At 39.2% G+C, this 144,179-nt stretch overlaps 1 protein-coding gene across 2 annotated transcripts; it reads right to left on the bottom strand.

Annotated features, from left to right (window-relative positions):
* Positions 1-1,885: 1,885 nt before the first annotated feature.
* GAP43 (growth associated protein 43) lies at positions 1,886-97,559 on the bottom strand. Of its 2 annotated transcripts, none has more exons than XM_019734880.3 (3): positions 97,129-97,559; positions 43,425-44,040; positions 1,886-2,523 (listed from the first exon to the last, which is right to left on the bottom strand). In XM_019734880.3, the coding sequence occupies exons 1-3, from the start codon at positions 97,156-97,158 to the stop codon at positions 2,435-2,437; spliced, it is 735 nt and encodes a 244-aa protein (XP_019590439.3). In that variant the 5' UTR covers positions 97,159-97,559; the 3' UTR covers positions 1,886-2,434. The 2 variants fall into 2 exon arrangements, with proteins under 2 accessions (XP_019590439.3, XP_074187680.2); XM_074331579.2 differs by lacking the exon at positions 97,129-97,559 and adding an exon at positions 45,055-45,073.
* Positions 97,560-144,179: the final 46,620 nt, after the last annotated feature.

The following is a 144,179-nucleotide window of genomic DNA, read 5'->3' on the forward strand; positions in this document are numbered from 1 at the left end:
AACTCTGACAGAACTGGTTAAGGTCACTAAACAATGTATATTAATATAGACTTAAAACATCATATGCTACTGTTTTCAGTATAACCATGGATTCAGTGGAAACTCAGAATTTTATCCTGAAGAAGTTGAACTATTCCAAGTCATAGAAATGTTGCTTTGAAGTGTAGATTTGAGAAAGAAATCACAGCATTTATCTTACCAAAAAAAGTTAAAGTTAAAGTAGAATTCTAAAGAAATATACTGCCAATATGGTTCCAACCATGGATGATCTTTTCCAAAACCTTATCTCACATCTGATGAGACCCGAATCAGATCCAGATTGAGCCCCAGATATTTGCGCCAAAGTCTCCTTTGGAAACCACACCAAGTCAGAATGAATTCCAAACTCTTATTTCAATGTTATTGATGCTTTCTGACCTTTTTTCTTTATGATTGCTTCTCCCAATGAAAATCCCACTTAAAGTGTCAGTGCCATGAAATTATGCTTTGATCTAGTGAGGGCTGATCCTTTGCTTGACATCTGCTCTCTTCAAAGCATTAATCAGGCATCACCTCCACAGAGCTGAGTAGAGTTACCAAGGTCTAGGTTGTACCTCCTAAGAGCACTTATTTTTATGATTTTCATTATTTTGAATGTTTAGAAACAATTTTCACTTCCTTGCTAAAAAATTCCATGTGCAGATGAGTGTAAAAAGCTGAAGGGTGTCCATTGCCCAAGCTGGTCTGTGGGAGGAGATTGAAAGTCAGGCAGTGTATGACTTGTTAGGAATTTATACCAGGCTTGATTTAGGAAAGTTAGAGGAAAAATAGAACAGCATCAGATACTTCAAGATTTAGGACATTGCTGTTTCTCATGGGAACTGTTTACCTTCTAATAGAGGGTACTTAGAAAACAGGAACTGGAAGGAAAATTGAAAAGGGCGGATATGCTAAATGAACACCATTTCTTTATATACTATTAGTATCAGAAGAATGATTATAACTAATCAAGAATCTGACAGCTGCCTTGTGTGGGAAGAAGTCCAAGAAAAGTAAATAAGCAGAAAAAGAATGGACTGTGTCAATACTTGGGTTAAAATAAATCATTTAAACAAAAGACGGGGGGTTTTCAAGCATGATGTATGCCTATAATATTTAACTTAGCAAAACCTAGAATAACCTGCCCCTGGATACTTCTCCTGAGAGATGAAAATACTCTGAGGTGACTCTAGTAAAAAGAAGTCTTAGTGCCTGTTATGGGTTGAATTGTGCCACTCTTCCCCAAATGTATAACCCCCAGTAACTCCAAGTATGACCTTATTTGGAACTAGGGTCTTGACAGAGGTAATAAAATTAAAGTGAGGTCATTAGGGTGGGCCCGAATCAAATATGACTGTAATTTCCCAATTTGTAATTTCCCAATTACAAAAAGGGGAAATTTAGACATAGAAACACCCATAGACAATGAGAGATATAGAGCAAAGATGGCCATTTATAGGCTGAAGAGAGAGGCCTGGAACAGATCCTACATTCACGGCCCTTAGAGAGAGCCAACACTGCCAACCCCTTGATTTCAGACTTTAAGCCTCCAGAACTGTGAAAAAAATAATTTTTTATTGTGTAAGCCATCGAGTCTGTGGTCCTAGCAAACTAATATACACAGCACCCAACAATCCCATCGAGGATTGAAGCCATTGGTCTGACCAGAGCTTTAGGCTTCATCCATCTTTTCCTTATCAGGGTTGTGGGTGTCAGACTGGGAGGCCAGAAAGAACATAAAATGTAAGACCCCAGTGTGTCAAACCAACTAATGAGAAGGTGGAACAGAAACACAGAGCCACTGGACTTTGATTACTCTCGTGATTTATTAATATTCAGATTGAAAAAGGAGCCTTAGAGCCGCAAGTTACGCTAATTGGCACATTTGCTTTATTTATTTGTTTTCAAAACAAACTGGGTTTTTGATTTTTTTCCTTTTTGTTCATTCCATCACATTGAAAAGGAGGAAAAGAAAAATGGTTTTGAATTCACTCAATATTTTGGACTCCTCAGATGAACGGAACATTGCACACACACTTGGAACAGAGAGAGAGAGAGAGAGGAAAGTGGACTCCCACAGGGCCACACGCACCAGATCAAAAAACTTGGATACAGTGCAAGAATTTCCCCAAATGATTGGATCATCATTACCAAAAACTCGCCATAACAACACCAAGAAACAAAAAATGTTTAAGCCACACTGTTTGACTTGGGATCTTTCCTGCTTTTTTTTTTTTTTTTTTTTTTAAACTGTTTGCCACACAGAGAGAAAGAGGGCTAGTGGGTGGGAGAGGACGGACTCACAGACGTGAGCAGGACAGGAAGGGAAACTTCAGAGTGGAGCTGAGAAGAGGGTGAGGAGAGACAGGGCCCAGGAGAGGGGAGGGTGGGGACATGGAAAGCCATTTCTTAGAGTTCAGGCATGTTCTTGGTCCGCCTCACGTTCTTCTCCTTTACCCTCATCCTGCCGGGCACTTTCCTTAGGTTTGGTTTCATCTACAGCTTCTGAGGAAGAAAACAAGATGGGGGTGAGGGGAGAGTTAGTATTTTTGTCTCATCTGTTCATATGAAAGCACAATGCATTTCTTCTTTTTATACCATTTCATAAGAGCTTTAAGATAAAAAGAGATTACTGCTATCTTAGTAATATCATTTTCAAGTTCAGAAGAGTTTACCTCCAGAAGGTTGTTCAATGACACATCTGGAGGAGAGCTCAGGAACAAAGCTATGATGCTGGGGGCAAGGAGTCCAAATAGAAATCACCATGGTCTTTAATCTCTCAGCCTCACAATCAATGTATCCACATATAGGCTTTTAACGTAGGGAATCAACAGTAATCTTGCATCACCTTTCCATCAGTGTCACACTAATTGTGATAGATACTACATGTGGATCATTGATTGAACAGCCATCCCAATGCCCTTGCCCCTTTTTTTCAAGCATCATAAAGGCTGGAAAGTGAAATACTTGAATTTCCAGCTCCCCTTAAAACTAAGGATGCCCACGGAACACAGTGGTGGCCAATTAGATAGAGACAGAATTCCCTGGGGAGGACTCCAGAGGAGGTGTTTGCCCTGTACTTTCTCCTATTGCTGGTGACTGAGGCATCAACAATACCTGTCAGTGTAGCAGCTGTCTTGTGATCATAAAGACAAAAACTACACTAAGGATGGTGGAATAGAAAGATAGGGGAAAAACGTATTACTGAGTAACCGTAGCATTTCCAAGGTGACCATTATTAGCTCTTAAAGAAGCAGCACACCAATCACATTTTCCAGCAAAACATTTTGGATGAAACTAACTCATTTCTGACCATTGCATTACTCCAGGTACCAGTAATGTTCCTCACGGATTACAGAATTTTGGTACACTAATGAATCATTTAATTTTCTGCCAAAAGAAAGACTCCAGATTTATTTTACTGAGGGCCTTCTATAGCGATTGGAAGTCCTTTCAGAGACTTTACTTAGTTCCACAGCCCTGCCCAAATTTTTGGATACTATAGGTATGTCCAGGGTGGTTTATTATCCTTATCAACTCCAAAAACAAAACAAAACAAAAAAAAAAACCCAACATATCTAGTGACCTCTTCAACTGCAAAAGAACAGAACATTGATTTAAATTGTTTGGAAACATAGAGAAGGATTAGCTATAGGGACAAGATAAGAATTTAAAATTCTCTTACAAAAATAAATAAAAATTTGGGAGCTATTATGTATGATTTGACAGAGATTAGGACACTCAACAGAAAAGATGGACAGAGGTGAAGGTAAGAAGAATTACATATTTATGGACTAATGGGAACAAAATTCAAAAGGTGAAAACCAAAGAACAAAGATTCAGGTAATTCTGAGAAGCAGCCATACTTTTTGTCCCCGATTAAAGCAGAATCAGGCTAAATCCTCCCAAAGTCCCCCACTTTTCCCTTGTCATCTTTTGCCTAGGCCTAGGAGAAAAAGTGAAACTTGGCACTCATCTCTTTACTGTGTCAGCAAGTCACTGCTGTCTATTTCCTATTAAAAGAGCTTCAACATCTACACATGGTCCCCTTTAAATGTTTCAAAGTATTTCAAATTTATTCATTTACTTATTCAATAAATTGTTATGAAGTGCCTGCAGTGTGCCAGACATTCTTTTAGGTATTGAGAAGAAGCAGTGAAAAAAAAAAAAAGAAACAGCAAATAATGTTCCCCTTATTTAAGATTTTTATAATATAATTTTAACAGACAATGAAATCTACAATCAGCAGTGAGAGGGAACTTTAAGAACATCTAGTCACTAAACCATAACTCTTCAAAACAATATCTATTTTTGCTCAACTTTGAACAACTAACCCCCCTCCCCTTCCCCTGACACGTCCAACCCGGAACCTAGTGCAGGGAACGCCTTCAATTAATATTTATTCAATGAAAGAATCCTCACATCCTCATATCACAGATGAGGAAACTGAAGTCCAGGGACATAAAGAGATTTTCCCTAAATAATAAAATTTGCTTATGACCAAGACAGGACTAAAACCGAGGTCTTCTACTTATCCAGGTTTTCCGATTTTATAAGTTGGCCAAACTCAACCAGAGGGGGTCCAGGTCCAATCTGTTTTAGCAATTCTCCACTGGGAACTAAGTAGCTAGAGTCCACAGGCTTTTAGTGACCTATACAACTTCTGTGATTAAAAATGAATTGTTGGCTTCAAAATGTAAAATAAAAACCGTAATATTGAAACTGATAAAGTTCAGGTAGGTGACCGCAAAAGAAAACATATCATTCAGTTAGCTGGGACTCAAGTCAGCTGAACACACACAATTTTACATATACATACATTATATTTGATATGAGATGAGAGTAATTTTATACTTGTTTGATATAACTGAACATTAAACAAAGGGGTCATCTTTATGTTACATGAAGGAATAACTAGTTAGTAAAAACAAAATGTGTCAACTCAGTGGATTCAGTAAAACTTTTATAGGCCACCAGGAAATTATGGGGGGGGAAAACATGCAGGAAACTATCTAAAGTAATAATCTTTTACAACCACAAAAATGAGGTAAACTGAGAACTCATAATAAAATATTTTTTAAATTAACCTTCATGCAAATGAAGGAAACAATAATCAGATGTGGATCACACATCTACTCTAGCTAGATTAACTTTGATGGGAGACTGCACATGTATTTGGAAAAGGTTTTAATCTCAAAGGGAAACTTATTGTGAAAAGAATCTGAGTTACATATAACTGGGTCCATTTGAGCGTGAATGTCAGCGAGAACTTCTGAATATTGCTAACTTGCTCCTTCTCCCACTAATGCCAACTCTGAACATGTCAGTCTAGTTAACTAATCATGTTGACCATATAGTGTATATCTATATTTTCTAACCTGTTCTATTCAGCAGCCTCACTGCCTGGAAAGAACCATGAATTATGACTTTCTTGGCCCCTTGTATAAAGCATTTAGCTATAGTTAACATATTTGACCTCTTACTATGTGCTCAGAACAGTTCTAAGCGTGCCTGTGTCATTCCATTTAATCCTCACAGGTACCTTAATCATCCATTTTATAGCTGGGAAGCTGAGGCACAGCAAGATAGCCTACCTAAGACCACACTGTTTGCGAAAGACAGCAGTGAACTCCAACCTAGGACATAGCCCTCTAATCTAATTTAGATTGCTCTTCCTACCCTGAACTTTGCCCAAGAAGGGTGGGTGGGTGTGTCCAGAGTGGGAGCTAGCACAGGGAGCCCACAGGTATATACATCTAGGGCCTACAATGTCTAAAAACTGGTCTTGGTAAAAACAGCTCAGAATGGAGGGAAGAATCCTGATCAGTCTTGAATACTATGACATTTTGCCTTGGTACTCTCTGGCACTAATCACATAATTCGTAAATGCTAGAGACAAGTTAATATGCAATTTTTTGTATTTTGTGCAAAAAAATTTGATCATCATGGTGAGTGTCAAAGATAGATGAATTGCTGAGGCCAGCTAGTCACTCCAATTATCATGATCTAATTAGGGTAAATAATCACCTTCCCCATCTAGAAGGATCAACCTCCCTCTGAGACAGTTATTGCTTAAGAGGCTGTAGAAGCTAAATACTGAATGAGATTTTCAGTACCAAGGGACATAGAACAAATGGGTAGAAGTAAATGGGTCTAGAGCTCACAAATGAGAAAAGCCTGAAGTTGCTGATATGACAGCTGAAAACCAGCAAGTTAAGGAGTAGGAATGCTTTCTCCTTTTCAGTTTAGTTCTGAACATACATTTGTTTATATTAAAACGTGAAAACCTAATGCTAATGAAGTTCAATTAGATGTTCATCTACTATTAATAATACTACAATTTTTGTTAAGACATTATTGGAAAAGAGCAAGATTAATCACATGATATCTATTTCTTTCTATCATCTATCTATCTATCTATCTATCTATCTATCTATCATCATTTATCTGTCTATCTCTATCACCTATCTATCATCTCAAGTGACCGGTGAACTTACCTCACTAAGAGTCATTAATGTTCTGTCTAGTGATGGCTTCTCCCTCAAATCAGTCCTCTTGAGGGGAAATCAACCCTCAAATCCAGTTTTACCATAAGATGGAATATGTTCAAGAAAAACAAACAAACAAACAAACAAACAAAAAAACTGATGATGCATTTTAGTGGTCTGGTCTAAAAGGGGGAAATAATGTTCTTTTTTTAAATGAAATTGGGTGATTTTTATGATCGTTATTTATACTTAATAATATTTAAATTCTCAAAAATTATATCTTGTCAATTTAAACGGATGATGATGTTAAAATCTGGTAAAGGGCTATAACCTTCTCCAACTTTGGCATTTTAGCTGTGACAAAAACATTACATTTTCTGGTCCAAAGACATCCTAGAAACCACCATGTTCTCTAGCAGTTTCCATGAATTTTATCATTTCTGTATTAAAAAGGGAAAGTGAACATCATAGACAGTAACACCAAGTATTTTTAATGTTTTAGACTTGAAGGATGCTTCAAAGGAGAAGAAAAAAATGTGTTAATTCATTTATTTATTCATTCAGTGAAAGATCCTGGGCCTTACTATGTGCCATGTATTGTTCTATGCATTGCAAATATAGCAGTGGTGATACAGCAATGAAAACAGCAAAACTCTCTACCTTCTTGGCATCTACCTACTAGTAATTACTGTCATGTGTACTGTTTGTTGGAGAAGGAGAGTAAAGGAAAACATAGTAACGAGACAACAACTCAGACCAAACGGACATAATTTCTCCTGGGCCACTGCTTCTGGATTTCCAAAGTTGAGCATCTTTAATGAATCTCTTAAGTTTTGAGATATGGAAAACCCTAGTAGTTTTCACATTCTGGATCCACAACCACCATTCCTAAAAAAAAGAGCAAGACCACATTAAGAAAGCAATAAACATGGAAGTCATTTCTGTACCCATTTAAAACACTGCGCTGATAGCTTTAAACGAGTAATGGTACCCACCGTGGTCCTTGAAAAACATATGCCAAACTGGCTCTCTGATTCTTGTTGAAATAAATTATGGAAGCAGTTCTTGCCCTTGTGCATTCCATTCATTTCCTCGAAAGGGTGAGAATACCACGTCTGCACATTGTGTTGGTGAGCAAATACCAGCAGCATATGCAGCAGCGGCTGCTCGTGTGCTCAGCCAGGCAGCCGGGCTGCAATGCTGCTGGAGGGATGGCGGCGTTCCCAGCTGCCATCGCCTACACTGAGCTCTAATGGCCCTGTTTGCTGGCTCTGGTCCAGGCCCCTCCACAGCCCTACATTACTGAAATTAGGTTGAGTGGATTTCCGAGTAAAACATTACCTCTTGGGACCTGCCCAGCAATCCCCAGCCTTGTCAACATTGATTAAATAGAAGCTGCTGTCATCCTGGGGCCATGCCCACAATTACTCTACCAGTCACCACTGGGCTGGGGTGTTTGCTCCCTTTACTTTTTTATTTTCATCTTTCTTGAATATTAAGCATCATCATCTCAAAGGCTCAAAGGAAAGTAATAAAAAAAAATTCCTTAGCTAACTCACATACGTCCCTCATTACTTTCAAGATCTTCTTCTTCTTGAGCTATGTACCAGATGTCAATCTGGAGCCTGATCGTGGCTTTTGTGGTCACTGGGGCCACATTTTACTCTTTTCGTTAACATATTCTATACTTTAAGTTCGTTTCAAAGCACTGAGCCAGTGTACACCATTTTGATGTCAACAGAATGGTGCAAATACCACCTATGTCCCCTCCTTGCTTTCTGAGCTTTTGAAAGAGGGAATAATCCTGTTACATATAACACTATTCACTTGAGGTCAAAGAGTAACAGGTAAGAATTTAACCAAGAAGAAAACTCAGAAGCAGAATGGCAGGGCGGCAGTGATATCTGAAACACACTACTTTTCCTCTTATAAATTTAGGTCTAGGACCAAGCTGATTTATATTCTAGCCTTGACCGTGCATTGCAGCCAATTAGTCATATTACTTCAGTGAAGTTACTTTTCCTTTATTTGTCTCAGTTTCCTAATCTTCAAAAAATAGTAAATAATGTCTGCCCCACCTTATTGGAGGTTGTTTGGAGGTTGAAGGAAGGTATTTGAAAGCACTTTCTAAAATTTAAATTGCAGAATGTAGTATGTCGAGATTTTAATCCAACCTGTTGGATTTAGATTTAAAAACAACAACAACAACAACAACACCCATTGAGTTTAACATTTTCATCCCAGGAAGAAAAAAGCAGTTTCCCAAAGAAAACAAATAAACAAACGAACAAAACCACTTCTTTGCCAGATAAAAGATTAAGAGAACCTCTTCCCCAGAATGTTCCTACAAAGTCTCTGACTCTGACCAGAATATAATACAATTGATTTATCAATTAAACAGTTACTCAGCTATAGAAGTTGGAAAAGAATCTAGGATTTCTAATCTATAGAACAAAAGTTAGTGTCTTTTTCTGAAATGAGAAAATACCTAGAGAGTAAAAAAAAAAACTACAACAAAAGTCAAGGTACAATTTGACTGGCATTGAAAACTTCTTACACATTTTCTGTTCAAAATGTCCAAACCATCAAAAATTATTGTTCTACCTTCTTCCCCCATTAGAAACATCCAGAAAGATAAAAATTATAATTTATGCAGCTTGCATAGTTGCCACAAATCATTTTTGGGACAAGATGAAATAAATATATAAAATTCAATGGTGTTAACAACATTTCTTACCATTATCACAATGAATAAGTCAACTTTTAAAAATTAAAAATTAAAAATTGGGGGATATTTTCATTTTAACATAATAGTCAAGTGGACTCATTTGTTTTTTCCTCCCCCTAGCTAAATTACTAAACGACGTGCTGAGCTGGCAGTTAAATGTGTAGATTTATTGAGGCATTGCTTAATGTCAGTATGTGGGAGGAATAGAAGATGGCGAGTTAGCATGGACAATGATTGATGGCTCCTCTGACACTGAGAATTTTTGAGAAGGGCTATGTCAGAGATAGAGAAATAATGTTGTGATATCGAATGTTGCTAATAGTGATGATTAGAAACAGTTCAACCTAGAAATTAAGTTTGTTTTGCTCTTTTCTATAGAATTATGTGCGTTTGTGTGTGTGTGTGTGTGTGTGTGTGTGTGTGTGTGTGTATATTTAAGTTCAAAATTGCATCTGACAAAAGTTCTACTGTGCATCTCTCCTTTTCACTTCATAGTATCCCAGGTGAGGAGAATCCTAGCCAAGAGAAAAATCTTAGTTGCATCTCTCTAGCTTTTATAAACTCAATTGTCTAAGGGGACAGGCAGATAATAACATTAATGTGAAAACCTAGCCATAAGTAAAACCAGTGGTGGAGTCTCTGGGGAACTGGAAAGTGCAGGCATTTCCTAAAGGCATTCAAAAATTTTGAATAAATAAAAGGGCGCAGGGTAATGGAATAAGACTCTTAAATTGTACCAGGAAGATACAATGTGGACCCCAATTTCAAAATGAAAGAGGTTCCCTTTAATCAGAATAAAATCTAGTCATATTTGTCTTCAAGAACGAACTTTAAATCAGAAGTCCTGAATAACAGTGCAGACTTTTCCATTTTGCAAATATAAATTTCTCACATTTAAAGAATTTTTTAGTGAATGAAATAAAAAATAAATCATGACTATTTCATATTTTAAAAATGACTTCCCAAAGCAAAAAGAGATAGCAAAAAATCAATTCTCAATATTCTCTCTCCCCTTCTTGCCATTCAAATATTCTCAACATCTCTACATCCCTGCCTATACCTTCCAGATGTCCTACATTCCTTGTCACAGATACTGTTGGTGACCCTCTCAGATTCTCTTGCCCAGGCTCAGGTACCCATCTCCCAGCTACTGGAGGTGTTGGCTGCCAATGCCCACACCTGCCCCTTGGACAGGGAATATAAGAACCACCTCAACCTGAAGTGCCTAAAAGGTCATGCCTCCTTCACAACCCATGACTCCAGAGCCCTTGCTTTCGGGCAAAACAATGTCTGTACTGAAATTTGTGCTTCAGAGCTCACTGTGGGATCAAACTGAGATTACGCATTCCTGAATGCACTTCTTCCCCTGGCTTCTCCTCTTTCTTCACTTCCTTACAGATTTCCATTAATAAGGTATTTGTATAAGATTCCCTTCTCAGGCTCTGATTCTAGAGAACAAAACCAAAGTTATTATTTTAACCAAAAATTAAGGACTAGGGTTGGGAGGCAGGCCAACAACCCCAGCCAATGTATCTAGCAAGTGCTGCTGAATGATGCCCCATGACCCAGCTCAAATGCCCTTTCCACACCTCCAAACCTATCTTAGGCAGAATCAATCACTTCCTTCTCTTTATTTATATGGAAAATATATCCTTGGCATTATATACTACTCTGTCGTATCCTTTCTAGTCTTCTTGACTAAGAACTAACTTCTCCAAGGAAAAGGATACATTCGTTAACATTTAAACTCTACAAAGGAAGAAATGTTTTATTTTGTTCACTGATGAATCCCAAATGCCTAGGAAATTGTATATATGTATGGCTGTATTAATAAATCAATGCATGTATATTACCCTCAACTGCTAGTATCATGTTTATAACACGACAAGCATTCCATGTTTATAGAAGGAAAGAAAGTAATGGAAAAGGGGAGAAATCCCAAGAAGATTTGTGACATTTAAATAAAACCTCAATTAACCTCAGGCAGAAGAAGTATAGACCTGTAATGTTACCATGACCGAATAGCAGAGATTTGTCTGAATTTCAAAATATTGGATTATAAAAAGGAGCCCTAATATTATCCTGATTTATAGCCATGGAAAACATTATTCCATCATCTTCCATGTTTTTCACTAATTTTAATTTTATGTCTTCCAATTTATAACAAATTATTCAAATAAAACAAGCCCAAATGTAAAAAATAGGTAGCTACTATAAAGAGTAGTGGTTAAGAGAGCTAGTTCTAGAACTGAACTATTAGCATTTAAATTCTGTCTCTGACACCATGATTTTGAGTAAGTTACTTAACCTCTTATTGCGTCATTTTCCTATCTGTAATTGATGATAATATTAGTCTCCATTTCATGGGGTTGTTATGAGATTTAAACATGTTAATTATTTCAAGTTCTTAATAACGAATGGTGTGTTTCAGTAAGTGCTCAATAAGTGTTGGCTATTATTATTAAGTGACTGAACAGGAACTGACATTGGTTTAGTGTTTGCTCTGTGCCAACCATTGCACTAAGGGGTTCCACATATAGTAGCCAATATATATTTCCTTGCTTTCCCATTTCTTCCTCAGTAAAGTGGGGATAATAATATCTACCTCATAGATTTGTGATGAGCATTAAATGAGAGAATAAAACCTCACACAGTGCCACTACCTTGCTCACACCCATGTGCTTTAATGAATGACAATTATCCTCTCCATCACCACTAATTCATGCTTATACGATCTTAGCCCACAGTCAAGGAGAAACTTTCTTCAAATATCCTGAGAAAGGGAGAGAAAAAGTCTGTGATTTAGGAACTTTTTTCTTGAAGAGTGAAGAAAAAAAAAATCATTCTTTTTAAAAAGGCTTTGACACCGAGGGCCGAGGGCCAGAAATTATCACAAGGGCAGAGATAACCATTGACCAAACTTGAGGAGCCTGATTCTATAATGAAAAGATCAAGGCTGCTAAACAGTAATGTCTCAAAAGGCAAGAACTTCTCTGTTATTGTCTCTACTTCAGAACAGAACAATCTTCTCTATTTTCGACCCAAAGAAGAGCAGCCAGTTGATTTCAAAAGGAAATAACCTTATCCTCGGCCTTAACTCCATTTGATTCCCTAAATTTTGTAGCAAGAATGTACCACACTAAATGAGCAAGAACCATCTCCCCCTGCTCCTGGATGTGGAGTAATTCTCGCATCTAGTAGGCAAGTTACAGAGGGGATGACAAATCTGCAGGCTTAAGACATCATAGCATACGTAATTTTAAGAGAAATTTCCTTATTCAATAATAATTATTGAATCCAAAACTTGAAAAAGACTTAAACTTCTTGTCTTTTACCTTTAGGGAAAATAACCAGATACAGTGACATTTTTCAACTTCATGATGAGAACGATCTTTTCATTTCCAAGAGGGCTTGCAGCCCTCTGGGGACAGGACATATGTTGGGGGAGAAATCATGAGACTGTGTAGAACTTATTCTTTCTACGGATGCACAACACTCATTTCTGGGTCTTCTGAAGAAGGAATTCCGGCAGACTTTGAAGAATAGAGTAAAGATGGAGTAGGAAGGGACCATTCTCTTAAAAGAATTCCAGGCACAGTAACACCATACTTCTCTTGGGTTAAAGGTAGCATTTTCCCCCCTCCCCTAAGAATTATCTCTAATTCCTCCTGCTGCATTTTGGAGGAAGATAATAATTTTCAAAAAATCTGACCTCAGGTATTTGATAGTAACTGTTTTGGTCCATATTTAGGAGATGAGGAAAAAAGAAACAGGCTAAACATGTTTGTTTGCCATTTTTCACTGAATGTATTTTCTTAGCTTTTCTTTCTTAGCAGTTTTTCACATTTATTGAAACAGGCTGCTAGACATTGTACTAGCCATTTCAAGTTTGTTTTTCCTTAGGTATTTCTATTATACTCATTATTTTCAACAATGAGTCACCCTAGATCTTATCTAGTGATCAGTTCCAAAAGTCTATTAATTTGTGTTTGTCACATCTTGAGTTAATGAACAATCCTCTAGGTTACACTGGTTTTCATTTAAAAAGTAAACTAATTGTCTATAATGTTTTAACATACATTGAGTTAATGTGCCTTATTACAAAGTTTGTATTTTCAACATTTGTCTTTAAAAACAAAAACAGATCTAGGTTTGTGGAATCCTACAATCTGAAATTTGATTACATGATTTGATTATCTGACTCCAGAGTTAAAATACAGAAATCAAAACTAGACATAATTCTACCTCTGTAAGAGTCACTCCAATAGCAATGCAGCCGCCTAAATTATTTTCCTATGTGTGAATATCTATCTATTGCTTGGGTAACATTTAAATTTTAATTTAAAAGCACTACATTTATGAGTCATATTCAGCACATGCCCTGCCATCATATATTGAGGTAGTATTTGCGATTCGCCAGACAATTATGTATCTTTGTTGTTTAATTTTCCCTTATGTTTGTATCTAACAGCCCTAAGAAAACTAAAGACTTGGCAGTTGTTTTGCTAATGTTAACAATGCAAATGGATAAACCACATAATTCAGGACAAAAGTACAAAATCTGTATACATTGTCATAGCGTTGGCTTGTAATTATTTGTAAAATTATGGACTAGGGGAAGCTGAAGGAGCTCTTAGAGATCATCTAATCTCAGCCCCTCATTCCCTCTGAGAAAAAACTGAAGATGGAGAGTGTCCGTGACCTGCCCAAAGTCACACAGCTAATTAGAATTCAGTGCATCCTCCCCTAATATCATAATACCTCTCTCAACCTTTGGGGATGAGTGAATTCTACTGCTTGATGTCAATTTGCCTTTCTTCCCAGTAGTCCTCAATGCACTATGTAAATCTATTCTTCCCTTCCTTGTCTCCCTCCTTTTCTTTCTTACTGTACTCCCTGCCCTTATCTGTCTCTTCCTCCCTCCCTCCATTTCTTTTCCCCTTTGTGAAATAAAAGGTAAGCTCAATATAATTTTGCTTGAACGGCTACCAGAAGTAATTTTAGATACTATGGAGGCTTGCAGAACCAGGGCTGAAAATTATAGTTGTATCAGACATCCACATATTATGTACAGATTGTGACAGGTGAAGTGGATATTCTATGCAGGGAGGAAAAGAAATGGGAACCTCTAAAATTGTAACTTAGGCTGAGTAGTTGTCACTGATTATGGTTAGGTTTCATAAACTAAGTAACCAAAGAATTACTAGATAATGGAAGCCCAGAAGTAGCTAAAATTACTACAAATACTGTCATATCTAAGAATCCATAAGAGATTATGACTACGTCCTGAAGAAGAGAAAATAAAAGTACATGCCATTCCCCCATCTACCACCACACTCACTTCCCAAGGAAAGCAGTGTTAAAAAACCCAACTGAGAAGGTTTAACTCAATGTTGAAATTAATGTAAAAACATTACTATGACAAGAAAGTACTGTAAAAGGTGTTTGTGTTACATGCTTGCATGTAGGTAAATAAACGCATTCCCCATCTCTTACTGTGACAATTCATTTTGTACTCATTGTGAGTTTCAGCTTCCTGGGGTTTGTCAAATTATGGCACTGCCTTCGAGTGAAAAATTCTTTAAGAATCAATAGCACGCACTGGAACACAACCAGAAATATCAAAAAATTAATATTTGTATTTGTACTGATTTTTCTCTTTTTAGTCAAAGATCCCAAAGCTTTTTACTCATTTTTACTTATATTTAGTGGTAAAAAATGTAATAGCTTTGGCTATTACATCATGGGGACATGATGGTACAATACCCAGTTAAAGAATAAAGACTCCTGGTGAGTCTGAAGCTTATCTAGGATAGAACTCTAAAATCAAATATGTCTGCCCATCATATAATACTGCCATTTGAAAAATCAGGGCTGGCCGGTTGGCTCAGTTGGTTAGAGCACAGCGCTCATAACACCCAGGTCGTAGGCTCAATTCCCACATAGGCCAGTGAGTTGTGCCCTCCTCAACTAGATTTAGCACAAACGATTTCACAACTAGATTGAAAGCAACGACTTGACTCAGAACTGATGGGTCCTGTAAAACACACACTGTTCCCCAATATTCCCCAATAAAAATTAAAGGAAAGAAAAAGAAAAATCATACCGCGGAAGGCATTCTCTCTTTTCTTGACCCAGTGTTGTTGTTTCTTCCCTCCTAACAAAGTCATTTTCCAAGACACACCTTATGTCTAGCATCTACCTCCTACTGTCTTCTGTCTTTCAGAACCTATTTATTTGAAAGTAATCAGACTATGTACCGAAACCTTAGATTAGAAAAGGCCTTAGGAGACGCTTCATTTACACCTCACCTAGCACAGGACTCCCCAAGAACACTTAAACTGGACAGCCTCTGCTTCAGCAGGTCATTTCGGCTCTAACTGTAAGTTATTCCTGATATTGAGCTATAATCTACCTCCCCTAAGCTTTTATGGAGTTCTTTCTTCTGGGATAACACAGAACAAAACAGATCCTCAATATATTTTCTTTTTGCTACAAGACTGTCCAAAAATGCAAAGATAACATCTTCTTTCTTCAAGTAGTTTACAAACCTGTTTTTTTCTCTTCAAGCTTCATGAAAGAACAAATTGTAATTATGCCATCTTTTCTTCATCTCACCTTCCTTATTTCTCTATGAGCTGACTTTAACGTTACCATTTTTCTAACAGTGCTTCCTCAAATTCACCAAAAAGCAAAAGCAAACAAACAAATACATACAGGTCGTAAGGCCTTTTCTCATTCTTGATTTTTTTCTGACTACACCTTATTTTGACACTGTTGACCTTTACTTGAGCTCTATGCTCCAGAAAACGGTGACAGTTAGGAGGTTCCCCCAACATTTTGTTTTCTGAAGTCTCCCCATTCTTTGGTGCTCCAGGAAATGGCTTCTGGCAAAACACTCTTTTCCATATGATTTACTGTCTACTCTTTCTCATGACTCCCAGAAGACTCATGGGTGACTCCCTTTTTTACCTGTAACAAGGCCAAACACAGATCTTTCCCCTGAACCTGCTGACAAAGCCAGACACAGACCCTCCAATTTCCTATTCTTTGCCTCATAAATGAGTAACTGAGATTAGAATTGTTTGTCCCTTTAAAACAAGTTAGAGGCAGAGATAAACAAATCCTGCTCAGTTAACTGACTACCCTTCTGATTGAAAAACAACCCCAGTTGTAAATCACCCTACCTGTAACTTATCTGCTCCTCCCTATAAAAGTGTAAGCAAAAACCACCCCACGGAGACACTATGACCTGGGGAGCTAGGGTCCATATTGCAATAGCCTGAACAAAATCATCTCCTCAATTGTTGGTGCATTTTTGTTTTTCTGACATCTTAAAACATTTCTTTTTTTTTTTTTTTTTTTTTTAAACTTCAGTGAAGACTATGATCTGGATTTATTTCCGCTGTTTTCCAGCATTTCTTTTGCTGTTCTAGGTCTAGTTTTTAGTCCCTGTACCCTACTTTCCAAGATTCAACTCTATGTTCTATTTGTAGACTGTATCAAAAAACCCATTCTCTCTACTGAGTTCAACCCATAACCATATAACCACCAAATATATATTATCAGTGTCATATTGTTAATCCCTATACATCACTGTTACCAGTTTTGTGTTCTTTATCACAAAACTTCAATGATTCCTGGTATCATATACATCAAATTCCAATTTCTACTGCCAAATATTTCTCCACAACTTTGACTCTACTTCTGGCTCTAGTCTTATATCTCAAGCCATACTGGACATCACACAATCACTATCACTACAAATATAACCAGATTGGCCTTATCATTCGCTCAGGCATCCAAGTTTAAATTCTTTCTCTCCACATGCACTTCTCTACATCTATTTAGTTTTCTTTCTCAACAACACATCTCTCCAATTGAGGACTTAAAAATAGAAAGAAAAAATAAAAATAAGAACTGTACTGCTACACTTGATGAAAAATATGCCAAACTCAGAGGAAATAGAGACTAACCATACCACTACTATTACCGTATTTCCCCCAAAATAAGACCTACCCCGAAAATGAGCCCCAGATAAGATCTCAGCCAGACGGACGCATTTAGTACGTTAGGATGATGTTCCAGAAGATGACATGACTGTATTTGAATAAACATAGATTTTTGTACATGAAAAAATAAGATATCCCCTGAAAATAAGCCCTCATGGAGCAAAAATTAATATAAGACACAGTCTTATTTTGGGGAAAACATGGTGCTACTACTACTGCTACTACTACTTGGGCATGGAACCAGTAGTAAGCAATGGAAGGAAGCACAAGTGGATAAGGATAACACAGTATCTAAAGTACCTGGTTAAGGAACATAGTCAAGTATGAGGTCAATAACAGGGGAAGTCAACAAGCATTGGAAGCAAGTAGAACATAGCAACTGGAAAGAGGCTAATATAGAGAGACCATGGACATGTGGGAAAGTCTGTCAGCCAGGAATAGGGCTCCCTAATCATGGGTCCAAGAACAATATTCTGATCTCTAAGAGGATGATGAAAATAAGGCAGGTTCTTAGTCTCAGAGAAACCAGAGTACAAATGAGATGAATGAGACAGGGACTTAGGTAAAGCCAAGCAAGCTGAAATCCAGTTAGTGGGACTGTTTCAAGTAAGAGATCAATTACTAGTGTTTAGGCACAGGTTGATTTGATGCCAAGCCAGTTGTGTGTAGGGCTGTTTACTTTTCCCAGCCCAGTAATGAGAATGACATCAATTCCAGAACCAGACATAGAACTCAACCTGAAAGAGAGATGGTGAGTGACCTCATCAGTGGGGCCTACAGGGACAGACAGCACTACAGCAGGCTGGCATTCCAGGGGGTGCTGGAGTCACCAATGTCTGAACCAATGCAATCATCTCTTAATACGTCTTTCTGCTTCCGAGGTGGCCCTCTTGAAAACGTCTCTGTCGTTGATAGTGGTAGATAAAATCGTTATTTAAAGCCAACAGATGATAATGTAAAAAGCGATAGGCTTTTTCGTATGGTTGCTGCCCCAACAAATTCTCTGATGTCACTGAGTTAAAAACAATGACTTTCCTTTTCATATAAATGAAAGTGTACTAAATACAGTTTTTTTTTGGTCATAATCTCACTATAATTTTGTGTAGACGTGTTTGATGTCAGCTGTCTGTTTAACCCACATGTCTTCGCCATCACTGCTGACTCAGGTCATGGAATTGCCAAAGAGTAAGTAGTACAGAGGCTTTTTAAACTCATCCAGGGGCCTAGGCTCTCTTGCCTAGTGGTTGAGACCAAAACCAAGAAAATACTACAGATAGGAAAAATAAACTAGGGGTTTTGGTTTTTGAAGTTAGATTTTTACGAGATCTTGAAAGGAGAATTGGTGAATTAAGGGACACATCAATTTGGGGATAAAGGCAGTATGGAAAATATTCAGAAGATGTGGGGGGGAAATAAGAAAAGTTTTACTGAGCCGGCCCAGTGGCTCAGGTGGTTGGAGCTCCATGCTCCTAACTCCGAAGGCTGCCAGTTCGATTCCCACATGGGACAGAGGGCTCTCAACCACAAGGTTGCTGGTTCAACTCCTCGAGTCCCACAAGGGACTGTGGGCTCCGACCCTTACAAATAAGATTGAACACAGTCCCTTGAGCTGAGCTGCCTCCCAGATGGCTCAGTTGGTTGGAGCACAGGCTCCCAACCACAAGGTTGCCAGTTCGATTCCTCGAGTCCCGCAAGGGATGGTGGGCAGCGCCCCCTGCAACTAAGATTGAACACGGCACCTTGAGCTGAGCTGCCGCTGAGCTCCCGGATGGCTCAGTAGTTTGGAGAGCATCCGCTCAACCACAAGGTTGCCGGTTCGACTCCCACAGGGGATCGTGGGCTGCACCCCCTGCAACTAGCAATGGCAACTGGACCTGGAGTTGAGCTGCGCCCTCCACAGCTAAGACTGAAAGGACGACAACTTGAAGCTGAACAGCACCCTCCACCACTAAGATTGAAAGGACAACAACTTGACTTGGAAAAAAGTCCTGAAAGTACACACGGTTCCCCAATAAAGTCCTATCCTCCTTCCCCAATAAAAAAGAAAAAAAGGAAAGTTTTACTGATGGAAACCGAGTATAAATTATAACACAAAAAGAAATTCTATGGAGTGTCAATACCTTCTAGCCAAAGACTACTGGGAACACATCTATAGTTGAACAAAGTGGCGTTTATTGACATGCTGCAGCTCTGGGGAACATCCACCCTGGGGAACCATGAGGCATTCCAATGAGAAGGGGGTTAGAAAGGACTTATTTGGGCTTATGCTAGGGGATTTGGATTCAAGGAGGCAGAGCTTTGCTCTGGATTGGATGCTGTCATGAAATGGAGATCGTTTTATGATTGGGCATCTCAATAAATATTATCTACAAGGAAAGAAGAATGAAGCAAGCATCATCATTCATATTAGCCAGGTTAGGGAAATACTTGGACATTTTATGCTTTAGACGAAGTCCATTCTTAGTTTGTGGTCAAACAGAATTATGGTGGTTTGTTTTGTCTTGAACAATCACAAAAGTCTGACATTGATATTCTATGAAATTGTTCTTACAACAGGAGCATTAAGGCCTATCTGTGAGCACCAGGCCAGATCCTGGCTGTCAGAGACTGCTTTTCTCTTTCTCAGGAGAAATAGGAGAGATGAAACTTGACTTTTCCATATCTGAGGCATCACTATTAAGGCCCGTCCTCATATTTGCCTGTGTCCCCCTCCAAAGTTTTCCATCTAGTAATATTACGGACGTGTGACTCCCTTGAGCATCATAAAAGAGAAATCATATTGATTGCACAGAGACAGTAAAAAGATTCTACCTCTACCCAGTGCCATCAGCTGAAGCTCTATCCTGAAATGCTTTTACTGGCTCTTAAAGATGCTTATGGATCCCAATGGACTAGTGGCACTGTTTTCTAATTTAAAATATTTTAATTAAATAAAATCCTTCGTGAGGAAGAAAGAGTGAGCCAGATTGGAGTCTGTCACCTCAGTTGTTTTCTCACTTCACTGATATGACAAGACAGCAAGTTTGGGGTTTTCCCCATCTCTCTCTTCCCCTCCTTCCTTTAATGGCCTGTCAAAAGGTAATTCCATCCTGTGTTGGCATTAATGCCTGCTGTAAATAAAGAGGAAATGGGAGGAAAAGGGAGGAGGGAAAAGAGGAGTATGTGTGATAAAAGCTAGATTTGCAGTTCAATTGCAAGGCATCTCTCAGTGTCTAGACACCAGCTGCCTGGTAACCATGGGAACCCAGTAACTTTGGCTGATGGGCTGAGGAGTAATGACTGTCAGGAGATCTGGGTGGGAACATGGTGGTGGGGGCAGAGGAAGGAAGGTTGGGAGAGATGGCACAGAGCGTATTAGAGTAATACGGGAGAGAACAAGAGAAAATAAAACTCTCTCTGTGAAAGGGTGGCATTAACCTTGTTACCATTTTTTCTCATGGCAGATTTGCACATGGTGACAAGGTACAAATCTGCCATACCGGGCAGGTGTCAGGACACAGGTTGTTAAAGATGAATAGCTGAGCTGGAATGATTATATTCCCATCAACCTCCTGCCAGTGCCAAAGTATTTCCTCAGTAAACCAAAGCTTTCCATGGTAAACAGACACGATCAACAATTGTCTGAAGTCTCAGGGGTAGGAAATTCCCATCCCCAAGAATGGCTGTCACTTTTACAAACACTCAGCAGTGAAGATTAATCACAGCTCTTTCCATCTACTGTGTCCTCCCTTCTTGCTGCTCCCATTTTCTCTAGTCATATGCAGGGGTTGTGTGCTGTTCAAATAAAGGCGGATGGTGGTAGGAAGGTTGAGGGAATGAGTCAGAAATGAAGAGTTACCAGTTTGGGGCCAAATCATCAATCATACAAACATATTTTGTTCTCTTATTCATGTTAGATTTCTATCATCAGAGGTTACCAGTCCCTAGATTTTGAAGCCTTGCAGTTGCTTGCTGTCACCCTTTTTCCTTCCTACTCTATCACACAATCCTTTTGATTGGGATTTTAGGTAGCACTGGCACCCCATCCCATCCTTCTCATCACCAAATGTTGTGCCCCTTCCCACCCCCTCCCCACATGTCCCCACCCCATTTCCTTGACTAAGTGCCACCACATACACACATACTCCCAAGAACCTCCAGCCTCTTTGATAATGCAGAGCAGCCCTTTCTCATCCAAGTTTGTCTGCAGCTATACAGACTAGATGTACTGTCTGTCTCATAGTGTTTCACTTTTAGTCATGTGACCTTACCCACCACAGTTAGAAGTCGATAGGAGACCTGCTGGTTTTATTGGAGTTATCTGGGTCACAAAACTGTTTCCAATTGTGCAAAGCTAACAGATGATGTAAGTGTTAATCCTTGGACTCTGATTGAGAAAAGCCAACAGGGATGTCTGACTATGTATATGTACATATATATAATATACATTATATGTATAATATATATTATATGTATATAATATATATACATATAGCTAAAAATGTATACACATTTTAAGAAAGGAAAACTGTATTAAAATTATAATAATACATACTGATAACAAAAGATGAATACAAGTCACGTTTGACTTCTGCAATTACAAGAGGTGCTCAAAGTGGTTACCATCAGCGCCCAGACACTTCTGATTATGGCGAACTACTGCTTGAGCAGCGTTGACCAAAGTGCCCACTTGTATACATTTTTTGGCACCCCTGGTATGTGTACATATATCACAACTGTGTATATGTATATATACTCACACAAACATAATACTGTCTGTAGATTTTTATGCAATGGTTCCTCTCAAGAAATGCTCCTGTGTGAAAAAAATGTCTCAATCATATTACTCTATAATCAACATGTAGAAATATTCAACATACTACAAAGGGGCTACTGATAGGTAAATGCACATCTAACTATAATTTATGATAAGTAGAACATTTTAATCCACCAAAGACTCTTTATTAGTAATTAAAACTTGCATGACGTTGATCTGATGATCTAACATGACAGAAAAACAGCTTGTCCCTAAGCAAAGGCTTCTTTTTGTCATCTATTCCCAGTCAGGGTAGAATTCCCAGTGGTTTTGAACTGCTAAAATGGCCCTCTGCTTTTGGAGACACATCTTTTGCACGGGCAGATGAAACCGATGTGTCCCTATAACTTGTGCTCCCTGAAGGGAGTGACTGTGAAGCAGTAGCACTAGGGCAAGGACCTGGTCCTCTGGTGCCACTGACACCGCCCACTTACAGACACTGTGAAGTTGCCTACATCTTCCGGTCATTAGGAGGGATAACATTGCATGTGAAAACTATATGAGTCACCAAAGAACTTGCAGGGGGAAAGGAAGATGGGAGAGCATCTTCCCAGGAGGTAGAGGGGAGGCAAAGCAAATGCATGTAAGAGTGATTGGGGGTCACCCTTGCCATATATGCACTTGACCATCAAGGTTGACTCAGCTACTGTAAGTAGCTATCTTCTTCCTCACTCATTGAATCAATCACATCTACTGGGCATTCACTATCTGTTCCAGTTGCTGGGGATATAGCTGTTTACAAAACAATAATAAAACAAAAAATATCCTGTCCTCATGGAACTTATACTATAAATAAAGAAGTGAAATATATAGCATGTTGGGTGATGGTAAGAGCTATGAAAAACATAAGGTTGGGAAGGGAAATAGAACGTTCTGGGATGAGGTGGAGTGAGTGACAATATCAAACAGTGAGAAAGTGTCTTTGAGAGGTGACATGTGAATAGAGAGCTGAAGGTTAGGGCGTGAACTCCAATGAGCATCTAAAGGAGGGAGCTTACTAGACAGAGGGAACAGTTACGGCAAATGCCCTAGATTTGAGCACACATGGTTGTTGGCGTTGTAGCAAGGAAATCAGTATTGCTAGAAAGGGACAGTAAAGGAAGATGATCTTCAAGTAGTAACCTAGAGAGGAGGGTGTTAATCACAGAGCAAACTGAGGTTATTTTAAGGAATTGGCTTTTATTGAAGTGAGGTGGGTGCTAGAAAAAGGGAGATGTGCTCAGAGTCTAGATATATTTTGATGGTGGAGCCAACAAGATTTGCTGACAGATCTCATGTTGTTAAAGAAAAACAAGTCAGGGATAATTCCAAGGTATATGGCCTGAGCCTCAGGAAAAGATAAACTTGCCATTTCCTGAAGTGGGGGAAGCCTTGAGGACTATGTTCAGGGAGAAAAGACAGACATTCGGTCTCCAAAATGTTCAATTTGAGGCGCGTATTAGATATATAAGTTGAGACGTAGAGTAAGCAGTTGCTTGGAGTGGGGAGAGAGGTCTGGGCTACAGATGGGGATTTATTAAGTTGTACACAATATTTCAAGCCATAGAGAAGAAGCGGTACAAGATGGAACCATGGGGATACTCCAACATTTAGAAACCAGGAGAAGAAGAAGGGCCAAGGAAACGGAAAGGGAACAGCCACTGTGGTTAGCAGAAAAATTAGGAATAGGTAATATGCTGCATGACCAGTAACAAAAATATTTCAAAGAGTAGAAAGTGGCCAACTATCAAATGCTGCTAGTGGGTCAAAGCAGATGAGGCCTTAAAACTGACCGTTACATTTTAGCCACGTGGAGGTCATTTGTGACTTTGGAAAAGTTATTTCAGTGGGGGCTGAGATGGAACGTATGATTGTTGTGGATTCAAGAGAGAACGGGAAGAAATAAGTTGGAGACAGTGAGTATAGAGTACTGTGGTTAAGAATACTGATTCTGGAGCTAGACTGTTTGAGTTTCAATCTGGAACCACTTCCCAAATGTGATACCTTGGACAAATTATGTAATCTCCCTGTACCTTGATTTCTCCACCTCTATATAAAATGGGAGCACAGTACCTACCTCGTAGGGTTGTTGTAAATGATGGTACGTATAAAATGCTTAAATGATGTGCTCAGTAAGTATTAACTAAAACAGTCCTTAAGAGAGTCACTTCTCTTAATCCTTAGAAAGATAGTCCTTGTGAACAAATTCTATTATCAGCTCTGGAGACTAACATAATAAAAATTGTTGTCTGAGCAACTATGATGAAAGCTGCCAGCCTTGATTTACCCTCATATTGCTTTGTTACAGATTTGGATTGAACCACCTCAAAGGAGTGTCATATTTCATTTTCCACATAGCATAAGGTTCTGGTTTAATAAAAACATAGTCTAGGGATCCAGAGTACTTAATGAATTTGAGGTTTTACAAACACTAATATTCTTTAACTCTGAAAGACCCCAAAAGATTTTTTTCTGAACACATTGAACTTCAGTGGTAGTTGACATGAAGTACTTTAAAATATACAAAAATCAAAGTGTTAAGGCATTGATATTTCTATGCTACAGAAAGTTCATCTGGCATTCTGTGAAACAGACACCTTTATCAACTCACGCTGCTGCATTACAATAAAAATTGGCATTTATGTAATGGTCTTGAAGTGTTTTATGACTGTGATTACTATACTTTTAATGCTGTGTATATTTTATTATATCTCAAATCTTTTCCAATTGTAAATTCAATAACAGTATAAATGGGAATTATTAATCAAAACACTTGATTAAAACATTAGCCAGAATGTTCCATTCCCCAGTCACATTGGAGAACACAGAATTTACTGTAAATGCGTTGTCTTTAATTTTGAGGACACCCAAGTTAAATAATAAGGACAATAAAAGTGACTATAAAGAGGGAGCAGAAATGAGACCCTAATGTAGTCACACTCACTAGTTGTGTGGCCTAAGATAAGTTCTCTTGTTCCCGTTTTCTCATCTGTAAAAGAGGGACAATGATAGCCCTCATCGTAGGTCATTGTGAGGTTTAAACAAGAAACTCCATGTGGAGAATTTAGCAGAAAAGCTGGCACAAGACAAGTAAATGTTATTCATATTGTTATCATCATCATTATTATTTTGACTATCGTTCTTATTCTATGTTGAGGATCTAATAAGAAAACACCAGACCAAAGACTGAGTAATTCAAAGCTATCAAATATGCATTAAGTTGGCTTCCAATGTTAATTAAGGCTTGAGTTAATATTAGAAATTTAGAGTCTTCATTGTCTTTGTGAGGAAGTCTCAATTAATTATAGGAGCTCAATAAACATACACGACATGTGATATATTCATATGGATTTATTCCAGATAGATGGCTTTTGGGGTGGGGCTGGAAAAAAACAATCTGGGCTGCCCGCAGCAGCAGCCATAGCCACTCAAGGCTTCAAGAGATGCTCACACAGGCTTCTGATTGACTGTACCCTCCCGAAGTGACAGGGGGACAAATGGCTGCTGTCTCATCACACATCCTCCCTTCCTATCTCCTCCACTCTCCTGCCAGCCCAGCAGGCACGTGCCAGCAATGAGCTGCCTGCCTCACTGGGGTCCTCAGCTCCATTAATAAGCCCTGCAAGGCTGATAATTGGGGATTTGTGGAGCCTGCAGGCTTTCAATAAGCCAGGTTGTTATGGAAACGAGAGGCAGACCTCCATGTCCACACTATTGATCCTGAAAAAAATAAAATGAAAGTGGGGTGTTGAAAAGGATCATTTCAATCCATCCTCTCTACCCCCCATCATTTTATTTAGAAGTTCACCTCCAATTTTCACACATGAGAATTCACAACTATTCTCTCTTTTGGTTTCCTTCTCAGCACTCCCCTACTCCTTTCTTAATTACAATTGCATCTTTTTCACCTCTAGAAAAAAAAAAAGAAAAAAAAAAAATCAGTTGAGCAGGGTACTATAGGAACACCAGAGCAGACACTCTAACTAATTTACCACCATGGCATCAATTCTGATTATCTGAGCCAAGAAATTAGCAATGAATGTCAATGTGCTTTCTCACCATTAAAAAAAAAAATAAAACAAAAAAACCCAATAACTGAACAGGATAAAAAAATGGCCTCAGAGTCTCTCACTGGCCTGTCAGGAGGTATTGTTCTATAGCAAGATGGCCACCACCCACCATGAGTCATGTTTTGTGTTCAATGAAAGGAGTGTCCAGCTCTCAAACTGTCAGAGTAAAAGGGAATAGTTTTCTTAGACTACTTTTAAAAATTAACTGACAACCTCCTTACAATGAAAATCCGATTACTCCATCTGGTTAATAAAGTCAGGCATGATGCTAGAGTATAACTGACTGGAAGACCTGTAAATAGCTCTAAATGGGTCCAGCCTGAAGGCTGCTGGGGGCCTAGTATCATGGACTCAGATCTCCTGCACTGCAAAGACCAGTGCACCATTGTTTCCTGCTGAACTTCCCATCTCCTCCCAGCAGAGGGCACCAGCGTAATTCTGTTCCCAGCTGTGGCGCCTCGGTGGAAGGCAAAATCAGGAAGTGACTCCAGGCAAGTGCTAGAGAGAGGCAATACGGTAAAAACAATCTATTGTGACTGGGTCTTACTTTGAAGCTGTCCTGAAATTAATTTTTATTTTTCAGATCTTCCAAAATGATTAAAACCTCAGCCTGAATACTGTTCATTAAAGCGGCTTTATCAAATAAACTAAAATTGTTATGTCTTTGAACTGAATTATTAAGTGTGGATTATACTTTGTGCAGACCTTGTAAAAACAAAAAAGTCATTCTTTGAGCAACAATAATATAATAAAGTAAGAACTTCAACCACCCTGTATTTCCTACTGCACGAAGAGTGAAGTTCTCTGACCATTTGAAGGCTTTCAATTAAGTGGACCCAGCATGTCCCACCTTCTCCACACTTACACAAGCTCCTGGGGCCAGTATCCTCACCAATACGCCAGCACTTCATGTCTTTCCTTTGGGCTCTACCCACCATCCTGACCTCTGAATTCCTTCTCTGCAATTGACTGCAGCTTGCAAGCAATGGCGCACTTACATTGTTCCTTACTGATCTTGGATTTTTTTTTTTTAAGACCATTACTTTTATCCTCAACCAGATTGTAACTTCTATGACACTAGATATTGACTTTTATACACCTATATCCTTCATAGTGTCTAGTGCAGCATGGAAATTATATATACTAATAAATAAAATTAATTGAATGGCCGGGAAGTACAGTTGTTGGGATATGTGGGTTTATCTTCTCTACTCTGATACTAACTCATTGTGTGACCATTTACAAACCACACAACCTGAATCCTTGAGTATGTTTCATCTTTCATTAAAACACACAGCTATACAACTTCTCCTAGAGACTGAGAACAGTGGAGCTTAATCTTTTTGTGTCATGGTCCCAGTGGAGTATCTGATGAAATATAAGGACACAAGACTATCACCCACACATACACACACACACACACACAGTATATCACGTTGCAAATAATTTCAGAGGATTAAAGGACCCTCCTGAAGCCTAACCAGTTCCCAGGTCTATGTGATTTTTAAGTTTTCTTTTGGGTTTAAGACTAAGATTGAACCAAGATATGACAGTTGATAGCTGGTATCTACCTAGAAAGAGTACATTAGCTATTTCCCCTTAGGGAACCCCAACCTTCTTTTATTGAATCCCTGAATTGCAGTTTCTGAGGGACCAATTACCTGGAGCCTAGATTAATCCTAACGTCACTACATGGTGGCCTTGGCTGACTTCCAGACTCAATCATTACTGATAAGGTAAGGACTTGGTTATCTAGCTGAGCTACAAGGTAGGCCAAATAGAATAGTCTCTGACTCCCAGCAGAGACTGCAAATCACTGTGTGTCTCTTTTGCTGGCCATAAAACACATCCTACTTGCACAGTAATTTCCTTTATAAAATGAGAAGTGTAGTGCCAAGATAAAAAAGTTTCCTAATGGCTTCAGTCAAAAGGATCCAGAATCAAGGGTGACTTTCTATTAGGCCCTTAGTATGTGTTCAGTAAAACACCACAGTAGGCACTTTACACGTGATCTATTTAATAATTCTAACAACCACTAAGTTCAGCAATGAGAATATTATATTATTACACAGGTGACAAACTGATGTCGAGCTAGCGGCACAGAGCTGGTTAGGGAGCAGGTCTCTGATGCAAACCAAGACAGGTTCACTTCCAACACCTGTGATCTCTCTCTTGCCCTGCAGGCCTCCAAGGAACAGAGTTGGCTAAATCCATGGCCTTTGGAATTCTCTGCCTACTGTTCCAGGATCCACTAAGTAATGCGCTTTTCTTTTGTAGTAGTTTATACTCATTGAAATTCTTTACTTTGGACCAACAAAAAATAAAAATAAAAAAAGGGTTCTCTTTATTTACTGGATGAAAGATTCTCTTCTACTAACTATTTTATCTACGGAAATATGACAGACCATCCTTGCTTTTACTATCTCCAATGTGAAGATCATCTCTGAGGATCTCTATATTGGAAGTGAACTATTTACTTCAGACTATCAGAAGAAAAGTAAAGCAAAGTGATGTTCATTGAGGACTTACTCTGTACCCGTTTCTTTAAATATGTACACATCATTAAATTCTCACAACTGTTTGAGGTAGCATTATTATCTCCAATGTATGAATGAAGAGGCTGGGTGTTAAACAAATCATAAAAGCCACACAGTGAGAAACCTGGAATTGAACTTAGGGCTGTCCAGTTTCGATACTGCTTCCCTAGGAGGCGTTCTAAGTGAAAACAGAAAGGAAGGAAGAAAAATTTCTGAAACATGCCTTGGAATTCATAATGTATTTGTATGAAAACAGACCTACATTTAAACTTGTAGGATAATGAAGCTCAATTTTTCTTTCCTTTTCCTGCCTGGAAGCAAGCAGAGGCAGTGTCTCATCTCTCGGTTTGTTGAGGCAGAGCTGATTGGGGACTGATGCAGCGAGGGCTCTAACAATAGTCAGCCTGGTGTGTGTTGGGAGGTGTCTGTCCTTGGGGAACCAGGCCCCATCTGCCATGTAGGTCTGCTCAGAGACAGAAAATCTATTTGCCAGGGAGCCCCTTCAGGGCCTGCTATTTGTGAAGTCAAGAACAGAGAATGCTAGAGATGGAAGACGCCTTAAAAACTCTATCCTTTCATAAGAGAGCAAAGTAAATTTGTCCTGCCCATGCCAGAGTGTGTTAGCAGCAGAGCTATAGGAACCCAGTCTCCTGATACCTAGCTCTGTGACTCTCCTCTTCTCTGGACTGTGTCTCCAGGCCTCTTATCCCATGCTTCATGCTTTCTCCTCTAACTCCCCTCTTTCGCTTCCCTACCTTCTCTTCTTTCTCTGCTTCCTTCCTTGTTCTTTCTGCTCCCCCTGATACTTACGTTTCTGATTCTCTTCTAATTTTCTTTGCCCTCTTTTTTTCCCCTCCTATTTTCTACCTCATACTTCCTTCCATCTACTTCCTTTTACCTCTTCCTTCAGTGAAGAGTCCACGGCCACACCCCCAGCTGGTTCTTTCTAGGGACCTGAACTTTTCACACTCCCACCAATTTTCCTTCTGAGCCAAACACCCTCATCCAGACTCAGAGTGTCTGGGTACCTAGGTGATTGATGTTCAGAAGTAGGTCATGGAAAAGAGGTTGCTAATTTATAAAGTCTAAAAGAGTTGGGCTGCAAGCAATAAAAATGGACTGTTGCCTGAAAAATTCTTAGCTCCTTTTGTGAGCTTTAAACTGGAAAAATGAAATGATTCTTTCCCTTTCTCAAACTGCTTATAAAGAGAAATCTCTCCCTCAGTGAAATTTGTATTGTTAGTCAATCAGTGGGCGTCCACTGAGGGCTATCTGTGTGACGGGCTCCATTCTGAGCATCGGGAATACTGTGCTTAAGGAGCCTAAGCCCCTGCCTTTAAGGAATGGAAAGTCTGGTGAGAGATAATATAAATAAGTCATTTTATATAGACATATACAGTTATTTTAGGCATTGAGAGTGATGTGGAAAAAAACATGTAGAATTGATAGGGCTAGCAGGCGTGGCACCATTCTGGTCAAGTGATCAAGAAAGTCTCTGAGCAAGTGACCTCCAAATAGAGACCTAAATGCTAAGGGGCGGCTGTGGAAGATCAAGGAAGAAAGCAAGTGCAACGGTCCTGAGGCAGGAACAAACTGAATGTGTTCAAAAGACATTAACAAAGATTGTACGGCTAGAGAAGAGCAAAGGTCAGAGCAGGACAATAAGATCACTGAGCTAAGCAGAAGTCAGATCATATCCAGCCTTTAGGCCATGGTAATACTTTAGATTTCATTCAGGTTGCACCGGAAGATTTTATGTAGGGTAATTACATGGATAGATATAAGTTTGTAGCTTTGTATGAGTGATCTTCAGAACAGTCTGTTAGAAATTAAAAGAATTAGCTGCAGCCTCTCAAACCCAAAGCCTGATTATCATGACATTATTGGATCTACTCCTTTTACCAGATGGGTTGTTTCACGTGATATTAATCATTCAAGTGACATTTAGGATATTAATACCTGGAGTTAAATAAGAACTAGCCCCATTACTCATGAGTGTTTTCCTTTCAGACACCCTTCTGACAGTATAAATAGCAATCATCCACTAGGTCTGAGGAGTGGGAGAAAGAAAGGTGACAGATTTTTTAAGAATTCTTGAGACAGATTTTGGCTTTAACTTTCTAGAAATCTTATTTTTGTGGATATTTCAAAATTACGTACATGGAATTCCTTAAGTGGTATCTCTTTAGAGAGAATGTTTTGTTTGTACAATTATGTTGCAAACTGAATACTATTATTGTGTTATTAGTGTTTCTTTTTCCTAAAGACCCAGAAGCCATGGATGTAGTAGTTTTACTTAGCTTTGATTAGTAGCACTGGCTGAGTCACTTACTTTCCATTTGTTTATAATTTGTATTATACGCAAACGCTTAGAATTTGAATAATTCCTATAATATATCTGGGAAAATCATCTGTTTGTAAAATAGATAATTCAAGCTAAGTATGGACTAGACTCCTGAATGAAAAGATGAGTTCTGAATTACCTTCAGTTAAGTTGTAATCATGCCAACATTCAAAGACTTTTGAAATTGGCTTTAGATTTAGAACAATAATTTTCAATAATTATTAGTTAAAATGTCAAAGTTTTACCAAGATTCAGAAATAGTCAGTGGGGAAATAGAGGATTGCGGGATTGTGGAAGACCCAGATCTCTGCCAGCCTGGCCTCTGCAAAATAACGCAATACCCATAAACTACTTCTGAGGTGCTTGGAATTCCTGGGCTCCAAGTGCAAGGAATTCCAGGGTTCCAAGGAGTATAATTCAAAATTCACTGATTCAAAGCTTTAAAGCAAGGCTTTAGAAAATAAAATGTTCTTGGGTTTATTATTTATAAAACATTATTATAAAATAAAATTTTCATGGCTTTATTACTATATGGTACCAAAATAAAATAGAACATTGTTTAATGTACTAACACCACAGTTAGAGGTTACTCAGACTAATCCTATCTGTAACTGAACACACGGATTATAATACAAGGGGATGGTTCTCGTTGACCTAAATAATACACATAATTTACTTTAATCAATATGATCACAGTTATCCAAACTTATTGTGAAGTCCAGCTGCAACAAGTGAGAGTGATAGATTTGGACTTGATGTTAACTATTTGCTGGTCATATACACAAAGTCATTAACAGGGAAAGTCCTTAAATTTATATTTTCAAGCTGCACTTAACATGCCAAACAAAATCCATGTGGAGAGGAGGGATAGAAACAAGAGTACCAGGAGCTCTGGACCTCTCCAGCCATCTCCACTTTCCCCTACCATTCTCAACCAGATCAGCTCTCTTTTGTGGGTTAGTATATATGTATTTGAAAGTCACTTGAACAAATGGTGCCCAGGCTAAGAATTACAAAAACTTGTTATACTACCCTCTATGAATTTATTGCTTCACAATGCTCCTCCTGGAATTAAAAACATCATTCACACTAAAATTTATTCGGAGGAAAGAAAGAGGCAACACTTCCTCTACATTAGAAGTTAGAAAAGTCAGCAGTGGTTGCAATTCAATCCCACCTTGAGTACATCTCTGAAAAGATAAAAAAGCCTTTTGATTCATTAAAAAGGTGCAGCTCAGATCACACTTTTGAATACAATACACTCATCCCTTCAGTACAATTGTTTTCTTAATTGAATAGCAGGTACAATTCCAAATTTTACCCTTTTCCTTAACCTAAATAAGTGCCCAACACATAACAGAAATCAATGCAAATGTTAGAATTAGTTCTCAGGGCATCACATACATATGTATATAAGTAGGTGAGTGCTACATACAAATAGATATTTATGTGCTTCTATATTGATACATTGTTTGGGAGCTGATGACTTCTGTTCCAATATTTTAAAGTTATCAAAAGTAAAATTCATTAAATTATTAAAATATGTTGATTTGGGGTATAATGGAGCTGGTTCACATTGGCTACTGAGAGCAAGTTTTTTGCATCACTTCCCAACTGTGTGTTCAGTGACAACTCATCAGTAGCTTGAAATCAGCCATGATGGGAGTATTCATACCATAGAGATTGGCAAACCCTATAAATCAGGGCCTTTTGAGTTTGGGGTGTTTTCTTTTTTCTTTTCTTTTTTCTTTTAAAGATCCAGTTTACCAGTACATCACTGCAGATATCTGATAAAACTATCAATCATGAATGACTTATGTCCTGTTTTTGTTTGTTTGTTCGCTTTACATTGTAACATACATCCATGTGCAATCATCATGTACCTCAGGGTAAATGGCCAATAACTAAAATGAATATAAGGAAAGACTGAGGAAGGGAAATATTATTTCACGATACCTGAAAATGTGAGAAATGCTCTTTCTAACTCATATTTCAAACTAACCGTATGATGCAGACTCCCGATGTGATAAACATGTAATCAGAGTCACAGCCTAATCTTGAACGTGAAAAACCATTTCTTCATTTGTTGATCGATAGATACTCTTACAAAACCCACTTTTTATCAGCATATTAGGAAAACAGAGAAGGATTTCTCCTCATAAAAGTTCAAAAGCAACATGTAATTTGACAACTGCACCAACTCTGTATCCAGACCACTATTAATGTCCTATAAATACAGTGGTTCATCTTAGATGTCTGCTTTTCTGCTGGGGTTAATCAGGAAGTGGCAGGGTTTTGCTTCATTTTTACCCTCTGTTTTTCCTCTTTTAAAAACTGGCAAGACACAGGGTACTGATTTGTATCTGCCAATAAAAGCCAGGTTCTCCTATCAATGTACTATAGTTAAGTCATCCATATTAAAGGAGAAGAAAGAAGGGAAAAAGAAATCTTCCGCCGCTGCTATTCTTTCTAGAAAGATCTGATTACACCAACGGAGAGAAGGCTGCAATGACATTGCTAAACTCTCGCTTTCTTAGCCCTTTAAATCGGACTAGAGACAGTTTCACAAAGTGGGGCCCTGTCTGCCTTTTTATCAAATATATAAGAGTTGCTTCAAGTTATATATATATGGGGGGGGGGGGGGAATTTTGTTCAACCTCCCACTCCAATGTCCCCTGTGGTCTGCAATATGAATGGCTCACAAGCTGTACACAAATTATGCTTATACTACTGTGCGAATGGAGAATAGGCAACAGAAATGGGAAAGCCTATTTTCTGGTCTCTGTCCCAAAACTGTTGGTTTGGAAACATATTAACAATTCATCCTATAGTGGGGCACAGCAGGTTCAGAAGATCTTAACACCTTGCAAAGATTACTTAAAACATGTCAGATGGGGAAAAGGAGCCAAGGAACCTGGCAGATCATTCCTTCCCTGGGTGTACCTGTCACACACTGGCAAGAGCCACACACACAGGTCATTCATGGGGCTGGAATGAAATTAATCACCTGCTTTGAGAAGGGAGCAGCCTTGGTTTCCTCTAGTTCTCAATATGTTTCTAAACATAATGCAAAATGCTCACATTGGTCTATGAAGCTCTAAGTGATTTGAAATCTGGCCGCCTCTAGCATGCCGAATACCCCTGAGTAACAACAAAATTTTCAGTGAGCTTCTACATTCAGCTTCCGAAATAGCAAAAAGGTTGACGGCAGCACAGCTTTCCGTTTGTGCAAGTGTCTGTCTCCCCTTGCCACTTAGACTCTACATCTAAGGTTAGAATGTGTCATAACATGGGTATTGCCGAAATGGTGGTGATTTTGAGATCCTCTGTCTAACATTTTTGTTTCATGAAAGAAAAAACTCATACCCAAAGAACTCAAGGAATTTGCCTGACCAAAGTTTTAATCTAGTTTCCTGGGTCAGTTTTGGACTTCCTCTACTGTAATAACATTAGTCATTCATTCTTAACTCATGTATCAAATACTTACCGTCTTCTATTTCCCAATCATTACTACAAGGGCAAAAGATTCAACAATAAACACAACGTAGCATGGAGCTAATTTTTTGACTGAGGGTTAATCTCTAACAGCTGCTGCTGAATTATGATGAATTAAATTATTTGTATTTTTATGTTAATTTGAATGAAAGGTAGTTTCTTGAGGTTTTTTATTTTGTTTTTTTGTTTGTTTGTTTTTTTGCTTTTTTGTTTGTTTTTTAAATAAAAAGTATCCCTTTTCATTTGATACATCTTATTGTTCAAGGCTCAGCTGAGGTAACCTCAACACCAAGAAGTCTTCCTGAATATTTTCCCCCTAATTAGCCTAAACAGATTTTAATTTACAGACATTATAAATTTCATCATAGATAGCCTAGTCCCAACTTCTAATTCTCCCCATCTCATTGTAGATTTACAAGCACATCCTGGTAATATACCCAGCAGAGAAAGGAGTATTACTCTCCACACATGCCAACAGAGAGACATTGTCTCGGAGCCATTCTCCACTTCTTGTTCTCCTGAAGAGTGAAGAAAATGTGCAGCTTGAAGTATATATTTCCAGGAAAGAACATTAAAATTGAGCATGATTTATAAGGAAAGGCAAAAGCCTTCCTGGGTACTTTTTTCCCTCTGAAGATACCTTAAGAATTGTAGTTTCCCTTATAAATAGAATGGTGTGAGATGATCAAACTGAAATATTTCACCGTCCACAATCCCATAATTTGTGATTTGAAGACTGAAAATATCTTCAAATATGAGAATTGTTGAGTAATCGTATCTAACTTGCTCATCATTTACACCCTCTTTTCTAAGGATGTTTATGGCCCAGTTCCAAACACTCAAGCCTGTTCGTCAATTTCACTAATGGTCAAAGATCAATTACTGTGACAATAGAGTGAATAAAAGAATTGGAGGAAAGTTGTTTTAGGCCTGTTTATATAATTCTTATGTTTTAATGACAGTCTACTGAAAATTCTTAAAACCTATCAATCACAGTTGTCTATTAGATGCTGCCTTTGTTCTGTACAGGAACCCAAGGCTTTCTGTACTCTCAAAGCTGTTTTAGTTACTCTAATGAAATAAGATGGGTATAAAAATAAATTAATAATGAATTAAGTCTAAAATTAAAGTGAAAGTATTGACAGCAAATTATGGCCACTATAGCTGCAGGGTCCTACCTAGGGTTAGGAGGCCTATAAGCAAGACTGCCATGGCATACTTGCGTTTTGCTGTGAGATCAAACCACATAAGAAAACATCACTGTCAGCTCTTTATTTTCAATCTCAAGCGTAAGGTAGGTTAGAAATTTTCATTGAGATTTCCTTGCAGCCTCGTGGGCCTCTTGTGTAACCATACACTTCCTTAGAGCTAATTTATTCCTGGATTCTTTGCCCCTCTATCCAGACTTACCTACTGTCAGCCTATCCCCTAAACCCATTATCTAATAATTTAGAAAACAAGGGAACACAGGAAAGTGAGGATGGGAGATTAAGAGGCTCTTTGCCCACACTTCAAAGATGCCTCTTCAACCTGCCATGGCATACTTGCGTTTGGTCTAGAAGGCAAAGAAGACCTAGTCGAACACACTTACTTTACAGATGTTGGAACTAAGCCCAGAGAGTAGAAAGGCTGGTCTGAAATCATCAGCAGAAGCTTAACAAGAGCACAGGTCTCTTGATTGTAGGTGGTGTTTAGTCTATTGTGCTGAAAATACAGAATGTTTTCACTATATACTTCCTATAAGATATTGGATCTATTAAAAACATGATACTATTCATTATCCTTATGAAAATAATTTATGAGCAGTACTTTTAAAGAAGTCCAGAAATAAATTATTTGCTTAGAGAGCCAAGCTTTATTGCTGTGAGATCAATAACTGGCTTTTCTGAAGAAGGAAGTAATTCAAATTTTCTTAATTATATAAATTGGCTTGAGGTTCAGCACCTTATTCAGCCACTTTTTTATGGCACAAAATTCAAACAAGACTAAGAGGGCTGGCAAAACTTACGTACACATCCCTTTCAAACCTTCCCCTCCTCTTATATGCATGCTATAAACCATATCATCTTGGGAGACCTTCACGGGCTCAGGTCTTATAGCTTTAAACAGCACCACTGGCTTCCTCCTTCCCTTGCTTTTATGTCTGGTTATACAAAGCTTTTCATTCTTTATTTAATGAAGCTGTGATTATGAGAACAAAATAAGAGTGGTGACCACTCAGTGCTTTTAGTCCATTAGATTGAGTGCTCTGCTCTCTCTCCATGCTTAGCCAAATGGACTGACTGTGTCATACTTGCTGCTCTTGGTGCTTTCGCCTCTTCCGTTCAATCCTTCTGGGATTGTGTGTGTGTGTGTGTGTGTGTGTGTGTGTGTGTGTGTGTAAAAAAATATCTGATGAATATGCATTAGTATCTGAACTATATTCTACATTTTAAGAAGTATTGTTTGATTTTCAGTTCCAAAAATAGTTTCACTGTTCTAAAATTGGGGGAGTTATTTACATGCCTTTCTGTTTACTCACTTCTTTATAAAGTGATAGTAGTTATTTAAGATGAGCTATGAAAGAAATGGATCAAAGGCCTCACAATATGAGTTTCTTGACTGACTCTAAAACACATTTCTTCTTATTTTTTGCCTGCTTACACTTTTTTAAACGAAGAGATAATGATTGCTCCTCAATCTTTCCAAAGTTCTTCATTTTAGTTATAAATATAAAGGTATTGGGGCCCTTTGGAAATACCCCTGCCAAAAGGGGTTGAAATATAAACAAGAATTTAAAAAGATACTAATTCTTGTAAGGCAAATTTAGAGGAGGAATCGCCTAGAATACATGAAATTACTTTCATCTGATTGAGATCTGAAAATTTCAATTTCTAATTTTCAGTTCTCTCAGAATATTTAATGGAGTCCTGGTAAGAACTATCAATTTCAACTGATCTTTACAGCTCTCTTAGGACTAATAAAACTTGAAGATCTTCAAATTAAGAACTACTCAGAACTACTTTAATATTCCCAATAATTTTGGGGTGATGAGCCTATGAGGGAATTTTGACCAAGGACTATGGTTAGTTACTGGATACCCATCTGTAAATGTACATCTGGAATATCCAATTATACAAATGAGGGGGATGTTCTGAGATTAGGACATGATGTTGGGATTCTTAGACATTTCTCTTGATTTTCGTTTCTTCCAGAATAGTCCTTGTGGGGGTGTTAGAGTTCAATATTCGGCCTCTGTAATCAGGCCATCTGGGTTAGGCTCCTGGTTCAGCTACTTGCTAGCTGTTGACAATGATTAGAGGCCACCATCTCTCTAAACCTTAGATTCCTCATTGGTAAAAGGGGAAGAGGAAATTATAGTACTTACACTACAGTGTGGTTATGATGATGAAATGTGATAATCCCCACAGAGCACTTAGCACAAGACCTGCCACTTAATAAATGCTCATTCAGTACAATTACAGAAACTTTGTATTTTAAGCCTTGAAAAAAAAAAATCTTAAAAACCAACTCCCTAGCTTCTCCTCTTGAAGATGAGACAACTGAGACCCAGAGAGATGTAGTGGCTGGCCTAAGATCCCACAGCTGGTTAGTGAAAATATTAAGACTAGAATCCTAGTCTCCTTATTCTAGTCCAGCACTATTATCCTAGGGAAACCCTGCATTACCTAACTGCGCATGCACTCCAGAAAATGCCCGAGGAACGTCGTGGGTGATATTTCCCAACAATAATAAAAAAGTGTCATAACTGCTAAGATTAAGAGGAAAATGCAGGAATTGCGATAAAACATAGCACCTTAAAAGAGAGGTAAAGAATTGCAGAGCTGAAGTTAAGGGGAGGATTTTAGAGGTCTATCAATTTGATCCATTTTGTCACTGACTATGCCTGTGGGCACAATACCTATTTACTTAGCCCCTATTCTCAGAATGCGAAGTAGAAATGAAAATATTATCAAATGCTACTGGATTGTTGTCAAGAAATGCCAATAAAAATGATTACTCTAGCAATATAAAAGAGCACCATAAAAGCTTAATAATCAACAGTATTTAAGCAGCATGCCGCTGAGTATCTGACAGGGTGCCCATGTTTTATAGACAGCATTTATGGACTTTCACAATCCAAATTTTCACTCTTTATGAGTGGTGTATAAATTTGGGAAGTGGTTGAAACCACATTTCAAATCAAAACCGCCTAAGAGGCACTCTGCCAAATAAGTGTAAATATCCTCGGGAAATTTCACATCTAACAGAGCTTGGTGGAAGTGGATCTGGCTTTTGGAGAGATAAAAATATTATGGATGGTTACCTTGGTCCTTAGGCAAACATTTTTCTGGGGAACATAAATAATTTTTCCAACTCCAGAAATAAGGGCAGAGTACTTCACTTTCTTACACATAATTATCATTTCAGAAACTATAAATTTTGCATCTATTCTTTTCGCTAGTAATTTAGCTGTAAAGACACACATTATATAAAAACTTATTTATGGCATGTATCAAACTGCAAGAAGCACCGTCTCATTCATATTGTGTCCCACAATGCCTTGGCACTCTATAACTATTTGCAGAATTTGAGTTGAAATTATTACTGTGATTGTTTTCAACACCTCTCCCTGAATTTCATCCCACTCTCACTACCAAATAAGAACCTTTTAAGATCAGCAACCATATCTCACTCAGCTTTGTGACCTCAATGCCTAGCACAGTAGAAAGTTAATATAAATAGAAGGAAAAATAAAAAAGAAAGGAAGAAAGGGAGAGAGGAAAAGAAGGAGGGAGGAAAGGATGAAGGAAGCACACAAGGGAGGAGAAAAAGAGGTAGGGAGACACTAAATTAATTTTCCTAGTTAGAGAATGGCAAATAAAACTCCTTTCTTTCCCAGATCATTATTAATGACCCCAATTCAAAGGAGGCAATGAGACCATGAAAAGAAAATACAGCCATGATTAACATACAGAAAAATCTAGGGGAACTCAAGAGTTACACTTCCTACTAGTTATTAGTCTAGGACCCTGTGGCAGCCACCCAGTCAACATGTCTGATTTCTAGTCACCTGAATGTGTTACCTTGGTAATGCTATGTCACAGAATATGGCCACAGCAGAAGTTCTGGAGTCCGCTACTGTTGCCTTACAGCTGCCAAACCCTTTGTTCTCCCGCGCTCTTCCCAGGATTTCACAAGGGAGTGCCTCAGCAAACTGAGGCCTGGTGGAGAGATATCGGAAAAGCTCCTTTGAGGGGAAGTCTCAGCAAACTGAGGCCCAATGGAATTATATCGGTCCCTCCCCTTCAATGGATTCCTTGGAGTTGTGTGTGTGTGTGTGAAGGCAAAGTACAAGCTGGAACACAATGGGAACTTTCGGAGAGACAGGCAGCAGACTACGTAACACACAGATCTTGAGATTAACAATCTTTTACCTCCTTAGAAGTTAACCAATAAAAGCTATGCGTTGGCCTGATTTGGGGCCAGTCCTTGAGGCTGCAGCCCCTTGGCCCCGCTTGCACCCTATTCTTGACTACTGTCTTTTCTTAGCCCTGCGCTGCCCTTCTCGCTTCCCACAGCTCTTGTCATGTTGGATGCGACACACTACAGGTGAAAGTCAATGGGATATCATGGAGAAGAAGAAACATAACAGAGAATTCCTTCGCTGAGAGCCCAATGGGCACAGGGACACACTGTCCTGGAGGAGACGCCAGTGACACAGTCATTAAAGGAGGCATTCTCTCCTCATGGCTGAAGAAGGGTAATGTCCTAGAGATGCTTTCAACACTCATCTTCCTATAAAGGAATCATCATCAGAAACACACTGAAATCTTTTGATCATAGGCATGTCAAGAGATGGGAAGGCAGAGTGGCAAAGCAATGAGAGGGAGACATAGTTGGAGTATTAAAAACAACAACTCCAAAGGTCTTACTGCAAATGGCATCCACCTATAACAAGCCCATAAATGGTAAACGAAGTAAAATAAACATGTTTATAATTTACAAAGCATTTCCATATGTTTCCATATTAAAGATTTGGTACAAAGTTTTTGACCCTCTTAACTGACAGAAACTGTCTTGAATATTTCTTGTGATATGTTCTGCCCTAACACCACTCCACCTTTTCAGATTATCCCTCCAGGCAGTTATAGAATCCTAAAGCAACCCAAGGTAACCGTACATTTCCACACAGTACAGTGTTTCCCCAAAAATAAGACCTAGCCAGACCATCAGCTCTAACGCCTCTTTTAAAACAAAAATTAATATAAGACCCAATATGATATGATATGATATAATATGATATGATATGATATGATATGATATGATATGATACCCAGTCTTATACTAAAATAAGACCGGTCTTATATTAATTTTTGCTCCAAAAGACACATTAGAGCTGATGGTCTGGCTAAGTCTTATTTTTGGGGAAACACGGTAGAGCCCAATTAGAAGTACTGTTATTTTAACCTGGGTTGTAAATCTGGGTTAAATATATCCAATGGGAGACAGAGGAAAATGTCATACAGGGCCCCCTGGGAATCTGGGCCAGAGATGCTATAATAGATCTTGTCACCTTTAGTTTCTGTGATTCTGTAAAATTCACCATATCTAGGTAATTTGTGCTTGTCACATACAGCAGGCAAGGCTAATAGATACATCAGCCAGAAAAAAACTACAGGCAGCATTTCAGGACCTAACTCAGAGGGCAATACTGAGCCAAAGCTCAGAAACAACGTAAAATAAATTGCCCATTCCGATTACCTTCAAGTTGAACTTTACCTATACCTTCAATTACCTTTCAATACACATAATAAAATCAGACTGAGGTGTTTTTCAGCCAGAATTTGTAAAATCTGGCACAGAGCACAATCTCTATTTGTTTTCATAGACCAGGCATATTTTCAATCAGATAAACAAGTGAGTAAGCAAAGTTGCAGGAGGATTATATGAATGAGTGAACAAATCGTCTATAAATTAAATCTAGTCAATTTTCATTCATTCAATATTTGACATTTATTGTGTACTACATAAAATATTGTATTCATTTGGGTTATCATAACTTGAAAAGTAATGAAACTAAATGTTCTTAAAAATATATTGTATTTTAAACTTTTCATTGATTCAAGCAGTCTGTTTTTCTATTAAACAAAAACTTGACTGTACACCTAAAATCACATTGTGTCTTTCTGTGTGCTGACAATTTTAGAAGCCCCAGTTAAAAAATATGGTCTAAGCAATGTCAAACATTTTCTATATTTTAAAAGCATGATTGATTTCTAAGATTTATGAAAATCACACAATAGGTAGTCTATCATATGCAAAGCGGTTTCCAGCTATCTTATCTGAGGCTAGAATCCTCAACCTACAGAAAAGTCATGAACAAGATTTGTTTTGCTGAGTAAATTAAAACCAATACCCCATTCTTTACAACATGCCTTACCTTTTCCAGGGAAAAAATTCTTATCTTCTTAACCCCAAGGTGTGGTATACAGTTAAGACTACTCTGGGGCAGGTATATAATTAGAATGAAGATTTAAAATGAGTCTCTGATAGAAAGGTGTGTGATATACCTGTAGCTAGAGAATGCTAATAATAATAATAGTAATACAATCTGGCTTTTTACTCAGAATTTGGGGGTAAGATGAAAGAGATAGACCTGAAAATATCTAGAATAATCATCTGCCATCCTCTAGTATATAATTTGGAGAAATAAAATGAGGGCTCATGTCCAATAATTACTTTCTCAATCTAATGATCGGATGTCAAAACATTTCTCAGAGCATTCTCATGCAGTAGGTCCTTTCCAAGGGCACAGCATGGTCCAGTCCAAATTTGGGTCCTTGGACACATCATGGGTTAAGTCCATGAAGTTCTAAAGGATTAAACTCAACCTTTTAAACTGGCACAGAAGCAACTCTATCTTAAGATCTTTGGGGCTGAAAGATATTCATGGCTCATATGAGGCTAGAGAAAGACTCTGGAAACTGCTTCCTTCAGAACTAGGAATGGGTGGGGTGAGGCACGGGTCTAGTCTCCAGAGGTAAAGGTCTGTTAAATGTATCTTGCTCTGGGATGCTCCATTTCAATGCTGCGCGGGCTCTTTGGTTAATAATAGTGAAAACACTCCAATTTTCAAGTAAGAGCTCCAAACGAAAGAGAATCCAGAACCTTTCTACAGTCATAGTCAGCTCTCAGTTATTTACGCATATGGTAAGAAGTAGCGTCTTCAATAATAAAATGATGATTTATGTTTGATTTCACAATGTGTTCTATATTTGGGGTTTTTCTTTTGTTTTTGGCAACTTCAACAGACTTATTTTCCTAATTAGTTTGACCCTGATTAATGTTACAATTAACATTCTCTGAGTATACACACACAACGCACAGCGCTCACCAATTTGATGGTGGGGAGAATGCGCAGTAACATATTGTGAGATAAGGGAAAGGTGGTCGGAGATTATGTTTTTGCTGCTGGCAATTCACAAACTAGATCATTTGAATCAATAAGGAGTTGGCTGTATTTATAACAGGCACTTCTTAGAGCCAAATCATCACATTAGCTAATTCCCATCCACAAAACATATGTGGCCTCAGAAATTGCTTATTAAACTAAGTCTAACCACCACATAGAATATATATATATATATATATATATTTATTTTTTTTAAATCAGGGTTACCTAGTTTTAGTGTTTATGCCAATCCAATTAACAAGATAATTGCTAGATCTTCTAGTACTGGCGGCTACACAGACCTGCCTGAGTTCTCTCTCAGGCTTGGAGATATTTGGGGATATAAGTGGCCAGAGTTGGTTCTTAGCCCTGCCATTTTGGGGAATTAAGCACAGCCTTCCTTGATTTCCTGAAAACACCTTCTAGCCTTTTCCCTTCTCCCTTGATGGCCCACGTGGCCTGGCCTTCCAAATAGGCTCCAATGAGCTCCCCACTCCTGGCCTCTGGCTGTCACGGTTGCTCACCTATCTTCTCCTCGGCTTGGCTGCTCTCTGAAGTCTCCGTTGGAGGCTGGGCTGTTGCCTTGGTGGCAGCATCCTCTGCAGCAGGGGTGGCGGCAGCAGCAGCAGCAGCAGCAGTGACAGCAGCAGGCACGTCGGCTTGTTTAGGCTCCTCCTTGGCTGGGGCGTCGTCCGCCTTAGAGGACAGCGAGTTGTCAGTGGAAGCTTTAGTGGCACTTTCTGTCTCAGCAGAGCCGGCCTTCTCCTCTGAGGGGGCAGGAGCCTGGGGGGCTGCCTGCTCTGCAGCAGCATCAGGGGTGCTCTCCCCTTTCTTCTCCTCTGAAGGAGTTTCTCCTGCTTTGCCGGTCTCCTCAGACTTAGGGCCAGTGGCTGGGACGGCTTCAGTGGTGGGACCTTCTCCCCCCTTCTTCTCCACACCATCAGCAACAGGGGCTTCATCCTTCTTCTCACTCACTTCAGCCTCAGCTGCGTGGGCATCACCCTTCTTCTCTCCTTTGAGCTTTTTCCTTGTTATGTGTCCACGGAAGCTAGCCTGAATTTTGGTCGCGGCCTTATGAGCTTTATCTTCTGGTTTGATGCCATCTTGTTCGATCTTTTGGTCCTCATCGTTTTTTTCAACCTTTGTGGACAAAGTGGGGGGAAAAGGAGAGATAGAGTGATGTTTTTTTTCCCTGCAAATCACAGCGTTCAACAAATATTTATCAAATGATTTATTCTGTGCCAGGTACAGAAATCTACAATACTGTAGAAATTCAAATCAAGCCTCCTCTCTCTGGTGGGGGTTTGAATAGAGAACACATTATTTTATGGCAAAACTCATGTCCTTTCAGGCTTCCAGAATCACCGGCATTATTTGATATGTATTTCTTTCCCCAGCTCAATGTCTCTCCATTGCCAAACTTAAACCAGCTTTCCTATAGATGTACTTTGATAATTCAAATAACATTCACCCTAGGTTTTACATAAACAGTTCTGAAAGGTAATGCTTTCTCAGGGTTTCTGAGTGGGACTCTGCTTAAACTTCACAATTTAAAAAAATATTATGGGAAAGTCTGATTATTTTATCCAAGATTTCAGGTCTGGTTGTGAAATCAACAGATCTGGGACAAAGAGTACGGTAGAGGTTTAGACAACAAATTCTATCAGGGTTTTATGCAACATGCAAATGAATTTGAGGGCTTTGAGGGTTTTGTTCAGAATGCGACAACTCAGAATGCTGGTCACAAAATGATGTCTAATTCCCCCGTGTGTGGTCCAACACCAGTAATCAACATACCAGACCTTCAAAATCTGAAGACAGAAAATGGCCATTATTCTTGAGTTTAAAAAAAGAGTGGAAAACACCATTTCCACCTTTGAAAGAGCAGCATATATTTACCAAACCTCAATTTCTTATTCCCAAAGCAATTTAAGCCTAAAATTAGTTCTATATTATTGTCGATAGAGCCATCCTAGTACTGAAAGCAAGAGATTAGAATACAAAATTTTTACCATTTGGTTGCAATATTTAAAATATTTACAACATGCCATAAATAATATTTTTCCACAGGGAAATTAAATCAGAAGATAGGTATCGTTATGGAAAGAAACATATAGGCAAGTACATAAAATTCCGTATCACTCCATTGCTCACCATGGTTCCCCAATGTGGTTACTGATAGTCTCCATTCATTCCTTCCTTCAACTTTGGAGCACATAACTTTTCTTCACTTTTGTGAACAATGTTCTAAATAATGGGGAAATACAACAGTGAACAATGCAGCAACTTTCCTTCAAAAGACCAATAATAAAAGAGTGCTTATCAGGTAACAGGTCCTGTGCTTGGCCCCAATCTTAACCTTGGCCTGACCTTCGCCTTTGTTCCAGTTTAGGAGGTAAGCCACAGCAGGCCAACACAATGGTATGCTTTCCACCTGTCATACCAGCTCTGCCCCACTGACCTAGATCCAGCTCTTCATGATGCAGGCCTGTCTGACATAATTTGGACAAGCACATGAGCCTGCTGTTATGTAGGTCCATTAACATGCTAGTGGATATACAAAGGCATTTTTGAAAATACACTACATGTGAGAATAAAAGCAGGACTAACAATTTTCCAATAACATTCAAGAAAAGTTTTCCTCTTCCTCAGTTAACTGTGCATGTCTCCATACAAAGAAAGGAGTGGGTGAAAAGCACTTTGCAGAGGCTCTGCCTGCTCCCTCTTCCCAGCGCCATGTTGCCTCACTGCTGATTTCTCTGATGCACCCCCACCTTCCCGCTGTCCTGCTGCTCTGGATGGTTCCTACTGGGACACACACAGCACAATCTGGGGCATAGGAGCAGCTGTCCCTGCCAGGAGCTCTCTGCTCAGAGATGGAAGCATAACCCTGTTAAATTAACAGTTGTGAATGGAGCATGGAGCCAAGATACGGTTAATTTATTTTACTCTATCTTGAGTTTTCTGAATGAGGCACCATCTTATGTGACAGGACATCTGCACTTGGGTGTTGACGCCAAGTGGTTCTTTAATACAAAGACTGCTCCTTGGGAAATAGATAAACCAATTATTTCAAAGTGGGCAGGTGTGCAGAAAAGACCCTCTGGTGACTCAAGAAAGCTATAAATTCAGACCCGCCTCTTATAAGAACATAAAGCAAAAATGCTGATGAAATTCTTAACAAGCTGGAAAACATAAACAGAAGGAAGCTGAGAATCTGCATAAAATAAAGAAACTTTATATGGATCAAGGAAGAGTTCCTCTCAATTCTCCCCTCACTGCCTCAATTTCTCAGATGATCTGCCACTTTACCTTTCCAAATTATCAGGACTTAAGCTTCTGTACATAGCATCTACGCTAAAACTACTATTTAAAAAGGCTCAGACTAGACTTGGGTGCCAAAATCGTGGGACCAGGCTTACCTGAACAATTCAAGCGTTTAAAGGATACAAAAGAGGAAGGGGTGGGCAGGAAGGGAGAAAATTTTGAAAGGGCAGAGTCAGGAGTGAGAGGAGAAGATGATTCTGTAAGAGCTAGGTACCCAGACGGGCGGATACACCCAGAGAAGTGATCAAAGTACTCCTTGGGCTTCTAGCTCATCTTGGAGGAATGGCTGGATCACTTACCATCATTAGAGATTTAGGGAAACTGGATTCTAGAAATTGGTTGGAAAAAGACAACTATTACACATTTTTCAGATAGAGGGACAGAGAGAGAAGGTGAAGGGAAGGGAGGAAAAAGGAAGGGAGGGGAGGGGAGAGAGGAAGGGATGAGAAAGGAGGGGGGAGGGTAAGGGAGAGAAGAAAGCAGCCTATGAGGCCAGACTTAAGTGGTTGAACAGATGCATCCAGGCACAAAAATATTTAAGTACAAACTGGATCTTAAGCCAGACAGTGCCAGATTGTGTGTGTGTGTGTGTGTGTGTGTGTGTGTGTGTGTGTGTGTTTCTCTTTTGTACCTCTAATTGATTCTATTAATATGTTTCAAACTATTGGTTATTTTCTGGCATAAATACTTTCGCAGTACTAGAAGTAATTGGACTGAAAGTGTATTTTTTTGAGAGACGAGACGAGAAGGAAGACATTTCCCAAGACTGGCTTCCACACTGCTAACCCCAAGATGTCAGGCCACATAGACTTTTTCCCAGCTAGAACTAGAAGACCTTACCTAAGACAAAAGGATTTCTGAATCCAGGGAAACCAGAGCATTCAATATATTCAGCACAACCCTTTCAGTTTCTAAAAGAAAAAACTGTGGGGGCCCAGAAAAGTGACTTGCCAAAATTCATAGAGTGAATGAGTGAGTAAGAGGCTCAACTTGTATTTGAACTCAGATCCTCTCCCCTCCCACCACATCCGAAGTCCAATTTTATTACATCAATGACCGGAAGCCCTTGGACTTTCTTGTAGTAGACAATCCATAAAGTATCCTGTCAACATTCTCATTCATCTATTCATGTAAATATACTGAGTGTCTCTGCTAAGCCTTCCAGTGAGCATGGATATGACATCTACCCACACAGGACACACAGGATTTTTTTTAATATGCCTTTTGAAAATAACCTGTTAAAATAGTATTTTAACAATCAGTAACTTACCAGGAATTCACAGTAGACACCTGATCTTATAACCATCCTGTAGAATAAGGCACATAGACTAAATATGTGAGTTATCTAAGGAGGAGGTCCATAAAAAGTAGATTCTGATATTTAGTGGCTAAAAGGTCAGTTCATAAGTTTCATTAAAATAGATTTATTTTTTAAACTTAGCCTTGCCACTGACAAGCTTTGTGCTGAGCTCTAATGTTTTCTGAGGGAATTTCAAATCTTTCATTTTTACATGGGATTGTTGCTGTCTGTGAATTCACTGGAGGACATTCCAGTGCAGAGAATTGTATGTAGGAAGAGTATCATTACAAGTTGCAATAACTTTCTTAGGAATCTTCATTGCTGTAGCTTAGTATTTTTACTGACCAATGTATTTGGGAGCTCTGTAATTTATGAAATCTGAAAGGAAGCCAAGGGACTATATGAAATCTTCACTTTTCAACCAAGGCTAAAATCTTGGATGACTACTCATTAGTTTGAAGAAGATGAAGGGTATCATTACATTAACTTGTCGAGATCTAGTCAAATTTCTAAATCCATTAGATGAAAGAGCTATAATTTTCATCAGTATTTAAGAATCATAGATAAGAAAGCCAAAACTAAGAAGTAGTTATTCAATACCCAACATTGTTGCTCTGGTGAATAGTTTTCTTTCCCTCTGAGGGAAGGAGGAGTGGACAACTTAGGATTCATTCTAAGATGTCTAAACATTGGCATTTTTTATGTTAGAAAAGAATTTTGGGCAAAAATCCATGAACGCCTGACTTTTAGAACTAAAATAACATCATCCACTCAACTGGGACACCTCACTTCATTTAACATTTTCCAATTATCATAGGAATACCTCAACCTTCTGAGCACAGAAAAACTTAGCCCCGTATCTACTTCTGCCAGTTATAAATACCACCATTATAACTCTTCACATTTTCTCTTAAGCAGGATTGGATTTTAAATGTTTTAAAAATCATTGATGTACACCAATTCCTCTTTCCGAGACTATCTTTAGTAAACCAAAAGATTTCAATTTGATTGAACAAAAGATATTTCTGAGAAGCAAAATCGAAAGGCCAGAGATGTCCTAAGCAAAGTTTTCTATAACATACCACAGTTTTCATGGCTATCACAATTTTATGCAGCCCATAAAGGAAGCAGAATAAAGGGTTTGTGGATATGTATGAAATCAGTCAAATATCTACTTATGACTCACTGCTTTTTATTAATAATGTATTGAGGTGACATTCACATCAGAAAATTTCACTCTATTTTTAAGCATAGTTGATAGTACATACTTTAGAGAAAATGTCCCAATATTAAAGTTTACAGTGGAGCTTCTGTGCTTCCTTTGAATCTAGTCCAAGATCAGACATCCAGTGAAATGCCCCTTATCGAGGAGAGAAAGGAGGATGGGCCAACCTCCTCCAGTTCTGTAGATGAATTGTTTTCATGTTTCTGGGCAGTTGTAGGAAAGAAGCTTTCCTACATTTAAAAGATGAATGTGCACTGCTGGAATACATGGGGTTCCAGGGATACTCCGTCTGGTTTAAAGCTCTAACTACAATGTGAGGGGGTGGGGAACAGGGTGAGGGCAGAAGCAATGAAACTGTTGTGCTTTTGCCAAGAATTGTCATCACTTTTTTAAACTCTGATTTTCAGTCCAGGGAAAAGGCCTTTTTTGGTTCCTAGGCAGGTGGGAGCACAAATATATGACTAAGCAATTCTCTAGGGGAATGTCAGCCATTAGGAGTGATCTTGCAAATCCTGGCAGAATGGTAGTAACAGAAGTCGGTTTCCTCCTTTAGTTGAAGGGTACAACATATTGCTGCAGCTCCAGAGCTTCCAGTGGGAAATAAATGCTCACTGATTGGCTTACTATGTAAGAGAACCAAGCACCCTATATTGAAAATTGAAATAGTATCATTAGCTTTTTAAATAATAGCTAGTGATCAAGATATAGGTCTTTAGTTCACATTCATATATTTATTTAACATATACAGACCACTTGCTTCTAAAAGAATACGAAGTGGCATATTCAACACACTATAAAGTACTATTGGAAAACTCATTTTCCATTAAAAAGAGTTAGGTTTTATTTTATTTTGTATATTTGTAACACTCTTTGTCCCACAAGACAGAGAAGAGACAAAGAGTATATTATAATTGGCACCTTCTAACAGACAAAAGTCAGCATAGGAAAGACCCTGTCTGTTTTATTCACAACTGAATCTCCAGTTTCTAGAATGGTGTCTGGCACACAGTAGATGCTCATTAATATTTCTTGAACGAATCCAAATTTAACCACCTCAATTAGTGTCACTTTAGAAAGATGATGATAGGCAAAGAAGTCTGGGATTCCGTTTTGTCAACTTTTATTAAAATCCTTTATTTCCCAGTGATGGACTTCAAGAGCATCCAACTAAGACAAGTATATGTTTCCCCAACACCTAACTGAGTAACTGACTTCATATGGTGAGGTTGAACACAAAAACGAATTATGAAAATAAATGAGCAGGGGTCAGACAAGGAGAGAAGCCATAAAACTATAGAAACGAAATTATGATAATAGTAATTGTAAAAGCATGTAGAAATGTCAATAAATCTAAAATAAAAACAACTGACTTATAGTCATCTTATCTATGGACTGGCTACAGTCATATCAATCAAATTATTTTTAAAATATATATTTCTATTTCTCTATTTGTAAAACAGGTGAAAATATTCATGGGATTATAGGAGTTGCTCCTCTTCCCTGTATTAATACTTAATCTGTAAAATGAGCCCCAGGGCATAAAGTTGTAGGCTGGGCTGACTAGTTTCTTCATTATTTAAGGAAGGAAGTCCCCGTCCTCAAACTGGGGTTGGGAGAAGCCCAAGGTTCAGATGAGACACATACTTACGCTGGTCCATCTGTCAGGGCACATGATGGATAGAATAATGTGACTAAACTCTTTCAGAAAACCTCTGGGTATGGCAGACATAGGTATAAGTCACCTGACTGAATCAAGGTCAAATTCACTGATGCCCAAGCAAATACCGGCTGAGAGTCAGCTCTGGGAGAAAGCGGCTCCACTCTTGAGCGGTGGGAGCTGATCCTCTGGTGAGCATTGCCTGTTCATTACATCTACAAGTGTTCCCTACCTTTACCGGGTGTTCCCTACCTCTACCGGGTGGTTCACTACCTCTACCAGGTATTCACTACCTCTACCAGGTATTCACTACCTCTACCGGGTATTCACTGCCTCTACCAGGTATTCACTACCTCTACCAGTGTTCACTACCTCTACCGGGTATTCACTACCTCTACCAGGTATTCACTACCTCTACCAGGTATTCACTACCTCTACCAGGTATTCACTACCTCTACCGGGTATTCACTGCCTCTACCAGTGTTCACTACCTCTACCAGGTATTCACTACCTCTACCAGGTATTCACTACCTCTACCAGGTATTCACTACCTCCACTAGGTACTCACTACCTCTACCAGTGTTCACCACGTCTACCAGTATTCACTACCTCTACTAGTATTCACTACCTCGACCAGTGTTTCCTACCTTTACTAGTATTCACTACCTCTACAGTGTTCATTACCTTTACAAGCCACATGTTCAAAGAAAAAAAAAGGTGGGCAAGATGAGGGAGACACTAAATCCTGCCCTTGGAGAGGTCTCTGTGCCTATAGTGGTGAATGAGCTGGGAACTTCCCATAAGGCTGCTGAAAACGCTGAAAACACACACCAAGACATGAGAGGGACCATGAAGATTCTTCTGCTAACAACTGGAGAAAAAGGAAGAGCCACAGGCAGCCAGTACATCTGGGAAAAGATGGAAAAGCAGTCTACCAGCAGACAGCCCCTTGTATCACCATGGCAGGGGAATTCCTTTCAGTTACGTGTTCACAAAAGCAAACCACAGTCTGAGCTTCTGGAGAAGGTGCCCAGAGCCAACCAGCAGGAGAAAAAGCCAGAGTCCAGGGAACCAAGCAGAAAACTGTCTCCCTCCCTCCCTCCTTCCTTCCTTCCTTCCTTCCTTCCTTCCTTCCTTCCTTCCTTCCTTCCTTCCTTCCTTCCTTCCTTCCTTTCTTTCTTTCTTTCTTCCTTTCTTCCTTTCTTTCTTTCTTCCTGCCTTCCTGCCTTCCTGCCTTCCCTCCCTCCCTCCCTCCCTCCCTCCCTCCCTCCCTCCCTCCCTCCCTCCCTCCTGTCTTTCTTCCCTCCCTCCCTCCCTTCCTTCCTGTCACCACAAATTGTCTCTTGTTGGACACAAAGAAATAAAGGACACAATAAGTATTTAAATTACTATATTCTTCCTACTATGCTGAATAGTGATTAGTGATTTATTTTTAAAATTCAACCACTTTCATAAATTACATTCTAAGTCGGTAGTACTTGGTACATTTTGTTCAATGAATAAATGATTGAAAAAAACCTTCTTTATCTACTTTAATATGTGCCCTTCTCCAAGTATTGTCACCCTTGGCCTACTTACCTTATTTTTCCTTCTGCACGCTTACAATCACTTGACATATATTTTTATTTCATTATTAACTGAGTCTTCCTTTGGAATATAAACTTTCTGAGAGCAGGACCTTGTCACTTTTCTACAATCCTCAAAGCCTTGGTAGCTGAAATACTGTTGGCACAGAGTTGATGCTCCAAAAATATTGATTTGTAGTTAAGTGACTACGTGTCACGCTATGTTAGTGATCAGGGAGCATGTAAATGGGCAGCACCCAGCTCACTGGCTGGGTGTCCTTGCTTTGCCCTGAGAAACTAATGCTTGGGGTCTGCATCAAGCCACTCTCCAGCAGTCACATTCCTCCATCCTCTTACATTTATGAATGGACAGCATATAGTTAGTATGTCAATTCAAACCTCATCATAACCATGGTAGGAACACATCACTGTGCCTGTTTTATGACTGAGATAATTAAGGAAGCATAAAGGGGCCCAGTTTATCCAGCTTCTAAATGACAGCACCCACCCTCAATCCCACTCGTCATCCAGTGCTTTTTAATATAGAATGTAGGAAGCCAATACTCCCTGGTGTATAAGAGCATGGGCTGTAGAGTTAGAGGTGTGGAGGTCTGAATCTCTGCTCTGCCACTTAATTACCATCTCTTGAACTTAGGCAAGTCAGCCTCAGTTTCCTTATCTATAAAATGGGGGGAATATCAGGGCTATCTCATTGTGTTGTTGTAAAAATTAAACGAGTTAATGTATATAAAGTTCTTAGCATAGTCCCTGACATATTGTAATTGCTCAAAAAAGGGTAGCTCTAGTATTTTTCTCATCAGAATCATTGCCATTATCAATATCATCTCAGAGTAATTTCTATATTACCATTAGACTAAGGGAAGGCATGTTAATAAGATAAATGTCAAGATCTAGCTGTATCCTGTACACACCCAGTAAAACAATTGTGCAGATTCTGAGACCTCTATTTACTCGTGTCTGGTAAAAGCTGTGAATGCAACTGCCAGATACTTCGTGGGGGCTTAGCTTAGGAGCATCTGTTCCTGAGGAGAGAGGGGCATCGTGATTTGGGATTTCCAACATAATTTGGGATGTACCTCCACTAGATAGTTAGTAAAGCTCTTCTGAATGCCATTGTACTTAATATCTCGTGAGAGTACATAATATGTCATCAGAGTGTATGTCATTATAAAGCCTAGCTGAATGGAAAAGAATTTGGAACACCATTTGCTAAATAAAATACAAAAAACACACAGTAGTTTGAATTTTTAAACTACAGGTTATGAAGTACTTTCAACTTTACAAAATTGTTCCTCAAGGAATTACAATAAAACAGGCTAAATAAGTGTGCTATCCCCCTTACAAAATAAAGAAACAGATTGGTGGAAAGACCCACAAATGGTAGAATAGGTCTTAAACCTAGGCCTCCAGTCTCCTACATTTTAAGAAACCAAACAGAATTCTGTCTAAGAATTCAACACTAAACACTCAGAAAGTATTACTAAGCAGGAAGTAGTCCTAACATCAGCACTAAGACTATTTGAAGGACTTTTTGATTAACAGAATTTCAGATCTTATGACGGGGTCGGCTCCAGAATCTCTATGTAGGAGGGGCTAGGGTCAGGAACATACTTGGAGGGGGAGCTAGGTGATTTTTCTTGAAACTGCGTTTGCACAGCAAACATACTGCTTTTTATAATATGCTTATTTATAGAAGGTGGTTGGTGGGATGATTTTACAGACACTGGTATCTATCAACACTCATTCACACATGCCTTAATGGTCCACGTCAATCACAAGGTAAGTGAGTGCCCATTACAACAGTACTTGAGAAATCTAAAACAAGTGCAAGTATAGTTTCTCTCTGATTTTTGAAGATATGTTGTTGTATTCTTCTGCATGTGGCAAGAACAACTGAATTTTTTTGTTGGGGAGGATGGGTGTCATGTAAAGGACATACAGTTTGAAGACAAATAGACTCCTACAGAGGGTGCCAAAAAATGTATACACATTTTAAGAAAGGAAAATACTATTAAAATTATAATACTTAATATGTACTGATAACCAAAGATGAATACAAGTCATGTGTATACACTTTTTTGGCACCCTCAGTATTTTAACTAGATTTCTACCCTGAGCTGTTAAACAGTTTAAGGGCAAATACACAAGACTAGAAAACTCTGGAAATCATAATTGAGTCTAAATTTGCTTATGATGTTATTACCCTTGTTATTCTTCCTTTCTTGCTGCTCCCTTTGTTTTTCACATCCATTTCTCTCTTGGTCATCAGTCACTGGCAGTCACTGATTACATGTTCCCTGGCATGGCTTTGGGGTCAAATGATTTGAGTTCAAATCCTGGCTCAGCCACTGTTTAAATGTATGACCTGGGGCAAACTACTTAATTTCTTTAGCGTTCAGTTTCTTCATCCCTCATTGGGATACTTATACCTATTGTGCAGAATTTTCTTGAAAACAAATAGTATTGGTAAAGTGTCTTGTACTTAAGAACTCGATAAATAATTGCTTGGAAGAAGACAATATAAATGAAGTGAAAATTGCTACTTTCCTTCTGGAGACTAGGGATTAGGTGCCTCATTTGATAAATATTTTATGTCCCCCCCCCTTTTTTTAAACTTTTATTTAGGTGTGTTTTTCCAGGATCCATCAGCTTCAAGTCAAGTAGTTGTTTCAATCTAGTTGTGGAGGGTGCAGCTCACAGTGGCCCATGTTTGGATCGAACCAGCAACCTTGTTGTTAAGCGCACTGGGCTCTAACCAACTGAGCTAACCAATCGCCCCTGTTTTTCTCTGATAGCTCATAGAGGAATTTTTTTCAGGGCTATGCACATTTCATAAAATAAATGCACCCCTCCCCCAAAATATCCTTTAAAGGTTAAGACTATAAAATCCTTCTATAAGGACCTTCAGATCCTTATAGAATACGATAATTAATAATACATTGAAAAATTATATAGTACTATGCACCAAGTACTTCTCTAAGCACTTTATCATGATATATATATACAAAAATATATTATATATATTAAGTAATTTAATTCTAACAAGGCTATGCAGTGTACTATTATTTTACAGCTGAAGGGATGGAGGCACACAGACATTAAGTACTTTGCTCCAAGTCACACACAGCTAGTAAGGGGCAGAGCTGGATTTGAACTCAAAATACTTGTACAGGTTGCACATGAGGTAAAATCACCCTAGGAAAACAGGGCTGATCTACACTTGCAGGTTTTCTCTCAAGGCTCCCAGATAAGGTGAAAAGTGGAATCGAGGGTGGGAGAGTCCAGAGCAGGACTTTGTGGTGGTCAGTGCCTGTCCATGCTGGGCTAGCTCTGAATGTCTAAAGAACCAGGCTTCCAATCTGTCACTGCCATTGCATCTTCTCCTTTCCAAATCAATGTACGATAGAAAAGCACAAATAACATTTCAAAGCTAGGGGTGAGGTATCATAACCTCATCACCCAGGTGACGCTGTGACTCATTTTCCTTGTGAAGATTTTGACAGGGCAGATTCACATTTGAGACATTGACAACAGCCCAGAGATCAAGTTTCCCATTAATTCTGAAAGCAGGAGAGAGAAAATATCAGAGAGCATAGAAAGCAACACTGGAGGAAATGGGAGGTATGGGGCCTCAGGCCAGGAATTATGGCTATTTAATTAAACGAGAAAAGCAGATGAATAAATTAGAGTCACCCTTATGCATTCTTATCAGAAGGAAGGGGTTGGGCAGGTGGTAAAGAGCAGGTTTCTGTGATTTAGTCCCGAGTCTGAGAATTTAAATCCAACCAGAGTTCCTGAATTAAACATCGCCTTTTCCTTGAAACAACCATTCCTGTTCTTTTCCTGACAATTGCGGCAGATAGAGAAATCCGTCTAGAACTATTCCATGGGCATCAGTCATACTTCTTGTTCTGATTATATTCTCCAAAAATGTCATATTATTTATGCCACCTAGCTGGCTGGAGGAATTTAGTGACGGTGTTCAGCATGACACAAAGAACCAGCACACCTCCCACATTATGGTTCTACAGGGAGAAACACTGCACCCTTTGGAGCCATCAAAGAGTGAGAATTACCTCTTATCTGTTTTTAAACTAGGCAGGCAAATTCTACAATTTCTGAATTAGTCCATATGAACCTGCTGTCCAGGGATTTAAAATAACCTGATCTTTGAGTCAGAATAATTCAGCTGAATTGGGTAAAAATTTAAAAATATACTAAGTCTGATTCTGAGATCTTGAGGTCAATAAAAATTACTTTTCTTCTTGATGCATAGACAACTATGAGATGTGCCACAACTCTCCCATAAGCGATGTTACATGACCCAAAGTGTCACACAGAGAGCCAAGTCTGCCCAGCACGGTGACACGGCAAAAAATGAAAATCTTTACAGATGTGTCCTAACATGGAGTTTTGGAGATTGTCCTGGGCTGGAGAGTTCCAGGAAGGTAGGATGACACAATCACTCTTGCCAGAATTCTGATTCATTCATCAGAAGTCATTGATTCCCCATATTCCTGTGTCAGCTCAGGACTAGACCCAAGACTAGGAATAGAAGATTCCACAGGCAATCCAATGACCATCTTTCCTTGTGGTTGAGGCAATGCAACAAACAGCTCCAGGCTAAAATAATGCCCTAGTTTTAAAAGTCTTATCAAAGTCCAGTGAGCTTAACAAAATAAAACTGCACGGCCTTGTGGGTGTACATCAGTCCAGCTCTGCCGTGTTATATTAGGTTGGTGCAAAAATAATCGTGGGTTTTGCAATTATTTTTAACCTTTTAAACCACACTTACTTTTGTGCCAACCTAATAGAAGCACTCAGAAACATACCACAGGTTTAAAACACTATGGAGAATCAAGGTAATAATGGGAGTGGCTGGCAGTAATGATAGAGGGGGTATGAAGGGAAAACCTAGACAAACATTCTCCTTTTGCCAAAAATCTGAAATTCTACCTTGGAATATTATTCCCTCCTTTTGTGGTTTAAAACAGACACTGAAAGCTAATACTATAGATGTTTTCTTGGTCTGTCTTCTACTCTATGCTATACATTTTATCAGGTTGAGCTAATATAGAATTAGGGTTTTATAATATGCCCGCTCCTACCCACCCCAACCCCATCCCCTTAAGAAACTTTAAATATTCCCACTGCTTATCAAGCTAAGAAGATACGCATTTTTGCATTTGAGAAATTCATGGGATGGACCCAGTCTGCCCTTCCCACTTCTCTTGTGAGCACATCCCTTCCTTTAGCCAAATAAATCCACATCCTGTTCACCGAACATGCTCCCTACTTCATGAGTTCTCTGACTTCTCTTCCAGCGTGGCCCCTCGCAAACATTTCTCTTTCCTATGGGTCTGCTGAAACCCCACATCCCCTTCACAACTCATCCCAATTCTCACCTCCTTGGTTGGAGAGTTTTCTTGCATCACCCTAAATGGGCAGTCCAGGGGTCAGCAAACATTTTCTACAAAGGGCCAGACAATAAATATTTTGGTTTTCTAAGCCATATATATGGTCTCTGTTACAACTACTCAACACTGTCATTGTAGTATGAAATAAGCTATAGATGCTACATAAATGAATGAGCATGGTTGTCTTCCATAAACTTTATTTATGAACGCTAAATTTGAATTTCATATAATTTTAAAGTATCACAAAATATCATTACTCTTGATTTTCTGTCAACCACTTTATAATGTAAAAACCATTCTTAGCCTACAGGCTGTAGATTGTCAATATCTGGGGCAGGGGATACCTTTATGTTAAAATCCCACTGCATCCTTGGTTGTTTTTTGTTTGTTTGTTTGGTTGGTTGGTTGGTTGGTTGGTTTGGTTTGCATTATAGTAGTTCGTGTACTTATTCCCCAAACTCTCCATTACTCTGCAAATTCTTTGAGGACAATAATATTCTTATTAATAATAGAGTCTGTGATATTATGATTTATATGACCATGTTTCCCTAAAAATAAGACCTAGCCAGACAATCATCTCTAAGGCATCTTTTGGAGCAAAAATTAATATAAGACCCAGTCTTATTTTATTATAATATAAGACTGGGTCTTATAATATAATACATAATATAATACCGAGTCTTATATTAATTTTTGCTCCAAGAGACGCATTAGAGCTGATTGTCCGGCTAGGTCTTACTTTCAGGGAAACACGGTAAGAATATATACTTGGATTTTTGTCCCCATTTCTATCACAGAGATCCTAAAACCCTTGGAATTTCCTGTGATGAGAGCCATAAAGGTATGTTCTGTTATGTTAACGGGGTAACTTTTGGACCTCACCTAAGGATGTGGGGGGGCTCTTTGCCAGGAGAACTAACCCAGTTCTTAGAGGGTTGGAAATTTCAGTTTCACTTCTGACTTCTTGGGAGGGGAGAGGGGCTGGAGGTTGAATCAAAATATCAATGGCTGATGATTTCATCAATCATTTCTATGTAATGAAGCCTCCATAAAAATTGAAAAGGATAGGGTTTGGAGATCTTCCAGGTTTGTGAACACATGTAGGTTCAGGCAGAGGGGCAGGTTCAGAGAAGTCATGGAAATTCCTCTCCTTTTCCCATATCTTCCCTATGCAACTCTTCCATCTGACTGTTCCTGAGTTATATGTATAAATATAAAATAAACCAATAATCTAGTGAGTGAACAGGTTTCCCGAGTTGTGTGAGCTGCTCTAGCAAGCTAACTGAACCCAAGGAGGGGGTTGTGGGAACCTCTGATTCATAGCTAGTCAGTCAGAAGTATAGGTAACAACCTGGACTTGCCATAGCATCCTGAGTTGGAGGGCACCATGAAAACCTCCAATTTGCAGCTCATCATCAGAAGCAAAGGTTAACAACCTGGGCTTGTAACTGTCATCTTAAGTGGAGGGTAGTCTTATGGGACTGAGCCCTTTACTGATGAATCCGATGCCATGTTCGAGTACATAGTGTCAGCACTGAGTTGAATGGTAGGACACCAAGCTGCTATCTGGAGAATTGTTGTTAGTGCGGGAAACCCCTCCCTCCACACTGGAATTGAATTCAAGATCCTTTTAGAGGATAATATGTATTAATCACTTTGTGATTAATCAGGCATTGATCTAAATGCTTTGCATGGTGTGGGGGTTCAGAACAAGCCACCCCAAGAGGTACTCCTATAATATGCAGATTGTTTTGAGCTAAAGGCAATTTTAGCCTCAGGTTAGAGAGAAACTTCTGCTTCCTCCTTTAACTATCTAGAATAACTCGAATTAGTGACTTTGCCCCTGATAACAGATTATCAGTGATAAACGTGACCCACTTATATGTCAGGGCAAACTTTTATTTACTCAATTTACTAAACATCTGCTCTTCTTATCATCCTGTAATGACTCTTTGAAGCCCCCAAGGTGCATTGCCTCATCCCTAGCTCAGAATGTCATGTATACCCATGTTCCCTTTCTATCTCTGAACCTCTCCTGCATGTGGGGTCTCTGATTCTCTCATGTGTGTGGGATTCCCATACATATATATGCATTAAATTTGGTTATTTTCTCTTGCTAATTTATCTCTTGTCTATTTGATTATTAGACCAGCCAGAAGAACCTTGATGATAAAGTTTGTTCCTCCCCCACAATGGAAAACCTTATAACAAATGTATAGTAGGTGTTATTAGAATGTATGAGGTAGGTATTATTATTTTTACACATGAGAAAACTAATACTTGGAGAGGTTCCATATTTAATAAGTGTACAGCTAGGATTTGACAATTTAGGTAGTCTGACTACAGCACACACCCTCTCTACCACTTTCACATAGTAAGACCTCAATAAATGCCTGGTGAATGTGTATTATAGTTGGATTAAATTCTGTTTCTTCCCTGAGAACAGCTTCTAATAAGAAAGAGGAACCTCTGAGGCAGGCAAGCTTCGTAGAATGAAGAAATGGTCGTCCCTGAAGATTTCTCGCTGTAGAAGGTCCTTTGCTCTGTTATCACTTAGCTAATTGCTGAACTCAGATGCTGCACAAAGGCACTCGGACCTGAATCTACTCGTAGGTATTACGTGCAGCTTGAGAAACACAGGACAGAAGTGAGTGGTGGGAAATGCACAAAGAGACTTGCTGAGCCCCAGATGAAAGGCCACGCCTATGAGCTAGCAGCATGCCAGCTGCACTCCCAGAAGGAGAGAAATAAGCTGCAGCTGGGAGGACACTTGTGTGAGAGAGAAAAAAAGACTTTTTTTTTTTTTTTTTACCATCAGAGTTGAGTAAGTTGCTTATGTGAGAAAGGATTTGTGGAATCAAGTGAGATGGTGCTATCTCACTAGACAAAAGATCACACCCTCCGGCTCAAGATACCTGTCTCTGGGGACTATTTCTAACAGTCTCAGGTCTGGGTGAGGATAAAGCAGTGAAAGTCATCTGGATTAGCTGAGGGAGCACAGTGACCTTGTAACAGGGAAAAAAAGGGGGGGGTGGGGGGGCTCTAAATCCCCAGGGCTGTGTTATCTGTGGGAAAGGAAAGGAAAGGAAAGGAAAGGAAAGGAAAGGAAAGGAAAGGAAAGGAAAGGAAAGGAAAGGAAAGGAAAGGAAAGGAAAAAGGAAAGGAAAAAGGAAAGGAAAAAGGAAAGGAAAAAGGAAAGGAAAAAGGAAAGGAAAAAGGAAAGGAAAAAGGAAAGGAAAGGAAAAAGGAAAGGAAAGGAAAGGAAAGGAATGGAAAGGAAAGGAAAGGAAAGGAAAGGAAAGGAAAGGAAAGGAAAGGAAAGGAAAGGAAAGGAAAGGAAAGGAAAGGAAGATGCCATTTACAATTTTGCTGCTCCACAGCACCTGGGCGGCCAAGAGCTGGGTGACAATGCACTCTCACTCCACCCCAGATCTATTCATCAGGATCTTTATTTTAACAAATCACAGTGTGAAATGTACTGACCTATAACACTCATACGAAACACACCTGTCCTGGGCAGTCCACAGACCCTCTTGTAAACAAAAGTACAATTTCAGAGGTGCCTCTATTATGAAATTCAGAATATAAGAAGCAGTGGGTAAAGTAACAAAAGCCCTGGATTAGAAATCAGGAGACCAGGACTGTAAATCTGACATGTTCCAACCCGACTGGAACCTCATGGATGTCTCTTCACTTCTCTGGGCCTTCGTTACTGTGTCTGTGCATGAAGGGAGTTAAGACTCCCTTAGATTTAAGACTCAAACATTCTAAGTATGAAAGTCCTAATTGTGTGCAAACTTTGGCTATATATGTTCTGTTTTCCTACTTTAGCGTCAAAGAAGTTGACTGTGATCTCTAATCCTACTCTGGCATGGACAGCCTACCCCATACATGTTGGCCTCTACTGTCACTTAACTTCTTAAATTAGTTATATACATTGAACACATCATGAGATTAAGATCTTTCTGTAATGTGCCAGTCTCCAGAGAAGATCACCAACCTGAGCGAGCACAGAATTGATCCGTTGGCCAGTCTCCCATGCACTGAGACGCCTGATTCTGCACAGTTCAGGATGACTTCATTCATATGCTTCTGCGAACCAGTAAATGACCCACATCATCAGGAAAGCAGACACCACCTTCCTTTAGGCACCTAATTCCTTTAGGCACCTCTCGGAATGCAGGAACACATCATTTATCAGTCAGCAAAAAGTTGCACCTTCCCCACTTTCTCCAAAGCCTTTACATGAGAGAGTGAAGTATTCTAAAGGAACGCTTTACTTGACAATTTTGAAAGGCAAATTGTCAGTGTGTGTGGAAAATCTGAATAAAATCCACCGTCCTAGTTGGAGGGGGGAAAAAAAAAAAAAACCGGAGACTGCTAAAAATAAATAAATAAGATATGCAAATCACTCACCCTCTGCCACAGTTGGTTTCAACCTATTTTAGCAAGAAAAAGAGGTCAGAACACAGAGAGAGGAAGTTCCAACTCCCAATCAGCTTCCTACGCTTAGCACTTGCAAGTGTGCTGGTCTCCTCGGCAGCTCCTCCATTTTCCCATCTCTCTTCACAGTTGTTCCCCTTCAGCGCTGGGGACCCATCCAGGCCCTAAGTAGCTCAATAACTTGACACCTGGGCTCTCTTCTTCTCTTCCTTACAGCTTAGCTATCCTCTCAAGTGGACTCAGGTCACTTTACAGCCAGAAACAAAGTCCATCACAGCGTAAGTGTTCAATACATAGTGTTGAAATAAATTTCTAGGCCCAAGATGGAGCCACTCCTCCCAGGGGTGTCATGTCAGCAAACGAAAACTTAAGTAATTTTTATGTCCCTGTAAAGGCTCCTCTTGACCAGCTATGCAGTATATCCACTTAGCCAATCCCAAACACCAAACCAGCTCTAGGCTCTATATTTACTTCCTTGTTCCTGTAGACGAAAAGGGGGCAAGGTCAGGGGAGGCCTGCATGATGGACTTTAGAAACTCTTGAGACCAAAAATACCCACACAGGATGGCCTGAAGTAAAAATTCCTAACTAAAAGAGGGTCATGGCAGGTAGTCACGTCATAGGACTGTAGATTCCTTGACAAAGGTCAATCTTTACCTTAAATGAGCCCATCTATTGTCTTTTTGCATCTAAGATAACATAACCTTTGAAATGTCAGCATAATCTTTTCCAGACCCCTTGAAGTCACAACCGTCAGCACAAAACTCCTCATGGTTATCTTGTTGCCCTCATACCATCTCTACGTGCTGTAAATGTTTACTATCCTGTACCCACCAACGTAAAAGAAATATGTCTCCCCATTTTGCTTTTTATCCAATCCCAGAAATTTTCCGGCTTTGCTTTTTCCTGCCCCCTTAATCTACTACCAATGGATTCCACGCAACCCTCCTTATGTCTCCTCCTTTGATTCTAATGTATAAAAAAAGCTGCAAAACTGCCATTCTTTGGAGCATTTTCTCAATCCATTGAGATTTTGCTTCCTGGCAATTGTCATCAATTTGGCTCAAATAAATTCAAAAAAACTCTACAGGTTTGGACGTTTCTTACATGGCCATTACTTAGTCTTTATCCTATAAACACTTCCTGTCTTCTGCCCCATTTTGCTGTTCTCTGGACCCTTGGGTAGGGAGACTGCCGGCTTCATGAAATGGTAAATAGTTTGTATCATCTAAACTGTCTTTTTAAATCATTTTTAAACAATACTATTGAACGAATGAACCAATAAGTACTGGTGCCACGTGTCTCCAAGCTAAGAAAATCTCACACCAATTCTAAATTTGGCCACACCTACAGAAGTCATCTCCCTTCTCCTCACCTGCTTCATTTACTTTACCCACAACACCAAAATAAAGAAAAAAAGACTGAAAGGAAAACTCATTTGCAATTGTCTCTGGAGCCTGCATTCCATGTGGGAAACAGAAAGCTCACCTGAACAAGAACAGAAAACTTTTTCTTTTAATAAAAAAGAATCACTGTCTATGGGCGCAGACCTTAGCTGATTATTTTCTCCTCTGCTATATTCTAACGACAAGGCATTCCCACTTAGTTTCCAAAGGCCTTTTCCTGCAGACGTAAAGAAACCTTCCTGCCAACCCCTTTGCTTCTTTCCTTCCCGGTGCTAGAGGAACTGGTGCCAACAGCCCTAGGAATGCTAATGTGTTCTGTGCAGCCCCTAGCAAGGAAAAACTGGGAGGCACAAGAATGCAACATCCAATCCACCCAGCTTCCCTCCTCTTCCTTCCCCGCCTACTGTGTCACCTTGACCTGACAGAGGGCTCTGTTTCTGGAAGCTGGCTGCTGCTGAAGCAGCCGGAGGTGAAGGTCAACAGACTAATGAAGGGCGGAGGGAGCTCGCATCACCCCTCGCTACCGTGGCGAGGCTGGGCGCACGGGCTGATGCTTTTGTTGTCCCAGCCACTGAAAGAAGCAATTATCTCCCAAACAAGAGTGTGGAGGTTCGTTAAATGAAAACTCCATAGGGTTCCTGAGAAGCAGAACTCCTCCCCAAGGTTGAGGACATTGGAGGAGGGGCTCCACTGGCAACTCTCTCCCGGTGGCTGGCAGAGGCCACAGCTCGCGCAGGGTCCGAGCCACGCCCTGCAGTCCTGCGGGCTGAGGCCAGGCCCCGCCCACCACTGCCGGCCTGGAGCTGGGGATGGGGCGCAGGGAGGGGCCGACTGGTGGCAACCTTGCAGAAACAAAGGGATGAGGTCACCCTGAGAGGCCGGATGGAACGCCTAAAGGAGGCAGAGAATGAGAGTGAAAGAGGGGCTATGGGAAGGAGACCAGAGTCCTAGTCCAGGGGGAGGGGACTGGGAGACAAAAGCCGAGGAAAGAAGACACAGACTTGGGGAAGGGAGACCAAGCGGACAGTTTTCTGCGCAGGAGAGAAACAGTGGAGAGACACAGAACCAGCCCTGCTTAGGAAAAATTTAAGTTTGCTAAACACTCTCCTTTGCTCCTCATCATGTTGTTTCACAAACTCCCACCATTTGGTTCAATTCTTTGAATTATATATAATCTGAAGTATTATGCAACGTACCTCATTTATATGGTTATTTTTCTGTTGACTGTCCATAACTTGACCATTTTGGGGTAATGGGCGCCTCTGACATTCCTAGAAAAGCTATGGATTGCATAATACTTCAGATTCACAGACACCCTGAAGACCATCCTTAGACCACTGCAAATTACAAAACAAATTATTTACATGAGAGAAGACTGAAAGCTGGATTCTGAAAGACCTAGAGGTATGTAGGGTGGAGAAGAAGCAGGGGAGACAGTCAAAGAGATATAGGCAGGTCAGTGAAGAAAATGAACTACTGGGCCTGTTTTTGTTTCTTGTTTTTTGGTTTTGTCTGGGCTAATACTGAGGCAAGTCACCAATGGAGTAAGCGTATACCTCACTATATAAGAAAAACGTTTACTAGTATCCTAAGGCCACTCTTGTGACTGGTTAGCCCTCCACCCAAGTGTAAGTTCATTCAGGGCAGGACTTTGTCCCCTTGGTCATTTCAACATCAGTTCTAGCATAGTTCATGGGACATAATAAGGATTAATTGTGTAATAAATAAATGAATTACTAAGTGATACATATATTCTCCCCTCTTCCCGATAAATTGACCAGTTCCCTAGAGGCCTTGGATTAATTTCGCCATCTGGTGGTAAATATGGGTAATTGACAAAAATCTCTTAACCACCCTTCCTTTCTTTGCCCTGGGGATGAACATGTAAACACCCAATAATTTTTTCTCTGTAGACTTAAGCAGCTCTTCTGTCCTACACTTCCGGTCATCACCTGCTCAAATAAACCTCTCATTTCCTCTTTAATCCTCTTTTTCTCTTTGTTTTCTTCCTGATTCCAAACCTCCCTCCCCATTCCAACTTTTGCCCAATCAGCGTTGGAAATTTCCTTTTTCATCCCTCTTTTCATTCCACATAAGAATTCCATTATGACACAAAGGTACCTAATAAACCAGTTTTGCTATAATTTTCATTCTCACTACTGCTTAATGAGGCTAGCATAACACCTAACCAGAAAAGGAAAGTTATGTGCGCGCGTGCATGTGTGTATACATACATGTGCGTATGTATATATTTTTTCAATTGAAATTAGATATAAAGAACTGGTTATATTACTCTCCAAAACCCAGTAACATTATTGTTTTCTCCTGTGTTCCCATTACAAATGAATAGAATTTCAGCTACATTTCAGATCAATCTAAATTTTATAGACAGGTCTAGAAATCTTAAGACTGACTACACTATTTCTGTAGGGAAAGCATTTTAAGTTTCAAGTTGAACAATTTGTTTTTGAAATATAATCCATTTGCAACTAGGAAATTGCTTGCTTTTCTAAGAAACTGTGTTCTAAAAGGCCATTTCACTAACACTTACACTTTCTGGAAAACGAGGAAGGGCAGATAATGTTTCCTTTATTATAAAAATGAGGTTTCGGGTAGATTAAATTATTTTTTCCCCAATAAAATTTCAGATTAGCAGAAAAAGTACTCTTTCGCCTAGATGAGGGTTTTTCATACTTCGGCATATGTGTTTACAACGAGGGGCGCTTGTGTACATCAGATCCATGGCCCCGCCGCCTGCACTGACTGAGGAAGTCTGGTGTAGAGCTACGAAGAAGCTGAAATGCATTTTAATAAGTCTTCTCGGTGGCTTAGACCACCACGAGGCCTGAGCCACAGTCCTGTTTGGAAAAGCAGCTTCCTTGATTTGGATGAAAATATTTACATTAAGCAAGTCAGAATTTTCTATCTGTATCCCACTGCCTCCTGATTTTAGAGACAATTGGAGCTATCCCACACCTATGACCAAGAATTTGTGTTCTAAATTCCAACATGCATCGACACACTTAACACAGACACGAGCTCTAGAAGAGATCATCAAACCGTATTGTTTCAGAGCCATAGAAAGTGAGACCTAGAAAGGGAGGCAATCAGGGATAGAGATGGGGCTAGAATTCATTCCTCCCTGTGTTTCCATTTGAGTCCCATGACCACGGAGAATGAGGCTGAATTTGGGACAAAGTAGATAGCTGAATTAGATCATTAGTGTCGAAAGGCATGCTTTGGCCTAAGACACTTGGCATGTTTCTTTATTATCCTTCCATTCTGGTCCTGAAAGATCCAGATTAGCAGACTAGATTGTTCCTCTGTTACATTTCAATCATAGAGACTTGATTTGGTGCTGAATAGTTTGTATGGAATTATGAAAGCAGAAAAGCATAGCCTGAAAAAAAATTATGCTTTTCTGCCGAGGAGCAAAATTCCCAAGTTAGGCATAATGTCACTGAATATTATAGTATGCAATGTAAATGCAAATTAGCTTCCAATGTTTTATCACATTTACTAAGTTATAGGATACGTATTTGTCTTCTGCAAAGTTTTGGTGCATGTGAAGGTAGAGATCCCCAGTCCAGGAGAAATCTCATGCTTTAGGCACACACTGGACCACTCTATAACATTCGCACACAAACATTTGACATAGTTTAAGAGGAAAAGAGAATTCATACAGAGAGAAGCTTATAATGACATACATACTTGTGATAACAGACCTGTCAATAAGCTATTTTAAGACTATAAGCTTACCTTGGTTAGACTTGTTTTAATTTTCAGGGATAAAATACTGAGTTCCATATATTTATATAAACATTCACCCTGAGGGAGAGCAAGTATTTTCAATGCAATAAATTACTTAGGAGAAATTATTTCATCTAATACTTCCAGTTATATCCAAGGATTTGGATATAAAAAAGTCAACATAGGCTTTTAAAGTAAGGAACCATTGAATTCTAGTTTTCAGAAGAGGACCTGGAGACCCCTGACCCCTGCCAGACCCTGCAGTGGTCAGTTTAGGAATATTCTGGTGTTCACATGTCAAAAGTAGGATCACCTTGGTACAATCTGGCCTCGCTGAAGTCTTGTTTATATCTAAGATACACAGACCTCAGAGATGTATGGAGCACCAGAGGTTTCCTAATTCCATTCTCTACTCAATACATATTTCTTGCCTAGAAAAATTTGGAATCAAAATTTGTTATTACCTTCTTTGGATATGAAGATTCAGCCATTATTGCTAGAAAGTTTTAAACACCCTAAACTGAATCATTTCCTAGATTTCTCCAGACTTCCCTGCCAGGTGCCCTACTGAACTTCCATATTCTTTAAATATAAGCACATTCAGTTACAGACACTAAAGAGACCTTGGCACAGAATGTTACAGCTGCACTGCACTGTGTACATTTCTGGAAAGTGGACTTGGTATTATTTTCCCCAAGAAACCACCAATTTACACATCTGTTCTTTGCAGCAATGGTTATAATTACCACGATGCTGTTTTGTAGGCACATGACCCTCTGAGGGGGCACTGGTTAAACATCTGTAAACAGGGATAAACATCATATTGTGTCTCCTTCTCCAGCAATTTGAACAATTTTTGCTGGAGGGAAAAAAAACACACGAAACCAACAACCAAAATACATCTTATGTCCAGTCAGTGTTCAGTTATATCTGCTTTTCTGAGATTATGACTGTGAGAGATTGCTTTCGCCCCCACGAAGGCAGATTTTACTGAAGCACTCTTTTGACTCAGGAAAGTAGTGTTCAAACAAAACAGGGCTTTGAAAAAAAGACTGTGAGGAGTGTGCTGAAGTAGTATTGGGTTTGCTCACCGTTTCCTCAGCTCTCCCTGGAAAGAGCTGGGTCCTTCAGTGAAGAGTTTGTATTTGCCTGGGTCTTTTTCCAAAGAAGAACTTTTCAGATAAACTCTCGTAATTTGCTGTTGCATCCACTGTAGGTGGTTAGTGAACAAGTATGAGACTAGCTTAAGGTCATACTAAAAACGAATCTAATAGTCAATATTTGAATTGCTTGGGACTTTGTTCTGAGCACCAATTCTATTTTACACATATAGTGACCAACCGATAAATTAAACTGCAAACAATGCAATACTTGAAATATGCACTGTTTTACACCAGAGCAGAAAACTTCAAACCAATGTGATTCAACTAGCTGAGTTTTCCAGCCTTAAAAATGGCAGAATTATCTTATTGCACAAGCAATGCTTCAATGCTTATATACAGTGGATTTGGGTTAAAGGAAGGATTAGACAGGGGAGAGATGGAGAGTAATATTTTTTCCTACTGTCATTCCGTATATTCTGGAAAATATCCTTTAGAACTAATTTTTTAATTCCAAATGTTAAGTGTCTGAAAAATAAGAAGGGAATCTACTTTTTTGGGGTGTAAAAATCCACTAAACACAAACAGCACAAAAATCTTATTTTTAATAAAACAGCAATATTTTCATTTGGATGGAGTTATCCAAAGTTTAGGGCCAGGACAAAATTGGGATTTCAGAGACAAGGCCCAGAGGAGCAAGTCACATATCTCTAAACAGGAGATTTGAACTAGATGGTCAAGTCTCTTCCAGCTCATCAATTCTAAGAATCTGTAAACCTAGTCCCGGGAGATATAGGAGTTCAAGACGTAGAGGTTATCCTTGGTAAACTTATGGTGTAAAACACAAAGTAAGCAGAAATCATTCCTCCAACATTTTCCTACCCTCGCTTGACACTGGAATATCTGCACCATATTTTGGTCAAGAGATAGAAAAATGTATATATCTTGATATTCTCCCAAGTGAGGTGTACAAGTTCAGTCTCTGATTTTTGGCTCAGCCTTACCTCTCATTTAGGGGTCTGCTTAAACTAACCTAACTCTGGATCCTTCAACTTGCCTCCTAAGTTTTTTGACTGGTAACTTGTTCTGAATAGCAGGACACATTTGGTGCAAACTTGTATGAAATTGTACAGAATCGACTGTTAATAATGTTATAGAAATTCTATCAGTAAATTTATTAACTACCATTTTGTCTCAAGATGATAGTCTGAACCACAATTAAATCTCTGTATCTATTAATTTTCATCACAATCTCAACTCTTTAAAAAAATGACCACAATGAGAGTAATACCTATATGCAAAATATTAGCAACTTAGTGGAAACATCTTAATAATAAAAATCATTTCTTGAACCTGGAGAGGAATCAGGAACATAGAGATGTAGAAAATGTAAGTCTTGCCCTCAAAATATTTATTATTTAGGTATGGTAACAAGCAATAAAACGAAAGAAGTAAATAACATATAGCAGCATACATTTGGAATTAAACGGGTGGTAAAGTTAATATATGCTTTAAAAATTCAGATGAGAAAATCATCTCTGAGACTGGAAGAATCATCGGAAAGGAGGGAATTCAAAGGAGAAGATGGATTTGGAGAAAAGTGACGGACTCAGTTTCACTTATAAACATTTGTAAGGGGGACTGTAACTATAGATATCTAGTAAGAAGCATGTTAGTGCAGGAAATATAAACTTGAGAGTCATTTATAGAAAGGTTATAGTTGAAGCTATGAAGGTGGATGAGATTTCTGATGGAGAAAATTAGAGATAAAAGGTCTTGTTTTGGGGATACCTGTATTTAGAAAACAAAAGGAGAAAGGTGATCCAGTGAAATGCAGCCTAGAATTGAAATGGTTCAGAATAGAAGCCAAGAGAAGAGAGAATCAATCCCAAGAAGGGGTGTACAGCAGAGTTCAACGCAGTGAACTGTTAAGTGAAGACTGAGAAAATGTCTTTGGAAATGGAAATGAAGAGGCCACTAGGGACCTCAGAGGGCGCAATTTTAGAACAGTGAGGGATAGAAGGAAGGGCAGATTACATGTGTTTAAGAAAAGTGTGGGCCAGATAAAAATGGAGGAAATTACTATACTATTTTGAGTATATTGGCAAATTGACAGAAGGAAATTGAGAAACTAAAACCTCCTATTTCTGCATTGGTAAATAAAATGGAATGCAGAGAGAAGAAAGAAAAATATAGAATTTACATATGAAATGAGTTTAGGATATGTTTACTCTTGATGACAGGGTCCAATTCAATGTTGTGACATTCAGCGTTGACTCCCTTTGACCTTAAATAACTGGTAGTAATTTATTTTTTTCCAAACAGAAAACCCCAATCAACCAATGAAACTAAAAACAAATAAGGTAATTTTCAAACACTAAGCTAAATTTTTCAAACAAAACAACTCGTGTGTGTGTGTGTGTGTGTGTGTGTATACGCACGTGTGTGTGGAGAGAGAAAGAAGAAGGAGAAGGAGAAGGAGAAGGAGAAGGAGAAGAGAGAGAGAGAGAGAGAGAGAGAGAGAGAGAGAGAGAGAGAGAGAGAATATTTCCCTTCGCAGGAAACTCATCACGCTACAGATTACAGAACGCCACCACCAATGCCTGTGATGCCCTATGGTAGGCCTCCTGGCTAATGGGTTCCAAATAATAAAAGCTATCCCAGTTTAGCAAAATTGAACTTCACATTTTTCCACACATTTTCTTTCCCTTTTACTCTTTATGAGGAGTAATACTAGATTAAGAAAGAGTAATTTTTTAATATACAATAATATAACAAAGTTAGATTAGGGAAGGGGTCAGGATTAGCAAGTAAATGTGTTTTTCATCTTCTACATGTGCAGCTTCGAAAGCTCTAGTAACCACATGTCTGAGGCTGCTAATGGTGACCCTCTAGTATAGAACATGGAGCAATGCACAGAACTCTAAAGATCTAATAATGTCCCACCTCAAGTCTAGGATGAAACTGGGGTGGGGGAAGAAGACGGACAAAGGGAAAGAAAATGGGATGTGAGAAAAGAGGGGGGAAAGGGGAGCCCAGAAAGAGAAGAGGACTCCCAGATATCCACCTGAAGTAAACTCTTAATGGATCGAAAGAAAAATTCAGTGGAAAAAAGTAAGTGGTTTACATCATCTAAACTTCCTGTGTATACGTGATCAGTATTGACATTTTCTTTTTGGTTGTAGGTATACTTTAATGCTTTCCTGGATAGTGTGGACCTAACCAAGAGCTCATGCCAGTGTACTCTGGGATGAGCTTCGTTCTTGTCCATGGAAATATACCTAGTACAGGGAGCACTATGAGGGATGTGAAGAGCTAAATGGACACAGGATGAGAGATACTGTAGCTTCTTGTTAGGTTCCTAAATTAGACGGTGTTTCCAAGATGGCTTCACGTTCTAATAAAGCACTGGCTCTTGAATTTAGATGCATAAGAATCATCTGAGGAGGTTGTAAATGACGTCTCTCCCCAGAAACCTTCATTTTAACAACCTGCTCCAGGTGATATGAAGTCAGATGACTCATAAACCACTTGGGAACATGCTCCTTAACTCATTCTTCTTGCTTGGTAAACTCTGCTGAAGATTTTTGTTTCCTCTTTCTACTCTGAGCTGCTGACCAAAGTGTTTCACCAAGAAATAAAAAAGAGAGGGGTGTTCAGAATTTTGACAGGATCCCCTGAATATATACCATCTCAATCCAACAAATTTCTCATCCTTATCTTTTTCCTAAGGGACATAATTTTTTCACAAGGAACCCTCTTGAAATCTAAGAATTTGAACCCATCCCTTCACTGACGTCACATTTACTTCCTCCTTTAGCCTATCAGTCTCCCCTTCCCTACTGTTCCCTATGTTTTGAAACAGGTCTCTCCCTAGCATGGAAAATACATCCTGTAGTACCCTTTTACTACAATCTCATTTCTCTTCCTCCATTCAGTGCCAAATTTTTTGAATGTGTGATCTCTGCCAATTGTCTGTGTTTCTTTCACCTCAATCCCCTTCTAAGCCCCTGCAATCTGGCTTCCATTCTCACCACTCTAATAAATTGCCCAGTTGGAGGCTATCAATGGTCCTCCTACATTCAATGGTCTATTCTCTATTCTCATCCTTCTTGATCACTGATTTAATAGCGTTGCCCATTCTATTTTGGAGCTTTCTCCTTTACTGACTTTTCTTATTCCCTGTGCTGGTTCTTTTACTCACTGATCTTTCTGTTTCTTTAATGAAGTATGTTCTGCCATTGAAGGGAAAGTAAGCCCTTCCCTCAGCTCTTCTCTTTCTAACTCTTCCCTCAACTGAAGACTTTGAATTAAATAAGCTTTCAATCACCCTTTGAATCACTTGCACCTGTCTCCTCTCCTTCCATTTCTGGATCTTCAACTAGGCATTAGTTTCTGGATGCCTCACTCATACTTACCAGGCTACAAATCAAAACTATTGTCTTCCTTACAAAACGGCTCTTCATTTCAAGTTTATCAGTTGTACCAATTGCACTTCCACTCCACTATCTAAGCTGGAAATCTTACAATTATGTTTCATTTCTCTACCCATCACAGGAAAAGTTAGGGGAATTGGCATGCCTTGCAGAGTTCAGTAGGCTTAAAATGGGATGATGGAGTTCAATGCCATAGATGGTGCCCAAGGGTAGAGAAAAAAGCAAGACGCAGAGCACAATGGACAGGAGATTCCGATCTTTGAAGGCCAAGAAAGAATGCTTGATAGGGTCCACCTGAAGGGGTGAGAAGCAGGAAATAAGGGTGGGATATAGAGCCAGCAATCCAAGAACTAAGGAAATAAAAATGAAAAGCAAGTAGGTCTGCAGAAGGGCCTGCAGTACTTTCCTAAAGCAAGGATGCTTCTGTGACTTGCCTTGTCACACTGCCTATACCTCATGTTACTTGGTCAGACAAATTGGAAGGGTCACAGACCTCATGTATTGACAGAGACTTTTCTTCATACCCCATAGGCACTGAAAATGGTTCATTGTTCTCAAAAGGTCTGCAGTTAGCTTTACATTTTAATTCCTGTTGTGAACACACTAGTCCAAGGTTTCATTTCCTCATTGATACTTAAAAAAATAATCTCTTAACTTGCCTTCTTGTCTTTAGTCTCCCCACACAATCGTGTATGCATATATACTATACACCCATATCATATAACACCTTCATCAAGTACTCACTCCTTTAGCCAAAAGCTGCTAATGGCACAAATGCCTTGATACAACAGGCGGCATAGTTTCACTAGGCTTCATCTACACACCTAGTTTTCCCCCTAATTCTTATCATTAAACACTCTTCTCGTTTTTCAGGATGGTCCCCTCAAAGCTCCGCAAGCATGCCTTGGGTCATCTCACTTAACTGAAATACTGCCTCTTCTTCCTCATTCTAAAACCTCCCTGCATTTCCCACCCTTAAAGTCTTCATGTTTCCCTGCTTCCTCCAAGGAGCTCTTGCTGATCTTTCATAGCACCCGTATCCTTTAATTATAGACTGCCTTGTCTTATTTTCATGTGTCATTCCTCAGTTTATACATATTTCTTAAACATCAACATTTTCCCCCTCCTTGATGGTGAGGTTTACATTCCCCAACCCCATCAGAATATGTCCCATAATACCTAACAGACTTAGGTTCATAATAGGAGTTCAGGAAACACAAATTGGTAGTTTAATTTCTTGGAAAGAGATACTAAACAAATATATAAAACAGGGTGAGAAGGGGGTTTCTGACATAATATGGCATCAAATTGCAAATGAGTATCAATGGAGAGATGTCTTGTGGCTGGAGTCTTCCCTGATCATATCTTCTCTATAAGAAATTACAACCTACTAATTTAGGGCATTGCAAATATTTCTGAAGGCTTATGTTTAATTTACGATGCCTATTGAGCGCTACCTCCTTTGTCTTGGATTATTTCTACTTTTTTCCACTTCTTCAGAATGATTTAAAGGTCTCTCTCTCTCTCTCTCTCTCTCTCTCTCTCTCTCTCTCTCTCTCTTTCATTAGACCCTTCAGAATCTTCACCTATAGTAACCATCCTTGAGTTCTTGCTATATCACTAAGGCATACTGTACAAACCTTGAACACTATAATTTTGAAATCTTCTCCTTCAACTTCTATCCTTGACCAAAAAGCATGTGTCAATTAAGCCTTTCTTGGCTCCAACAAATAGGAAAAAGGAAAGAAGGAAGGAAGGGAGAAAAGGGAGAGATAGAGGGAGGAAAGGAGGAAGGGAAGGAGGGAAGGAGGGAGGGAGGGAGGGAGGGAGGAAGGGAGGGAGGGAGGGAGGGAGGGAGGGAGGGAGGGAGGGAGGGAGGGAGGAAGAAAGAAAGAAAAAAAGACTCAGCACAGCAATAATTAGTTGTATAAGCAAAGCAAACCTGGGAAATGACAGCTTTGTAAGTTTCCACTGTACATATAAACAGTTGGCTTAAGCAGAGATGCTTGCAGGAAAAATCTTTATAGGTCACAAATGTTGGACAGATTGGTGGCCTAGGCCAGACAATCTGTTTATCTAAGGCTGACTTACCCTTGGCCCTGAGTTTCTGGACCCTGACAGTGAGGGAATATTAGGAGAATCTGAGATCATGGTTTAATAATAATCTTATTAAGAGGCATAATCTAATATGCTTTGGTTTTAGTATCTTTTAAAATTTAAAAACCCAATGTTTAATTTTTAAAAATTATTATTAAACCAAAGTTCTGATAAATGATAATTGACCATTACCTTAGACCCAAACTAGAAATATCAAAAATCCCTAGAATTTTATATGTATGTGTTTACAGGCCATTTGAGTTTTCATTTTGTGGGAGCTCCTGATGCCGTAATCCTTGCCAAAGCCAATGCTGAAAAGCCTCAAGAAATGTTTTCCTTGGGATATTTCTAAGCATTTTACAAATGTAGGAATTTCATTTTCACACTTCAGATTTATTCCAAAGCTTGACTTTTCTATGCAAATAAAGCTAAACTGAGTTGATGAGGCTGTATTCAAAAGAAGGGAAGGTGTTCTGAAATACTTTAAGAGGTTTGAGGATATTTTTTGTGGCAATGAGACTAACACTCACTGGAATGCAAATATCCAAATTTAGTACTTAGCTCCCATCTCTGGATGAACATGGGGACTTGTCAGGTACAGTGAACTTTGACAGGGACCGAGATAAGAAGACAAAGGTGAAAAAGTTCAGTAAATTAACTGTTCAAAGTTTCAAAGATTCTACTTTGATCTCTGCATCTGACTTTTTGAATGATGAGGGGTGAGCCAAGTTTCAGTTGGGCCTCTCTCCCTTTTTAAGTAAGGCTAACCTACTCTTTCTCATTTGAAGAATGTGTAGATGAACAACAACCACACACAAATGTTGCAGATACTCCAGCAAGGACTGAACTCCAACCTAACAAGGATGTCATGAAGAGGAATAAATGAATCCTGTAGATGGGACAACCTTATTGGAGTCACATAATGGGCCTATATCCTTTAGTTTACAGTAGGCACTCAATGAATATTTCCTGATGGATAAATGAATGGCTCATAGACCAGGTGACTTCTAAAATCTCTTCTAACTCTGAGATACTGTGAAAGCAATAGGTGCTCTATTAATAAACCAAAATACAGTAATGTACCGCATAATGACATTTTGGTCAAAGATGGACCACAAATATGAGGGGCCGGTGGTTCTCATAAGATTATAATGGAGCTGAAAAATTCCTATTGTCTGGCAATGTCCTAGCCGTTGTGACATCATAGCACAAGGCATTACTCGTGTGTTTGTGGTGATGCTGGTGTAAACAAACCTACTTCTGCCAGTATAGCTCATACAATTATGTACATATTATGTATCAAGTACATAATACTTGATAATGAAAATAAACAATTATGTTACCAGTTTATGTAATTACTATACTACACTTTTTATTCTTATTTTAGAGTGTACTCTTTCTACTTGTAAAGTTTGCTGTAAAAGACTATGTCATGTTATGCTAGCAGCCTCATACATCTCTTGTCTATCTCGTCTTTTGATTGCATCATTTTCTCTTGTGCTTGATTTAATCTCATGTTTTGTACAGTAACATGCTGTACAGGCTTGTAGCCCAGGAGTAATGGGCTGTAGCATACAGCCTAGCATGTAATAGGCTGTATCATTCTAGGTGGGTCTAAGTGCATTCTATGCTTTTCCCACAAAGACAAAATTGCCTAGCAATGTATTTATCAGAACTTCTTTTCCTCGTTAAGTGGTGCATGACTATAATATACCATGTTTCCCTGAAAATAAGACCTAGCCAGACCATCAGCTCTAATGTGTCTTTTGGAGCGAAAATTAATATAAGACCCAGTCTTATTTTAATATAATATAAGACCAGGTCTTTAATATAATATAATATAATGTAATGTAATATAATATAATGCCAGGTCTTATATTAATTTTTGCTCCAAAAGACGCCTTAGAGCTGATGGTCCGGCTAGGTCTTATTTTCTGGGAAACACGGTAGGGGCCAGCCATACCTGTACCTGAAAGATGTCTTTCTCTGGGGAAACAGGAAAGATTGACTAATAGCTTTTTTAGGCTCCCTGACTCAATAAGACTGTCAGATGGACCCAGACACACTGCAGATACCCTATATTAGCAGAACTATCACCTCACTTCTGTCTGAAATAAAGCCTCTGATGAAGATCGGGCTTCAAGAATGCCAGGGGAATAGGTTTGGATTTGAGGTCAGACTGGAACCACAGAACCTACTGCCTGACATTGCGCCACTATGCATTTCAATTTTTAACTTCTGCAAATCAAATTTTCTCTTAGAATGTCTTGAAAAAAGTTTCACTCTTAAAAAAAGTTTCATTTTAAAAAAAATCTCCATGTATAAGGCACTGATGCTGAGAAAAAGTATACACAGAATTCCAGATGCAACTAGAACTATGTGGAATCATGGCATGCTCAGTAACCATAAAGGATTTTTCTTTTTGCCTTGCAACTTAAATCTTCTCTAGAAGATCTTGCTATTTTTATCTTGGAATGTTTTTGCCATGTTGACTCTTTGAAGATTAACCTGGAATGCAAATAGGATACACGATGGATGTTCTTTTTTATTCAGTGTTTACAATACCTCATGGCATCTGACTTATTGCTACAGGTTTGTTATCCTTTCTCAACCAGTGTTTGAACTCCTCCCACTCTTACCCATTCATCACCCTGATAGTCCTGTCCAAAGACTATCAGGTAAAAATACAATAATCAGTCAAAGCCAGATGGTGCCAGTGGCAAAAGCAAGCATTTCCCCTCACGGTGCCTGCAGTAAATAAATAAATAATACAGTCACATTTGACAATTTAATGAGTATAAATTTACCACAGCAGGAAATTCCTCCCCAAATATTTAAACAATTAAAATGTAAAAGGAAAAATAAATAAGTATTTTGTGGTGGTAGGCAGCACCAGATTTCTCTTTCATTAATCTTTAGAAAATACGCTACATCACATATCTTGACACAGGTGGAAAGAAGTATATGGGATGTTACTGGTCAAGATTAAGGGACAGAAATCGAGAATGACATGGAGGTAGGTGGAAGAGATGCATTAGCTATAGCACATTTTTAGCTCATTACTATTACTGCATCTGAGCAGAATTTAAATTCTTTCATTCATTCAAGAAATACTTATTGAGCATTCAATATGTGCCAGGCACTGTAATCGATGCCAGAAAATATCAGTGAATAAAAGCATCAAGAAGCACACATGAAGTTTGCATGCAACTGGTGTGAACAGATAATAATAATTAATAACTACCGTGTTTCCACGAAGATAAGACCTAACTGGAAAATAAGCCTTAGCATGATTTTTCAGGAGAGCATTCCCTGAACGTAAGCCCTAATGCATCTTTTGGAGCAAAACTAATATAAGACCTGGTCTTATTTGGGGGGAAACATGGTATCTTGGGTGGATATAAGGACTAGAGAGAAAAATGGAAGAGAAGAAAAGGAGATAGGAAGGGCGTGTAGAAGTAGGGTGCTACTTTACATAGTGTGATGAGAGAAAGCCTCCCTGATGGGATCTACATAGATGAGATGTTAGCAGAGCCCTGAGAATGTAAGCAAGCAAGTCATGAAAATGAGGCTGAAAAGCTAGTCTGGAACCGAGGGAAGCAAGCTGGCCCTAGGAAACACAGACAAGGTGAGACCACTGACAGGACCCTGGGCACCACAGCCACCAGACCCCAGATGCCATCATCACCGAGGATAACTTATAACATCTAGGCATCATTCCTTGAAGATTCAAAGTGGCTGAGTCTAGGTCTTGAGATGCTCACATTCCAGTTGTTTGGAAATGATGGGCTTCTCTAGCTTCTAAGTGTGAGGCAGGCTGAAATTTCTATTCCTATTTTATTGACCATATCTATAAGCTAAGCTAATTATATTCCAGTTCCAGACTCAAGAACGAATATATACTAGCCCTAAAGAGCTTTGAATGTCATTAAACCTCAGGCACACACACACACACACACACACACACACACACACGCACACACACACACCACCCTAAAGTCCAGAAAGTAGTCCTTGTAGAATTCCTACCAAAAGATGCTTAGACATATGATTCATTTAACGTACACACATCACTCTCATCAACAGCATCAACAATCACGAGCAATAGCTAACATCAAGTGCTTACTAGATGCCAGGTACAGTTCTAAGTAGTGTACATGTATTAACACTGAATTCTTTAAAATCCTTTGGGTTTTCACATTGTGGTATTTAAGTCTTAATACCTACAAATGTTCTCTTATTCACTAAAGGTATCCTTCAGGCCTCCAAGGCAGGTTGGATAGTCACATCTACGTGAAAACGAAACAAAACACTAATGCATTCCTATAATGGGAAGCATCTTTAAGCAATTAGGAAAATACAACTGGTTAATGAAATTATCTAATAGCACATTCTAGAATACAGACTTTTAAATGAACACATATGGGTCTACCACACTATACTGTGAGCTACTCGTTGGTAGAGAGTGTTTCTTTCTTTCTTTCTTTCTTTTTCTTAAAATTTTATTGGGGAATATTGGGGAACAGTGTGTTTCTCCAGGGCCCATCAGCTCCAAGTCATTGTCCTTCAACCTTCAATCTAGTTATGGAGGGTGCAGCCCAGCTCCAAGTCCAGTCACCGTCCTCAATTTTTAGTTGCAGGAAGTGCAGACCACCATCCCATGCAGGAATCGAACTGGCAACCTTCTTGTTAAGAGGTCACGCTCCAACCAACTGAGCCATCCAACCACCCCTCTGGCAGCTCTGCTGCAGCTGGTTGTCTTCAATCTCGTTGTGGAGGGCGCAGCTCACTGGCCCATGTGGGAATCGAACCGGCAACCCACTCTAACCAACTGAGCTATCCAGCCGCCCCCATCTTTCTTTTTAAAATTATTTCTATATTTTCAGTACTCGGCATAGTTTCTGATTCAGTAGATTATGAATAAGTGTTTGTTGAATGAATAAATGACTTTCATATAACATTTGAAGAAAATACTGTCTCCCAAAATTAGTCCTGATGAAAAAGACTAATTGGAAAATAAGAGGAGTCAAAAGGTGGAAAACAGAAAAGTAACTTCTAGTCTTCATTTGCAAAAGAACCTTGTCCATCGACGAACCACATAAATGCTGACTTCACAGATTTGGAATATTTAGGGGTATGTACATCCAGAGATTAAGAACACAAACCTCTTTCACCCCTCTGAAAGAAGTAGCACTGATACAGGAAGGAATTCCAGTTCAACTCTTTCTGAGGGGAATAATCTTAAGCACAGAACTTCCCAACTTCTGCACCAGGAAGGACTGAATGTAGCTCAGTGTTTCCAAAACGCTGCTCCCTAAACTTTGTCTGAGGGGCTTCAGAGGAGAGATGATGGGGCACACCAGACAGAGCTCTGGGCCACCAAACCCTTCGTTTGCCAAAATGGCCAATTTTATCTGTTTTGTGCATTTGGGTTTTGAGAAATATCTAGGACAAAAGTTTCTGTGGCTAAAAAGAAGGAAAACAACAACAACAACAATAACAACAAAAACACCTAGACAATCTCTAAGATCCCTTTAAGTCCACTAATCAGTGATGATTATCCCCACTGAGCATACAGTGCAAGAGATGATGACTTTTCCCTGGGAGATTAAATAAAAAGTTAGTTCATAGCTGAAACTGTAGACTCAGTATGTGCAAGCATTGTATAGTCCCTCGTGAAATCTAAAGAGAGAACTCAGGAATGAAACTTAAACTGTGTCTAGGGAAATAGCAAAAGATAACACGTGTAAGTATAAAACATATAAAACACACAACATACACACATACATGAACAACACGGGGGTGGAGGAGTTACTAGGAAGGTTACTATTGTACCAGCAGCATGGATCCAGATGTAGAATAAAGAAATGTCTGGAATGGTTTTATGAAGTAGGTAATTTTTCAACACAATTTTTGGAGGCACAACATGGTTTGGCAGAATGGAAGAATGAAAGCATTTCAGGAGGTGATAATAGCATCACTTAATGTTAGGACGTAATAAAAGCTTATATGTATAAAGAATGCCTAGAAGATTTTGTTACTCCCTAGTCTAATTAGTCTATTCTCTCATCTTCTTGTACCAACAGAGGCCTGACCTGTTGACCTTCTACTGGAATCCAAAGAAAACTCTTCTTGGTTCCAGAGAATTTGGCTGAAATTTAGTTTAATCAGAACAATGCAGATTTGTTAGCTATTCCTGGAGTATGATAAGATTTTTGGCAACTTAAAATTTACAGTGGCCTGACACTGCAGTGTCTCTTCACATCAATTGAAAAGAAGTCCAGAGCGTTGATGTGAAAATGGTTCTCCACTCTCTGAAAGGCTCATTTGAGAAAACAGCCTATGGAAACAAAGGAATGTACAGCTAGATCAGTGGACTGGAAAATGAATTATCTTCTAGAAATGGCTCCAAGGGTTCCACCCATGTCTGCTGAGTCTTTTAAAGTTCCACTATATCCCACCAAAGCTCTCCAATGTTGAATATTTGCTTCCCTCATATATTGTCATGCATCTTTGCCACCTCCCACATAATTACTGAAACAAAAAATGTACAACTGAGGAAAGTGACTCATTATTTTTTTTGTCAACTGTAGTCTGCTTCATCTCGCCTTCCTTTTGCTCTTCCATTCCTTAAACAGGAAAATTATATTCTTTAGGTCCTTTTCAAGTTTGATTTTGGAGTGAACATTACCCAAACCTAAAAATGAGATGTGTTTCCAAGTTTGCTTTCATAAGTTAGTTGTTTGAAACTTAGAATATCATTTCCTGAAGCAAAAAAATCTAAAGAAGTGTTAAAGTTTCCCATCCAAAACAAAAAAAGTATATTTAATCTCTGTTATTTAGCTTTAGTTCAAAGGGACCTACCTACCTAATAACCAAGAGGCACTCTTCTCCTTCTTGATTCTCAAACATATTCTTAAAAAGGAAACAGAGTACATGGAAGAATATTTCTCCCTCTTCAGAATTCCACGGTGGGGGAGGGGGCATTGCTTCTCAGCTACACTCCCCAGAAGGAATCATTTTTGTGTGTAAGAAACATAAGTCAGATGTTGATAAGTAAATGATTACCTGGCCATTTGCTTCTTCATTTCCCTGTAGGGAAATCTACTAGTATCTTTCCTTTTGTTTATAAATTTGGAAGTAGGTACAACAACATCAGACAGATGGATGCTTTCATAGCACATATAGAGGGACCAGGAGAAACAACAAGAACAACTAAACATCATACTGTATAATTTTTCTAACTAGAAATGAAAGAGAGTGAGAGGAGAGAGAGTGTGTTTATATATAACTACAAGTGGTGCCATGTTGTTCACAAAGAGGAGGGATCTGAAGCTTCCCCAGGATTCCTGTGGGGTCAGCACCAGGAGAGACCAGTTTTAGATGTTAGGAAAGGGCTGAATGTTTAGCACCAGGCTGAGAAGGCAGATTAATGGGTTAAGAAAACGACTGTACCTATATATTTTAAGCTGCTACTCATCCTTAGCCTAGATCAGAAAAAGTTAATCATGCTAAGTATGGCCATGTTTTTGTCTGTGTTAACATATATTTCTACAAAATGCTTCTTGTTATTTGCTGAAGCAACCAGCTGGTACCACTTGGGTGAAATCCAAGTCTGCATGGTCTTAGCTCTGTGTGAGCTATCTCTTAGGTGCCCAATTATAAACTGTACCAGAATGGGCAGGTTCCATGATTGATCAGAGGGAATCAAGAAACCTTTGCTTTAGACCTAACCAAATTTTGCCATTACATACTATTCATTGGACATGGATGTTTGTTCATTTGTGTAGGCTCCATTTACTCAGCTCTTATTTAATGGGAGCCTATTATGTGCAAGGCATTGAACTAGAACTATACATAGGCAATAAATGAAACATGATTTCTTCCTTAAAGGAGCTCCTACTATAACGAAAGAGACAGACATGTAAGCGTATACTTATACAGTCTGTTGGATGTTGTAGTCGAGGTACATACTAGACACAATGATGGCAGAAAGGAGAGGGTATTCACACCTGCCTGGAAGGTCAGGGAGTCGCCCCCCAAAAGAAAACAACTCCAGCCACATTGGGGAAATAGATTGGAAATGTGCTACGTAGAAAAGGCGAGAAAAGATATTCCAGGCAAAAGGAACAGTATTTGGAAAAGGAGAAAAGGTGAAATAATATGGGTTATTCCATGAAATTATTCAATTTCAATGGAGCATGTGATGTGAAGAAGGGTGGACTTTGAAGTTTTAAGAGATAGGCAGGGACCAAAAAATTAACAATATATATACAGAGGGTGCCAAAAAAAAGTATACACATTTTAAGAAAGAAAAACTGTATTAAAATTGTAATAATATATACCAATAACAAAAGATGAATTCAAATCGTGTTTGACTTCTGCAATTACAAGTGGTGCTCAAAGTGGTTACCATCAGCGTCCAGACACTTCTGATTTCGGCGAACTACTGCTTGAGCAACGCTGACCAAAGTTTCCACTTGTATACAGTTTTTTGGCATATATGTATGTATATATATATATATATATATATATATATATATATATATATATATATATATGTGTGTGTGTGTGTGTGTGTGTGTGTGTGTGTGTATATATATATATATTTAAAGTCAGGTCGAGAACAATCCTAAAAGAAAATTAAAGAAATGGGGCGATGTGTTAGAAAGTTATTTGGATACCACTCAGATTTGTCACAGAAGGCGTCTCAAAAAGCCAGAGAAAGAGCATTCTGTGTAGAGGGAGCAACGCATGCAAAAATTTTGAAAAAGGAATCTGTGTTGTGTGTTTTAAAAACTTAAAGGAATTCAGCAGACTTGGTGATCAAGAAGGGGAGGTATAAGAAGTCAGACAAGAAGGCAAGGCCTGAATCATGTAGGATTTTGTAGGCCTTGGTAATAATGAGTTTGGTTTTGGTTCTAAGTGGAATGAGAAGCTATTTAAGGTTTTTAAGTGGGAAAGACACATGATCAAACTGACATTTTAAAAAATGCCACTCTGGCTACCGAGAGGAGAATTATTTAAGGGATTGAGGGTAAAAGAAGGAAAATTAGAAGAGAAGGCTATTGCATTAATCTTCATGAAAGACAACTGGGTTAGAGTTGACAGTGGGGATGGAGAAAAGTGAATAGATCAAGACATAATTTTGAGGTAGAGAGTAAGGGAAAAGGAGGAATGAAAGGATTTTTTGTTTGTTTTTTACTTATAGAAATTAGAAAAAGTAGCAGCATCTAATGACAAAAGGCAGATTGGGGGAATGAATGAGGGCCGCATTTCCATTTAGGTGATGGGACAAGAAAGGGGAAGAGATTTGGGAATAAGAGATGAAGACTTATTTTTAGGGTCTGTTGAGGTTGGGGCTCCTGAGGGTCATCAGAAAAAGATTTTCAGTAGACAATTAGATGTAAGACTCTAGAACCCATGAATTAGAAAGCCTGGAGAATTTGAGACCCACTGGTCCATGTGAGTTAGGGACATGGATTACTTTATCCATGGAGCTTCTGTTGAGTAAGAATATGCAAGAATAAGTACAAAAGCCCACCTGGGTAACACCAGCTTTCCAGAGACTGGCAGAGAAAGAGGAGCCAAGAATAAAAAAACAAAACAAACACACCACCAAAATACATATGCAACCAAAGATGTAGGAGAAAAGAATCAGCAGAAATGGGTGTTATGGATGCCAAGAAAGTAAAGAGATTCAAGAAAGAAATCATGATTCATGGTTTTGAGTGACCCAGAACTGTCATAATTCTACTTGTCTTTCTGAGAGTTTACAGGGCTTTGTCTTTGTCTTATACAGCCCGACAGAGTCTAATACAGAACTATCACAAAGTAGATATCCATATATCAATCAGCATGTGGTTTTTGAGCCAGGCACTGAACTGGATATCTTACCTTCAGAGGTTTTGCAAACTAGTTGGGGAAAATTAGGTACCTACATATACACATGGATAATCAGGTAATCAGGTAAGATGTAATGAATGCCAAAGAAACGGGACAGGTAATATGTACTACTGAAGAACTAAGAGGGGAAGATGGCATAGAGAAATGTGGTAGTCAGGAAAGCCTTCACAAATGAAATAACTCTTGATTCAGGCCTCGGGGGTTGGATGAGATTGAGCTAGGCAGAAAGGGAAGCAGTGGAAATGACAATAAAAAAAAGTACATGGAAACTAATACTTAAATTCACACTAAGTCTGACTGGGACAGAATGCCAACGTGGAAGAGGAGCTTTGCTATAGAACATGCTATTTTATAACCTGGAAAGCCTTAGAGGCAACTTAATTCAATACTTTTGTTTATATACAGATGACAATCCAGAGAGATTAAATTTGTTTAAATTCACAAGCCTCGTCAATGGCAGAGCCAGTAGGAGGTAAGGCAAGAATACAAGACTGGTATCAGATTCAGAGAAAAACAATCATAAATAAATACAATTAGCCCTGTAAACAAAGAAAAGTCATTGAAATTTTAAGGAAAACAAGAAAGTAAAATGCAAGATTAACCAGTAAGCAGTGTGCAAAGGTGATGCCAAAAGCAGGGAATTTTGGTGACTATCCAGCCTTTTTCACCTGGGGTTTCTCATCTGAACAACAGAACACCAACAACAAAAAGATCTGAGTAATTGTTTTCTCCATTCTCACAAACAGTTGTGTGTAAGTAGTACCTGTCCTGTCTAGATGCTGGATGTTAATTCTGGTCTTTCGTGCCTTAGGACATTAGGTCTTGGTTCTCTTAGAATGCTGGTTGAAAAAGGCTGGCAGAATAAGGAAAGGACAGATATGAAAGACATTGCAAATAGAATTTGGCAACTGATAAGATAGCATGTGTGGCTTTCAGGAAGGAAGGAAGAGTAACCAGTTATTCCATGTAATGAGCTGGGTAACTGGGAATGTGCTGGTCTGCAAAAGATGTTGTCAAAAGTAGGGGAGTCAGAGGTCTAATCTAGGGAGAAAATAACATGACACTTTCTGAGGTGACAATAAAGAATAAAAGGAAAAATAAAAATTTTAATAACTGTAGATCTTGAATTATGGGAAAGTTAATTTTTCTGTTGGTTTTCCTATGGCTCTTATAGTTTAGTTCTTTAGAGATGCATTTTACAATATACCCAAGTTCAGTAAAAGCAACACTCTTAATAAAATATACTTAATAAAATAAGCTTCAGTTTGTACACAAGCCAATCAGTGTCCAGTGATACTAGAATGATAATATAGGAGAATTACAGAGGCCTGCAGGAAAACCCTTAATCACTGAAATATAATCCAGCATAAAATAAGACAATGCCTGTGAAGACAAAATTGGCATTCTTTTTTTTAGCCAAGAATCAATAGTTTCTTCCCATGTAAGTGAGGATAAAATTGATTTTGTTCCTAAGTATGCTTAAGTATACTGGTACCCAAACTTCTTGAATTCTTTCCTGAACACTCTTGTTCTTGGGCTTATTGTGTCTTCCAGATGACGTTCAGAAGTGAAGTCTGAACCATCTGTGGTCATTAATGTTCTCATACAGTTTTCACTCAAGGGTTATGGCTTAATTCTAAATTGAGTAATTCTATTTTATAACTCCTCCTCCCTTTTCAATTATAATCATCATTTCATCCTCTTTACTGGTTTTACCCCAAAGATGTAAAGTATGAAGTTCAAGATGGAAGAAAGAATATGCAAGAAACTAGATCTTGTTGATGTTTTCTATGGAGCTCTCCAGTTAACTGTCCTGTTACCACCCTGCATCTTCCAATGAGAGACAATCAAAGCCATGGGAAACACTGAATTTAGATTAGCACGAAAGATGTTCAAATGAATACTAAATGTCAACCTGATTTCTCCAGAGGAGCTTTCCCAGGTGATAGAGAAAACAGAATCACCTTCTCTTTCATTGGAGTAAATAAATCCTTGAGAGTCAAGGGTTAAGGGTAAGATTCTGAAGATCTTACTCTTTAGAAAAAAATATATTTGAATAAACCAAACCCCCAAGTGAGATTTGACTAAAGAAAGAGCCAATAATTTTTAAATGAGATAATACCATTTTCTCTTTCCTTTTGAAAATCTCAGAAATTGTTAGAACTATTAACCCAATAAAACTCTGGAAGAAAAATTCTCCAAATGCCGAGGTGAAGATGAAGTGAGGGAAGTTTATGATGTATCTCTGATGAGGCCTCACTATTTCTTTACATGTCTCAAATGAAATACTATTTTCTCCCATTGATTTAAAGAGAAAGGATTTTGAAATGCAATGTCCACCCTAAATATACTCAATGCCTTTTCCCTTCCCCCATTAGAATTCTGTAAGAGTCTGGATAACAAAAATAGGCTGCCCTCAATACAACTTTTTGTAGAAATCTAACTGCAAGTTAATTATTTGCAAACTGAGAATTTTTCTTCAAAAAAAAATCCTGCCTTGATTTTTTTTCTTTCTTTTTTAAAAATAATGGAGACAATTGCCTCTCCTGGAGTTTGAGTACAACTGTGGAATGCATCCCTTTGGAATACTGTTAAGGATCTAATTTGGCAATTAATTTTACTTCTCAGCATATATTCCAAGCAGATAAATTAGTTTTTGAACCAAAGCATATAGGAGTGGGGAGAGAATTTACATTCTAGCAGCTCCTAATCTAGGCTAGTTTCTAGGCTAATTGTGCTGACTAAGAAGTTCTGAAGCCACTTAGAAGAGCAGCGAATTCTTGAGTTTGCTTAACATTTGGAGATAATTTCATTTATTTTCTCTTTGCTTCATCTAGCTCCTTTATATATTCATTAATGGGAAGATATGAGAGTCTTTCAAATTTCCATTTAAAAATAACATTTTTGAATAGTTATTAGAACTGGGATTACAAATAATGGATGTAAGGCTAATTGCCAAAATTCTGCATTTAGAGCAAACTGGTGCATATGGAGACAACAGCTCAATATTTCAGAAAGTGCCAATTTGCTAAAAATAGATAAATATGATGATTATTGCTGGAATTAATTCAAGGACATTCAGAATGAGATGACTAATATCAAGGAGTAGAATTTCTCTGATATAGATCCAAGGGAGATGTTTTATACTCATTATTGACCAATACTTTCACAGAAACAGATTCCACAAACTGAAAAAAGAAAAGAGAGCAAAACCACACCATGACAAATTAGCAGGAACATATGGTATTCCTCTTAGACAAGCGGTACCTGCCAGAGTTCAGCTTCTGAAAGACAGTGAAAAACCTGTGCCTGTCAACTCCAAGTGTAGAGATTTGCCCTAACCATTCTTTTTTTAGATATAAAAGCTCATGAGATCAGTTATCTGTGTGGTCACTACTTCTTTTTAGAATCATTAGTGATGATTACCTATCAACAATAATATGTAATACCGACAAAGATGAAAACAACCAAAGGGAAAATTTAGTGGTCCATCACATTTGAGGTAAGTCCCTCCTGATCTGGGCAGCTACCGTGCTACAGGGATACATGCAAGAGACTCTTTTGCACAAAATTACTCTCTCATAGGTGTGGCCTTTCAGAACTGTGTCTAAACCATGTGACCTGGCCCTTCCTGTAGACAAAGATTGAGAGATGATTGGTCCATTGGTAACTAGTTGACCCAAGAAAGACCAATCAGATTAATTAATTTTCATTCTTTCTCTAACTCATTCTCTCTCTCTCTCTCTCTCTCTCTCATTTAGAATTTTGAATGGAGAGACAAAGAAGCTAGGGTTATTAGTTACTGAGTCTTTTAAATGCGGGGCTCCAGAAAGAAAGTCTATTAATTCCTGTTATTGAGGTTCCCAAATCTACTACTCTGGTTCCCCTAGGTTTGAAAAGTATTTTTCAAAATATGCATAATATTATTTGTTCTATTTCAGACTTTTGGCTTCTAGGAAAAAAAGAATCGTTTTAGATAAACTGGATCCAACTGTTATACTTAAAACTATTTTCAAATATTATCCATATATTAAGAAATAAGAGTCTTTAGTTTGCTAAATCCCATTGCTTATATGAGAATTTGATAAATTTAGTTTCATTACATTGGTAACTTATCCCAGTCAACTAGGGATACAGGAGAACTGAAATGTGCTTTGCAGAGATCCTGAAAGCTTAGAAAATTATTCATGGCATTTAGAATTGAGTTGGAAAAGGCTCAGGATTGCATATCACTTCTGATCAAGGTTAATTTCTGACGCACTGAGGAATCCTAAAGTTCTATAAAAATGGTGCTCAGGTGATAATCTTTGAACTTTCCCCAATCAGGCTTCACCCCATTTTCAGTTTTCCAACCAGTCCCGCATTCCCTCTCTACTCTTCTGCCTGACTGGGCCCTCATGTGATGGATGTGAGCACAGCATGCCTGGTAACATTAATGCTGAGAACCCAGTTTGAAAGGGAGGTGGGGGAGAGGATGGGGATAAAGGAGAAGCAGTGAACTTAGTGGGTGGAGACAAGAAATGTAAACAGGAAGAAAAGACTAACACATAAAAAGAAAAAAAGAAATATAGTGCACTTTTCTAATGTATTTGAACTGACCCCTGAGTTGTTGTAACACAGATATACTATACTCCCATTCATTTGCATGGTTAATTTTTACTCTGTAGAGAATAGAAGAGAAGAGATGAGAATGGGAGACCTATATCTATATTGTACACAGAGAACAAGGGTACTTCTTTGCGTAGAACCATGAATACTTTAGGTTTCAATGTGTGGAATTCCTGAATTAGTGATATCCTACAGTTGAAAAACACATTGTTTGAAAAACACTTTTATTTTTATAACTTTATTTGAGCCTCAAACCAACCTAATAGAAAATACAAGTGAGGAATTGGAGTGTTCTTTTTATGTGTCCACTACACAGATGAATAAACTGAGTCTCAGGATGATTGAGTTACTTACCCGAGGTCACATGACAAGCAATTGGCAGAGCCAGGTCTAGAACCCAGGGGAAAGGTTTATTCCACTACAAAGACATGAGACAGGACATTAAACAAACAACGTCTAAGAAAATAAGATCTGTAAATCATTAAGGATAGGAAACCTGGAGGGTCAGACTCCCATTCTACAATGAAAACACACTGCAAATGTGCCACTGTGATCTAAGCGGACAGGAGAGGGGATTGTAACTGACCACACCACCTGTGAAGAGGACCAATCATTGAACATGTATGTACAGCCAGCTTTGAAAAGGTATATGAGAATAGTCTTCTGTCCCAAACATCTCCCCTAATGGCCCATCATGATGATACTTCCCTTCCTACTTTTATTACCTCGATAAATGTTTATTTATTGAGAAGTTAATATGTGCTAGACATAGCTTAAAATGCCTGTTTTGTCTAAAACATCCATTTGGAAAGTTGGACGAGACACCCTCTTTCTGAAAGTTTTTTTTTTTCGTAGCCTCACCCACTAAATACTAGTATGAGGTAGTATTACTTAATCAGGAAAACTCCCCTTGGATCTGGGAGGAGGAGAAAAAATAGAAAAACTCAAAACAGATTGAGAGCAATGAGCCAGATATAGAAGAGTGTGGAGACTGGGAAGCACTACTTAACTTTAGCAGCTGAAGACAAGTTTCACCTATAAATCATTTTGTCTTACTGCTCTTCTCAAGGCCATGCCAATTCAGTCAGAGAAAACATACTATCTGGAGTCTGGCAGGGAGTATTTTCATGGAAAGCTGTGGCTGCAATGTGCCCCTTATTGGTCACAATAAGCCTACTTCAGAATTAAAATCCCTTCGGTGTAATTTTATCTTTCAAACCTAAGAAAGATAATTGATCTGATTTTCCTTCATTTAACTGACACTTGAAGGGCTGCTTACCATTCAACCTCCCTTTACCTCCATGCAAGACTTTTCTCTGAGGAATATTATTATGTGGCTACTTCAGCAGAAAGGAAAGAAACCCAACTGGAAATAAAATTAATTCTTGAACACAGGCCCCCTGAGCACAGACCAGCATATTTCGAACTTGGTGTGACCAATGAACTAAACCAACCAAGAGTAGCAATAGATTGAGTCGAGGTTTATCTGGAAATGTTGTGGACCAAAGCAATAAGCATAAGCCTTTGGGGCCAAAAGAAAGGGCACCAAAAGACCCAACACTATTGTGACTATGCATCTTTCCAGGGACTTTGCTAACCTCAGAGAGTGGGGCTATCTGTTGGTTGGTGGGGGAGGAGGACATCAAAGGAAGGTTTCCAGATAATACCAGTTATGGTAGTTTGGAGAAACACAATAATAATGGGCTCATTTGTGCCTGCTTTCATTAAAAGGATGGTTATCATCTTAGGTCAATAATAAGAATCAATGATGATCAGCTCTACATCAAAATTTGATGCCAATAAATTAAAGGAAAAAAAATACTAGTGGTTCCACCCATTTAGACAGGCTACAACTTCTGGAAAGTCGGTAAACCTGGTTCCATATTCATTTAGTAAACAGATTATCTACAGTTAAAACAAGTTACTATATTTGGCAAGTATTGTAGTAGGCACTGGAGATAGAAAAATAATTATTCTATCCTTTCCTTTAAGCAGCTCACAGTATGGACACCAATAGGTGAAAGAAAAGAAAAAATGAAAACAAAAACAAATGCTATACAGTGCAACAAGTGATATAATAGTGATATTACAAAATATAGCAGTCACAAAAGAGGTAGATAGAAGAAAACTTAGGGAGGGCAAGAATGGCTTCAAAGATCTAACTCTTAGAGGGCAAATGAGAATTTTTTCCAGGCTGAGATGGAATATAATGTGGGAAGAGAGTACAGTATGAGGTAGGCACCAAGATCTGAAAAATTGATGTGGCATCATATGGTGAAAGAAGGTGTTTAAAGATGGCCCTGGAAAAGTAGACAAGACTAGATCATGTCATCTATGCTGAGCAATTTGTATTTTAGCTTACAGTTAACAGGGAACCATGAGAGGATTTTAAGGAGGAAAATCACATGACCAAATTTGCGTTAGGTAAAGATAAATGCAGTGTTATGTGCAAGGAGCATTGAAGGAGAGCAAGATGGAGGTAGGGAGTCCATGTAAGAAGCGATTGCCTTTGTCCAGACGAGAGGTAGTGAAAGTCTGAACCCAGTTATTTGTGGTGGTGTTGAAAAGCAGAGGATGGATTCAAAATCTTTTTAACTAGAATCCAAGGATTTAGTAACTGGATGTAGGGATTGAAAACAGGATTATGTTTAGGATTACTTCCAGGTTCCTCGAAAGCTGGATAGACAATGTTGATGTATAGGGAGGGAATTTGGAAGAAGACTCAGTGGCACAAAACACAAGGCACTGAGTATGATTTTCTATCCAGTAAAAGTGGGTATCTCTTAAATACTTAAACAGAGACACCTATGGGTCAGGAGCTTAGGAGAGATATCCAGTATACAGATTTAGAAATCCTGCAGTTGGTTAAAACTCCAGACAGGAATGAGATCACCTAGAACTGGAGTGTAAAGCAAGATGAGAAATGGATCAAGATCATGAACCAGGAGATAAATTCATATTTGGGGGAGAAGAGAGTGAAAGAAGCCAGCAAAGAAGACTGAGATGGACAGATCTGAGAGAGAGGAGAAGAGCTATCATGGGGGTCAAATGATGGGAGAGTTTCAGGAAGAAAAGTAGATAACACAAAATGCCAAAGAGATATCAACTAAGTCACAAACTGAAGAGTCAGTGGATGTGGTGTCTTTTGCAATATATTTCAATGGAATTATGGGAACAGAAGCCTTATTAACATAAATGGAATGGCGAATGGGAAGTGATGAAGAGGAGAAAGTGAGTGTGAAGAGTGCTTTTAGGGACTGTGTTCTAAAAGGGTGAGGCAGAGTACTACAGAGATGGGGACAGGAGAATCAGGAGAGGGTCCTTTAAGATAAGGGAGACAAGAGCATATTCACAGGCTATGGGGAAAGGAGTTAATACAGCAGAAGAGGAAACCTCAAGAGAGAGTAGGACATGATGGAATGAAATTCTGCAGAAAAAAACTAGGAGAAGAAAGAGCACAAGCAGAGGAATCATCTGTAACCAGAAGGAACTACTCGCTACCAGAAAAATGCAATGTAGAAGGTACTGAACAGTCCTGAAAAACTGGCCGTTCTAAGCCAAGCTTTGCATTGCAAAACGTGGCCAGAAAAATGTTTGTACATTTGCCTTGATCTTTTTGTTTTCACATTAATTTTGTTTAGTATAATCCCTACAAAAACACTTTAAGGCAAGCAGAGCGGGGTTTTTGCTTGTTTTTATTTCATTTTTGTTTTTTAGTCTCCATCTATAGGAGGAAACCGAAGCCCAAGATTATGTCACTCATTCAAGATCACAGAATCAGTAAGTGGCATAAACTAAGGGCTCTCAGCACAGTGCTCTTCCCAACACCTCAGAGAATGTTACAAAGATTTCAATGGCAACCTGACCACACTTCCGAAATTCAGAAGGGAGAATCCCTGCCCACAATCACTCCTTTGACAACAGACACTCTTGCTTGGTTGCCTGAATGCCTTTATGATAACTAATAAGGAAGTGAATGTCGTATCTTCTCTTGAGATGACCTGGGTATGTGCATCCTTTGAAATGTTCCTTAATATTAGAGGATGATTTCAAAGTTGTCTTACTTTACCACTACGAAAAAGGAGAACATTTGGTTAATATATATGCTCTACTCTTGCCTGAAAGGAAACCCCCTTCCTTAAGGGGCCAGGTAAAACTGTAGTATATGGAATTATCAGGCCCAGGCATAACACTGACAATTTCAGTAGGAGGGAGCAGAGGAGACCACTTGCCACTCTCCCTCTCAGTGAATAAGAGCACTGCTCTTTAGCACAAACCATGAAAGGAGGTTTCTATCGTTTTGCCAGCTCAGCAAGAGAAAAAATTAACCCTACGTGTTCTTATCCCAGTTTCCTCAGCATGGGTGGGGAGGGCGGGACCAGAGTTACAGATTACAGGAAGGGAGAGCAGAGCTCATTGTGTATGAGTTAGAAGGAATTTCAGTTACCAGATAGGAACACATTTCTAGACTCACCATGCATTTTCTAAGGTTCTCTGCAAGTCCAGAAAATTTGACAGAGGGAAAAAAAAAAAAGCCCTTTAAATGATTTCTTCTGTTGAAATTTGAAAATGTGTGGTAGAAATCAGCATTTTAAGAAATGAGCAGTTTCAATTATATTAAGTAGAATGCCTCTATTTAATTAATTCACTTAGTCCCTGGTTAAACTGGGTGTGGCTCAGCAAGATTTCGGTGGAATCCAATCTATCACTAGGAGGAATGGTCTGCACCAGGCAGCAAGGCTGCATGCTTCCACACCTTTCCCATATACTGCAAGGGAGAGGCGAGGCTGGAATTCTAAACCACAGACCACACTCTCTAAGATAAGGATTATTTGTTGTATGAGGAAAAAGGCAGATGCTTGTGGCCTTGAAAGTGGGGGTAGAGAGGCTATTTGCTAGCATTGCTGTTCTTTACACTTCAATTACAAGTAAAGTCCTTATTTTTAAACAAAGGAAATACCTCACAGTTTTCTTGCTTTTGTGGACGCAGATCCTATCTTGCAAGTTTTTCATCATCTGCAATACGCATGGTAATTAAGCTATTTAAAGTTAGCCCCAAGATATTTGAAAATCATAAGCTAACAAAATCTCAGGAATTCTTTTATTTTATCCCTCCTTTGCCCACTCCTTTATCATCGTCTCATCTCCACCCCACTCCCATTCTCTTCTTCCTGCTGTAATAATCTATAGTGGTAGGTAATTAATGACCAATAAAGATCATTTATGCTTTCTTCTCACCCATGGGCAACATATTACAACTCAGAAATCCAAGATTGCTTCTTTATGCTGCTCAAGTGGAAGAGGAAGGAAGTGCAATCTCTCCAGCCCCCTCCCACGTTTCTGCTGGATTTCATGGGTGTGGCAGAGTTTAGACCTCTGCAGGTTTTTGCCCTTGTTTATTCCCTGTTAAGTACTAGGATGATGAATAGATGCCAGAAGAAAGATAAACACAGTCGGATTCTGCCATGAATGATATAGCATCATTTCACCCACAAACAGGAAACCTGTGTGAGACTTAAGTACTCACGCTATATAAATGCCAGTCACTGTAGTGTGGAGCCCACGCCCTGAACACACCATTTCCTTCAGTCTGATTTAGCACTACCCTAAACACTGACTACTTATGTGACCGATACATAACAGTGGTAAATAGGAAAACTGACCATTTCACACAGAAGCACACATTCATAAAACGCATGGGCAAAATAGGACAATTTCTATACCTTGCATTCTCTTGAATATAAATTATGCTAAAACACAGGCAGGCATGTGGAAGCCATACGGAAGAGCACATACTATATATGAAGTGTGCAGATGTTATACACATTTACGTGCCAATTTCTACAAGTCTCTAAATACACAATTTCAGCTTCATCACTTTGAACATCCCAGGGAACACTTGGGGCTGTCACTGAGCTAGAACCCTGGTGAGGGCAGCTGTCCCCTTTTGGGGAAGGGAATTCCTTTAGCTCAATTCCCTTTCTAAAAATTATGCCTGGTTTCCTTTGTCGAAGGAAAGGTGTGTGTTCATACTTGCTTGTGTATACACAGAGTGGCAAAAAGTTATAAACCGGCATATTTTTCTTTTCAAAATTAAAGCTTTTTAAATGAATAGTGCTGGTTTCCTTAAGGCTCCGCCTTCCTAAATTTTATGTCCCCAGCTCACCAGTGGGGCAACCTCAGGACATTTCCTTGACAGTGTGCTTAACCCAGCCACCTGTATCTATTGCATTTATGTATTAGAATGAAGGAAGGCAAGGAGAGGAAGTGTCTTGGTTTGAAAAATGAGAGCCAATGGAAGCATCAATCTCTAGAACCATAGAGCAGTCAGTTTAGAGAAGTACTGCATGTAAGACTCTCATGCTCTTCCCCAAACACCCCTACAAAACCACACACAAAATTTCAAGTGCCTGCTAGTCAGCTAGTTACTTGTTTATTTATTTATTTAACCTATGCCTTCCCACCCTCTCCACCCATTGCTATGACATTCTGCTTCAGTCTCTCTTCCCCTTCCTCTTCCTTCTCCTGCATCCTCACTCCCCACCCCTCCTTTCAGGGCGCTGGCTAAATGTGCAAAGCTGGCAGGCTGTTTCTTCTCCACTCCCCCGTCACCCCCTTCGGATTCAGCGAGTGTTTTACGATTTGCCCAATATCCAATACCTGCACGGGAATAATGCCCAATTCCTATCTCTTGCACCCCATCCCTAAGGCAATCAATCTGCAAAGGGCTTCTTTGACCAAGACTGCCTCCCCTCCCAGGGGCACGCACATACACACACGCACAAACACACACTCACCCATATCCCACACCCATTTTTCTCCTTAACCTTCGCCAAAATCTCCAAACGTGTTCCAGCAAATGTTTGAAAGCGTCATTTGGCGAATGCCACAGCACTGTGGGTTCCTGCGGAATACCATACTCGTCGTTCCTCCCCACTCTCACCCCAATCAAGTTTCTAAAATGTCTTTCAAGAAATAAGTGAGCAATTTGAAATGGAAGGAAAACCTGGGCAGTGGGGGAGGGAGGGAGGAAGGGAGTTCAGATTCTCACTAATCTTGTATGTGTCCCTCTCCCTGATGAAAATGAGTCACCATGCTTATTATCCAGAATGTTAGCCCGTGTCTAGTCACTGACAATCCCAGGAAAGATGCAAGGGAAGGGGAGAAAAGACCTGATTTCCAACAGGTAATACTCGGCTCGTCTTTCCCGGAGCTCAAAGCTCCTAGGGGCGTGGTCCACCCTCTCCCCCGACCAGCTGGTGCACAATCGGCTACGGGGATTTTCCCTTTCCACACCGCCAATTTCTCCCCCAGCCCCAGTTCTCTTGAGATTTTCTTTTTGAAAAAAAGAGAAAAGAAAAAAAAAAGAAAAAAAAGAAAATCCCAAATCAGTTTCATTCATTCATTGAAAAATAAATAAATAAATAAAACCTTCACATGTTCTTCCATTGACACCTGCGCCCATTTGAGGCGCAGGCATGTAGGAAACAAGGCTTCTTCCGCAGCACATGTGACAAAATTGTAGGACAGAACAAGCAATACTCATTACTGAATATTATTCCTTCAATCTGCTTTTTGCAAATAATATAAAGGGTTGCCTCCCTACCTTGTAGGTAGCGCCCACATCTTTCCCCCCACACCCCTTTCTACATGCACACCCGCAAAACCGGAGACCTGAAATGCTGAGCATTTACTAATAGCCCCCTCCCGAAAAATATTTCTTATTTCAGCCAAACAGGCGTTTTTTTCCTACCCTCATCCTAATTAAGAGCAGCATTCCAAAACCAGAGCACGAGAGAGAGAATAGAAGAAAAGCTGGGACGCAACCCTCAGTTCCCATATGCTAAGGAAACGCAAGCACCATGGCCAGAGCAGAAGCAGTTAAAACATTTTTTCTTTTTCTGTCTTTACAGGGAAATACTGTACTCCGGTAATTTCACATCAGCAAGAAGTAAAAATCTTAGCTCTACCTGTTTGGTTCTTCTCATACAGCACAGCATGGTTGTATCGTCCCTTGCCTTCTTCCTGCCTTCTCTCCTTTCCTCCTCTCTTTCTTATTCCCCCCCTCTCCACCTCTTTTCTGCTTGCTAGCTCACTCGCTCTCTCGCGCTAGCGCGCTCTCTCCCTCCCTCCCTCTCTCTCTCTCCCTCACACACACCAGGGCAGTTAGCAGCAACTGTAAGGTCCACAGCTATTGCTAATCGCACATGCTCTCTCTTCTCTCTCTCTTCTCTCTCTCTCTCTCTCTCTCTCTCTCTCTCTCTCTCTCTCTCTGCCCCTCTCCCTCTACCCCCCACTTCCTTACTTCCCCTCTTTCTGAACCCCCCACCTACTCTGTCTTTTTCGCTGTCTCTCCGTCTCTTTCTCAGAATTATTCACTAGCTTTCAATGACTAATCACTTCCCCCAGCCCCCACCCCCATTCTAGACCATCGCCCCCTCCCAGTCCCCTGCCAACCTCATGAATATTTAAACAGCTCCAATCTGGACCCAATTACCCACCGACTTTCCCGCTGCATTGAGAGTGTGTGTGGGGGTGGTGGTGAGCGTGGGGGGGAGGGCGGGTTGGGTGCAGAGAAGGATGTTCCAGCTGGTTCTGAAGACTGGATGGAATGCGTTTTAGGGAAGAGGGTCTTGAGGGATGCTTGTATTTCTTTACTCTTTTCTTTCCCCAATATCATACAAGTAAAGAACAGCTATTCCAAATGGGTAGTCAGACCTATACAATATGTTATATCTGCTAGTTAGGTTTTATGCACAGTTAATAATTGTGAGGGTTAAGTTCTTTCAAAAAAATTGTATAATGTGTAAATATCATACACTGTATACATACTGTACTCAGTATTCATATAACCTAAAACAAATACATACATATAAGCTTAGATATGCATAAACATATCTCATATATACTCCAATATCAAAAAATCCACATGAATATGTTGCATTTTAAACGTTCTAAGCACTTGAGTTCAGAAATGATAACTAATGTTTAGGAATTAGCATCCTCATCTAAAAATCATAGTTGTTTTTTTTTTTCCTTAATGAACATACACCTGTTTGAAAATTGGGGTTTCTTCTAATTTTACTGAAAAAGCTGAGCACATTTGAATGTCTCTATAATATTAATAGTGCGCAAAATGATGTTTTACAGTTTGGGCAAGAAGAACACAAGTAAACTCATCTGTTATCAGAAGAAAATGTATACAATGAAGCCGACTTCCTTAATTCCTTCTATGGTCTTTTGTGACTTGGGTGGAGGAAAATCTGACTTGAAAAAAAGTAAAAATAACACAATTTTTAGATATATATACTACTGTGTGATTTTGGGGGATGCTACTGAACCTTTTTGCACCAATTTTCTAATCTGTAAACTAAAGATAAGAGTAATCTCACCTCTGATTGGTCAGGACCAAATAATATAATGTATGTAAAACACAACAGATCCATTCTCAATACAAAATAGATTTACCGCACAGACTGTACTTTTCTAAACTTTTGGTGACATTTTTAAGTGACTATCTCAAAGAACTTTCCAAACTTTCAAACTATCTCTTATTGTTCACTGGTGACTTTCAGCACCCCCAATTAAACAACTCATATTATTCCTATTCCCTCATAGACATGAGCCTAGTTAATAGGTGTCAACCAGACAGCTTATTATCATCTATATATTACCAGGACCACTGAGCTTAATATGTGCTTAATACATTTGAACAAAATTCAAGGTACACCCATCTCAGAATGGAGTATCTCAGAGAGATACCCAGGGAGTAATGGTGATAAATTGTCCCCAGAGTTCTTCCTAAGCATGACTGCTTTAGATTCAGCCTTCCTCAGTATTTTATTCCTCTTAATTTGCTTCTTGGTTTTCAGATTTTATCATTAAAATACAGAATTAGTTTTGAGTGTAATATTTGTTAATGCTGTAATGAGCTCAGTCAGAGCCAGGCTTTCAAATATTATAGCCAAGTTCTGGATTTACATGATAGAAGAGGGCAAAGAATGGGTCAGAAATGTCTTCATCAGAGACATTCCAGTTGTGGAGTAGGATCACCCCACCTAGAGGGAGAGTGATAAAGGGAGGAAGCAGAGGGGTTGAGGCCTGGGGGCAAGAGAGAAGAAAGTGCTTCTTTTGGTGATTAAACAGATTCAGAGATAAAATGAGTTTGTCAACTATGTGGCCAAATATAAGGCCACATCGCTGTGCATAGAAAGAGGCCAAATCCTTTCTTTTTAATGTACTCCCCTCAGACCTCCCATTTATAGCTTCTTTTCCCTTTTACTTAATGAAAGGAAACTTGGAGACAAAGTGGAATAATGAAATCAGACAGAGTCCAACATAAAACTAGGCATAGGCCCAGATGAACTTTGTGGCTAAATATATTAAACTCACCCTCTAAGCATCACTTTCCTCAGCAGTTTACATGCATTACTTCATCTGATACTCAAAACGAGGTAGGTGCAATCATTAATCCCATTCTGAAGGAGATACTGAAGCTAAATAAATTAGGTACCTAGACTATGTCACACAACTTACTAGGATAAGAGGTAAAGAAAGCTACAACTCCAAAACCCCATTAGCGACTAAAATGCATTGCCACTCAATGGGCCTCTATACTTCAGTACTTCTGCTCCTTAGGAAATTAGACTATGTAGTGGAAGTTTTTGTGTTAAAATGAAATTAGCATTCTGAAAGGTCCACTTATTAGGCCCAGCCCTTACGTCAAGAACCATGGAGAACAAGCTGATACCCTCATCCAGTAGCGAGCCCTCCGTGTGTTTCGGACCAAATATCAGCTACTTCAACCACCTACAGGTCGCTCAGTATTCAGAATCCTCCCCATTTTGGATCTCTCCCTCTGGACGTAGTACATTCCGTCAGTGAGCCTCTAAAAATTACTTCCCAGAAGGGAACTTAAGATTCCAAATTTAATTTGAATAATATGGAATCAATTTCAATGCATGTTTTTCCTTTAAACAATGGAAGTTATGGGATGACAAAGGAATGAGGAAGAGAAAAGCACACACTGATCTTGGCAAAAAAAAAAATATACCTAAAATAAAAATAAAATAACCATTGTTATTTTGATCCCCACCAACCAACTATTCAATAGATTACCTAATCTGTATGCTCTTATAGCCAATCCCAGAAAATGCCTAGGCTTAAACCCCATGATTGAACCTTATATAATTTTCGATCAGCAGATTAAGTTATAAGAGTATCAGGTAACTTCCTGACGATAAACTAGGCAGTAACACCAATCTAGAAAAAGTGACGAGAGGTGGAGGCCAGGTTGCAGTTCTATTCTTAGACCTTTTAGAACTTCATGCAAAAGTGATATTGCTTTCATAATAAACCCAAAAGTCACTGAGCTTTACTAAGGGCTCTGTCAGATAGCCTGCTATTTTATAACTGGCATTTGAGAGAACTTATCATCAATTCAGGTAGAAAATATGTTTGTCATTTTACTCCCCCTTCTAGGAGTTTATTTTTTTTAAACTTTTAGTCTTAGCCTTTTACCTGTTGTATTAGTGTGCTAGGGCTGCCATAACAAAATACCACAGAGTATGTGGCTTAAACAAAACAGAAAAATTTTTTTTTCATAGTTCTGGAGGCTAGAAGACCAAAATCAAGGTGCTGGCAGGGTTGGTTTCCTCTGAGGGGCTGTAAGGGAAAGATCTTTTCCAGACCTCTCTGCTAGGCTTACTGACAGCTGCCCTCTCACTGCCCCTTCACATGGTGATTCCTCTGTAAACGTGCACCCCTGGGGTCTCTCTGTGTTCAAATTTCCTCTTATTAAAGGACATCAGTCTGATTAGATTAGAGCCCACCCATCTGACCTCATTTAACCTTCATTATCTCTTTAAAGGCCCTATTTCCAAATACTGTCACATTCTGGGGGATTGAGGGTTAGGGCTTGCAACATAAGACTTTTGGGGTACACAATTCAGCTGGTGACACCTGCATTCTTTATCAGTACTTTCTCACTTCATTCATTTATTCAAAATTTTCTATGTTGCATAAGCATCCTTCCCTCAAGGACATATATATATGAAAAGCAAAATAATGCTATTTGAACAAAACAGGATTCAATGTCAAATATGTTACAAGAATTCAGAATAGAAAAGAAATCACTGTGGACTAGGATTTGTCTTTCATTTTGTGATTAGGATTTGAACAAGTATCTTTACTTCTTTTAGAGAGTTTTAGAGAAGGGAAAGAAAGGCATCACGTTAGAAAAGGCCAAATGCACAAATAATCACTGCATGATCAAGAGACTGTCGAAATGCAGAAGAGGGGAAGTTGTAAAGGAGAGCAGTAAGAGAGAACCTTGGAATGGTAGGCCACACACCCCGAGTAAGAAGGATTTAAAGGTCAGGCTAAGGGGGTGTCTTAATGTCTTAGGGTCATACAAAACTTCCGCAAATGTGAGGGCTTAAAACAGCAGAAATGTGTCTCTCATATTACTGTAAGTCTGAATTCAAAGTGTTGGCAGGATTGGTTCCTTTTGGAGGCTCTGAGGGAGAATCCATGGCATAACTTTCTCTCACCTTCTAGTGGCTGTGGGCAATCCTTGTCATTCATTAGTTTGAAGATGCATCACTCCAATCTCTGCCTTCATCTTCAGATGATCTTCCCCTCTTCTTATAAGGACACCTGTCATTGAATCTAGGGCCCACTGTAAATCCAGGATGATCTCATCTCCAGAGTCTTAACTGCATCTGCAAAGACCCTTTTCTCAAGTAAGGTCACATTGACAGGTACTGGAATTTAGGACTTGGATACAGCTTTTTAAAGAACACAAGTCAACCCATTAATTATGCATTAATTGTGAACACAAAATGAGCTCTAATAATTCTGATAGCTATATGAGTCATTCCAGAGCATCACATGAAAGGCGTACTCAGTGAACGCCCTAACCAGGTAACTCCAGACACAGGGTGGAATGTGACCATCTGAACAGCTTTCTCCGACTGCAGATGGGTGCACCGCACCCAGCCTTGAGCATAACATCAGAGCTCTCTGACGGCTCATCGCTCAGGCCTCATCTGACAGTTGCACCTGCACTCGTCCCAGACGGAGCGCTTGGAGCCTCGCCTCTGGACCATCTTTCTCACCAGCCAGGCCCGATGCCTGACGCTATGCTCCCCAGCGCTGAGGGTACTGTCGCTGGACACCGGACTCTCTATTTCATCCTTCTTTCATAAGACTCTGTTCACCTCTCGTCCTATTGCTTCCAAACTTGTGTGACCCTCTTGTGTGGAACTGCTCTACCCCAACTATGGGAGACTATCCTCTGGCCGTAGCCTTGGTTAATGCCCGCGGTAAACTGAGTCAGTAGGACTAAACCCATGGCTTTATTCTAATAAAGTCTGACATTGTGGAAAGACACAAACGTGTGTGAGACTGCTACTCTGATAGCCACATCCCGCTCATGACAATAGGGAATTAGACATAAGATTTGTGAGGAAGAACATTTTAGAGAATGCCTATGGTCATGTTGTATAGTATGGAATGGAGAGAAGGATACAACAGGGCCCAGAGAGGAACGAGAAATTGTTTTAATGCCTAGATCAGGAAGGGAAGGTGGAAGAGACATGAACTCTTACTTGTTGAGTGCCTAGCACGTTCCAGGAATATTTTTTGCTTTACACATTCTGTCTCATTTATCTCACAAAAGAATATCTAGGAGGAAATGAAAAAATGGAAGAACAAAAATCGTTTGGAGATTGAACCTGGGCAACTTGGAGAATGAGAATATAAAACTCATATGTAAGGAGATCCAGAAAGGGACCTGGTATTGTGAGGAAGGTGATGAGTCAGTTTTGAAAGTGTTCATTTTATGAAAGCGTTGAAATGTTCAAGTGCACCACATGATCAGATTGTAAGAGAGAAGACTCAGAAATTGTCTGAGCCTGCCAAAGTCTTCCAGGCAGACATGGCTGCATCTGGTTCCAGGGAAAGGCAAGCCTCTATGGTATGATGTCACCATATTAATTAGGCTGATAGCATTTCAGTATGGCCTTACTGCCAGAATTCATCCGCTTCCCATAGGCAGATACGAGTCTGAAGCCAGGAGCTGGATGATTTTTAGGACCCTCTAAATCTCTGTCCATCTTTCCAGATTTGCCTCAAATCCTCTCAGAATTTCTCCTTCCAGCACAGCCTGGGGAACCATCTGAATCTCTGAGTAGCCAATATCCCAGAACAAGGAAATCCTAGGAAGGGAACCATGTGCTGGTGGCACAGGAAGAGACCATGAAAAACACGCAGCCCATAAACTAAAACTCAACTGGCTACCAGTTCTCAAGAAAGTTCGTGATTGCCTGAGTGAACAAATCTAACTCAGTGGTTTGCTTATTAAGCCACTGATGGTAAAAATTCCAACAGATTACACAAAACTCTACCATCAACACACCATCAGAGTCTGAAAGTACAGCATTTCACTTAGTTTGGTCATAGAAGAAACCACAGAACTTTTCACACACCTTTTTTATATTTCCCCCTGAAGTATTGTAACAGTTCGTTTACCAGCCTATCTTCCTGGAATGCACATTTCTGGATGGCAAGCTCCATGTACTAGGTGTTTTTTTGTTTGTTTGTTTGTTTGTTTGTTTGTTTCTGGTGTTTCTATTAGGGACGTATACGGGTTTTATGGGATCTAAAGCTTATATAATTTGGGGGAGATTTCTTTAAGAAAAAGAATACAAGTTAGGTATGGCAATGGATATTTATTTGAATAAGAAATCACAAGTTATGTATTTTTAAAAATGATATATAACACAAAAATTGATATATATCACAAAATTCAGAAAAATAAATGTAATATTTTAAAATAACTGCCTGACACATCTCTATAATTCCAATTTTTCTTTTTTTTGGCTACATGTTCTTTGATCATCTGTTTGTATGACAATGATTTTATAACACAATATTCTAAAGGAGACTAGAAAAATAATCTAGCCTTCTAACACAGTTGACTGGATTTGTTTTTATTATTAATAGTTGCAAGGCTTAAAATATGAAACTTTGTGTACAGATGTATTTTTAGTGTAGAGCATTAGCAGTAATACAAAAACACAGGAATTCTGAGAAATTCTATTTCAAACAATTTCTATGGAAACAGAAAATATATGTTATATATTTATAATTGAATTATGTGGCATTTTTAAATTTATTCCTGACAGAAGAGAATTTTGGTTTTGGTCAGGCTTTGGTGAGAACTGAATCTCCCACTTAGAATTGCACATGGTTGATTACTGAAAGAATTTCAGACTATCTACTGACTTCACACATTTCAAACCTTGCTTCTCATCTTCACCACTTGATCAGGAGCCACATTATGTAGGCCAGGTGATGTTTGCATTGTGATTTAACCTCTGCTCCTGCACTTCAGGTTGCCTTGCTTGGTGGGTTGGCACACTGTATTCCTTAAAGACATGGAGGACTAGCAATAACTTAACTCTACATAAAAGCTTCTAGGAGCAACATAGATATACCCTATAAACCCATTCTAAGTGTATAACCATTACAACCTCGTCTTATCCGGTTCCCAAAACTGCCTATAGCTATTCAACACAATCCTACCTGAAGGGAGGTGTTGCAGAGGGGAAGTTTGCATGGAAAGAGATAGGAGTCTTAATGGATTGCTATTAAAATATTTTACTATTTCAAATTTTATACGAATGTACAAAGCCGTAGCATATGTCCCATGTAAGTAAGGGGCTCTGAAGCTTAAGTTGAATTAGCTTCCTGGTAAATTTACTTCTGGTTTTTTGTATTGAATTCAGAGCCATTACATCTTGAGCAAATAATTGTTAAAATAGAATAGGAGGGTGGAAAAAAGGGAGAGAAGAAGAGAAAAAAGAAGGGAAGAAGGGAAAAGGAAAGGGAGGAAGGCTCTTTGAACTAAATTTCAAACACTGACTTTTAGGATCCCCAATTGCTTTAATCTGCAACTGTTATTTTGTTCTATATAGACACGGCTATGTTTCTCACCAGTTCTGCTCATCTACTGAATTTGCCCTATTCTAAATTTCCTTCTGGAATGCACATGGCTTGGAGAAATGACAAAACGCAGCCTTCCTGGTGGGCTCCAAACATGAAGCTCCCACTTGGGTTGCATTAAATGCTAACAGCTATCACATGGGGAATCAGGGAGGTATCCTTCTCCGAAGACGATTTCCCTAAATTCATCCCCTTTTATCTTCCTCTGTCTCATGATAACTCTTCCTATTTTCTATGGACTGAGGCAGTGTTAGGAGTTTTTGTATATTATACAATTTATAGTTGAAGAGGAAAATAAATTTCAGATATATAGTTTCTTATTAGTTAATTTGCTCACCTTGGCTTGAAGCATTGCTAGATTTCACTAAATATTATTGATTTCAACTCTCATTTTAGGAGGGCAGCTCATTCTGTTATCCAATCCTTTGGCTTATTTTCCCCTTTGTTCCTCGTCCCCACTCCACCATGATTCTGTCAAATCTAGAACTCAACTTTTGTGCTTAACAGCCTTGGTCTGTTTCTCTCTGAAATCCAAGACTATTCTTCTTTACATTAAAATTTTTCACAATGAAGCCACAGAGAACACACCTAGGGTGTCTAATATACTTTGTCCGCAGAATTTTCTTGGACAGACTTCCCCATTCTCTGTTCTTAAGACTCTGGGATATATATGTATTCCCAATAAACCTCTTCTAATCTTCCTTTAAATCCTTTGTCGTACCTATAAGAGCCTCCAAAATTCCTGTTAATTATTTAGCTTTCTACCTCCAAATTCTCTATTCCTTCCTTTATCTTAAAACCCCCAACTTCTTTATAATTCCACAAAAACTTCTACCCTTCAAACCTTTCAAGATTCTTTGTTGACTAAAATGACCCTCTTTGAATCTCTCAGACAAAATTAGCATGTAATAATTTTCCCAAGCTATCTACAACTCCACTATACATCACACCATAGCCATTCTAACCCATATATAAATGTTGAGTATTAGAAGGTGATACTATATTTTTATTAGTTTATATATTTTTAATCAATTTCTTTAGACTGTACATCATTAAAAGGTTAGAATTACTGAAATTGGAGCTAAAAAATGTCATCTTGTATATCTTTCTGCTACTAATGACTCCAAAGTTTTATTTATTTTTTTTAAGTTGACAGAATCTCTCATTAAGGTTTATCATCTTCATTCCTAATATATGACATATTAGGAGTCCTTCCTTCATGTTAGCAAATTGTCACCTTTGGGGCCTTCATCAGAGTGAATGTTTAAATGGTCTGAAGGACAATGAGATAAGCTCCCTCTTAATTAGTCTTCCAATAACCAGCCTCACAGAAATTAGACCCCGCATGCCTTCAGTCACTTGGGTCCTGTGTGTCTTCAGTCATTTGCATTGCATGCCCCTGAACTTCAAAGATTCCAGGAGGTGGGATGACACCTATAAGGTCATCATCTGGCCCAGCTCCCCATTTGATGTTACCAAATGTTAAAACATCCTTTCCTTGAAGTTGTGAAAGCATGTTACTTCCAAAGCTTTTCATTTTTAACTTTTGACAACTGTCGGGATCTTCTGGCCTGTAGGAACTGATATTTGTCTCCCTATAAGGCCCACCTGTTTGTGTGCCCTAGGGCCACCAAGGAAAAGATCTCTTTCATATATTATTTCAGCAAGTGTCTAAATACAACTCATTCATCCTGCCTGAGTCTTCTGCATACCAGGCATCTCTTGAGCTATTCTTTATTCAACAAGATTTTGTGTTTTTCATTCTGGTTACTCTATCTGCTTTTAACGCACTACAGTTTGTCTATAGTTCTTAAAATGCAGCATCCCTAACTAATAATTATACTTGAGGTGAAAAAAAGAATAACCCAATGCCATAAATTTAGATGTTAAGTATCAATTAATACATCACAGAACTGTAAGAGGTGTGTATGTGTGTGCGCGCATGCATGCGTGGGTGTGTGTGTGTCCCACCACCATACCAATAATTGTGAACTAATTCAGTAGTGTGCTGGTAAATGTTTAACAACTGGCTCTTCAGGAGTGAGAGGAGAGAAATGATTTGTAGCATTTGCTTATTTCTGTGGTGTAACTACTCCCACCATGACCTTTTTAGGAAGTGATACATTTTGAGTATTTATCTTTGTTTTTAATATAATTAAAATTTTTTGATGTTTAGTTTAATTTTTAATAATGGCTTGTTTAACAACTAGCTTGCAAAATTCCTGAAGGTTTAAAAATTAGTTTGCAAAGTTTGTACAGCTATGTCTAGTATACCACTTATTTACTCCAACTAAAATTTTGAAACATTTGTTTATTTATGTGTGATCCTACTATACTGAGTACCCTCCACACTGTCTTGAGGTCATCTTTTTCTACTGTTAATTTTGTATTTTATTTTTTCATCTGGATAAAATATTGTATATGTATTATTTATTTTTGTCTTGTTAGATTCAGTCAATCATTTCACCCTGTCAATAACTCTTTAGATCTTAATTCTGTCATCCCACATTTCTGTCATCTTTATCCCTTCTTGCACATTTGATGAGCAAGGTTTATATATCTCTATCCAAGGCATTGAATTAAAAAAAAAAAAAATGCCTGACTGGACAGAGCCAAGGACAAAATCCTGGGCCATGTAAATAGAATCTTTCCTTCACACAAGCATCAAACCATTAATCAGCATTGAATCAATGACATATTTCTCTACTGAATTGCCTTTGTATCCACTCCAAATTTCTCTACCTTGTCCATAAGACTCTCAAGAGATTATTTATAAAGTGCATAACTGAAGTTCAGAAACCCTCACCTTCTTCCTTCTCATAGCAGAGAAAAAGGTTACACTCCCCCTATGTAAAGCTGATCACTTTCTCCAGGATTCATCAACTAAGCCTCTTCTCTTTTGTCTTTTCAATCTGCCTCTTCTGTCTTCTCTACTCTCCTAGCATATAAACATAGCATATAAGCAGTGCCTGAAAATCTGTTTCTATACTCTGCTTTTTTTTCCATTTCAAATATTGTGTATTACCATTTTTTTCACTTTCCTTGGGCTTACTATTCCACTTTCCCCTTTATTCTCAGCATGACCACTACCATAACCTTGTTCTCACTTAGAAAGTATACGCATTCAGGCAGGGTTTCACTCATTTTCTGCTTTGTCATCTTCAGACTTATTGGGCTTGACCTGGCAAAGTGCAGGTAGAAATTTCTCCTGCATATTTGGAATATCTTTTTGAAATTCCTTGGAGACCTTCGCCCTCCCATTTCTTCTATCATTACCATCTTCCTCTCAACTGAGTCTTTAGCTTCACCTTTTAAATGACTCTAGCTTCTTTCATTTCTTCATAAATAAAATATTCTTCCCCAACCCTAGCTCTGCATCTTACTATGTCCCTCAGCCCATCTTCACTTCTTCACCTCTTCTTCAATTCTCAGTTCTTGGCAATTTGCCTCCTGTGTTCGCCAATCCATTGGTTTTAATTAGGTCACCAGGAACTTCACAGTTGTCAGCCTGAGTTCTCTCTCTCTCTCTCTCTCTCTCTCTCTCTCTCTCTCTCTTTCTCTCTCGCACACTTTTTTTATTTCTTACCTTATAAGTCTTCTCTGCAGTTTCATGACTAACCACTCCTGTTTTGTTTTTTAATTGCCTTTTGCCTTCGTTTCAATGACACTTCATTCTCCTAATTTTCCTTCTCCATCTCTGGATGCCTTCTCTTTATCTTTTTCAGATTTCTCTTCCTCAATCACCACTTGCCTGGGCATTCTCAGCACTGCCCACAGCTCCACCACCACCACCACATCATTCTGCATGACTCCCAATTCTATATTTTCAGCCCAGACCTTGCTGGAATCCTGCTTCAAATACAGATCTCCATATGCATGATTCATGCTCCCAAAATGAACAGCTCATCTTCCCCTGCATCCTCTCACTGAAATATTCACTTCTTCCTGTAATCCTTATTCTGGCTTAGAGGACTGCCACCCATTCACTTGCTCAGGCCAAAAAATGTGCTGGAAACTCTCTCTTCCTCCTCATCCACAGTCAGTAAGTCATGCAACCCTCTAGATGCCAATACTTGAGGTTCTTATTCTTGTATGCTTTTTTTTTTTCTTTTTTGTGATAGGTTTCTAATTACTTCCTTGCCTTTAGTCTCATGTTTCTTCATCTTCTGCCCACAACCAGAATCATCTTTCTAAAACAACCCTACCAGAACATGGACCTCCTCTACTTAGCATCCCACAAGTAACTCCCAGTTAACTGCAAGAAAAAGTCCAAATGCCTCGCCACCACACAGCCTGTTAACATACTTCACCAATGACTTCCTTAAACGTCTAATTCACTTCATTTTCCAAAGAGGTCTATGCAGGGATTTTCTCTATGCCTTTACACATACTGACTTCAGTTCACAGAATACTTTTCCCCATTGTTTAGTGATGAAATTCTCATTCTTCCAAGTAACAGCTAAAATAAACCCTCTTCTGTGAATCGTGACCACACTCCTCATGCCACCATTTCTCACGTTGCTATTCTTGTACAGGCCCCTGTCGAGCACTTATCACACATCATTGATAATATTTATTCATCTGCCTATTTCCATCATTATATGGAAGCTAAGAAACTAACAAATTTCTTAAAGGAAAAATTGAATTTTATTTATCCTTGCATATCCAGTTCTTAGCACGTGGCCCAGTACATTCTAGGTAACTCAATATATTTTCACTGAATGAATAACTTTCCCTTACTTAATATTTTATATTTCGATCAAAGGAAGAAATGTGGAAACTAGCATGATTTACTCTTGGTGAATTGATGTTGGCTCTTTGGGATCGGTACTTTTTCATATAGATCCTGAAACCAGAATTTCAATATTGAACTCTAGATAAATGCACCAATATTAAATCCATTAGTTCATTAGATAAATGCTTTTCTCCTTATTTTAATTTTTGAAAACAGAAATAAAATTTTTCCAAATCCAACTCTTCTGCCCCAGAAATGGTATAATACTCTAGACACAATTATGCCATTTACATAAGAGTCATCACTGTTGGGTAAAAGCTTTTACAGTGTGTGTATGTGTGTGCTGATACAAAACCAGGGACAAAAGGGAAGTATCAGGAAAGTCATAGAGGTATAAGTAACTAACTAAACTTAATTAATGATGACTTAAAAATATGTCATTCTGTATTTTATAACAAGAAAAAGTGGTAGGTGATTGCATTCATTCATCCCATACAGGGAATCGTTAGGGACCCAGGTTCTTTCCTTGCCTCTGCTATCTTTAAGGTTTTATTTTGTTGTTTGTTTGTTTCAATCCTGTGTGTTTGCCTCTGGTGGTGAAATGGTTGCTGTAGCTCCAAGAATTATGGATAATTCCAGGCAGGTACTAGAAGGGGGGAGAGAAAGCACTGATATCTATCCCTTTTATAACAAAATAACAGCTCTCCCAGAATCTTCTGGGCAGATTTTTCCCTTTGTCATATTGGACAGACTGAGTTGAATGTTCATAATTGGACAGCAGGGAAATTGGAAAAGTAAGTATATATATATATATATATATATATATATATATATATATATATATATATATATATATATATATTTAAACCTCCATAATGGGAGAAAAGTAAGGGAAAGGGGGTTGAGAACCAACTCCTGTCTGCCGTAGGAGATAAAATCAGGTGTGACTATCTGATCACTACTCTATGTTTCCAACTCATATTGGTTTTATTTTACGTTACTCCATTGCTTTCTTTATTCAAATTTTTTTAACTAACTTGTGTCTGGATAGTTTGGAAAATGTTTCTACTGCCTTTCCCCCCTGTACAGCATCTGTTTTGAATAATTTTTCTCCCCGGATGTATTTGTTGGCATTTTTGTAGTAAAAAATCCTATGTTTTCTATTCATCTTTCTAAATTCTTTACGTTAATTTATATTACTTTGTCTTTATCAGTGCTGATAAATATTTAATATGATTTGCAAATCTCACTAGCTTTCTGATTACTCCCTTTTCTAGATCATGAATATAATACTAAATAGAACCAAATCAAAATATTGACCTTTGAATCATTCTGATGAAAACATTTCTTACCAACTGTATACATACATACTCATTTTATAATTTCTTCACATTTCTAAGCCAAATCCTAAGCCTTTTCATAGAGTTAAAGAAGATCAGAACTTAAAGGAGTCCAGCATCACGTGCTCCAACACCCTTCATTTTATAGGTCAGATAACCGAAGCCAAGAAATGACTAGCGAGTGTTGGAAACAATGTTAGAAACCCTGGTTTCCTGGTCCCCAGTTTGATGTTTCCTCTACCAGGTTGAAGTTTGAGAGGATTTTACATGAGAAACATGTTGGATATCAGAAACATCATGCTAGTGGAGTGAGAGCCGAGGAGATGGACTATGGAATTAGTCCCAGAAAAGGCAAGGACAAAGCCCTGCTGGGAATCATGGAGCAAGCTCAGGCATGGTTCAAACAATCTTGGGCACAAAGTCCAATCTGGTAGGACAGGGCACAGCAGTGGGTGAGCCCTTGGGAGCCAGGCAGGTGGCAGTCATGGTTCTGGGACTTGTGTCCATATGTTGCAAAATCCTGGCCAGAAGGCTGTGTTTGGGCAAGACTCCAGTTCCTGGAGTGGAGAACTGACAGGTGCCAGGTGGGATCCAGGCTCTGGCCAGAAGTACTGCAGTTCAGAGTGGGGCTCTTGACACAGGGAAGGAACTACTGTCTCTGGATGACTATTTGTAAACCAAGTAGTAAGAAGTTAGGCAGAAGTAAGATCACTTGGCCAGGTCCAATAATAGGGGTGGTACAATGACACGGGCTACCCAGGAACCCAGAGCTCACCCTGGAATTCTAGTACTTGGATCTGAGGGGCAGCAAAAGATACTTATAAGGCATGAAAAAAAACAAAAAACAGCCATAGTTAAATTTTCAGGTCTCAGGTCTAAGAGTGAGGATTCATTTAATTCAAGGTTTCAGCAGCCTCAGTAAGCACTGGCTCAGGATGGACAGGACCACGCCTGGAGGTTTGTATCACTAGTGAATTCAGGCAGGAGATCAGGGCACCACACCCTGTGGGTGCTAGAATCCAATTTATACTTAATGTTTGATCTAAAATTATACTGGGGCGGAGATGGAAAAAGGCATGTGAGGATCTACAAACCTTAATTTGATAAATTCCATAGGAAAAGTTTATCTTGCAGCTTTTTAAAAAAGCATCTCAGTAGTAGGTGGTGTTCATGAATTCATTATCTACAATATGTTTACAGATTTGTATGTCTTAATATAGTTATGTTGTTAGTTTTGTTAATTTTAGATCTTCTTTAGCAGTGTCTTAGTTCTCTGAGACTTTAAAAAAATAGAGACAGCATGGAAATAGCTATAAGGACAGTATATGGATTATAAGAATATATCAACTGGAAATGGAGGGAATGCATGGCAGCCTGGTTTCTGCACAGTCAATACAACTGGGTCATTAAGGTGACCAAGAGCACCAGACCATGAAACACTTGATCCAATCATTTCATCCATCTTAATAACCAATCCAACCAACTGCACAATGATACAATCAATTGCTCAGTAACTATCCATTATGATGGCAGAAAACAAAACAAAACAAATTGGCCATGTTTTGGTCAGTTCAGTAAAGCTACACAGAGAAGACTGCCAAGCAAATGCTGGCTCCTCGTTTCTATGCCTTTTGTGGTCCAGATGCATTTCCCGTACTCTGATTACTTAGTAATACTCAACTTCCCAAGTGTTTGTCTGCAGCTTGCTCCTTGCCATTGGTTTCTATCTGCTTTACTTTCTTCAACTTATCCTGTTAGTGACAGATTTTTTTTAAAGCAATTGGTACTTCATTTTTTTAGTCATCACTCATTTTATATCCTTACTTATTATGCCTTATTAGAAAACCTATTTTCCTCTGTGTTTCATTTTTTTCTGCTACATTTATATGAGCCTTCCAATTTGCCTTACTTCTGCTTGAAAGCATTAACTCCAACAGAACATTGATATAAATTACATTTAAAATATAAGCAAAAATATAACTGATGCATGTGTTGCTGTTTTTTAACATTTACCTAGATATATATTTAACTTACATATATCTCTGCCTGTGTAGGTTTAGATGAGCTATAATCCACATCCAAAGGCTTAGACTACCCTAGATACATCATGGTCATATCTTCAAATAGATTGAGTTAATTTTTTCCCCTCTTTGATTATACTTAACTGTATATCCAGCGTTAATCCCATCTTTTGATAGTGGTCAGATTCTACAAAGTTTTAGCATTGTTTTGTACTCCTTAGCTTTTCTAGGCTGAGTGTACACAACACTTCATCAAACAGAATTCAAATGTTTGGTAATCTAATAGCTTTTTTGTGTGTGAGTATCTGGCAAAACAAAGACAAAAACAAACAAACAAACAACAACAACAAAACACTAGACTAACTCCTTTACTGATTACTTTAATAAAATTATCAGAATTGACTAAATGTTTTGGTAGATTAGGTACTGAAAATAAGTTTGTAAAAGCTCTATTTTCTAGGAATTAACTTTGTAACAATCTGATAAGCATTGAATGCTGAGCTGTTGTGTGTAGATGTGTGATGCGTGTATGCTGTGTATGCGCATACACCCGAGTGCTTGAGTATGGATGTAGGCCGCTTTTTCTTGGCAGTTATCATAGTTAAACGGCAGCGGTGGGGGACTCACTCCGATAACTGGATTACAGATAGAGTGTCCCTGTGCCTCAGGCTCTGCTACAGGAACAGATGGTAGTTGAGGTCAGGTGAGGTCAGGCCCAACCAATTGAAGCAGGGAACTGATTTATAAGGATTAATGGTGGGCAGGTGAGGGCATGATAGGGGTCAGGGTAGGCAGCTGCTAGTGTGGGTACTTGAAGTCATAGAGACAAAGTTCCAGGTGAGGCAGTCAGATGCGAGGGTTGGCTCTGGATATGTGATGAAGAGAGTACTTCAGACAGAAACTATCCATGGTCTGGGCATCCCTCCTGATGTAGCTTTAACAAACTCAAGTGTCCTGAGAGACCTTTTATTTTTAACGTCTCAGACTTCTGAGGCTATCTTTTCTAGATAGTAGAACTTCAGTTAGCATAGCTGACTGAAACCTTTGTCCCATGTATAGATTTCCTCTTATCCTTAGTCTGTATGAACCCAAACAATCATCTCTATAATCTGAAGAGTGGTGATCTTCACATCAGAAAGAAATACCATTTTTTTCTGCCCTGAATTGGGCTATTCAGAGACGGCAAAAACTGAAAGTTTTGACAATCTGAGGAGAGGAAAATTTTACTCTTCATGAATAGATGATTTGTCTTTCAGGGAATCCATCTCTCTGATAGACTGACCCAGGTTAAGAGCTTTTACACTTTACTTCATAAAAAATGTTTTCCATCTGCAGAAAGAACCTGGATCTCATGGATGGCTTGTGGTAGAAATGTCAGATAGGGCCGATGTGACTTTGATCAACTAGCACTCAAGGATTATTTGCAGAGCTTTAAATTGGCTTCTATTGCTTCCTCTACCGAGTGTAAAAGTTGAAGATTTTATGCAGTTCCTACTCAGTAACTGCTTTGGGAAATATTCTACAGAATTTGTGTATATGTCATTGGTATAGTAAGTTAGAGGGAGAAAAAGGAATGGGGAATGTGGTATAATAAGAAATACATTTGGTCTTTGTCCCGTTTCTGGCGCAGTGTTCCTAACACCCTTGGAATTCCCTAAGTGATAGGAATGTCTTTTGCTATTCATAAAAAACACGTTTCGATGACACCTGAGTTTATGCTAATGAGGTGACTTAAAGTGGGGCCCTTAGATAACCTCAAGACGGAGGCTAGTCACAAGAAAGACTAAAAATGTGATTAGAGGGTGGGGACACTCTGTTCCCCCCCCCCACACACACACACACAAACTTGGGGAAAGAAGGTGGGGCTGGAGAACAATAAAGTTTGAACAATAAAGTTTGGAGGATCTTCTGGGTTGGTGAGCACTTTTACTTGTTTGGAGGGTGGTGTACCCAGACAGGGCATGGAAGCTCTGTGCTCTTGCTCTCCATATCTTGCTATGTGCGTCTCTTTCATTTGGTTCTTCTGAATTTTGTCCTTTATAATAAATTGGTAAACATAATTAAAGTGTTTTCCTGAGTTCTGTCATTCTAACAAATGATTGAACCCAAGGAGGGAGTAGTGTGAACTCCAGTTTATTGCTGGTTAGTTAAGAGCACTGGTGGTCCAGAACTGGTGTCTGAAGTGGGCACAGCCTGGTGAGACTGAGCCCTTAAACTGTGGGGTCTGGGCTAACTCCTGATAGTTACTGACTGTCATAATTGAATTGAATTTTTGGACACCAAGTTGGTGTCAGAAAACTGGAGAATTGGTTGGTGTCAGAAAAAATACCTCAGAGGGGAAGATTAGTTTGAAGGTCATTGTAGTCAATTGATAGGTTTAAGAAGAAAAAAAAAAGATGTAAAATAGGAACAGGGTTTTCATTTTAATGGTACCATAGATCTTGCCATACTAAAACTTAAAAAATCTTCCATCTACCTCATTAGTGGATTAAAAGGAATGTGCAATTTATGATACATTAGTTTAAACAGTCTCATATAATTTTGCCAGTAATTAAGTTTAATTTCTATTTCTCACTCCCAATAAGCCAAAATATCAGACAAATGCATTTATTCTTTATCATTTACAAAATGATAAAAGTAGGACCTGCTTGATCAATACTAAATTATAGCTCAGGAAAAAAGAGAGCAACTGTCATGTTGTAGCCTAACTCTTCACCCTTCGATCTGCCAAATTTTTGAAGATGGCGCTGGATTCCTAAGAAAAGGCAAGGACATGATGTATATTAGTTATGATTAATGCTGTAAAGTAATGGTATAAAGAGAGAAGGTATTCATTTCTCTCATATAGCAAAAAGTATGCAGAAAGGTAGTCTAAGCCTGATTTGGCCATTCAGAGATGCTCTTCGGGACCTAGCATCGTTCTATCTTTCTGCCTCATGTTCCCTAGCTCAAGGCTTCCATCTTTGTGGTTACAAGATGATAGTTACAATTACACAAATCACATCTATGTTCCAGACAGGAGAATGAGTGAAATGACAAAAGCAAAGGGCAAAAGGAAGCAAAAGGTCACTTGTCTGTTCTTTTAAAAGGCTTTGTTTCCATGAAGTCCCTACCAGTGATTTCTACTTACTACTCATTGGCCAGAACTGAGTCACGTGTTGGTATAGACTGAATCTGTCCCCTGAAAATTTGTATATTGAAAATCTAATGACTATATCGTGGTATTAGGAGGTGGAACCTTTAAAAGGTGATTAACTCATGAGGGCAGAGCCCTCATGAGTGGAATTAATATCTTTATAAAGAGATCTGAGAAAGCTCCCTTGCCCCTTTGCCATGTGATGTCTCAGCTAGAGGTGCCTTCTCTGAATCAGAAAACAGGCTCTCACCAGCCACTGAATCTGCTGGTGCCTTGACCTTGAGACTTCTCAGCCTCCAGAACTGTGAGAAATAAATTCTTGTAGTTTATAAGCCACCCAGTTTGTGTGATTTTGCTACAGCAGCTTGAAGAAGCTGACCATGACATGATCACTCCTTGCTGACTGTAGTCTGGAGTCACTAGTGGTTTAGCTGAGCATATTGTACACTTACTACAAAATCATAGCTCTAAGACACAGATTATAGGGAAATGAATATCATGCTGACAACTAGCATTGATGCTTTACTAATTATAATGTAGTGACCAGCTACAAAACAAAAATATGACTTTACAGCTATTAACCAAAAATTCCAAGGTTCCAACACTACTCTTGACTATAATATTCTATCCTCAGGAAACCTATTACCTTTCCTCTATTTTCTCATTCTTTTTATTGAATTTCCTCCCTACATCTCATCTCCCTCTCTAGGTATTTTTTCCTCTCTTCTCTCCTGACCCCTCTTCCTCCATTCTCCTTTCTTGTTGTAACTTATAGTTACTTATAGTACAGACTTACACTTATCTCTAGTTTCATTAGGTAAAACACCTGTTTCATTAATCTACTGCTGTATAACAAATCACTGCTGAAGTCAGTGGCTTAAAACAGAGGTCAGTAAACTTTTTGTGTAAAGGCTGTATGATAAACATTTCAGCTTTATGGGCCATATGGTCTCTGCCATTGTAATGCAAAAGCAGCCATACATGATAATGTAAACAACTAGGTATGGCAGTGTCTCAATAAAACTTTATTTACAAACAAGTGGGCCAAATTTGGTTTACAGGCTGTATTTGCTATTCCTTGGCGTAAAACAGCAATGATTTATCATTGCTCATGACTCTGTAAGTTGATTGACTCAGCAGGACAGTTTCACTGTTCCACATATAACTGAAGTCAGTCATGTGGCTATATTTACCTGATAGTTCAACTGGAGATGGAACATTCAAAATGGCTTCTCATCTTCTACTTACTCTGTCCAGATAGCTTTTCATTATTCAATAGCTTAGTCTGAGCTCTTTTGTATTAGGGAATATGCTTCCAAGAAGGAGTGTACCAAGAGGTCAAGCTCCAGAGTGCAAGTGCTTATCAAGCCTCTGCCTGATCATTTTTCTAAAATCTCATTGGCCAACACAAGTCACATGGCCAATCCCAGAGACAATGTGGGGCAGGGCAACACAGGAGTGTGAATACGCAGAAAGATGGATCATTGGGGGCCTCAGTCTGCATTCTGGCTCTCAATGATTCATGTTTCTCCTACATTCAAAATATACTCATCTCAATTCTAGCACCCATGCAATAACATCCCATTTCACTGTCAGGTTCAGGCTTGGTATCCAGCATCTTGTCATATAAATTAGTTTCAGGTATAGATGAGGTCCTTTGGGTGTGATTCTCAGGTTAATAGAGCTATAAACTAAAACTAGTTATCTACCTCACACTTCCAACATTTACTGTTGAAAACAAGAAAGGATAACCTTAATAGACATTTCATGTCCAAAAACAGAAGCAGGGGAGGAGGCAAAAGATACATAGTTATTACTCCATAGCAATTCTGTAATCCAGGCACATGTCACTTGAGGGAAGAAAATTTTTGTTGTGCTCCCTGGGAGTGGTTCCTTAAACCACCGCTCTCTTCCACTCTTTGATTTTCTGAGTTCTTGGCTCCACTTTCTGAGATGGCCTTCCTTTCTATAAATAATGGCTTATGCTTGTAGTTGAGTAGTGCTTTCAGACTCTTTCCTACCAATAGTAGTTGGTGTCTCAGAGACCTCTTTTCATTTTAACTTAGCTCTCTGAGTCCAAGCTGATACAACTCCTTAAAAAATGCTGTGGAATTTCTAGATACCAAATTTAAAATCCATTCCATTTATTAAAAACTCACACCCACAAATATTGTGACTTGGTTTCTCCGTAGTTTGAGCTGAGAAACAGTATGCAGTTGTCAAATGCCCTTAAGATTCCCAGATGTGATTTTTGCCTAGGTGAGAGAATCTGCGAGCATTGCCTTAAATCTTTCAGAAGTTTAATCAAGGGATCAAACACTTGCAACCATAATCTGATTTTTACCCTCAGGTCTCATTTTACTGGCAGCATACTGGAGTTGGTCTTTATCCCTGACAAAAATTCTTCCTTTAAAGTGTTTTGCCTGTTGGAGAGATTGGAAATGAGAAACAGTTATGCTAGCTAACCCAGAAAGTCCTGAGTTGGAAATATTTTCTCTAAATTCTGCTTGAAAACTGAACAGTATTTTCTTTAGCTGCTCTCTATTTCTCTTGCAATATCTTGCCATAAGTGACTCACAGTACCAACTGGCACACCCAGTATTCTGCCTGGAAATCTCTTTAACTGAACTCTCAACTTTATTAAGTATCTAATCTTTATTTATATCATGTAACCTATCACAAGTGACAATTTCCTTCATTCTTCTACCAATATATAACACATGTTCTTTTTTCTGTAGCCTTTAATAGAAACTTTAGTGTTCTTCCAATCTCCACTCATAGTCTCCTCATTTTCCAGGTTTCCATCTTCCATCTAGACCCAAATCATGTAGTTATGTTTTTTATTTTCTATATTTTGTGATGATTTGACATCTTGAGGCCTTGCTTACTCAGGAGAGACTGCCCTTCCCAGGCCTCACTAATTCCTAGAGATAGCGAATGAATACCCTCAAGTGTACCTTTCATATACAAAACAACCAATCCAGAACTGATACCCCAAACTACCTCCTTTAACAAGCTCTCACATATCACTTATTGCCCTAATAACTCCAGGGCCAGGTATCACACAACTCAAGACAGTCTCTATACCTCAGAATTTGCTGAAATTATTCAAACTAACCAATCCTAAACCCGGTTAGCCTGGTGACCTGTGTTGACCATTCCTTTCCATGAAAACCACAATAAAGTCCCTTGTCCATGCTTTGCCCTCACTCCTGTTTCTTGACAGCCCCTGGTGGTTCCCTGTATGGCCCTGCATAATGTAACATGCATCTTCCTCTTGAGAATTGTGAGGAAGTGAACTACTTTTTCAATGGCAATCATCTTCTGATCTGTTCGCCTCACCATACCTGAATATAAAACATAATCTTAGGTGTATTTTAAAGCAATCCATTGTCATATGCTTTAGGTTTTTTTTACAGCAGCACCCTACTTCTAGGTACCAATTTCTGTGTGAATTATTGCTATATTACAGTCACCTCTAAACCCAGTGGCTTAAAACATCAATGATCTTTTATTTCTTACAATTCTGTGAGTTGACTGGCTCAGCTCAGCATTCTTCAGCTCCATGTGGTGGAGCTGAGGTCATTCAAGTAGCTGCATTCAGCTGGGAGCTCAGCTGGGGGTGGAATGCCCAAGATGGTCTTCCAGGGCCTCTCTCTACTTGCCTTTTCATATTTCAGTAGTAAAGACTGAGCTTTTTTGTAACATAGCAGCTGGTTTCTAAAAGTGAACATTCCAAAAGACGATCCCCAATGTGCAAATATTTATCAAGGCTCTGCTTGAATCATACTTGCCAAACCATGGGCTAGCTCACACTCTCTTTGGGGGGAGGGGACTACCCAGCAGCTAAATTCCAAGAGGATGGGTCCTCTGGAGCCATCAGTGTAATAGTCTACTACACCATTATGATAATGCCATTCCAACTTTCTTTATATTCAAGGAAAGCCTATGGAGTATAGCAGAAAATATATTCATGTTGTGATGTAATAGAGACAAAAGGTCTGCAAAACATGGATGTAGATAGAACAATCCTGATGGATTTGATTTTTCACTACTCAACTAGCCATGTTGGCATTCTAGAGATACAAACTCATTTTGTTAGAACACATCTTAATTTATGATTAAATGTATTTTTCTGGTCAAGATGGTGGAGTAGCTAAATGCTGTGCTCACCTCCTCTCAGGAATATATCAATTACAACTAAACTACAGAACAACCATCATTAAGAATTGCCTGAAGTTTAGCTGAACCAAAGGCCTACAACTACAGACATACAGAAGAAGCTACCTTGAGATTGGTAGGAGGAGCAAAGATGTGGAATAGGCTGGTCCAACACCCATGTGTGACCATTAAAAATCAGGAGGGATATCTAAGCTGTGGAGATCCTCTCTGAAGCAGCGAAGGGTCCCAGTCTCACACCAACCTCTGCAGCACAGCATTTCAGTGCCAGGAAGAGACGTCCCCATAACTTCAGGTTGTGAAAATCAGCAGCGACTGTGGCTGAGTGAGACAAGGGTGGCTGCAGTTCCAGGTGCTCCTCTTACAGGGCCTATGAATGGCCTCACTCACTCTGAGCTCCAGCCCTGGGGCAGCAACTCAAAAGGCACCAGGGAATTAAAGGGAGAAAGTGAATTGTCTAGCTTCAGGGTGAGGGCTGGAGGGGCAGCTTTCTCCTGGAGGGAGGAGCTGGTGGAAGCCATTGTTTTTTTATTGAACCCTCCCCCTTCCTGCATGTAGATGCAAGCAGACACCATATCTGAGTCTCCATCAAACAGGCAGGCTATTACCTTTCCTCTGCCCTGCACTAGTGATTCCATGAGACCACACCCCACCCTACTTTTGAGCACACCTAAACCACTTCCAGTGTCTTTTCCATACAAACTGTCTTAGCTCATGATGAGAACTTTCATAAAATCTCTCAAAGGTTCATAAAACCCAAACAAGCAGCATCTGACTTTGGCATACACTTTACCTCTGGCTGAGCAGTCCTAAGTGCAGCACTAGTGACAGGTGGCTCAGTTTGCAGATTGGCCTCTTGAAGCACCTTCTAGTCCAGTGCGGGTGGTGGCCATCTGCAGATTGCTTTGTGGCTCATACAGATGACCCCAGGCAAGGCACAGGCTGCAACTTGATATGCAGTGGGTCATCTCCCAGGGGGCCCCAGGGATGGCACTTCTGATAGCAGCTTCAAACCAAGCTGGAGCATCATCCAGCTGTCTCCAAGGATGACACACCCAAAGGACAGACTGGGCAGGCACCAGAGCCCTACTAAAGTGAACCCTGCTCTGTAGTGTCAGTTCTTGTATCACAGCTCCTCCGCTGTAGATATGGCAAGTCCTCACAATCAATCAGCCTGAGGGTCAGTCCCTTCCATTGACATGCAAACAGCAAATGAGGCTCAACTATAACAGGAGGGCACACACAACCCACACAAGGGACTCATCTGGAGAACCCAGCTCTGTTGACGAGGGAGACTGCACCACTGGGTCCCAAGGACACCTACTACATAAGGTCACTCTATTAAGACCAGGAGGCACAGCAGTCCTATATAATACATAGAAACAAACACAGGAAGGCAGGCAAAATGGGGAAACAAGGAACAGAACAAAGCTCCAGAAAAAGAACTAAACAAAATGGAGACAAGCAATCTACCAGATGCAGAGTTCCAAACACTGGTTATAAGGATGCTCAGTGATCTCAGTAAGAAGTTCGTTAAAGAGATAAGAAACATAAAAATGGAACTAGAAAATATAAAAAAAGAACCAGTCAGAAATAAAGAATAAAATAACTGAAATTAAGAATACAATTAGAAGGAATCAACAGTAGATTAGGTGAAGCAGAGAATAAAATCACAAATTTGGTAAATAAGGTAGTAGAAAACACTCAATCAAAACAACAAAAGAAAAAAAAGTTAAAAAAATGAGAATTTCAGGGGTCTCTGGGACAACATCAAGCATACCAACATTCACATCATAGGGGTAACAGAAGGAGGAGAGAGAGAGAGAGAGAGAGAGAGAGAGAGAGAGAGAGAGAGAGAGAGAAAGAGAGAGTAATTGAAAACCTATTTGAAGGAATAATGATGGAAAACGTCCCCTACCTGGCAAAAATAATAATAATAATAATAATAATAATAATAATAATAATAATAAATAGATACACAAGCCCAGGAAGGACAGAGTCCCAAACAAGATGAACCCAAGAAAGCCCACACCAAGACACATCATAATTAAAATGCCAAAGGTTAAAGACATCTTAAAAGTGGCAAGACAAAAGCAGTTAGTTACCTACAAGGGAGCTCCCATAAGACTGTCAGGTGATTTCTCAACAGAAACTTTGCAGGCCAGAAGGGATTTTCAGGAAATATTCAAAGTGATGAAAAGCAAGGACCTATAACCAAGATCACTCTATCCAGCAAAGCTATCATTTAGAATCAGAGGATAAAGAGCTTCCTAGATAAGAAAAAAATAAAGGAGTTCATCACCACCAAACCAGTATTACAATGAATCTTAGAGGGATTTCTTTAAACCAAAACAAAAAAGAAAAAAATATGAATAATAAAATAGCAATAACTACATATCTTTCAACAATTACTTTAAATGTAAATGGATTAAATGCTCCAAACAAAAGATAGGGTGGCTGAATGGATAAGAAAACAAGACCCTTACATATGCTACCTACAAGAAACTCACTTCAGACAGAAGGGCACACACAGACTGAAAGTAAAGTGATGGGGAAAAGATATTTCATGAAAATGGAACAAAAAGAAAAAAAAAAGAGAAAGAAAAAAGGAAAGAAGGAACGAAGGAAGGAAGAAAGGAAAGAAGGGAAGAAAGAAGGAAGGAAGGAAGAAAGAAAGCTGCAGTAGCAATATTTATACCAGACAAAATAGACTTTTAAACAAGAGACAAAGAAGGACCCAGTAATTCCACTTCTGGGTAGTTATCTGAAGAAACCCAAAATGCTACTTTGAGGGGATAAATATATCCATATGTTTATTGCAGCATTGTTTATAATGGCCAAGATTCGGAGGCAGCCTGGGTATCCATTGATGGATGAATGGATAAAGAGTAGGTGGTACATATATACAATAAACATTGCTTGGCCATGGAAGGCAATGCGTTCTTACCATGTGTGGGGGCATAGATGGACCTAGATGGTATTGTGCTGAGTAGAGTATGTCAGACAGAGAAGAACAGACGCAGTGTGATTTTGCTTATATGTGGAATCTAAAGAACAAAACAAACAAATAAACAAAACAGAAACACACTCAGATACAGAGAACATTTTGATGGGAGGGTGTTTGGGGGTGAGTGAAAAAGGGTAAGGGATTAAGAAGTACGAATTGGTTGTTATACAGTAGTCATGGGGATGTAGGGTATAGCATAAGGCATATAGTCAATAATATTGCAATAACTATGTATGTTGTCAGATTAGTACTAGATTTATCAGAGTGTAAAAGGTGAAGAGATTAAGAAGTAAAAATTGGTATTTTCAATATACTCATGGGGATGTAAAGTATAGCACAGGGAATATAGTCAATAATATGGTAATAACTATACATAGTGCCAGGTGGGTACTACACTAGTCAAGGGGATCACTTCTTAAATTATATAAATGTCTACCCACTATACCGTACACCTAAAATTAATATAAAATAATATTGCATGTCATCAATTAAGAATATGAGGAAATGGTGCCTGGGCCTGAGCAGAAGATAACATTAGACACAACAAAGAATCTTTCTGTGCTCCGAATGGACAATAAACAAATATCTAAGAAAAAAAGATTAAATGGCATTACACTGCCAGGAAGCTTTTATTTAATTGATATCCCCATCAATATTAAAGAGGCCTACAGTGGCTAACTCATAATCTTTGGGACTATGAGATTTTCTTTCTACTTAAAAAAAATTGTGTTTTCACTGCTCTCATTGTTTCTGTTCCTTTTTCCCACATAGACTCCTTTGGTTACATTGACATTCTGAGAAGAGATTGTCCTCTGCAATTATCCACATGGAAACAGTCTACTCTTGCTTGTTTCCTGTATTGCTAATTTTGTGAAATTTGTCATTCGTGAATAGTTACTTGATTACAGAAATACCTTACTTAAGCCTAGAATTGTTATAGAGACCCTATTAAGGTCATATACACAAATCTGAATCATTGAGATAAAAAGGGGATTTTTCAGGATACTATCTGACTACCAAATATCTATATGCTTAGGAATATCTTTGGGCTTTTAAATCATAAAGGGAAAGTCAAATTGATAGCTGTCTTATTAGGAAGTTGAAAAATAGCCGGGCCTGTGTCCATCAGACCTCTCATTCCAGATGTCATCCTGAGTCAGGCCTCTCCTGAATATAATCACTACTACCCTTTGTACATTAAACTCTCCTAACACCTTCTATTTATGATGCATTGCTGCTTCTGTGTCCCAGACTCATTTAGATAACCTCTGCCTTGCAGTTTTCTGCAGGTTTTCCAAAGTAGGCTCTACCTATAATATTCATGAAAATTACGTGAAGCGCCATTTTAAAATACAGATCTCCCTGGGCCTTGCCCGAGATCTACTACACCAGAGTTTCTCAGGTTTGAATCCAGAAATCTGTGTATTTGACCAGTGCTTCATGTACTCTAAAGCTTAATCACTGCTGTAAAGGGGAAGACAGAAACAGAGTATGAGAGCCAACCTGAGTTAAGTAATACCCATGTTTGGCTTCTGAGAGGAGGGGGAGGATCTGATGTTGGCACAATTCGGCACTGAGGTTTGTCTTTGGAGACCTCATCTCCCTTTCATCTCTGCTCCCTCACCTTCAATAATTCAATGGTAACTGTCATTTGTTCACCTACACTGTGAGTTGGGCACTGGGACCCACAAAATTCTATGGTGTAAGTAATAGCCTTCTCATTTTGCAAGTGGGGATATTGAGGTTTACGGCAGTTATGGAATTTGTCCAGACCAGGAGCAAAGGAGAGGTGGAGCTGGGATGTGAGCTTACATCACTTTCCAGAGGAACTAATTCACAGCACTGGTATTAGGAGCTTTAGGTTTTAGACACTTGAGTCCCTGCATCAGCCTCTGGCCAACCCTGTTTTTATAACCTTCAATGCCAGCGCCCCTCACTAGCACCTTTCTCTTTCCTTTTTGATCAATTCCCAAGTGTCCCTTTGGTGGATATTTCTCCCAGTTCTTTACACCAAAGAATGAAAGGCTGATGGCCAGTGTCCTCCCCATTTCGTCACCTCTGGAATATTCCATCTCCAGAATATTAGGCAAAATGCAGCTTTTTTGATTACACAACTAGCCAATATCTTCCAGGAAAAAAAAAAATGAGTAGCAGAGGTCTTACTGAATAAGTCCTTTCTTCTTCATAAATGATTCCTCTACAGGATACACTCCATGTCTAGGTCTTGGTCACTGTTTGGGCTCCAGCACCTAGAAGAGTGCTTTGTGTACCAGTACCTACAAAATGTTAACTGAGTAAGTGAATGAACCCACTGCATTGTAACGGTACGGTTCTCGTCAGAAACTCCGAAGGTGGGATAGCTAAGATCTGGGTTAAAATTTCTGAGAAGGGAAAGGTGATCTCCTTGACAGGTCAAACTTTGTCCTGTGCCTTGACTCGATTAAGCAAGATAGCTGTAGCTGTGTCCCAGTGTGTGGCCCAAGAACAGGAAATTCAAGTGTTTCACTAGAAGTATTTGGCCAAATGCTGATGGGTGTCTGTAGATATTAAAGCTAAGCCACGTACTTTCTGGTAAGCCTATATATTCATTCTTTCCCCCATTAAACAAATGTTTATTGAGCACCTACTATGTACAGGCACATTTCTAGGCACTGGGAACACAGTGACTGACAAAATTATGAAACATTTAGTCCTTTGTTGTATTCTGTTTTAGTGGCGAGGGCATGATTGGTAAAGAGGAAACAAACACCATGACTAAGTCTGCTTAACAGAAGAGAACAGGAAAACACAAACACTCAGACCAGCATCAAAGGCCTGTGCATGGGAGGAGGGAGGAGTGACGGACTGAGCGTGGTACACGAGAAAGTTGCTCTGTGCGTGGCCTTCTCTGCAGAAGGCTGTATCTCTGAAAAGGACGGGCTTAGACTGAGGGGAAAATGATGTCAGGAAGGATGTAACCATGGTAATAGTCTGGTTTCCCCCGTCACTACCTTCTCTCTGCCCACCCTCCTCCTTCTTTGGAGCCTGCATTTCCACACTAAAAATGAGAGAGCAGAAAGGACGTTTCCTGTTTACTATGAAGCTTGTGGTACATGTTCTGCTGCTTTGAATGCCACAGGGACCCTGAGTTTGTCATCCGGGCTGCCATGCATTGTGTGACACATGTCGAGAGAGAGGCTGCACCTGCCTACCCTGGGCTGGTGGGCAGTATGAGGTGGCATTGCCAGAACAGACCATGTGTGTCACCCTGCTTACTCTCCTGGCACAATCCTGCCTGGCCTGGGCCCTGGTGACACGGGGAGATTCTTGTTCCTAAGGGCCTAGAATGACTCCCCTTTCTGAGACCCCAAATGTGCTTATTTGGGCAACCTCAAACAGGATCAGGCTGGTTCCTCCTCCCTCCTCAGTAAACGTGCCTGTGATGCTAGACTGTCTGTGAAATTTTGTGTTTGCTCATTCTGTGCCAGGGATGGGATTCACGGTCCCCAAAATATTGTTTTCCCTCCTCCCAGAATGCATCTCGATCCCCTTCTGCTTGGACGACTGGGAGATTTTTATCAGTGTCTCACTTTGTATTTCCTCTTAAATGCAAATATTCAAGGGATAGTTAAATCACTAAGTTCCTAACACATGCATGTGAATTAATTTCTCAGGTAGGTGACAAGAGAACTGAGAATAAGAAACATGCTAAGGTAGGTAAAAGGTGTATATGGGATGCAGAGGTGGGAACTGGGAGAAAGAAACATAAAGGGGAATAAAAATAAGCATGCATGCCTACATCTGCTACACACAGAGGCACACACGTGAACAGGCACACACAGCTTTAGGCCACGAAAGCGAAACTTTTCCTTCACTCTTTTTGCTTGGGACATCCCAGGCTGTGGCAGTTCAGCCGTAAGTCATAGGGGTAAGTGGGCAAGCACTGGAGTTGGACAAAATAGGATCTAACCTTGACTTCGTTTCTGTGTATCGGTGTGACCACCTGCAAGTTTCGGAATCTCTCTGAGCCTTCATTTTCTTATCTGTAAAAAAAGAGGGTGGGGAGCATAATAACATTTATTTCTTAGGGGTGTTGTGAGGATTACATAAGATGATACATACTGAGTGACTGACACAATGCTAAACACACAAATCAAAGGGCAGCAAGCTTCAGGATAGGTTTGGGAGGATTTCCAGCTTGTACAAGGAAAGTCAGAGGACCCCAAGTCACATCCATCACCTCGGATGTTTTATTGCTCTGGAAGGGATTAGGAAGAGGGTTATGGGCAAGGCAGGGTAGCAGAGGTAATGTGCTTTTGGTGTTCATGCTAACCTGGCCGGAATCTGCAGAGATTTCTCCTCCAAGCTGGATCGCATTTATCTGATTGCACAGTGTCTTTCATCACTAGCTACTCCTTCTCCAGCCAGCACACAATTCTGCATGATTGTCAGTTCCTGTTGGGAACAGGAGGGGGTGTTACAGGTGAGGATGGAGGAACAGTGTGTGGGAGAAGCTTCCTTGGTGCCAGCCAGACTCCATCGCAGCCAGAAACACTATGACTCCAGCAGATAGAAAGCCCCTGTCCTGACAGTTGGTCTCTAGTCTGCTCTCGCCGTCTCCTGCGTCCACACAATACACAGGCGCACACACATGTCATCGGGGGTTCTATTTGCAAGTCTCATCTCACCTTTTGCTCTCAGCTTGGGGCTTTTGCCAAGAAGAAGTACAGAGCCAGAGCAGCCTTCCAATTCATCTTTATAAACAGAAGCCAAGATTCCCAGAATCAGCTGCTATCTTCCCAGCTGCTCCTTGTGTGGGCCTCAACTGTGTCCCTGAGTGGCCTTGTTCACCAACCTAGGAACTTTCATTAAACTCATGGCTATGAAGAGACTGTGGGGGCAACCCTGTTGGGTTTCTGAGCAGAAAGAGAGCAGTTGAAGTCATAATTCCTCAGTAGTTTATCAAGTGTAGCTAATAGATTAATCAGTGCCTTTGTTGCAAGCCTTGAATATTAGTTTGAAATTAGCTTGGTTAAATAACCAGGGCTGGAGTGCGCGTGCCTGTGCATATGTGAGGCAATGGGATTCAGTGAGTCTCCTGAGAAATGCTCTTTTCCCCAAGATTGACACCTTCTCCACCCACTCCTGGCTTCCCCAGCAAGGTGCACAATTTTATCCCCATACTGACCCCAAGCCTAAAGTTTCATTAGAAGAGTGAGCAGGATTTGCTCCTGCCCAGCTGTAGACAATGGTCGTGCAGACAATGGTCGGCTTTTCCCATAATAATTGAAAGCTGGTAAGAAGAGTGATTATGTGGGGGTCTCCTGAACCAGGTCGCCTGAGCCTGAAATCTCTCTGGGGCACTTACTCTCATGCAACTAACAACTATAAACCTTGGTTTCTTCCTCAGTGAAAAGTAGATAGTAGTATCTACCTCAGAGGGATGGGGGAGGGTTAACTGAAGTAATGGATATAAAGCGCCAGCACAATGCCTGGCACATAATGAGTATTTAATGTCAGAGGCTTTTAATAATCTACTACATTTTTATAGCACTCAATTATTTTCAAAGTACTTTTACATAGTTTCATATGATTCTTTTAACCATCAGTGGGGACAGAGCCAGGAGTGCAGTTTCTAGGCTCTCGGCCTCACATAGAAAGGTGCTGGCTCAGGTAGTAAATGGCCATCAACTGTGATGGGATGGCCATCAGTTGTGGCTAGTTGGTCGTCAGCTGTAACGAGTGAGCCATTGGCCACTAATATAACTGCGGTGGCTACTCTAGCAGCAAATGGGGGCTAGCAAGGGCAGATTGTCGATTGCGGATTGCAGAGGGGCGGATGCCACCAGCGAGAATGTAGTGATGTGACTCCCCTATCTATGGCTCCATGGGTGTTCCGTTTTGGCCTCACCATGACCTGCGTTCTTACGCGGGGAGTGGGATTAGAGATCCCACACGACACCCTGCATGACACCATCCCACCAGGTATAGGATACAAAGCATGTAGTATTACCCTCACTTTTGCAATTCGGAAATTTAGTTTGTAAATGATTAAGTGTCATAGCTGTAATTAATGAGAACCCATTCTGGCGGCTTGTCCCCTTTCCAACACTCCCCAGCTGCTTTATGAAACCATACTAAGAAAAATTTTCTATTCACATCAGAAGAAACAGGAGACTTGAATTATAACATGTGCTTCTTATCAAATAACAACCTTAATGAGTCTGGTTTTCCCATCTGTGGTATTCGAGGGTTCCTTCCGGGGCTGGTAATGTGTGGTCTTGGTTCTGCCTTAACAAGGAGGTAGGTCAACAGAGATGCAGCAAGGAGAGCTGGAGCCACTGCTCACTGATGCTTACCTTCCATCACCCCATGACTCTTAGAACATATTGCCTGTATCGTAGCTACCGTTGTGAATATATTATCTTCTAAGGAGAGTTGAGCTCCAGGAGTGTAGAGGAACTATTTTAATTGTGTTTCCCCCAAGCAGTTAGCACACTACTTCCCACGTACTCAGTACTCAATAGCTACTTGTGGATTGGTGATTTTGTAACTTTGGGTTCTCTAATTCAGGTCTAATTAATGCCTGTGTCAAAGTCAGCTTCAATATCCTATGAAGTATTTTAACATGCCTATGAGTCTAGACATTCAATAAGGAAACTTTAAATGGTTTTAAAAAGAGGGTAGGAGGGGAACACATTTCTGTAATTGTGGGGACAGAACCCCAGAGAGCAATTTCCAGGCTCTCGGCCTCATATAGACAGGTGCTGGCTCAGGTAGTAAATGGCCATCAACTGTGATTGCATGGCCATCAGCTGTGGCTAGTTGGCCGTCAGCTGTAACCAGTGAGCCATTGGCCACTAATATAACTGCTGTGGCTATGCTAGCAGCAAAAATGGGGGCCAGTAAGAAGATGGTGGCTGAGCCTGCAAGTGGTGCAGTGAGGGTTGCAAACAGTGTGGCTCCTGCTTCCTGTGTCGCCAACCCAGCCGCCAGCGAGAATGTAGTAGTGTGACTCCCCTACCTATGGCTCCGTGGGTGTTCCTGTTTGGCCTCACCGTGTCCTGCGTTCTTATGTGGGGAGCGGGAGCTGAGACCCCGCAGGCCGCCCCGCACGACAGTAATCTTACATGTAATTTTTTTTAAAAAGCCAGTTGCTTCAAACTTCCCAGAGACACCCACCATAATCATTAGTTATCAAGCAGAACCCAAAGGAAAGTCTTCCTGTATATCAGCATTGGTCTTTCAAGATCTTAGTTAAAAGTGAGTGTGACCCTGAGGCATGTACTATAAAGGACAAGGCACGTACTAGACATCAATGGCATTTCTGCCATTTTGTAGATTTGGATTCCAAAGCAAATCATTTTCCAACTTTTACAAATCAGGTCACTTTCTCTTAGTTAATCATGGTATCCTCACATGGCTCCATGGACTATGATCATGAATTATTGAGGGTCTAGAACATAATATAGGCTACAGCCAACTTTGCCTTTCCTTTAAAATTAAGCTTTGTCATGAGAGCAGCATTGAACAGTGAACCCAGAAGCTAATACACACACAAAAATAACAGTATACAAAAAAACTAACCAGAACATAGTAGTATAAAAAAATGATAGCCTACTTAGAGGAATATAAGTGCATATATGTTAAAGATATATAAACATATGATATAATAAGATACCAGTGTATAACTGTTAACAATGCATGTTTAATTTAATTTTAGTTCTAGCTTGGGAAGATTGTAAAACAATTCATCCAGACCTTTTTATTAGAAACAAATACATTCTAGGATTTATATTCTGCTCTTCAGTGTATTGGCTTATCATCAAATGCCCCTACAAGGTACTTTACTCCATTTTGCTTAGCAGTTATACCATCTAATATTTCAGTTGTTCTGTTTACTAAATTCTTTAAATTTCACAATGGTTATTATTATTTGTTTAATTTTAAATCGTTAATAAAAATAGTCTTACAACAAGACTTCAAGGTCCTATGTAAAATCTTCTTTCCAAATAGATTTTTCTTTATCCAACAATTCTTTTCTTTACATAAGAACCTCTTTTGATACCTAGAACATCAACTTACACATTAAGTTTACTTATTTATTATTTTTTTACTACAAATTTCCAGCTTGGCCTCTACCAAAGACTGATTTATACAAATCCTTCAAAATTTATACAAACCCTTTTAAAAATGTATCCAAACAGAATACAGATTTAAATTTTTTAAAATTATTATTTTGAAATAATATTAAATTTACAGAAGAGTTTAAAGAATAATAAAAATAACTCCTGTATTCTCTTAATCCAAATTTATCAACTGTTAACACATTTGCTTTATCTCTCTCTCCATGATATATATTATTATCCTGAAAGACTTGAAAGTATATTGTAGAAATTATGCCTCCCTAAATACTACTTCAGTTTTACTTACGAATGAGGGCATGCTTTTACATAAACATAGTACAATTATTTAATTGAGGATATTTAATATTCACAGTACTACTAACTAATAGAAGTTTCATTATCAAGTTTTACCATGTATCCCAATAATGTCCATTATGGCAATCCTCCTCACCCCCATGCCCAATTCAGAATCCAATCCAAGATAACACGTTTCATTTAGTTGTCATGTTTCTTTTACTCTGGAACAGTTTCTCAGGCTTTCATTGTCTTTTACAACACTGACATTTTTAAAATACCTTATATACACCCCAATGTTCACTGCAGTATTATTTACAATAGCCAAGATATGGAAGCAACCTAGGTGTCCACTGATAGATGAATGGATAAAGAAGATGTGGTATGTATACACAGACATATACATACAATGGAATATTGCTCAGCAATAAAAAGGAATAAAATCATGACATTTACAACGACATGGATAGACTTAGAGAGTATTATGCTAAGTGAAACCAGCCAGACAGAAAAAGACAAACACCATTATGATTTCACTTATATATAGAATTTTAAAAAATCAAAACAAAACAAAAACAGACGCACAGAAACAAACAAAGAGGAGGTGGGGTGAGGGATGGGTGAAAATGTGAAGAGGAATATACCCAATAATATTGTGATGACTTTGCACAGTGACAGATGTTACTACACTCAGTGTGGTGTTCACATTGTATGACTAAGCTATGTAAATGTCAAATCACTATGTCGTACACCTGAAACTATTATAATGTTGTATGCCAACTATATGAGTATTTTAATAATAATTTAAAAACCAAACTACAGACCAATTGTTTGGTGTTTGTCTAATATTCTTCATGTTCCCATGTAGGTGATGCATTCGCAGCAGGTGTGGTATATAAGAAATGCTGTGTCCCTCCATGTGTATCTCATCGGGAGGCACGTGATGTCAGGCTGTCCCTTATTGGTGATATTTACTCTGATCACTTGCTTGAGGTGCTCTGTGTCAGGTTTCTCCAATAGTAAGGTTACCATTTCCCACTTTGTATTAACAAGAAATCTGTGGAGAGATACTTTGAGACTATATAAATAATACTGTTTCACATTAAACTTTCACCAATCTTTATAGCATCTCATGATGAGTCTTACTTGATTACTACGGATGACTGCAAAAGGGCGATTTTCAAATTCTACCATTTTTTTCTACATTTCTGATGTAATGCTCTCTTGTAAGAAGAGCTTCCCCATCTTTCCTGTTTATTTATCATCAATATGGACTCATGGGTTCAGATTTTATTCAACGGTTTATAATAAATTATGGTAATTATCCATTTCAGAGTACAAATTGTCACAGGTTTGATCAGATGTGGCCCTTATATCCATGTGACATGTCCTTATCATTTTTTTGATCATTACTTTGTAGCACAGCGAGATGTTCTAAACTCATCGGAATTTTCTCTGGCCCAGTACGGGAATCAGCTGTAGTCCCTTTTAGTAGAGGAATGGTACCTAGAATCCTAAATGTAGGCATACGATTTGTTTTAAAACATAGGCTTTAAAAGATACTCAGTGTTTCTTCTGTTACGTCTAAAGTGGCAGTTTGAGCAAAGCCAACTGTGTTCATAAAGCAAAATAGTGGGCAATCTATATTGATGGACCTTGTGTTATAAATCTTAACAAGATGCCAACTACTATGTATTTCTTCTATTTTAAGATTCTAAGATGCACCACAGTTTTAATAGCAGCTTCTCAGAGAGTGGAAGGTGGGCAAAGAATTCTACATTAAATGTTCACATTGATTATAAGGCATCTACTAACTTCAAAAACATCAAAATGTGACAAAATTTGCATCTTAGAATCAAGAAAACAAGCAATTTGTCTCAAAGAAGAGCATATCATTATAGCTTCATGCAGAATCATTCAAATGATTTAGGGAAGCATTAAATAATGTTACAGATCGCTGTGTTTATATTAGCTCTCTCCCTTGTTATCCATACCTATACATCCTTTTATTTTCACTAGGTTGCAGTAGAAGTATAGAGGATAGGTCAGATGAGTCTATTTTATTTTTTAGAGATACCTGAAAAATGAGAAGAAATCACAGCCAGGTAGTCTATTCCTCAATACTTGAGCTTAAAGAAAATAGATTATCACTAGAAACATGTTGATTTGTTCCACATTTCCTCATACATTTAAATGTTAATAGGCCTATTATATCATCTAATGAATCAGAGAACTGAATGGATTTTAATAATAAGAAGAATGTTTTATGTATGTATATGACTTTATACTAGTTAATAAACACTTTGCAAAGGCAGTCTCATCAAAGATAGCACAACGTATTACCTAATTAGGAGAACCTGCTGGGGCTCTGACTGCCCCAGGTATAAGTGCTGTCTCTGCTACTTACTGCATTTGTACCCTTAGGCAAATTATTTAACCTCTCTAGGCCTGTTTTCTCATCTGTCAAGGGACAATAATAGTACCTACCTCAAAAAATCATTGTGAGGATGAAATGAGAGGATTCAGGGGAAGTGCATGGACCAATGCTGTGTACCCAGTAAACGGCTCAATAAGTTTTAGCTATAAAATAGTGGATCAAAATCAGAGGTCACCATCATTCTAGTATCTAAAATGGATACATTTCCTTTTATACATCCCTCGTAAGACAACTTAGTTGTTTTTTCCCTACTGAAGAACCTAAATGGATTCAACAGGAGGGATCTTCCTAAGTTCTAAGCCAGAAATATGAGTCAAGAAGCTGCACCACAAGTGGACATGTCCACTTACCTATGATGGTTCAGTTATCCAGTTCCTTATTTGACTCATGGCCAGCAGGTAATAGTTTGTTTAACCATTCTCCTTTTTCTCCTCTACTACCCTCCCATCTAGAGCAAAACTATGGTTCATGTGAGCTATTGGTTCAAAAGACGGAGCAAAAAATTCAGAGCCATAGATAAGCAGAACAAAGGAAACAGAGCACACACAGAACAGATTTGGGTTGCCCGGTCTCATTCAGGTTGTGTCGGCTCCTGGATGACTCACTGTCTGTCACAATGCTGGTCACAAGTGGTCCTGACAGGACTTATCCTGGGACAATACCACACGGATGATTAACTGTTTTAGACACCCTTTATCTTCCATGATAAGGGATTCACTACTTCCCTTTGAATTCTTTAATTGGCCTTTCTAATTAGAGGGATTGTCTGCTTTATTTGGCAGTAGTTGGCTGTGATCTGTGCGGTTTCTGCAGGTCTGGACCAGACTGTCTGCATCTTGAAGGAATTCTGGGGAAGCCCTACGCTTTCGGTTTTGTTTTGTTTTTTCTTTCTTTCCTTCTTTTTTTTTAAAAAATTAGTTTCAGGTGTACAAAGCAACATAATAGTTAGACATTTAAATCCCTCACAAAGTGATAACCCCCCTCCCCCAAGCTACTACCCCTCCGACATCTTATATAACTGTTACAATACCATTGACTATCTTCTTTATGCTATACTTCACCTCTAACACATATAGTTATATATGTGTGTGTGTATATGTGTGTGTGTGTGTGTGTGTGTGTGTGTGTGTATCTCAGCTTCAGTGCATTGGTCATACATCTATACAGTCTATGAAATGATCCCCTCAATTAAGTCCAGTGCCCATCTGGCACCTCACATAATCTTTACAACATTGTTGATTATATATGGAATCAGAAGAACATAATAAATGAGCAAACAAAGCAGAAGTGGATTCAGAGATATAGAAAAAATGACTGTTGGTTGCTAGATGGGTGGGGAGGGGACGGGGGAGAAGGTGAAAGGGTTAGAAAGAGAAATTAGTGGACACAATATAGTCATGGGGATATGAAATACAGAATGGGGAATATAGCCCTGCCTTTTCATGGGTTTCTTTCATGCTATTTGAGGGTTTTAGAGAACCGAGGTCAAGGATGATCCATTAGCATGTGGAGGGAGGAAGCAGGGACTCCACCACATATTCCAGAGTAATTACATCACTCTCCCTGGCTCGGCTCCTACAGTGTCATGTGAATCTGTGGATGAAGCAATCTGCCTGATCAGACTGTCACACATCCCCTGCCATTTGCACAGTTCTTGTCCTGTGAAGTTTTAGCATCTACACTACCAACGTGGGAAAAATCTAAGCTCTTGCTAAATTGGTTTGTCTGACTGTTCTACCTAACTAAAAACTGAAAAATAAAGGAATTCTTTATTTGGAAAATATTGAAGCATGTGGGGACATGTGGGATAACAGCATGGGACCTAGTTCACTAGGGGTTACACTACAATGTGTCTTAAACATATAACATTTGAACAGAAAATGTAACTATATAATCATCCTAAGAAGCAATTTGGAACAGCCAACTCTTCAAGAAGACCTGTTTCCACCTTGCCCTGCAGAAGCCTCAGGTGTTTGTACAAAGGGAAAAAGCCAACAAATTGTGAAAGTCCTTTTAAAACTAGGGAGCCAAGAGCGTTAAATTTTGCACTTTACTGCTCAGGCAGCTTACATCCTCCATTCTTCCCCACCCCCAACCCCCAAGGTTCACTTAAGGTAGACTCGGAAGTGCCTCAAGTTCCAATTTTCTCTCTGGCTCTGGATAGAGAATGCTTTCTAGAAGCTGGATGAATGGCTGCCTTGTCTCTTCTAGTTACCAGTGTGCTGACCAAAATCTGTTGTCTGATCTTTTGCTATCAGCGTATATCTCCCTAGCCTGGGGTTTTTCGTGGCTATTATTGGTCTACAATTTTTGTCCTTGAGTTCAGTGATTTACCAAAGACATAATTCAGCAGCATATGTGCTTCTGCCTCTTTAATTAGCTCCCCAGAGGCTTTTCTTAAAAGTCCTTCTGGATCATTTTGAAAGGGGCATTTTCTGTACACAAAGCTCCCTTCTCATCAGGAGGTATAGCTTAAAGCTAGCCTTACACACCCTATACACAGCCTACCAAGGCCTCTGATTATGAAAACATGCTACGAAAGGGATCAAGGATGAAATCATTTCTTTCTTCATGTCTTCATTTACTCAACGGATGTTCTTGGACCACTTATTATATTGAATACACTGAAAAGACTACAATGATGAATATATTTCCATTCTTGTCTCAGAGGATCTACAGTCCAGAGCAATAGTTCTTAAACTTCATGTGCATAAGAATCTCCTGGGGGAGTTTGTTAAGAACCAGATACCCAGGCCCTATAATTCAGAGACTATGATTCACTGGTGTAGAGTGGGGCCTGAGAATCTGCATTTTTAATAAGCACCCCCCGCCACCCCCCTCAGCAAATGGATGCATGGACCCCATGGATACTCTAAGAAACACTACTCTGTGAGAAAGGTGTCCCAAGTCTATATCACCCCCTCTCAGGTACACAGTCTAGAAACCACTGAAAGTAGGCAAAGCATGGCCTATATGTTTGGCTTACCTAAATAAAATGTGGAACTCATGTTGTACCTGTATTGTTCATTCCTACTAAGATGGTCAAATCGCTTTTACGTACTTCCTTTCCTTTGTCATAGGAGTGAGCATTATGTATCTTGATTTCAGAGATGGAGAAGAAATTAAAAACTGTAACTCAGTCTGCCACACATTACATAAAAAGCTGGTAGCAGGTACGGGTCTCTAGCAAGTACCTACACAACATAACAAGAGAGCCCTTTTTTTTCATATTTAGAAAATTCAATAGCTTCCCCAAGCTCCTATGTGCTCTGATAACTCAATGACGCACAAATAAGAAACAACTTGACTTTCTCAGGTTCACCAAGCCATGGAATATGAAATTTTTAAAAGGCCTCCAGATAATGGTGCTACTGGCAACCATTGTTATGAGAAAGGAATGTGCAGAAGGTCCAGACAAGGGCGGGGGGAATCTCCTTGCCCCCCTAATCCCTCCACCCTTTTCAACTTGAATCCATTGATCTTTGTGCTTCTGTCTATGCTTATTCACCTCTGACTCCTAACCACTGCCCGCCCCCCATTTTTTTGCCTTTTCTTGTTCATATTTCTCTTTGGAAAAATACTCAGGGCACAATTCCATCTGTGTACTTGGATCCACAGGAGCTCTTTGTCCATATGTAGTTGTGTAAATCCATGCATCTCCAGAGTGAAGCCAGTGGATTCTCTGATGTGTTGAAATTATGCTGGTGTTCAGGGGATTACTTGAGAGTAGAGAAAATTACAGGTAAAATAAATATATGTACATTAAATAGATATGATATGTTACATATAATTATATAAAATTATGTGTATATATATATACGGTATATATATGATGCACATTTCAAAAATTTGTCCTCAGGCTTTTTCTTTTAACTCCACCTATCACCTTCAACTTCCAATATCATATGACACTTATATAAAAACATTTCCAATGGAAACTCCAAGGATTTTATTTGCTGACTCTCAGTCAGAGAAATATTTTGGAGATGGCCATGTCAAAGTCATGTCAGGTATCCTAGATCTCTGGAGAAAAAGAAAATCCTTAAGCATCCTAGTCTCTATCACCTTCACCTGCAAGACTGGTTCACAGTAGAACCATGAAGAACACCAATATTCGACGGGCTCCAGTTTCTCCTCTTTCTTTCAGCCCTGCAAATATTTCCTTGTTAATTGCTTCTTGGGTCTAACTTGAACTTGAATATTGGTATCCTGATCTCTGAAGAAAAGTATTTTTTCTTTACACTTAAGTACATTTTGCATTTTTTTTTCTAAAGTGAAAATGACAACTTTGAGGAGAATTGGAAAGTACTCGATGTAGTATAACAAGTGGAATGTTGGGGTTTACAGACCTTCATTTGAACCCTGCTCTTCCCCTAAGAGCTCTTTGACCTTGGACAAGTTGTGTGACCTCTCTGAGCTTCAGTTTCCTAGGCTATAACATGGAGTTAGTAATAATGCCTCCTTCAAAGGGATGTTGCAATGAGTAAATAAAGCACACAAAATGCTTAGCACAAGATGGGCCCATAATAAGCATTCATTAAAGGTTAGATTTTATTCATAATTATTATTATTAGTCTTGGGAACATTTGTATTTTCATAGGTATCAGACCTTTCAGAAAAAGAAATAAAACTCCTTATTAAGAATAGCAGCAAGCAAATAGATGAGGATATGGGGGGGGGGGGGGGTTCAATAAATGTTCTTGCCTGAAAGAGTACCATTGGCTTTTGAATAAACTTATTCATTCAGCAAAACTATATTGTGCATATACTAAGTGAATTATATCTCAATTAAACACACACACACACACACACATACACACTCACAACTGTATTTTGCACTCTTCTCCGTGCAGAGCACTGAGACAGGTGCAGGGGATACTCAGATAAAGTGTGAATGGGAGCTAATGAGAGCTTAGTTCAGTGTAATGATTCACCATCTTACACATCCCTAGAGTAGACTTCAGCTCTCAAAAGAAAACGTGCTTGAATGAGTCAGTGTGGAAAACGATACACAAGTTTCCCCTCCCTGAATCACCTGCCAGCCCTCCTAGCCACCGTCAGACCCAGGAGAAGATGCCCGTTCCACATGTTTTCCTTGCCCAGCCTGATTTCAGAGTGGCCCCTGTCAAGAGTCTCCTTAACAAGGGTTGGGAAGTGGTAATTCTGGGAATGAGATAAAGATCAGACAATTAAAATGCAATTTCTACATTTGCTATGAGAGGTTGGAAGAGTGGCATGAACAGCAGAGAAAAGTAAATTTCCTTTGGATTTGAAACTTTGCACCATGCAAGTTGTGTATACCGGCAGGACTACAGAAAGCTCTGGCTAACACCATCCCCTTCCCAGGGTAAATCCACTTCTGGGGGGTTTCTTTTCTCCCCCTCAGGGCTTAGAAGTGCTGAAGTGTGGATAGAAGTTGTCCAGGTATTGCTTTACTTTTTTTTTTGACGAGAAAAGAAAAATGTTAATTTCCAAGGAAAGACCAAAGGAAGTACAGTTCGGGCCAGCAAGATTACTTTTAGACCAGATGTCACTCTCACTCCAAATAAGCTGAAACTTAAAGAAAAAAAGACAGAAGGAAAAAAATGTAGGACTTTAAGACTAATTCTTTGGCTGGAGTAAACGTATTTTTCAACAGCAATTGAAAGGCCTTGTAATATGGTGGAGGAGCCGGGAGTTGAGAAACATGGGTTCTCATCCTGGTTCCCATTGGTCTCTGTGACTTCAGACAAGTTTTATAACCTTTCTGGCCTCCAACTCATCATTTGAAAAATAAAACTATATGATGCTTAAGACCTCTTCCATCTCAGACACACCATCAGTGTATGAAGTGTTAGAATATAACATCACAGGTCATGACTCCATCGGGATTATTGAGTGGGTTTTCTTCCCAAGTTTCATTAATGTTTTAGACATGCAGTTACAGAATGTTGGGCTTCTCGCTCTAAATCTGGACATTGCCTTTTCAAGCCCTGAGTCAAAATGACTTCTAAGACTGGCATTATATTTCTTCAAACCAGTCATTGTGTCTGGTAGTTCACAAATCAATTTCTCAAACGTTTTTATTTAGTCATTATCACCACCCTCTGAGATAGGCATTATTTTTCCATTTTACAGGTTAGAAAAATAAGGCTCGATTAAGTGAAATACTCAGGATTCCATAGCTGTTAAATGGCATAACTTAGATTGAAATATTTTTATTTAAATGTTAGTTTTCTTATGTCTTTGTGGCAATCCCAATTAATGTGGAAAGAGCTATGAAGCTTGGTGAAAATGTTGTCAGTTGGTATATTTTTGTCATCTGTCACCTGAGGCCCTGCCTACACCTGTGCCAATTAAACTGATCAGCTGCCACCCATCCATGTGGGACTCTGACCACGAGAGACTTAGGGATATTAGTTACTTCAATAATACAACTGAGTCAGATCACGGCTAATTATTCTTGCTCTTTTCTATTCCCTACTTGTGAATACAGCATCACCATTTGGGTATTACCGAAGCCAAAAACTCTAATCATCTTTGACTTCTTTTATCTTGTCTCCCATATCTTACAGGTCACTATATCTTATATATTCTTCCTTGGAAATGCCGTAAGTCCGTCTCCTCCATGCTATACGCCCTGCCATTTCCCATGGTCAGCCTCTATCATCTGACCTCCTGAGAAGCTCTGTTAGCACTAGACCATTTAAAACATACCACAAATTATTTCTCAGAATTAGAGCCTTTCTTCTGTAGCTTCTTTGCTTAAAAACCTTTAATTCATCACCCTTAAAAAAATATTCAGACTCTACAGTATGGCATTAATATCCTTCCCCATCTACTTCCCAGCTTAACGACTTTGGCCTTATCTCCTCATTCCCCCCACATTCACCCTCCTCTTATGGCCCCAGTTCACCTAAGAAGAGTAGATATGTAATGAAAAGAGAGAAAAATAATGAGCCAATTCTAGAACCATCAACATTTTAATGTCAGTTGAAAAAAGAGAAGTCAGCCAATGGGATTAAGAGAGAGCAACCCTAGAGGTAAAAGGTCCAGTATTAGTTAAGCAAGGATGTAAAGGGAGTTTTTTAGAAAAGTTCTGAGCACCGCTGAAAAGTTCTTGGTAGCATAACAAGGGCACAAAGCAGCAGAGAATGGATCAGAAAAGGGAGGGGCCCACCTGCATGGAAGTGTCAAAGTGCACAGCTTAGTGGATCTCATGGGAAGAAGAGGAACAAAAGAAAGGTGACTGGATCTCATCTTACCACCAAAGGCTTTTTGCAATCTGACTAATAAGATGTTCATACATAAATTATCCTCCACCTGTGATTCAGTGATTCATTCAGTAAGTACTTCCTGAGTGCTTTATGTAAGTTAGGAACTCAGCTGAGCAATGGTAATCCAGAGATTAATAAGCAAAACAACAACCACAAAAAAGTTTAAAATCCCAGTCTTTTATCTTCAAAAGCCCATAACCCCATATTTGAAAATGACAAGTGAACAGTCATGAAATACTTTGAAGAAAACTGGTGAAGGTAAATACAGAAAGTCGGGGGGTAGATAAAACCTTGAGAAATCCAAGAAGTTTTCTTCCTGTGGAAAATGAGTGGAGATGACATTGGAAGTCTTTGCCTTGATCCAGCTCTTCTTGGGTTTTAAAATTTTGACTATCTCACATGCAATCAATATTAGACTTCATATGCAGTGAGATTATAATAACAGTCAATGTGTGAGATTATAATAACATTAAGAACCCCAGTTATAATGGTTCTAAGCCACACCTGCCATTGTATTAGGACATCACTCCCTCACCTGCCTCATCTAGCCCTCTCCAGGGTCTTCTGTCAGTCTGGTCTTTTGCCTTAGCCCAGTCAATCATGCTCTGGATTTACCCATCTTCACTCCATCAAAATGACCCCTGATTGCATCTCTGCTGATCTCTTTCTGTGATTCTGGGACTTCTGATCTCTCCAGTGAATTCCATAATCATTCCACTTGTCTTGCGGTGGTATGGGGATAGGGACAGAGGCTGTCCTCTGTTGAATATACGGAATACACCCTTTTCTTCAATCCCCATAAGTTGGATGAGTCCAGGCTGTGCCTTTTAATAGACTTTACTGAAGTTACTGGTTGGCAGAAGGGAATCACAATCAATAGGGTTACCTAAGACTGCCTCCAGATGTGGCTGCTCTCAGAGCTTAAGGGTTGGGTGCACATTCATGGACCCTTATAGCATTCCCTGACCGGCCACATCGCTTTCTGCCTCCTTCCAAGAGACTGACGTAACTCTATCACTGGAAATCTACAACTCTAGAATTCTGATGCCACCGTGATAGGCCCAGAGAGAAGCTGGACCTTGGTGAGGTATTTAATCTTACTTTCCAAAATCTCATTACCTATACAAAGGTCAGTGATTAACCAGGATGATTGCCAATGGGAATAACTACTTCCTATAAATGAAATATCACCTCCTACCCACCAGGGTAACTCTGCTCTCAGGTCTCAACACAGCAACACTTCAGTACTGTGCTAAGTACTTAGGTTATAAATTCATCTAATCTTCAAGACAATCCCATGAGATACACACACACACACACACACACACAATTAATTTCCCCGTTTTATAGATGAGGAAATTGAGGCACAAAGTAGTTAATTAATTTGTCTGAGATCATGCAGTTGTTAAGTGGCCCAGCTGGCATTTGAATTGAGGGAGTCTGGTTCCAGAGCCCATGCTGCTACCATTGTATCACAGGTTCATGTCTGAGAGAAGTGCTTAAGCTCTGAGTCATTCTGTGATGTGCTTTTGTTTTTTTTAATCGAGATTTAGTTCACAGACCCTATAATTCACTCATTTGAAGTGTATGATTCAGTGGTTTTTTCGTATATATTCTTTGTGTTGTACAACCATCACCACAATCTAATTCTAGGACATTTTTATCACACACACCCCCAAATCTCATCTCTATTAGCAGTAATTCCCCATTTCTGCTCTCCTCCACCTGCACTCCCAGCAACCTCTGTCTCTATAGATTTGCTCATTCTGGACATCTCACATAAATAAAACACTAAGGCTTATTTCACTTAACATAATGTTTTCAAGGTTCATCCATCTTGCAATGTGGATCAGAAATTCATTCTTTTTTATTGCTAAGTTATATTCCACTGTATAGCTATACCACATTCTGTTTATTCATTTATGAGCTGATGGGCATTTGAATTATTTCCACTTTGGGGCTCTTATGAATAGTGTGGCTATAAAACTTCATGTACAAGAATTTGTGTGGTCATAAGTTTTCATTTCTTGTTGGTATATATCTAGTAGTGGAATCACTGGTAACTGTTTATCCGTTTTAAATTATTCAAAGTGTAGGTCATGAAGAGGACAGTCTAGATAGAATCTCCACACGTTTGCTACAATTAATCTCCTTGAAATGGTTTTTACTGCGGGAAGGGAAACGCCAGCCTGAAATTCGTAGGCTTCTAGGACTCAGCTCAATGACTGGATGATCCAAGAACACACACACACACACACACACACACACACACACACACACACACATTTACATACTCACACATTGACCAGAAATATAAGCAAGAATTTATTAGGCACAATGTAGTCTAAATCCCTATAGAGAAAATACATATCCTCCTTACCCCCATCCCAGCCTGACCTCAAAGCAGCCTCATTTGAAGCAATATTTTTCTGGCTCAGACCCACATCATAATTCACATCACCGAACCGAATCCTTGGTTTCTTCCTCACTGAGATCTGCTTCC

Source organism: Rhinolophus sinicus, chromosome 17, assembly GCF_057876585.1.
Source record: "Rhinolophus sinicus isolate RSI-liver-muscle chromosome 17, RSI-T2T, whole genome shotgun sequence".
Classification (NCBI taxonomy): domain Eukaryota; kingdom Metazoa; phylum Chordata; class Mammalia; order Chiroptera; family Rhinolophidae; genus Rhinolophus; species Rhinolophus sinicus.

Coding starts and splice junctions, on each gene's coding strand:
- GAP43 (XM_019734880.3), bottom strand. CDS start 97,158: ATGCTGTGCTGTATGAGAAGAACCAAACAG. Junction 44,041..97,128: donor GTATGAGAAGAACCAAACAG/GTAGAGCTAAGA, acceptor TTGTCCACAAAG/GTTGAAAAAAACGATGAGGA. Junction 2,524..43,424: donor CCAAGCCGAGGAGAAGATAG/GTGAGCAACCGT, acceptor TTTCTTCCTCAG/AAGCTGTAGATGAAACCAAA.